We start from the raw sequence: 114,106 nt of genomic DNA, 5'->3' as shown, positions 1-114,106 counted from the left end.
TTTCATCTTATAATGTGTCACGTTGGAAGCCACCTTGAGTTCTGCAAGGAGAACGACGGCTAGCAAACTGGTGTGGGAGGCCACCTTCTGCTGCTGCTGGCGTTCTTCAAGAAGGGCACTGAAGGAACATATGAGAGGCAAAAGTGTAGGCCATCCTAAAAACAAGTTACCTACTTCCTCAGGAGTCTCAAGTGTGAACTTCAGGCTGTTCCGACAAAAAGTACACTACTCATCCTTAAAACAAGTCTCCCCTGCAGAGAATGTAACACCAGTTTTTTTTAAAAAGGGGGCATGACCATCACTGTGCAGGCCCGGCAGGATATTCTCCAGGAATGTCCTCTCCAAGCTTGGAGAACGCCAAGCCTAGAAATGTGGATGGTAGCTCTGACTGGGCCATGACATCTCTTCCAGCCCCATTGCTGGTTACTGTGGCTTCCTTCTCAACAGCATTTTCCCCCCCAGGGTGGTCTGATGTGGAGGTGTCATTTGGCTCAGACCCAAGTGGTGCCAGCCCCTCCCTGGCTGCCAGGGATTTCATGTCACCTGTTGCTCCTATATGCAATTTCCTGATGTGGGGGGGGGACGACGCCCCCCTACAAGGAAACATTGTGAGGAGATCATGGGTGGAGCCCTGTATGCCAAAGTGCAAAAGGAGAGTGCAGACTGGAAGCTGTCACACCCCTCCCATGACCTTTGACAGCGGATGGTGCCTGCAACCCCTTCCCCTGCCTCCCACTTGCAACTTCTCAATGGCTGTGTATTGTGGCTGCCTTTAAGCAGGGGTTAAGAAGAGTTTCTCACCTGTAAGGAGACTCAAAAGGGCTTACAAGCTCTTTTCCAGGCCGCTGATTGGTGGGGCTGCTGAGAGATGGGGCTTTTCAAATTTTTAAATCTTTTCAGTTAGTCTCTAAAACCAGCAGAGAAGAGTAGCAGTGGAGAAGAGGAGTGGGCCAGAAAGGGCTGAGTGAGCTCTGGTTTTCTTTTCAGAGGGCTTTTCTCAAAGCCACATCTTTTAAACAGTGTATTTTTAACAGGGAGTGGTGTCCCCCAAGGATCCATTTTGGGGCCAGTGCTCTTTATTCATAAATGACCTGGAAGTAGGGGTGGGTAGCGTGGTGGCCAAGTTTGCAGATGTTACCAAATTATGTAGGGTGATGAGAACCACAAAGGATTGCGAAGAGCTCCAAGCGGACCTTGATAATTAGGTGAGTGAGCTAAGAAATGGCAAATGCAATGTAGCAAAATGCAAAATGATGCACATAGGGGCAAAAAAATCCAAACTTCACATACACGCTACAAGGGTCAGTGCTATCAGTCACAGGCCAGGAAAGGGATTTGGGCGTCTTAGTTGATAGTTCCATGGGAATGTCAACTCAATGCATGGCAGCTGTGAAAAAGGCAAACTCTATGCTGGGGATCATTAGGAAAGGAGTTGATAATAAAACTGCAAGGATTGTTATGCTCTTATGTAAAGCTGTGGTGCGACCGCATTTGGAGTACTGTGTTCAGTTCTGGTCGCCACATCTCAAAATGATATCAAAGAGATAGAAAAAGTGCAGAGAAGGGCAACGAGGATGATTGAAGGATTGGATTGTACTGCGAAGGCTCCTCGATAACTCTTTATTCGTAAAATTATCCAAATGCGCCTTCCGCCAGAAGAAATTGGACTTTCTTGGATACAGAGTCTTGGCTATGGCGTTAGAGATGGACCCTACCAAGGTAGAAGCGATGGTTAATTGGCCCACTCCATCATCCCGCCGGGAACTGCAGTCGTTCCTGGGATCTGCAAATTTCTACCGTGATTTTATCCCCTCTGGGCTAGGGCGGTATAAAAATATAATAAATAAATAAATAAATAAAATAAAATTCGCACAAATTGCACTGCCTTTGACTGATTTGTTACGCACAAAGGGTAAGGGGCCACAAGCCGCAAAACTGGGTACCCCCTTTGCATGGTCCGACAAGTGCCAGGATGCATTCCAGCAACTCAAAACCGCATTTACCACGGAACCTATTCTGGCACATCCTGACCCTTCCCTTCCCTTTGTTGTTCATGTGGATGCTTCTGATAAAGCGCTAGGTGCAGCCTTTTTGCAAAGAAATAAGGACGGTAAGATCACCCCTTGCGCTTATTTGTCTAAGAAATTTTCTGGATCTGAACTGAACTGGACAGTAGGGGATAAGGAGACCGCGGTAATTAAGGAAGCCCTTCACACTTGGCGCCATTGGTTGGAGGGGGCTACACATCCTTTCCAGGTTTGATCTGATCACAAGAACCTGGCGGCTCTCTTGACTCCTAACAAGATGTCTGCTAAACAATTACGATGGGCGGATTTCTTTTCCAGTTTACGGTGCACTTTTTCCCCAGGGAAACCAACTGTTTGGCAGACGCCCTTTCCCGCCTTCCTAAGGGGGCGGAAACTTCCTTATGCGCCATTCCACAGACTTTTATTTCCGATGCAATTGGGCCTGGCTGTCACCAGAGCCCAAACTCACATGCATCCCAGTCCAGCTCCACCTTTGGTCCCGCCGCCCATCACGCCCCCCTTACACAATGACATTGTTACACCTTTCTTACAAGACCTCCTTCTAGCAGGGAGGAGCCCCCTCCCAGAAAATGAAAACAATCCTGCACTGGTTTTTAAGGATGGGGTGTGTTGAAGGGGGGACTGTTGGTATGTTCCGCCTTCTCTACATAAGAAGGTACTCCTTGCCGGGCATGATGCTAAACAGGTGGGGCATTTCGGATTTTTGAAAATGCTTCATTTACTGCGCCGGCAATTTTGGTGGTGTTCTATGCGCAAGGATATTGAAACGTACGTTAAAGGCTGTCCTACATGTGCAGAGGCCAAGTCCCTTCCTGGCAAATCCCACGGTTTATTACAACCCATTCCTCCTGCCTCCTATCCATGGCAAGTTATTTCCATGGATTTTATAACGGATCTACCCGAGAGTCATGGCAATACTGTATTATGGGTTGTTGTGGATTTGTTTTCCAAACAAGCTCATTTTATACCTTGCTCCACCATCCCTCCAGCCCCCAAGTTGGCAAAAATGTTCATTCAACATATTTACCGTTTGCACTCTGCCCCCATTAAGATAATTTCGGACAGAGGTCCTCAGTTTATCTCCAAGTTTTGGAAGGCTTTCTTAATGCTTTTGGGGGTTGAACCCACTCTGTCTTCTCCATATCACGTGCAATCTGATGGCCAGTCGGAACAGAACAATCAGACATTGGAACAATACCTGCATTGCTACACCATTGGGCTGACTTAAAACATCCTATATTGCCTCCCTCCTTCCCATATTTCCCGCACTCCCTACTTTCTACTTCCCCTTCAGATTCCTATAACTATTTTATCTATTCCACTTGAAAGAAAACTAACAGAGGGAGAGATTCAAAATCCTTAAACTGAAAGAGTAGTTTAAACTCCTCTCTTTCCAATGTAAATTTCAAGGGAAAAAAAGAAAATGAAAAATCTTTACCTATTGTAGGGATGCACTGCTGACCCAGCAGCACCGTAAGTAGAGCGCTGGCACACCGGCGCTCCTACGGCCTTCTGGTCGCACCGCTCCCCCACCCCTCATCCCCCGATGAGTCACGGGTCATGAACTACCTGGCTCACAACCACCGGGTGTCCCGGACAAAGGGACAATGGTCTTGCCCCCAGGTGAGGATTAGGCCCAGACGCTGATGCTCCTCTCCGCACGTAGCAGCCAGGTGAGATCATGCATCACATGATGATCTCTCAGTCTCCCGCTCTCCCGGAATTCCCCCCGTTCCGCCCTTCTACACGCCCCCGCTAGAATCATAATAAAAGGTGCCAGGAACCAGCACGCGGTAGAGTCGCTAGGAACACCGACACCCGCGCTCCCGCTGCTGGCACTCTCCACCAGATGTTATCACCGCGTCTCGTCTCGTTCTTGCGCTGACCTCGCGGTCACGACTACAACCTATAATACTTTCCCAACCTTTATACCAATGAACAAAAAAAAGAATGATTATATATTGTATTATTTCATACACGTCATACACACGTTGGAGGGGTGCCATGAGGCAGGGGGGTGATTTTGCATCCCCCACTTGACAAGATTTGTTGTACCCAGGGACAGAGATTACCACCTTGTCCCTAGTGGAGTTAATCATTAATAACCAGTTCTCCAAACTGCGAAAAATTTAGTAACCAGTTCTACCGAATAGGTGCAAATAGGCTGCATCCCACCTCTGTCTCTGAGGCAGTGAATTCCAGGAAATTTTTCATAATGTTTAGGTGGAATCTCAATTCCTTCACCTTGAATCCATTACTCCATGTCCTAGTCTCTGAGGCAACAGAAAACAAGCTTGCTCCCTCTTCAACATGACATCCCTTCAAATATTTAAATATGGCTATCATGTCACCCCTTAACCTATGCTTCTCCAGACTAAACATACCCAGCTCCCTAAGTCTCTCTTTGTAGGGCATGGACTCAGGGACGTAGGTATAGATTTTTAGGGGGGGGCTCGGGGGTGGGGGCACACCCCCACCCGCCCCTAGGGCATGGCCACGCTTTCCCAAGCCCCGCCCCCGACCTAGCGCTTATAAAAGCAGCTCTCCAAAGCCGGGGATGGCAGACTCCCCTGCCCTTCCCTCCCCTGCCCTCCACCAGTTGGGCTCCCAGCCAGCAGCTGGCAGTTCCTTCTGCCCTCCCCTCTGGGCAGAGGCATAGAGGGAAAATGGAGCCCGGTGCAAAATCTAAGTTTGGCGTCCTGTCCCCACCCCACCCTGGGCAGCCGCTGTGATGCTGGAATCCACCCCCAAACAGCATCACTTTCAATGGTGTTTAAACTAGAGAGCCCAAATTCTCCTTTTAAATCCACCTTAAAGGGAGAATCTGGGGTCCCCAGTTAAACAATTTCCTCTTCAGAAGTCTTTCTGCTTTCTTCCCTAGCTACGCTCTTTCTCACCGAAAGATGACAGGAGATTTGTGGATTGGGTCCTGGTTCCTTACCTACTTTTGTCCCCGAGGCACTAGGAACCCAAACAGAGCATTTTAGAACAAAGAAGGCCCAGGAAATGGCAGATTAATTCACAAATCTCCTCTCATCTTTAGAGAGAAAGAGTATAGTGAGGTTGCTGAAGGCTATCACTATCTTTCAGCTTTCCTATCCGAAATGTAGTCCCCTAATAAATATTTAACTTTACCTGTCATCAGTGAGTCTGCCGCTTCTCTGCTTAACCAACCATCTGCCAACAACTTATTCATGAAGGACAGCAACAACTGCCATCAGTCTGTGTTAGCTGCAATGACTAAATGGAGAGTTCCATGTTCAGAGCTGACAGCCCTTTGAATCCCAGTTGGGGCTGGGAGGAACATTGGGGAAGGCTGTTGCCTTCTGTGAAGGAACTGGCTCTTCCTTCAAGCTGATCTGCAGGCGATCAGAAGACTCCTGGCCATCTTTGATGGACCTCTTCTTTCCCTATTTTATAAGCCTCCTGGAGGCATCTGGTTGGTTTCTAGGAAAGGGGTGCAGAAGTAGATGGACCCTTGGACTGACAGGCAAAAATGGCTGCCACTAGAAAGAGTAGCCATGTGGATTGGGGAGCTTCAGCTGGATCTGATTTGTCCCAAATCCAATCATTCTTTTTCAGCCCAGAAAAAAAGAACAGATAAGGAGGAGCCACAAAACAAAGGCAAGCACTGGGAATATGTGGAGGGTAACATTACAATAATAATTGTATAGTGATTTTTAAAAACACCATTCAAAGAACCCAGTGACTGAAGATTGACAATTCACACTTGAATGCCATGTAAGTTTTGAGGGATTCTTCTCCAAGCAAAGGATTATGAGTCCCTGCTTTAGACATCTGAATATATTTGGAGGAAGTTTCTGTGCTGTCTCAATATAGCTTCTGTCTCTATATGAGACAGTGGATACGTTCATCTGTCCAAGAGGCTGGAGCTGCGGGGGGGGGGGGGGGGGGGTATCTGTGCTCTGAAGAAGAATCAATTGAAACAGATTCCATCGAATCTTAATTCCTGTCTGAACTTGTACTGTACTTAACTGTTAGTTCTCCTTCTGCAGTTATGGTGTCTGAACTATACTTTCTGTTGTTGTGTCTGCTTTTGCAAATAGTGTAATAATCATTTGTCACATAGTGACAGTGTTTGCTAAGGGGCTGTTTCTCTCTCTTCCCTGTCTCTGTTCCGTTGCCTTTAACAGACATTTCTCAGGAGACGTTTTTCACACCACTTTTGTGTCCATGCCAGGAAATGCTTCACTGGCAAGATTGCTGAATGTGATGACGGTTTGCTGACAAAGGCAGTCCAGCCCACCTACCTTTTGCAGCAATCAGACACACGCAGGTTCAACAGCCAGTGAAGCTTTTCCTAGCAAGAAGATGTGATGGGGAAGCTGCACCTGCAGAATCCCTGCCTGCTGAGACAGTCTTAGGTCTAGGAGGGTGAAGCTGTAGTGCAGCCCTCTTCCCCTAGGTGCAGTTGGGTTGGGAGCTAAAGAGCAGCTCCATTAGATCATGGGGTGGAGACGTGTGTGTGTGTGTTTGTGCTTCTGACTTATGGTGACTCTATGAATTGATCGTGACATAGAGGCAGGCAGTGGAAAACCACCTTTGAATGTTTCTTGCCTTGAAAACCCAACCAGGGGTTGCCATAAGTCAGATGTGACTTGACTGCAAAAAAGAAAAGTTGATCACCTCCCAAACGTTCTCTTGTTCATAGTCTGAGGACTGTGACTTCCTTTCCTGAGCCAATCCACCTGATGTTGGGGCTTCCTCTTTTCCCACTGTCTCCAACTTTTCTTAGCATGATTATCTTGGGAGACTTAACAACAAAACGAAACAAAAGTCCAGTGGCGGCACTTTAGCAACATTTATTTCACTTTTCAGGTGGAGTTTTTTTTTTTTTTTAAATGCTGGACTTTAGACTTATTTTGCCAAGACAGAGTGACATGGCTGCCCCGCTTCAGCCATCCTGGGGATCATAGTTCATTGAGCAGAGCTTGGGGCTTTTGGTGAGGGTGAGGGTGGAGGAGATACCTGAAAGGCTGGCTGTGCTTCATGTCTGAGGGGCATGGATGGATAGGGGTGGGGCACAGAGCAGTAACAACAGCTCATATCAGCCCTGTTACTTTAATCATGACTTTTCACCCTGCGACTTTAGGAGTATAGTGTCTAGGAGCACAGTCTCTAGATTGAGGGATGTAATAGCACCACCCTATTCTGCATTGGTCAGACCTCACCTGGAATACCTTGTCCAGTTCTGGGCGCCACAATTCAAGACAGATATTGACAAGCTGGACAAGAGGAGGGCGGCCAAAATGGTAAAAGGCCTGGATCCCATGCTGTATGAGAAACGGCTTAGGAAGCTGGGAATGTTTAGTCTGGAGAAGAGAAGATTAAGGGTAACATGATAGCCATGTTTAAATATTTGAAGGGATGTCATGTTGAAGAGGGAGCAAGCTTGTTTTCTGCTGCTCCAGAGACTGGGACATGGAGTGATGGGTTTATTAGGTCTCAAACCTTAAGCCAATAAACGGATTCTGTATAGTTGCATTCATTGAGAAGCACCAGAGCACCAAAGCCAGTTCTGGCGAACCAGGCTTTTGCCACCCCCTTTATCCCCAGCTAGTCCCCCTTCCCAATTCCGAAGAAATTGAGAAAAACAGTCCCCGGAGCTGAGGCACCCCAAGGTTGGAGAGCGCCACCTGGTTTCCTGCCCCTGTGAGATAATGGATATGACTTCCTTTCTCATGGGATCAGGGTGTCAGGGGAAAGCCTAGTTATCTACACAGTGTGTGAAGCCATAAGGTAAAGATCAAGGAAAGAATGCCCCAGATGGCACTGGTAACATATAGCTGGTTGGTTATGTATATCTTTTAGCAGCATTTGGTTTGTAGCATTTAAGCAGTTACAATGAGGTAGGAATGCATCTTAACCACCTAGATACAACCCCCTTGAAAGGGTTCAAGGTACAGGAAAGGAGGTTCCATCTAAACATTAAGAAGAACTTCCTGGCTGTAAGGACTGTTCAGCAGTGGAAGACGCTGCCTTGGAGTTTGAGGAGTCTCCTTCTTTGGAGGTTTTTAAACAGAAGTTGGATGGCCATCTGTCAAGGGTGCTTCGGTTGTATGTTCTGGCATGGCAGAGGGTTGGATTCAATTGCCCTTGTGGTGTCTTCCAACTCTATGACTCCATTGGAAGCCCTGAGAAGGAGGCTGAAGGGTTGGGTTTTACAGCTCTAATGAATAGTGCTGTAACGGGCCACCCCAGGGCTTCCTGATTCATTTAAATCAATACACGACCAGAGGGGGCCATCTAGCCCAACATCCAATTTCTAGCACTGGCTGGGCAGGGACCTCTGGGAAGCTCAGATACACCTCTTGGACTGGGAAAGCCATCAGCTGTGACAGGGCAAAAAATATCTTGGGTCAGCACTCTGAATTCAAGCCTTTTCAGTTTTCCTCTTAAAATATTCTTTTAAGTGTAAATTATGTCACTATAAATCCTGGCTAGAATTAATACATATGTTAACCACAGATCATAGCATCTCCATCTGCTCTTCTCCAACCATTTTATTTCATCCTTTTTCACTTCTGGCATTTTGCAGTTAATTTTCTTAATAGGCTCTTCATGCCATGTAAAGCTTGTTGTTGAGACTGATACTAACACGGCTTCCCTTTGATCTGTCCTGTCTCCTGAGAAGGGCGGCTTGTGCCTTCTGCTTCTGAACGTGTTAGGTCATCTCATTAACACTCAATCCGTAGGATGTTGTTGAATGCTGTGAAGCTCAGGGACTTTAAACACGTGGATAAATGTAAGATTTTTAGGGGTATTTTTCCAAATAAGTTAGCTGCCCCCATCTTCTTTGACTGTTGGTTTGTCCTCGGTTGCTATCAGTCTTTGGCATGGTTTGAAAGCTGACGCCCGGCCCATTCTGTCTCGCAGGGTCACCCAGACCCTGTGAACGAATGTGGCCCTGAAACTCTGCTGCTGGGAGTGGTGAGACTGGGAGGAAACGGGGTCAGCACAAGGATTAAAGGACTCTCCTCCTGTCTTATTTGTGTCTGATGTCAGCTGCTCCACTCGGCCTCTCTGGAAGACTTCAGAAAAGTTGAATGGAATTGACAGAGTGGGAAGCCAGGCTGAGTGAGGCCTGGAGTGAAGTGGCCAGATTCAAAGGGCTCCCCAAGAAGGTCAGTGCGTCTATCGTCCCAAGGCAGGATGTGTCCCCTTTCCTTGAGCTGGCAATATGGCCGTAACAGTGCTGGGAATTCCCAGTTCCCTCTTTCCATTATTACTCACCACTGCCCTTTTGGAGTGAGCAGTGGAAACTGTAATTTGGAATCCCAAGCCCTGACTGGAGTCAAAGGAAGGACCCGGCAATCTTTGTCCCTTTATGGTCTTGGCAATCCAGCTGCAGCAGGAACGGGATCAAGAGGATTTAGCCAAAAAAAGCAAACTAAATAAACAGAAGCAGAAAAGAATCTCATGCTGGAATCCACCCTCTGCCCAAGCAAAGAACCACAGAGCTGGAAGGGGCCATGCAGGCCATCTTGTCCCACCCCCTCCTCAAGGTAGGATCAGCCTGGGAATCTTCAGGTGTGGGGGCAGTCTCTTGGAAGATGGCAGGCTGACCCTGAACTACACCATGTCTGGGCAGAAGGACAAGTACTTGGGGCTTGAACACTGGGTGGACTTGCTGGTAGAGGCCCTGTTCTCCCTCAGTCTCGCCTGTGGCCTCTTCCTGTTTATTCCCAGGAAGGCTCTCCATTCTCAGTGGCCCTCAGTGGCCTCTTGGTTTCAGCTGCTTTCTCCTTCAGGATGTCACTGACCCTGCTTTGTTTCATGCATTCCTGGAAAGGGGAGTCATCGTTGCTGGAGCTCCGGGGCCCTCACGCAAGATCCAGATTGATCTCAAGCTGGAAAGCATTTTGATAAGCACAAGCATGTTGAGGTTACCTCTAGGGGAATAAGAGGACCCCTTGCCCTGGATGGGAAAACAGCCAGTTAGAGGAGGGAAGGCTGAACAGCTTTTTTTCTACCAGGGGAATGCTGGGAAGCTATGCTGGCTTATGAAGTCATTATTTTGTCGTTTATCAGGAGTAACAGTTTACAGTCTCTGATGTAGGTTAAAAATCTACATTTCATCCATAAGCAGGTGTTCACAGCCCTTTCATTCTGTTCCAGTCACCCAGATTAAGGCTACTGGTGAGTTGTCAGAGTATTAGTTGGTCTGCCTCAAAGGTGAGTTTTTTTATTTTAGATGCAGATGCTCTGGGGTGGGAAACAGTTGAAGAGAATAAGAGGTGCTTTGCTCAGTTTTGCCTAGTGGCCAGCCGAAGGCCCAGGCCTGCTTCCTAGTGCTGGTCTTCCCAGATTTACTGCCTCTGGGTGTGGAAGATCCCCCTTTAATCATTGTGGCATCTTTCTATAGAGAGAAAATGGTATTGCACTTACCTGCAACTTGTTCATCAGGTTGTTTTCAGTGCAGGTACATTGAACCGCAACTGCACATGTGCAGACCAGCCAATTGTGATTTCTTTCTGGCAATTTTTAAAACTACTTAGATGGGGCTCATCCGCTCTGGAGCAGGTGGGCCATTTCCCACCTAAATGGTCACATTTTCTCTCCCTCAGTACTCTTTTGCCACCAGAGAAAGCCAGTCCCTTATCAGACCAAGGAGAGCTCACAGTGGAGCAGGTGGAAGGGATTCCAACCTGCACAGGAGACAACTTGACAAACAACAGATACAGGTAGATGCAACCCTGTTCTCGGCTTCAGTCCAGTCCACACTGGGAGACTTGCAAGCCACACTCACCTGGAGGAGGTGGGGTGAAGAGAGAATGGCGAACAGCTTCCCCACTGACGTCCCCCTTCTTGTGTTTACGTCCACAGAATAATGCCTGACGAACGTGTCCTCAGATGACCACGTTGCCGCTCTGCAGATGTCTTGCAATGGAACACTCCTCACAAATGCTGCAGACATTGATTGTGCTCTAGTAGAATGAGCTAGTGTGCAAGTGTCCAACTCTGGCACTTCAGATGTTCATGAACTACAATTCCCATCAGCCCCTGACTTTATAACTACAATTCCCACCAATTGGCCATGCCAGCAGGGGCTGATGGGAATTGTAGTCCATGAACATCTGAAGCGGCAGAGTTGAACACCCATGAGCTAGTAGAATGAACCTTAAGCAGACATGATGATAGAACAACTTGTTCCTAACCCAGTTTTATGGATGAAACAATCGGGGTTTGTGCAGATGCAGCCTGCTCTTTCGATGAGCCAGAAAAACAAATGAGCAGTTGATGCCTCTTCCTGACCCCTGTGTGTTCTGTCCAAATAAAACAACAACTCCCTTTTGACATTTAACACTCTTCCCAACCTGCAGAGTTCCTCCCACACCTCTTCCTGCTTCCATCCCCTTGCAGGGGCTGTTTTCTCCCCCCCCCCCCCCCCCCCGGCTACGCCACCAGAGGGCTTTTCTAGAAAAAAACTGTGACTATTTAAAAATTACTGTAGTACTGTTGATACAAAGGTTTTATGAAATGTTAAACTAAATAAATAGCAATAGATCCTTATAGCAGGATAGCTCTGTAATGCTGCATTCTCACTTATCCCCAGTTTTAACAGAAGCAAAAAGGCAGCTCTGATGACCCCGGATCTGAGATCCGCTGCAGAGAACACACAGAAGTTCCATCACAGAAAAGACACAAACGAGGCTAGAGAGCAGGCCATGAACTCCCACTTGTGGCGGGGCCATCACCAGGGCGTGTTGCCTCCTGCATCTCCAGCAGCAATGAAGGCATCACGCCTACCCACTCCCTCTGGTCATCCTCAGAGGCTCTGCTTTGGTTGCCCTGCCCTCTGAGGCTAGACAGGTGGCAACTGAGGAAAGGGCCTTCTCTGTGGTGGCACTCTGGAACACCCGCCCTGGGGAGACCGGTCTGGCTCCCTGTCTTTCGCCAGCAGGTGAAATATATATATGTATTTTTGGTCTGGCATACCCCCAATAATGATCATTGGCCTTCCTTTGATTGCTGTTTTTTGTGTGCTTTTAATTGAATTTTATCATTTTAACCGTAATTTATCATTGTTTAACTGTTTTAATGTTTCTTATGGTCCCTGTTTAGGTGGGAAGATGACATAAAATGTTTTAAATGAATAAAAATGGCGAATCTGTGCCACGTGGAATCAGCCAAGGAGAAGCACAATCACACGTAGCCCATGTGATCCATTGCTAAGACCCAGGAGAGTCAAAATTGTTGTAATAATAATAATAATAATAATAATAATAATAATAATAATAATAATAATAATAATAATAATTTATTTTTCCAATACTGTATGCACACAGGCTATGTGCCCTGGCAGGGTGCTATGCCATCTCCTCGTTGGGAAAAGTTCAGCGGCTAAAAGTCAATACCTTCATTTGGAGCTCTTCGCCCTGCATGCCCAGTCCAGCCTGTGACGGGGACAGGGACAGCGGCAGGGACTGCCGGCAGAAGCTGCCCTTCTGGGAGGAGAGAGGCGTGTCGAGTGAGAGTGAGGCGCTGGCCATCTCCTTGGGCTTTGAGCTGGCGAGGAAGCGGACCATAGTGGACAGGGCTTTGGCCACATCATTCCGGGCCCCCTCATTGGCGAAGCAGTAGAGGATGGGGTCAGCCACGCAGTTCAGGCTGGTGAAGGCCAGCGATGTGTGGTAAGCCACAAACACTTTCTCCTCGAAGCTGCAGTCGCAGGGCTTGCTCAAGTAGACGGTGCTGCGGGATAGCAGGATGACGTGGTACGGCGCAATATAAAAGCAGATGAGGAGGATGGCAATCAGGCTGAGCGAGAGGCGCTTGATCTTGGCCTTCTCCTCCTTCTCCGTGGAAATATTTCCCCGCACGGCCCGCAGGATCCCATGGTAGGAAAAGAGCATCAGCACCCACGGGAAGAGGAAGCCGATGAAGACCCGGTAGAGGTTCATCCAGGCCACCCATTCCTCCATGGGGTACTTCTCAAAGCAAAAGGTGTGGTTGTAGAGGTCATGGAAAAGTTCGTTGTGGAAGAGCGGTGCTGAGTTGGCCCCAATCTCAATGGCCCACACCACCACACTGACCGCCACGGCTGTCTTGACACGTCGGAACTTGGCAAAGCGCAGTGGGTGTGCCACGGCCAGGTAGCGGTCCACAGAGATGCAGCAGAGGAAGGCAATGCTAACGTAGATGTTGGTGTAGAAGATGAATCCAAAGAGCTTGCAGGACTCCTGGCCGTGGATCCAGTTGTCATAGTGGAAAAAGTAGTCAATCCAGAGGGGCAAGGTGCCGATGTAGAGCAGGTCCGCAATGGAGAGGTTCATCAGGTAGACCCCCAGCTCGTTTTTCTGCCTGACCTGCAGGTAGGCCGCCCAAAGGGCCATGCAGTTGGTGGGGAGGCCAACGGCGATTACGATGATGTAGAGTGTTGGCGGGAAGAGGTGGTCGATCTTTGAGTCGACGTGGCAGCTCATCAGAGATACGTTGCACATCCTCGAGGTGGAAAGTGGGCAGGCTGGTGAGGGCTGCGGTGGAAGTCAGGACAGGAGTCTGTAGGGCTGGAAGCAGAGTGTCCACAGGACCATGCAGGCCCTCTCAAGGAAGTACCTGGAGAGGATAGGCAGCAGGGCCTCCATACGCCAAGTTGAGATGGCACCTGCCACTTTGGCTCCGGATCCTCCAATTAGTTTGGCTGTTCTTGGAGGGTTGCCTCTCCGGTGACTCCTGTCTCAGATCTGTGAAAGGAGAATAAGACCAGGGTTGGGGGTTGGGGTTGGCATTATGATTGTGCCACACTTGAGTTGTGGCTCCTATGTCATAAATATGTGACTCTTCTTGTACTCCGGGGTACAGGAGGCAACTGGATCTTGGGTGACCCCAGGCTGTGGTGTCCCTGATCTGCACTGTCTCAAAGAGCTCTGTGTGTCTGCTAGCAGCATGTCCTGAGGGATTTCCCCCTCCCAGATCCCTGTTTACCCCTATCCAGGGTGGCCCGATCTCATCAGATCTCAGAAGCTAAGCAGAATTGGCCCTGATTAGCTTTTGGATGGGAAACTACCTGGAAAGTCCACAGTTGCCCTGCAGAGGCAGATCCTGGCAAACCACTCCTGAATGCCTCTCCCATCGACTGGGATGGCCAGAATGGCCTGATGCGCTCTGATCTCAGAAGCTAAGCAGGGTCAGCAGCCAGGGTTAGTGCACAGATCAAAGTCCAGGGTTGCTAGGCAGAAGCAGGCAAGAGGAAGCCCCTGAATGCCTCTTGCTTTTAAAACCCCGCGAGAGGGCACCATAAGTCAGGTGCGACTTGGTGGCACTTTACAGACACACAAGAGAGACTATTAAGAGTGGCCCTGGGCACCCATTGCTGGAGATTCAAAACCCAGAGGGCTTCCCCCTCCCTCCAGAAACCAAGGCAGGATGCAAGCCTGCATCATGGGAACATGCCCTGCATACGCATCACTGAAACGGGTGGGAACAAATTCAAGAACTCCTGGTTGTAGAATCCCATTTCCTGACCACTCAGGACTCCTTTTATTATTATTATTATATACAGTTTATACAAAGCAAATGCTTGTAAGTATTTGGGCACTGGCTGGAAAACCTGAGAATAAGACCTCTCATGGCAGAAAGGGGTCTGTGTGGAGGGGGGGTGTCTCCTGAGCCTGGCAGAGCTTTTGTCCCCTCCTCACAATTGGCAAAAGCAGAGTAAACAGTTCAGGATCAGACTGACCAGCACCTTGATAACAGTACCAGGCTCCAGCTGTTTGGGTGCAGGATCTGAAGGCCTGCATTGCCTGCTCTGTTTGCTTATTGCCAGGAGCACACACCATTCTGGCCACCAAGGGGACCAGGCAGCAGCCACAGGTAGTGGGTGGAAATGGCAGGGGGGGGGGGTGTCTTCATCAGAGGCTGGAAAGGTGGTGGGGAGGGGGATTTCTCCCCAATCACATTAGCCGAGATACACCTGTATCTGAGAACATCTCTTTTCTCATTCTGATTGGCAGCCCAGAGTTGAAGCACAGGGCTTCGTTTGCCCAGGCAGGCAGGCAGGCAGGCAGGCAAGCAGGCAGGCAGGCAGGCCATCCCCAGACCTTGCCTTTCCACTTGCCCCAGAGGGGCTGCCTGCCCTCTTGTTGGTAAAACACAGGGCTTGCAGGTTGCCTTAGACAGCAGGGAAGAACTGAAAGATCAGAGCTTGGGCCAAAATTTTGGACAGGAAAACAAGAGCGCAGGGCAAGCGTGGGTTGAGTCCAAGTATGCAGAGTGGCTCCTCCTGGGCAGAGTGCTGGTCACGGAACACAGCTGTTCTTTGGGACAAGGCTGTTTCCGGCTCATGCTGCTCTCTCCCTCCTGTGCCCTCAAATCTAACCAAGTTAGCACAGCTACATTTGCCAGATGCTGTGGATTAGGGGGAACTGGTGGTGCAGGCTGGGTGGGGGGACTTCCGAAAATGAGGTCAAATCGTCCTCGGAAACTTTCTTACCTTTCCGTCTCTTCTGGAACTTTACAGAAAATAATGAAACAAACACTTTAGCCTGTCTGTACTGTCATGATAAGGCAGGTCTGAGTTCTTCCCTACAGGGGGAAAATGCTCCTCCTTACGCATAGAAAACTAGCATGTCAGGGGAAAGAGCTAAGCGTAGCCTTTTTGTGTGTGCGCATGTACAGAGTATTCCCCTACACATGCACATGTTGCAGTCTAGGAAAAACTTTTTGGGGCTGATTCATTTGAAACAACCCAGAATGCCTACCTGTGCGGAGTCCTTCTAGTCTGCCTGCCCTTAGAGTGAACAGAAGATTCAGATATAAATGTATCAATTTTCCACATTTGTGATCCATGGAAGAAAGGAGTCAGGGTTCTGGCCCCCAAGGAGAATTTACTGCCAATCAGCTCCTTGCATGGTTGTGAGTCTTCGGTGTAACTCATTCGCAAACAGCTGCCTGTGCAGCTATTGATGCTGCCCAAATGGCCCCAGTGCTGAGCCACCGCATAACGGGCCGCAGTTCTGGGGGGTGGCGGAAAAACCTCCAGGGGTAAGGATGCTGCTGCCTCCAGCCAGCCCTGAGTCCCCACGTCTGCCTCACTCCCACTCCGGCTTGATTCCGCAAGTGTCATAATTACTGAAAGTGCTGCTGCGTCTTGAATTTCTGCACAAAAAACTCCTGAAAAATTAACAGTGACCTTTTCCAGGGCCTTAATCCTTCTGGCTGGAACTGAAGGTCATTGGGACCCCCCTCCCCAGAACACGACTCCCTGGAACTCTCCTGACAGGTTCTAAAGGGCAAGGCGCAAAGCAAGGGCCGGGCTGGGGGAGGGGGGCCGTGGCAGAACCAGCCACTCAGCCTCTTGCTAGTTTTAGATCAGATTTTTAAAAGCCTGTGTTAGGTGTGTGAAGTAAAACACAACGAAAATGCAACAGCCCTGCTACGCTCTCCAAACTATTTATTTATGGAATTGTTTAATTCATTTCTACACCGTCTTTCTCCCTGAATGGAGGTCCAAAGCAGCTCACGGTAGTCTTCTCTCCTCCCTTTTATCCTTCCAACAACCCCGTGAGGTGGGTGAGGCTGAGAGAGTGTAACTGGCGCTAAATCCCCCAGCAAGCATCTTTGGCAGATTTGCACCTGGGCCTCCCAGACCTTAGTCAATGCTCTGAGTCAACTGCTACACCACACTGGCTTTCTCTTTGCCAAGATTCATTTGAATGAGCCAGTTACAAAACCCTTTCAGCCCCCTGCCCCCATTTTTGGTGCTTTAAACCTGTAGGAAGAGCACAGGAGGAGGGGGCTTGTCTGGATCCCTCCTCCCTGGCCTTCCTGACTTCCCCACCAGCAGTGACGTCCTTGCTCTCCTTCAGCTGGGAGACTGGCAGGCGGGCGCTCTTCATTATGCCCTGCTTTATTCTGTGTCAAGTGAGCCTAAACGGAGAATGGCATTCTGACAGCTCACCCCACCAGTGCTTTAACCATTAGGCCCCACTTCCTTCCAGGTGCACCCTGTGCGCAGCCAGTGTTCCTCTGAGGCTGAAGTCAGGCTGAAAGCTGCTCCTGCTCCTCCAGACATTGAAACCTGCCTGCAATCCACTCCCCACCCCCACTCCACCAGCAAACTGCTTTGGCCTGCTTGCCCTCTCTCTCCCCACCCGCCAAATTTCTCACTGCAATTACACCTCGTTTCAGCAATCATGATGCATGTCCCCGGTCTCGCTGCGCTCTGCCTCTCAGAGGGCAACCAGTGCGTCCCCCTCTCCCCCGGGGATGGAAGCTTTGGAGAAGCAGTATCTCCTCGCACCCTGCAGAGAGGGGGTGCCGTTTGCTGTTTGGCTTTTGTGGTTTTGGTGGGAGAGGGGAGAGTCTCTTCGCAGGCTCCAGGCCGGGCTGGCCGGAGCCATTCTGGACCCTGGTGGAAAAGCCAAGCCCTCCCCACTGCTGCCCCACGAGCACATGGCTTTTCACCCATTAGCCGCTCGCTCTCAGCCTGCTGGCGGTTCCCTAGGCAAGCCCTCTTCAAACGAACAGGAGCACTCAGTTCACTTGAGGCCGGTGGTGCAGAGGACTTCCTGGTGGATTGTGCCCAAAGGGTCAGGTGTCACTGTTCACCTCTCGGCTGCTTTGATTGGCATCCAAAATCTGCTACCTGAGCCGGTGGCCTTGCTGTGCTGCTTTTGCCCCGGAGTGGAGCGTGGCTTGAACAAGCTCTACAAACTAGTTTTCTATCGCTGGGACTGAGGGGCATTTCTGAGCATGGCAGGGAGGCTTTCTCAGGGACTTCAGCCAACTTCAACACACCTGGGACTCAAAGGAAGGTCTCCATGGCCCACAGGTGGGAAGCTCTGATTGGACGAGCAATGGATGACCCCTTGCAGGCATCTGCTGACCCAGCAGCCATGAAAGACACACCAGAGCAGGATGCTGCTCAGGAGCTATGGCCTCCCACAGCGTCTCTCTCTCTCTCACATGCACACGCACACGCACACACACCGCCCCCTCCCATTATCTGATCTATTCCCCATTCCAACCCTGCAGTGAAGAGCCAGGGTGAAGCGGAGCGGAAAGCAGAGACCACCTTCATCATCTGTGCTGCTTTGCACCCTCCGTTCACAATCGTCACCCTGGCATCATCAGTGGCGGGGTTTGGTCTGAACAAAAGAAGGAACTAGATGTTGCCGGAGAAAGACACCCAGCCCAAGAGGAGGAGGTGGGGGGGCACCCCGGCCTCTGTGAGGAGCTCAGTGCTTGGGACCACCTGCAGGGTCACATCAAGACTGAGATGTGCTACAGCCCTTGGATTCCTCTCCTCAACCCATTTTCTCCTCTCCGTTCCCCCCCCCCCGCAGCCAATCAAACAGGTGGGCCTGCAGCAAGGACGTAGGTAAGGGTTTTTTTTCCTCAGGTTCAACCCCCCCCCCCCCCCCGTTCATGTCCAAAGCTCCGCCCCTCTGTTTGTGGATTTTAAAAACATTTTTACTGTTTTTTCAGTTTTTGGCCTGCAGGGGGCGCATTGTTTAGACTAGCAGCACCAAACTTTCATGGATTGTTGGGGGCGGGGGGATCTCCTGATGATACTACCCGGGTTTGGTGAGGTTTGGTTCAGGGGGTCCAAAGTTATGGACTCCCAAAGGGGGTGCCCCCATCCATTGTTTCCAATGGGAGCTTAGGAGATGGGGGATACACCTTTGAGGGTCCATAACTTTGGACCCCCTGAACCAAACTTCACCAAACCTGGGTGGTATCATTAGGAGAGTCTCCTAAAGATACCCTGAAAGATTGGTGCTTCTAGCTTAACAATTGCACCCCTGACAGAAGGAACCCCCCAAATTTCCCCAGATTCTCCTTTTAAATCCACCCCCTTTGGCATGGATTTAAAGGGAGAATCTGAGGTCCTCAGTTTAGAAGAAAAAGAAGAGTTTGGATTTATATCCCCCTTTCTCTCCTGCAGGAGACTCAAAGGAGCTTACAATCTCCTTGCCCTTCCTCCCTCACAACAAACACCCTGTGATGTGGGTGGGGCTGAGAGAGCTCCGAAAAGCTGTGACTATCCCAAGGTCACCCAGCTGGCATGTGTGGGAGTGTACAGGCTAATCTGAATTCCCCAGATAAGCCTCCAAAGCTCAAGTGGCGGAGCAGGGAATCAAACCTGGTTCCTCCAGATTAGAATGCACCTGCTCTTAACCACTACACCACATTGAAAGTGATGCTGTTTCAGGGTGGGGGATAATCCACCCCCAAACAGCATCACTTTTAATGTTGTTTAACTAGGGACCCCAGATTCTCCCTTTAAGGTGGATTTAAAAGGAGAATTTGGGCTCTCTAGTTTAAACACCATTGAAAGTGATGCTGTTTGGGGGTGGATTCCAGCATCACAGCGGCTGCCCCGGGGTGTGTGTGTGTGCGTGTGCGTGCGTGCGTGCGTGCGTGCATGCGTGCAAAACTCAGATTTTGCACCAGGCTCCATTTTCCCTCTATGCCTTTGCCCAGAGGGGAGGGCAGAAGGAACTGCCGGCTGCCGGCTGGGAGAGCAGGGCAGGGGAGTCTGCCATATCCGGCCTCGGAGAGCTGCTTTTATAAGCACTAGGCCAGGGGCGGGGCTTGGGGAGGCATGGCCATGCCCTAGAGGTGGGTGGGGGTGTGGCCCCCCAACCCCCCCTAAAAATCTATACCTACGTCCCTGGCCTGCAGGGGTCTTTGCGGCCAACACAGTCCCCAAGAAAGTTGTGCAAAGCCTCAAGTCCTGACCCACCAGAGCGGTCTGCAACCCACAGCTCCGGAGCCGCATGCGGCTCTTTTGTCCTTGCACTGTGGCTCCGCATGGCTTGGGTCCTCTCAGCCTCCTTTGGAGAGTCACCCTAAGGCTTAATGGGAAAGAGTCCCCATTCCTAGAGAGGCACAGCCTGAGAGGCTATCCCAAGCAACTTCTGGCTTCCCTGTCCCAGCTGCCTGGTTGGCTGATGCTGGTGATGACAGCGCAGGGCAGGGGCGGAGCACCACTGGTGAGTGGCGAAGAGCGGGAAACGGGAGGAGGTTGCAGGAGCGCAGATTTTCAGCGCAATCCTAACCTCAGTTCGCCCCCCTTGAATGGGGGGTCAGGGGTCGAATCTGCTTTGGGTGGCCTCATTTCCCCCTCCCCCTGGTCCTTCTTGGGGGGGACCACATGGGGGACCCCAGCACCGCCACATTGGGTTGCAGATCCCACAGCAGCCCCGCTGAGCTCCAGGGGCTTTCCTGGTGGATTTGAGCCTGGCTGAGTCTAGGTGAGAAAGACGATGTCAGGTTTTAAAGGAGTTATTAGCTGCAGCCCTGCAAGGTTGCACTCGTCGGGGCTGTTTGATGGGGAGGCGGGGGTGGGTGGGAATTGTTTGCTTCTGCATTGCCAAGGAGGGCAGGAGCGCATGGGGAAAGCCTTGCATGTGGATCTTGGAAGGTTTACTTCAGAGTAAGCCAGTGGAGGGTAAGCTTGTAGATCGTGGAAGGGAGGAAGGCCAGGATCATCCTCAGCCATGGTTGTCGCGCGTTGCCGACGGGCAAATCCCAGGACATTTGGGGGTAGATTCTCAGGAGCTGTGGCTTTTGGGACCAGGACGGGGGCCATGCTCAGTGAGGAATATGGCTGTCGAGTCTACCCTCCATGGCAAACATTTTCTCGGGCGGGGGAGGAGAAGTTCAGCCCCCCCACCCCCGGAAGCTGACAACCCCATTAAAGGCACCAATTTCGTTCCACCATCCAAGTGGAATTTGAGGGGGTTCTTGGGGGGGGGGGGAATAATCAGTGTCTTTCGACACAAGAAAAGATGAATGTGTGAAACGGGGGTTCTATGGCTGGTCATTCGAATTGTGTACAAAACAACAGGCTTTTTATCCCCCCCCCTTTTTTTTTTTTTGCTTTGATGGGCAAAAATGGGCCCCAAAGAAGAGAACTTCTCCCTGCAGGAGAATACAGACAGCGTTATCTTCATTTTAGATGTCAAAAAGTATTTGCGGCTCTGAGTGTTTTCTTTTCCATGGAAAACGGGTCCAAATGGCTCTTTGGGTGTTAAAGGTTGCCGACCCCTGACCCAGGCAAACGCAGCCTCCGCTCAGGGGGAAGTCATGCAAAGTTCTACAGATGAAGAAATGGTCTAGGTGGGTCATGTGCTCGCTGGCAATAACCTAATAAGAAGCTTCCTTATGCCAGCCGGTCCATCTAGTTCAGGGGTCCCACCTGGGTGCCCATCATGAGCACTTGGCCACCTGCCAACACCTGCCACGTTCCTTTAGAAAGTAGAAGGAGCCAGGTGGGGCTTTTGTCCCACAAGTCTTCTGATTGGCCCCTGGAAATTGGATTGGCTGCGCAGGTATTTTTTTTAACCATGTTGCTTTGGCAGCAGTTGCCGTTACAGCCCCAGGATCTTCATTAATGTGTGATGGGGTCAGCTGTGGAAACCCTTTGGTGTTGGCCATATTGCAGCTCCCCCCCCCCCCCAAAAAAAAAGGCTGCAGGCCGAAAAGGCTGGGCAGGGGACCCTTCATCTAGCTCAGTACTTTGATGGCGGGACAGCTGCCCAGGGCCCCCTCCCAGGGTCAGGTTCTGGGGGCGGAATCTGAGGCTGGGTCACCTTCAGAAATCCTTCACGGTCTCCTCCTCCTCGTTTTGAAGCCCAAGGGTTTGTTTGCATTTTAAACTGCACCCAGAGACTGCCCGGGTGCCTCAAGAGACGCCTCGGTGCTCACATGTGGAAGGTCCAGGGTGAGAAGTCCAGGGGACGTACCGAGTTCAAAGAGAACAGGAATCCGGCCGAGGGGGTTTCAGTGCTCAGTTGCCCCCACCTGTGGAACGCTTTGCTCCTGGTGTCCAGTCTGAGCTTTGGGTCAGAACCCAAGGGGATGGTTGTGGCCTCAGCATATAGGCCACCAAAGTCTGAATGCTTTAATGTGGTACACATAAGTGGTAAGATCAAAGCTCTCCACTGCCGGCACTCCATATTCCTGGGAAGCAGTCCGTTGTGGTCTCACCATTTGCGGAATGGTCACACAAACAGTCCCCCTGTCAAAATAAAAATGCCCTCCAGCCTGGCCTCCACACGAGCTCCCAAATTCCACGGCATTCAGAGTTCCCCGGAGCATCCTTGGGGGGGCGGGGGGTGCTTCTTTTCAGAAAGCCAAGCGGGGGGGGGGGGGGGGGTTTTGACTCCCTTTAAAAACTGGAACAGGGTAAGTTCTAAAATTAAACCAATGCAATTTCTTAAACATGAACTGATGAATTCAGCAATATCCTTTTTATTCTGCCTTTCCGCCAATAAGCTCAGAGCAGCATTTGCCTCCCTCAATCCCTGGCCCATCTTAACCTCATTACAACCCAGTGACGGCTTCAAGATGGCTTCATGGGCCGCGAGCTGGTGCAGGAAAGCCTCCAGACGGCTGCAGGAAGCAGCTGCTTCTCGACAAGGCAGAGAAATGCGGTGGGGGGAAGGAACAGCAGCTCCCCCACCCCCCTCCCCCGAAGGCCGTCAGCTTCTTCTTCCTGATTTCCAGGCCAAACGAGATTAAGGCTGTCTGAGTCCCGCAGCCCACCTGCTGCCCACCGTGCACCAGCCGCGGAGCACTGGAAGCAGCATTGCCAGCTTCACCTGCCCCTTTAGAAAAAGAAGAGTTTGGATTTATACCCCCCCCCTTTCTCTCCTGTAAGGAGACTCAAAGGGGCTGACAATCTCCTTTCCCTCCCCCCCAGAAAAAAAAACACCCTGTGAGGTGGGTGGGGCTGAGAGAGTTTAGAGAGAACTGTGAATAGGCCAAGGTCACCCAGCTGGCATGTGTTGGAGTGAACAAGCTAATCTGGTTCCCTAGACAAGCCTCCACAGCTCAAGTGGCAGAGCAGGGAATCAAACCCGGTTCTCCAGATTACAGACACCTGCTCTTAACCACTACGCCACTGCTGCTCCAAGGAGGGGTCAAGAGCATTGTGTTTGGCAGGAGTTGTGGGTGGGGGGAACAGTCTTTTGGCTATACCGGGACTCTCCAAAGAAACGTATTGTGGTTTCGGGCATCCGTAATCTCCTTTGGCTTGCCAAAGACAGCCCCCCATCCCCCCGTCCCACAAACTTTGACTCTGCTCCCTGCCTAGGAAGCACTCAGTAAAATATCTAGATCCGCCTTGTCAGTCTTGGCACAAGAAAGGGTTCAAAACATCAGAAATCAGGCACAGCAGAGGTGAACTGTCAAGAAGAGAGCGTTCTGGGGCATGTGCCGAATGTCTTTTCCGTACTACCAATTACGCACAGCCAGTGTCCGCCATGCATGGATTCGGAGGCCTGGTACACAGATAAAAGAAGGCAGCCTCCAAGATGGCTAATCTCTGGCACCTCATTTGAAAACCATTGAGCGGGAGAGGGGAAGAAGCTGCACTGGTAAAAATTCTCCCTTCTGCAAAACTGAACACTTTAAAAGTCCCATATTTTTAGCTCGGGCATTTTCCTCTCCCGTGTTGTTCTCTCCTGCTGCCCCTTCCTCTCCTCTCCTCCCCCCCCCCCTTCTCTTTTGGGCTTCTGTTTGTGATGAAGGAGAGGCCTTCTTGCTGTTCTCTGGGTCGAAATCCTTTCTGAACCCTGCCAGTTGCTGGGGTGGGGGGGGGGGAGGGTGCCTTGGGTTCACCCCTGTAGCTTCCGGAGAGGATGAAACAGGGTCGTCTCTGCTCCTGTCCCCACAGAGGAAGGACAAGATCCAACGAGGACGCATCAATACAAGATCAAAATATCTTCCGCACAAGAGGAGCTTTTCTGGTTGCCCGTCTTACTGAAGGGCACCTGCTTTGGGGATCCTTCCAGGCACAAACAGGGAGTCAGGCACCAAAGCAGGAAGCATCCCGTTTCCACCCTGAGTCCCGGCCAAGTGCAGAGAGGAAGCCTCTTCCGCTCTGTCCCTGCATTGCTGGCGGTGGTAGCCGAAGGTCGCCAAGCGCACAGGTGGGCTGTCTGCTGCAAAGGCATTGGTTGCCTCCCCCTTCTAGCAGGTGCTGTGCTGCCCCGCCCCGCCCTCACTCAGTCGCCAATTTGATTAGCCAGGCATAGGCCTATTTATAGCCCCCAAATTTATAGCCCCCCCCCCCCTTTCTCTCTCTCTCCTGGGCTCAGACAAAAGCCCTGCAAACCAGCTGGAAGCTGAGTTGCAGGGACTGAAAAGTTTCTGTCAGACTCTTCAATGAACAGCGGGAGGGGGGAACTAGTAGACATTCTGCAGCAGAGAGTTCTCATGGGATTGGAGCACTGGGACGGGGCACAATCTAATCGAGCCCCTTCCTTCAGGGTGGAAGCATCCACCCACCAGCCCTGTTGTTTTCATAGTCATAGGATAAGCAGAAATCCAGGTGCTAAAAAGCTTCCTGGCATGAGGAAGCTGCCCTGTTGGATTTCTGCCTGTCCCTTACAATGCTTTGCAGGGGGTGAAGAGCAGGGTCAGTTTTCAAAATTGGGTACCACAAGAGGGAGGAGGAAATGTAGGCATCCAACTGTCTTTGGTAGATTATTACACTAGCAGCTTCATCGCAGGTCAGTTTCTGGGGCTCCTTCATGTGCAGCAGGGGCGGCGGGTTTGCTCACTCAGCTGCTTCACTTTGGCACTGACCTCTCCAAAAAGGCCCGAGCATTATTTGGAAGTAGGCAAATGTGATGGATTAACCCCATATCAGCGCAGCCAGCCTCCCTTTCCTCCTCCCCCCCCCCACCCTCCTCTGCGGCAGAGCGCATCGGCCTGGGCTTTGGAGGAAGCCACAGGGCCCAGCCAGGCCCTTCGTCTCCCTGGTGTGTTTGGGTGAGTCTGGCAAGCGCCTGCTCAGCATAATCCCAGGTCTGAGTAAATAACCACGTCTACGGTTTGGGGCAAGCCTGGGCCCGAGGAATAGTCCTGGCCCTCTCTCTCTGGCCTGCCGGGGGGGAACTCCCCACCCTTCTGGGCAGCTTCTCGACAGTGTCTGCTTGCTCTGAAGACCAGCACTCTGCCTGTGCTCAGAGGAAACATTTATGATGTCTTTGACAGCATTCTGGCACTGAAAAACACCTGTCCTCAGTCCATTTTAGCCCATGCACAATTGAGGGATTTGAAGGACAGCGGTGTCCCCATGAGTGGCATATCCCTGGCAGTGGAAATTAAGCCCCAGAATTCCCTTCTGTCCCCCATGCCCCCCTTAACAAGCTTTGGAGCCAAATCCATGCATGTTTACTCTGAAGTAAGCCCCAGAGTTCAATGGGGCTGACTACCAATTAAGCTTGCCTAGAGTTACAGCTTAACTCTGTTAATTGTGTTTATTAATGTGTTGGTTAATTTTAATTGGTTTACTCTGCAGACTAATCAGCTAATCAGGGCAAATTTTAGTTGATGGGATGGAGCACTTAAATAAAACCTTGCTCCTTTATTTTGAGGTTGTTTTGATCGTCATCTATTGCTGTAATACAAAATGTGGAGGGAAATATTCAAGATGTCCCTCCAGTGAGAACTGTTGTTCAGTAAATTGTAACATCTATCATTGCCTGAATTATTTAGGAAAAATCACTGGTATTGAGGGATCAGGTAAAGGTAGTTGACCATGCAGGCCTCGGGTGGTGACTGACCTATGGGGTGCTTTCACATTACTACAGTGACTATGCAGAATTTGTTTGTTATGGGGTGGTTCGCAGTGGCCTTTCTCAGCCGTCCGCACTTTATCCCAAGCGGGCTGAGCACTCATTTTACAGCTGCTGGAAGGATGAAAGGCTGAGTCAACTTCGAGTTTGAAAACAACTTCTGTTGGGTTCGAACTCGGGTCATGAGAAGAGTTTGGACTGCAGTACTGCAGCCTACCTCTCTGTGCCCCACCGGGCTTAGTGATAGGCAGATTTATTCAAAGATAGCTGATCAGTTAAAAACCTGTCAAGTTTTTTGTTTAGCTCTCTCTGAATTTTTCAAAATAATTAAGAGGGAGTGGCATTTTGCCTGCCTTCAATTAGCCAAACTCTTTTGCTGTTTTCCCAGCACCCCCTCCCAAGCGCCAGGCTGGATCTTTTGCAAAGTCAAGGAAGGCGTGCTGACAGACATTCCTCAGCATGGGACTAAGGGAATCTACTCCAGGGCCATTTTGATACAGGGGCACACTGGGCAGCTGCCCGGGGGCCCCACGAGCATAGGGGCCCCATGCAAATCTATGTAGGGTGTTGTGTGGTTTCAGGGCTGCATGCCCATGTTCCAGTAGCATTTTTAATTTATTAATTAATTAATTAGATTTTTTTATACCGCCCTATCCCCGAGGGGCTCCGGGCGGTGCACAACAATAAACATAATATAACATAAAATGGCTAAATCTTTAAAATTTTCTCCTAATGTTTCACCAGCATCTTCAGAGGATCTGATGGTAGTAAAGCAAGTGGAGTAAATATATCTGTGGAATGTCCAGGGTGGGAGAAAGAACCATTTGCCTGTTAACAAGTGTAAAGGGTGCAATTAGCAAGCTTGATTTGCATGTGTTGGGTGGGATCCTCCCATTTAGCATATGAGTAACCATGAAGATAGCATAATCAATTAGTGAGGGCATCTGCATTGTAGTAGCCTGGCCTTTTGATCTGTTTGACTACCTGGAGACATCCTTTGTCTGGGTGGTGTTCATTAGTCACTGTCTTGATTCTAGTGTTTTTCAGTACTGGTAGCCAAGTTTTGTTCATTTTCTTCCTTTCTGTTGAAATTGTCCATGTGCTTGTGGATTTCAATGGCTTCTGTATGTAGTCTGACATAATGGTTGTCAGAGTGGTCCAGAATTTCTGTGTCTATGTACGTTGTAATCAATACTGAACTTTAAATATTTGTTATTGGAAAATGTTGAAATTTTTGAGTTTTTCAAGGCTCACTGATTTTATTGGAAGTACCAATAAATATACGTTTAATTTTATCGGCCATTTACATTGTCAGCCTTGTGAATGGTTGTGTGGTTGTGTTTTGCCCGGGGGCCTGTGATGCTGTTGCAATGGTCCTGCTCTCCTCCAAGCAACCGACCTCTGCAGCTTCCCCTGTTCGTTAGAACTCCTGGGAAATCACAAAGTCCCCGTGTGTGTTTGCTGGTCCTGGGAATCAGCAGTTTGTAAGATGGCTGGGGGAGGTGTGATGGAGCCTCAATTTGGTCACTTCGTGCTGAGTGCAGAAAACATCTCTGGTTGCTCAGAGGTGGGCAGAAGAAAGGGACAATGGTGAGCAACCCCACAGTTTCCTCCAGAGCCCCATTTGCCCATTATTTCCACTTCTGCATCTCTTCAGCCCTTGTTTCTTCTGTGGGCCACAAGCCCAAGCGATGGATGGCCTGTGCTTAGTGGCCTGTTGAACACATGAAGCCTTCTTGTGCTGGGTCTGTTCACTGGTTGGTCTATTCTGGTATCGGCTGCATTGACTGGCACCGGTTGTCCACAGTCCTGGACCACAAGAGGTTTTTTCAAGCCCTGCTCTCTAAGGGCCAGGTTAGACAAGGCTACAAAATGGGCCCTTCAGTGGGGCAAATAAATTATGGCTGTTTCAGCTTGAGGAAGTAGCACAAGAAGGTGGGGGCACCGCCCCAAAATGGCTGGCGGAAAAGCAGGACGAAGGCCCAAGTGCTGCAGTCTCCTTCCAGGAAAGGCTGCAGCTTCCAGTGGGAGCTCCTCCCAGACACAGAGGCGAGTTCCTCCCGTGTCAAGCAGGCCAGGGAAAGCCAGGGTGGACTTTTGCCTTGGGGAAGAGACGCTGCTCATCAGTGGCTACCAGCCATGGTGACTGAAGGGAGCCTCCACAGCCTCTGAATCCCGGCCTCAGCCTCTGTCCCCTGTTGTTGAACCCAAGAAGGAGCTGGTTGGCCTCTGCGTGATGTGGGATGCTGCAGCAGATGGACCACCGGTGTGGTCCAGCACAGCACTTTTGAGGTTTTGAGGTTTGAGCCCAATCTGCCAGGACATGGCTCCAGGCAGTGGTTGCCAAGTCCAGAGACATAACGCTCGAGGCTGCGCGGCTTTGGTGGTCAGTCAGCTGGCAAGGAGTGGCCTCAAGCTCCAGCTTTTAAGTTCTGTACTGCTCAAGACTCTTTGGATATTATCCCCAGGGGTCAAGACTCAGGCAGACACCAGGAGACACTCGGGCAGGCACCCGTTGGGGCTCACGATTCTATACTGGGAATTCTGCTGGATCAGTTTTGTGCTGCCCCCTCTGGCCATGCATCTCCCTGGCACTTTGGCTCACCACTGATTCTGGAGTCTGCCGCCGCCGCCACCACAGCCTTGGATCTAACGAGGGATCTCTAACCTACATGGTTCCTGGCAAAACCTTTCCTGAAACAAGCCTCGTGTATTTAGAATGTGGATGGTACAGTGGCAGAGGCGGAGGCGGAGCCAGGGGAAACTCCGCCCAGGGTGTCACGCCCCACCCCGCCCCGTTGGCGCTACACTTCTGGGCAGAGGGGGCTTTTGCCCAGCAGGGCTTCCGACTGGCCATTGTGATTGGCTGTAAAGATCTTTAAAAACATTGCTGTGGCAAACAGGACCCTTCACTGTGTGACTGACGTTAAGCTGTGCAAGAAAATATTTTTGAAAGGTTCATTTTAAAAGGCATTCTGTCTGTCAGACAAACATTCTGTGTGAAATGCTGAAGGGTTACTATCAGAGCCATGCATGGCCACCAAGAGATTCTGTGGCTGGCTCTGAGTCCTGCGGCAGTCGTTTTGTGGCTGCACCCAGCAGCCTCCTTCAGAATCCCAAAGGGGCCTGCTGTACGGGGGCCAAACTTCCCCAGGCTGCAGCCATTTAGTTACGTGGGGGATGGAAAATTGCCCCCCCAACACCTCCCCCTTTGAGATGACCTTGTGCAATGTTGTTTGGTCGTGGTGGGGGAGGGTGACCACCCTGTATGGACGGCCACCCTCCCCCACCACGACCAAACAACATTTTTGGCACCAGGTCATCTCAAAGGAAAACTCAGATTTGCACCAGGCTACATTTTTCCTAGATATGTCTCTGGGCCTGCAGGCTTCATAAGGACCCCTGGGACATCACGCCAACATGGAAGCGCCCAGTAGTCATGGCTCTCCTTCCCCAAATCTCATTCCTCTATGGAAGCCACACCATGACAACTACCCAGCCCCAAACCTCTGCTGAGTGCCAAGCTGCAGTTCTCCTGCTAGCACACTTGATCTCTAGGTGGCAGAGATTACTGCTCCTGAAGACAATGGCTGCTTTGGAGGGTGGGCTCCATGGCCCTGTGCCCCACTGAGGCCCCTCCCCTCCCCAATGCCACCCTCCCAACATCTCCAGGAATGAATCACAAGGATGCAAAGAGGGTTTGGGAACTGCAGGGTGGGGGGTGAATAAGCTGGCGCCCCATCCGGAGGACGCAGAGGCTTCTGGGTGTGAAGGCTGATATGCTTGGGAGCTTGGAGACACACCCACACCCACCCCGTTCTTGAGGTGGCTGAACTCTGCTGCTTGTTTGCTGGGACTATTGGATCCAGCGTTGCACCTGGATTCTCCCGTAACTGCTTCAGCCAAGAGTACCTTTGATCAGGTTTGTGGGTGGGGGTAACTGTAGCTGTAGCTGTACCCATCTTGGAACTATTATGTCCTGGATGCTGGGACACGAGGTCTGGTTGCCTCTCAGCTGTGCCCTAACCTGGATGGGCCAGGCTAGCCTGACCTCATCTGATCCTGGAAGCTGAGCTCAGGTGAGCACTTGGATGGGAGTCCCGCAAGGAAGTCCAGGGTTGCTATGCAGAGGTGAGTCAGCTGTAACTTGATATCACTTTCCACCACCGGGCTCTAAGCTGTAATGCATTTGCAGGCAAATGGAAGTTTCAGTTAGTGGGAGAACGCAGCCACTCCCTTCATTCTGGGAGAGAGCAGGTGGGGACACCTTCCACCACTCCTAAAAGAGTAGTATTATTGGCTCCTTGTCTGTTTCCAGGCACAGACAGCTGGCTTTAATCTTTAGAGCCCTTAAGGGGTGGATCTCAGGACAGCCTCCACTTCCATGCCTTTCTTGACCTCTGTTAGCAGGGGGGTGGGCAGGGCCGTCTTGGCAACAGGGCCAAGGAATGAGAGAGACGCCCCTCCAATTCCAGAAAGCATTTGCAGATTGAAGGAGATCATTGTTGGTGATTTATGTGGCTGCAGATACAAGGTCTGTGTTTTTAAACTGAGCTCCCTACTGGGTGTCTATGAAAGGCATGGCTCTCCTGTTCAGTTTTCACTTTTATCATTTTGTCAGCCTCTCCGAAGACCATCAGCCACGTAGCAAAGCGGGGAAGGGGCGGGGGGGGGGGGGGGCGTTTGAATGCTGAACTGGGGCTGGTCCCTGAGAGGAGCCATGGAAACACCTCTCCCAAAGCCTGCTGCTGCCTTTGGGGTTTTGGAACTCTGCCCCCCCCCCCCTTCTGCACACACCCCCCAACAGATGCAGAGGTGGAGAAATGCCTTGTTAAAAAGGTCACAGAAAGGAAAACTGTTCTTAATGTGTCTGAACGGCCTTCCCCTGCCGGCATGCCTGAGAGAGGTTTCCCAACAGACCGAGTGGATGTGTGAGTTCCGGGGGAGGGGGCAGGACCATCATCATCGGGGCAGAGAGGGTGAAGCCTCCTAAGCAAAGCATGTTCTGGCCCCCGTGCGGAGTGGCGGCACGCGTGGGAGACTGGCAGATCAGGGCTGTGCCGTGAGAGCCGTTGTGGTGCAATGCTTAGGAGTGCTTTTGGAGTTCCCAGGCTTACACTTGTTTGTGGAAACTGGCTAGGGGGCCTTGGACCAATCACATACTCTCAGCCTCACCTACTTTACAGGGTTGTTGTGAAAATCGAGGTGAGAATGATGTAAGCCGCTTTAGGTCCAGGTGCAAACGAGTTGCATCTGTCACTAAGAGGGCCAAGAGAACGGGACAAGGGATGACAACACCACCACCACCACCACCACCCCGCCCCCCAGGCTGGGAATCCAGCAGTGGAAGCAGGGCTGAGGGTGCTCCTGGGGTCCAGTCTAGCAAGATTTCTTGCCGGGGGGGGGGGGGGCTGATGGGAGGCAGCCTGTCTTGACTCCAGAAGCAATTTCCCAAAGGCAGCCTGAAGCACGAAGGCTCTGCCCCTCTGGCTTCCCCTCCAGGAAACATCCCTCCCTCCCGAGCGGCATTTCTGGGCAGTTTTGACCCCCCCCCCCAAAAAAAAGCTTTCTGTCTACAAGTTAACTGTGGCTGTGCCGTCCGCTCCTAGGACCCAACCAGACACATAGGAAGAAATTAAAATGGCTGCATTAAACATTTGCTGCGAAAGGAATGCTAAGTTGAGGTCTCGCTCCCCCAATCAGTTGAGCGCCAGGAGAGTCGGGGCGCTTAACCTGGACCTCCATTATCTGCTGCACCAAGAGAGCAGACATCCAGCGACAAACTCCCTTTTGTGCCGTGAAGCTTATTGAGCACCCTTGGGCCCAACCAACCTACCTCGCAAGATTGCTGTAAGAATCAAATAGGGTCACATGGCGCATGCCAGCCTTCCACATGTGCTCACAGAACTTAACAGAGCTGCTGTGGGTCGGACCTCCTTCCCTGAATCTCAGGTTACTCCCAGTCATGGGCAGGGAGGGTGGGAGAGTAAGGAAGGCACTCAGTGTATGCTCATAGATCCTCATTATGCTTCTACATTAAGGACTCTTCTAAACTGCCAAAGAGTCACCTGCACGTGGTTCATTTCAGAGCAGGTGAAACAACCGGGAGCCTGTGTCTCAAACTCCAACCCAACTTCCCACACACTCCCCATCCCCTCCCAAGCCGTCACCCCCGTTTCACCCCCACAGCATCTCTGTCCCTCCATTCTGTGCCGGTCAACACTTACCGTTTTGGCTTGGTCAGGGGGTTCCCACGCCTGGAGTCTCCTGTGGCACAGAGCGGGCACAGTCACCCTGCCAGAGCATCCTGCCTGCCTCCCATCGCAGACTCCAGCCCTGGCACTGCGTTGGCAGGTGGGCTTGCCATGGCGGCTTCGGTGCTCCTTCTGCCTCTCGCTCGCTTGCCGGTGCAGCCGCCACTAAGCCAGCCCAGACTTCTCTGGCGGCTCCTTGCCTGGAGCCAACCTCCCTCCCTGGGCGGGCAAGCAGCCTTAACCCCGTCAGTGCCAGCCAGGCCCTCCAGGAGGGCACGTGCCTAAGTTCTGGTTTAACCCAGCAGTTGCTAGGGACTGTAAAGCAGCACCCGTTAACCCTTTCTTCACCACCACCAGGCAAAGAGTGCTGTGTGGACTGAGCCTCTCTGGCCATGATTAACCCTCTCTCCACCAGAGGGAAGAGGAGGTCTGTTTATCCTCACTGCGCACTCTTGGAGTTGAACTTGTGAGTTAGCCACAAGGTGTGGGGTGGGAAATTACATGTGAATAGCCTTTGCTGCTGTGGATCAGATTCCTTAGGTGGGAAATGCCCAGAGACCATGGATTTTAACTCTTTGAGTGCCACCATTCATCCGGCAGGAAATCTGCCTGCCACGTACCTGTTTCAGCTGCAGGAGCTCTGTCAGAAGGGCAAGTTGGTTTCCTCCCACCTATTTCCCGGAGGACCTAACAGGAGCACATCTAGTGATTCACTCACTTTGGGGGGCCGAGGGGCCGGACACAGACTGCGCCTTCCCTCAGACTCATAAAAATCTAAAAATGAAATCCCCGCAACAGTCATTCTTCTCAGGAGGATCCATTTCCTTGGAATGAGGATCCCACGTCCAGCAGTTCCACCGGCGCCGCTTCCATGTTCTGACAACTGCCGGATGCCGTGAGTTCAGATCCCCCGTTAGCTAGCCAAGGGGGACAGTTAGTCCATGCAAAAGCAAGATTTACTGGTTTAAATTATTTGTTCCCTCACCTTTCCACCCAAGTTTAAGAACACTATATATAATTCAAATTATATTAAATTATAAATTATATTAAAACAAGCAGAAAGGAGATTTATCAGGAGTTACCAACACATATGTTTTGAGAATGCTTAATATTAAACATTGTTGTCTTCACTTATAATTTTTTTAAAAATCAATCTAATTCATTTTACAAAGTGGCTCTCAGAATCAAATGCCAACATTCTGAAACTTCCATTACATAGTCAACATTTTCTCCAATTTCAAGCATGTGCAAAATGTTGGCCAAGCTTTGAAACAAAACGTCAGTCATGAAACTCCAGCCACACTCTGGACATGCTCAGATACATACCTTTATTACATGGCTTTATTATTCAAATGTTCCTCAGTCTGAAACTTGTCAGTAAAATGGAGTTCAGAGACTAAGCCTGGTCTAAATTGCACAACTGTGCACGTTGATCTCTCGGTTCAAATGCTAAGAGCCCCCCCCCCCCCCTGCACTCTTGGTCTCTCCCTTCTAGAAATGCTCCTTACTTCAGAGCCCCAAGTAATATCATGAATCAAGCTGTTCAAACATTTCCCTAATTCTTCAAATTGTTAGAAGGGTGTTAATTTCTTTTCTTTTGCTGTGCATTTGTATTATATGTTTTATGAGATTTTTAAGTTCATTTGTTGCAATTTTATCTCTCTCTCTGAAAAAGAGACATTCTTAATATGACAAATACTCAAATTTGCACTGACCACAACATGGGAGTTGTTTCAAAGGGCAGCCATGTCGGATTCCAGTCCAGGAGAACTTTGGAGACCAGCGAGGTTTTCAGGGCAGGAGCTTTTGAGAGGATCAATGTTCCCTTCCTCAGATGCCAGATCTAGGAGTTCTGTGGGGAGAAACGGCTGAAAATCCTAAAGCAGCTGATTCTGGTGGGTTTTCCGGGCTGTGTGGCCGGGTCTGGTGGATCTTGTTCCTAACGTTTCGCCTGCACCTGTGGCCGGCATCTTCAGAGGTGTATCACAGAGGGAAGTCTGTTTCACTTCTGGGATACACCTCTGGGATGCACCTCTGAAGATGCCGGCCACAGGTGCAGGCGAAACGTTAGGAACAAGATCCACCAGACCACGGCCACACAGCCCGGAAAACCCACCAGAACTAGTTGAATCCGGCCGTGAAAGCTTTCGACAGCTGAGTTGAGTTCTGCTCAAAACAGAGGGTCAAGTTGCCCTCCCCGCTTCCTTCTCTTCAGGCCTGCCTGGAATGTCACTCTTTATCAGGTGAGCTCTGTCAGTTAAAAACAAAAGCCAGGCTCTGCCAGATCCGGCCGAGTGTCCATCTGGTCCAAGGTAGCCATGATGACCCAGATGCTTCCAGCAAGTCAGTGAGACAGGCATGAACACAATAGCCCTCTGCTGCAGTCTGTTCTCAGTGTCTGGTTTTTAGGGGACACTGCCTCTGTATATGGAGGTTCCACTGAGCTTTTCAAGCCTCTTCACGAAGGGGCTTAACTCCTTTCAAAGCTGGCCACCGTCCCTGTGCCCCGTGGCTGTGAATTCCATGTGGGGATTATGTCCAAATGGGCTGTCACAAATATCTTGCACCATAATGAGCCCTGCAGAGTTCCTTTTCACACATCCAGCTACAACTTGAGCGCCTCTTGGCCGAATGTGAGAACAGCCCCCATTAAGTGCCGGCAGCAGAAGTGATGGGTCTGTCTTTGAAGTAGGCCCATTTTGCAAGTGCTCTTGGTTGCGGGAGCAACAGGAGTGGGTGAACTGGACCCAAGTATTGAGGCATCACCCCAAACAATTTTCTGTTTGTGACCTGTGCCCCCTCCCCCCCCCCCCGCCCTTGCACTGAGCCATTGTTCCATCTGGATAGGGCCTGGAAGAGGCTGGGGGAGGCTTCCTTTGAGGCCAAGAAGAAGAAGGAGAAGAGGAAGAAGAAGAAGAATTTGGATTTATTCCCCCCACCTTTCTCTTCATTGAGGAGACTCAAGGTGGCCGACAAGCTCCTTTCCCCTCCTCTCCCCATCAGACACCCTGTGAGGCAGGTGGGGCTGAGAGCGTTCTTGAAAGAACTGTGACTTAGCCCAAGGTCCCCCAGCAGGAATGTAGGAGTGCGGAAACACATCCGGTTCACCAGATAAGCCTCCGCCACACCACTCAGGAGGAGGAGTGGGGAATCAAACCCAGTTCTCCAGATTAGAATCCACTTGCTCTTAACCACTACACCACGCTGGCAACAGATGACCACTGGCCTTTTCCCCAGGAGCGGTGATCCTTCTGGGCCTCACCCCTGCGCAGTGTCCACCTCCCACTCCCAATTCTGGCCTGGGTCAGACTCCCTCCCTTCCCTTTTCCTTCCTCCAATGGCTGGCATCCTTTTCCTACAGTTTTTCCCCTTTCTTTTTTGGGGCTGAATCATCTTGGCTACTTGGCTCACTCTGTTATCCTTAGTGGGTTGGTGGAAGCTGCATTCCGCGGATGGTGTTTGACAAGCGCCAGATCAGGAATTGAACAAGGGCCAAATGGCCATTAGATTGTCTGTCTCCACTAGCTGGCATTTGCAGGGGGGGGGGGGCAGGGGCAAAGCGCTTTTAAACTCTTCCTGTCCTCCACTTATGCAGCATGTCAGCTGTAGTGGAATGGCGAAGGCCAGCGGTACACTGCCCCCGATCCCCCACCAGCGGTTGGGGGGGGGGGCTGGTTGTCAGACTCTCGAAGGTGGAAATAACAGAGACCGTAGGAAAGTCCAAAAGCAGTTTATTTCAGGTGATACGAAGAGTAACAATGTAAAGCAGGATCTGAGCTAGAGAGCTCAGATCCAGGACTTATATCCTTTAATCCCCCCCCCCCCGTTTCGCCCCACACCAAATGTCCACTACAGTTTCTACTACAAAGCTACAAAGAACCTGGGAACCTTTCACACCTCTTTGAAGATGGGCTGGCGCCAGGAGATTGCCAGGAAAGGAAGAAGGAAACAGGGAAACAATTGCAAATCACACACAGCAAGACATCAAGATACTGACAGGCATGGTCCTGACACTGGTAACCTTAATGGCTGTTTCAGTCCAGACCACTGGTGGGTGGGTGTTAAGACTTTTACTTTGTTTACTTCTTTTATGTCCTAACTTCCTCCGTCTCCTCTCTTCCATTTTGTCCTCAAAACAACCCTGTCATGTAGGCCAGACAGACAAACTTCCATGACAGAGTAGGAATTCAATTTTGGGACGTCCAGATCTTAGTCTGACACCCAATGGCTGCATCCCATCAGCTCCCAATAACTCTCCATAAGAATAAAAAACACCTTTGCAAGCAACAGGCTTGGCTCAAACCATCTACCTGATGTGCCGGTTGCTGGGGGTTTCGTTTTTTATTTTCCAAGAATTCTTTGCATGGAAAATGGAACACATTAAAACTGGCTGTCGAGAGGGGCACAGTCCATTCTAGGGCTTCGTTTGGCTACATCTGTAAGCCACAAGCAAGACACAGAGCCATGTGGTAAGATGATAAAAATAGCGAATCCAAGATCATGTTTTCCAACCATGTCCCTGGAAAGCTAAGCACAGAAGACAAAGTTACCACTCTTGCAACTACAACTTTTATTCAGGTATACTGCCTATAAACATGGAAGTTCCATTTTGTCAACTTAGGCATTAGACATTAATGTTCTTCTCCTTCGTGCATTTAAGGCACTGCTTTCTCCAGTAGCTCTCATTCTGGGTCAAAGCGTTTCAAAAGTTAATTATGAATTGTGTTTTGTTGAGAAATTGCTGGAATTAGAGAGACATGATGTGAGATTTTGATGGCAGGTCTACTTACAGTACGAGAAAGTTAAAGTCAATAAGGATTTAAAAATCATTAGACTGCCATTCTGAGAACATAGGACAAATATAAATGCAGACTGTGTTCCAGCTCTCATTACAAGAAGCCCTAAACAGAGAATTATAACTGAAAATAGTTGGCTAATTCTCTCAAGGGGGATGTGAAATTAAATTAAGAGAAGATTTAGTAGCAGAAGTATATACCTGTCATTGTTTTTTTCTATACACAATTATTATAAAAATTTAAAGCAGATAAAAGATCTTATGGTTTTGGAATATTCTAAGTCTGAATTAGCAGTAGAACTATGTTTGAATGCCAATTAAGTTATTGCCAAAATGTACAAACTTCTGTTAAAATTTGAAACAGAGGAAGAACAAGTGAAAGATTGTATGATAAATTGGGCCAATAATTTTGGGTATAATATATAAACGGATCAATGGGAAAATATGTGGTTAAAAGATCTTAAATTTACATAAAGTTCCAATTTCCAAGAAAATGCCTATAAAATGATGTATTATTGGTATTTGTCACCGGAGAAATTAGCAAAAATGTATAAAAATGTTCCAAATGTATGTTGGAAATTTGAACATCATTTTATATTACATACACAAAAATTGAAAAATCACCAATTCTTACAATAGAAGAATGGCTTGTGGAGATATTGGAACTGACCAAGATGGCTAAGCTTACTTCTTTGACTACAGAGAAGAACTTATCTATCAATAGCTGGAAACCCCTGATACTTTTTCCTTAAAACAGAAAAAAATTAACTGATGATTTGTGGATTTCAGGACTAGGAAAATAAGAAAATTGATATAATAAGGTGTGAATCCTACTTAATAGTAATAATAACTAAGAATTAACTGAATTATCATTTCATAATTGTAAGTAGGGAGCAAGTGGTAAATTTTTAACTGTGTTTATATTCAGCAAAGAGGAAATTGGGAGCCTCCCTTTCCTGGCTTTTGTCTGTCTCTTAAAACATCTTAATAAAATGAACTGAAGACAAAAGTTAATTATGTGTTGGGTGAGATATTTTTTCTTTGTCCTCCCCCATTGTCCTTCGACTTCATTCTAGCCCTGTGCGAGGGAAAGAATGCCTTTTTGTCCACTTAATCTGCCTTGCAGGTTGTTTCGTACATCTATCATAAACCCCCCCCCCCCTTGTCTTTTTCATAAGCTGAAAACTCTGTCCTGTGTCAGCCGTTTCTCCTAGGAAAGGAGCACCAACCAGCCCCTCGCTGATTTGTTACAATTCTGAAACGATAATTCAGTTAATTCTTAGTTATTACTATTAAGTAGGATTTTCCACCTCTGCAGTTGTCATGTGGAGGAGCCTTGCCCATTTCTAGGTGTGACCTGGAAATCTCAGACGACAGAGATTGGTCCCCTGGAGAAAAAGGCTGCTGAGGTCTCTTCCTTCACCCCAAACTTCACCTCCTCCAGTCTCCCTCCCTCCCGACATGGGGTTGGTGCCTATAGAAGCCTGCTGAGGAAAACTGAACACAAAAGCAGCCGGGCCAAGATCTGCACAAGGACGTCACGGTGTTTTCAGGTTCTTGCATAGAATTTGCCTTTGTGTGTCATATAAACATGCCGTAAAACCAGGAGCAGAGCGGCCCTCCTCCTGCTGCTGCTCTCGCAGTGCATTTCCTGCACCATTCTGCCTTACCCTCCCCCCCCCCACTTTCTGCCTGTCTCCGTTTTTAAAGTATTGATTCACTTAAACATACATTTGCCTTTCATTCCAAAACTCATTCACTCTTCTTTCTTTCTTTCTTTCTTTCTTTCTTTCTTTCTTTCTTTCTTTCTTTCTTTCTTTCTTTCTTTCTTTCTTTCTTTCTTTCTTTCTTTTGTTTCTTTCCATAGTTTTTCAAAACAGCTGTCAAACCAGAAGCGGTGGGTGGGTGGGGCTGGACCACGTTTCCTCTGCAGCAGTTTCCTCTGAGCCCCACCCTGACCTGGCCCCCTGATGGGCTCTTCAGGTGCCTCCCTGGCAAAGTGCTGAAGGAGGGGTGGGGTGGGGAAGTGTTGCTGCTTGGGGTTACCCCACCTTCAGGCCCCCTCAGCTTGGCCCTACTCTCCGTTATGGGATGCCCTCCAGTGTTTGTGCTTTGGAAGTGGGAAAAGCCTCCTGGTCGTCTCCTGTGGACATAAAATGATGGCTGGGTTGGGGAGAACGAGAGGATGCTGGACCTCAGGGGCATCCCATGGAAGTGAGGGACAGCAGACAAAAAGGCGAAAGGGAACAGTTCTTTTCACAAGTGATTAAAATGTGAGATTTGCTGCCAGATGATGGAGTGACGGCCACAAGCCTGGACAGATTTAACAGGGCCAGATCCATGGAGGGCAGATCCATCAGTGGCTACCAGCCATGGAGACTAAAGAGAATCTCCCATCCATAGGCAGTGACCCTCTGAGCCCAGTGCCCGGAGGCGGCTGCATCAGGGTTTCGGCCTCTAGGCTCTGCTGTCGTCCCTCCAAAGGAACTCACTGGCCTCTGGGTGGGAAGAAGAGAGGCTGCACTAGATGGCCGCTCTCTGGTCCGATCCAGCAGGAATCTTCTGAAGTTGTTACCGGGGAAGACCTCGTTCTCAATGCCCTGTCGTTGGACCTCCAGAGGAACTGGCTGCCCACAGTGTGAGATGGGATGCTGGACTAGATGGACCACTGCGCTTCTATGCCCTGTTGTTGGCCTTCCAGAGGAACTGTTTGGCCCCTGAGTGAGATGGGATGCTGGACTAGATGGTCCCTCTCTGGTCTGATCCAGCGATGCTCCTCTGATGCTTTTAGAGAGGACAGAGCCTGGCATAAAAAAGAACGGGCAATGAAGGTGGGGGAGGGGGAGAACCTGGGCAAAGGGATCAGTGGAGCCCTCTGCCTGGCACAGTGAAGGGCTTGCCCGTGAGAGGCAGAGTGGGCTGCTCCCTCGGGCTGAAGTCCCTGTGCCCCTTCCGTCCACATGCCCCCCTGTGTCAGCACCTCTCTTCTGGACTCAAACCTGGGAGAGGCCCACGCCCTTCCTGCAGGTGCCTGTGTTTCGTGGTCAGGGTTTGACGGGCGCGGCCGGGGGGGGGGGTGGGCAGAGAGGGAGAGGTCGCTGCTCTTTTAATCCTGTTTGGGTGCTGCGGCTTCAAGTCTTTAATATTTTAATTGTGGAGCCCTCGTGTGGTTTCGAAGATGCTATAATTAGTCACTTTGAGCCTTGGGGACTCAGGGTCAGGAAAAGCCTAACAGAGGAGGGAAAGCGAGCACACAACACCTGCACACCCGTTCAAACACCCACTGGAAAAGGAGGGACCAGGCACCTGTGCTAGGGCGGAGGCTCTGGAAGAGCGGTGCTGTGACTGAAAACACCCTACCCTGTGCGCACGCCAAGTGAACCTGTGGAGAGGTGGAGGTTTCCAGAGAACCAGGAAAAAACCTGGAGTGGAAACGGAAGGCACAAAAATGTGTGCAGAAATCAGGATAAACGGAAGCCTTGTGAAGCCAGAACTGATGTGGAAAAAACCATGCAGAGCAGGTGGGACTCCCTGGCCAGGTGGAGAGGAGGGGGAGGCGGCCCTGGAGTTTGTCTGGTCCAGAATTTTGAGGGTTTTAAAGGTTGGAGCACTCAGGAGCCAGAGAGGATGGATTTAGGCCGCTGAAATAGGCTGATAGTGGCTGACCAAGCCATTGGGAAGAGCAGCTGCCTTCTGACCCAGCTGGAGTTCCTGGGAATTCTGGGCAAAGGAAACTGGCGGGGGCTGGGGGAAGGCGTGGCACGGCTCTCCCCTCTCTCTCTTGCATGGCTCCTGTGCATTTCACTCGGGCTTGTGCAGGTAAACTTGCTGTTGGTTGGGGGTCCTTAACAGGATCCCAAATCCTCCACTGGAAGCTCCAGACTTGTCTGTTTCACGGAAGCTTCGGTGTTAAACTGAGCGGCTTCTCTAAAGATCTCTCATATTTGGGGAAGCAGCCACCGGTGCCTTCGTTGCAAAGCAAAAGAAAAGCCAATGAAGAGCCTGCATAAAGAGCCCAAGGGCAAAACATACAGGTGAACATGCCTTCCAGTCAAACGCCACCCCTTCCACCACCCCTCCCTCCACCACAAGATCTCTTAAGGGATCAGGGTTTAAAGCTCAGCAGAAAAACAGGGCTTCTTGCTATGTGCCGTCATCAACTTGATTCAGTGACCAAACGTGAAGCAGGCAGGCCAGATTCCAAGACCACCCCTGGCGCTCCCAGACGTCTTCCTGACCAGGAGGTGGACCTGTAGAAGGGGGGGGGGTGGGCCCTCCGCAGCCCACCTTGGGCTCCCCCAGCAGGGGCACAAGAGATGCCTCGTTTGGTCTCCCGATGACCAAAATCAGTTGCCCTGGAAGAAGTGGCTGATCTGGGGGCTGGACTCAATGTCATTATACCCCAGGCTCCACCCCCAAATCTCCAGGTATTTCTCAGTCCAGAGCTGGCCAGCCCACCCTATGTGCTCAGCCCCCTCCCCTGACACCCTGCCTGAGGGCATCTCTGCATGGGACTGGTTGGCCTTTCCAGTCCCATCAGGGACAGGGAGAGCCGAATTGTCTGCACCCCACGGAAGCTCATTGGCCAGGAGGAAGCCGTGAGGAGATGCTTCTTAGAGGATGTTCTGAGGCTGCAGACAGGAGGTGGGGGAGGGGGAGGGGTGGACACTTCTAGCTCTTTGATGGTTGCATCACTCAAAATGGGAGCAGCGGGCTCAGGCTCGGCCTCTCTTCCATTCTGTTCAGGGAAAAGAAAAGCCCACGGGGACTTCTGTGTGTTGTGGGTGACCGCTGTGACCGGACTGTTATAAAAGGGGGGGGGGCTGAGCCCAGAGAATCCAGAAGCCAAAGCAAAGGACGGCCCCCCAAAGAACCCCCAGGTGCACTATGGTCTCTGTGAGACGTGAGCTTCCACCAAGTTATGAGCCACAGGAAGTGTGGGCAGGATGTCCCCTCCCCCCAAGTGGGTGCTGCAACAGCTGAAGGAATACTGACTCCAAGCAAGGTGGGGTTCATCACTGGCTGCCAGCACCAAGAACCTCTTGAAAACGGGACCTTTTACTTTTGTTCAGAGAATTCCATGATAATTTAACTATTTGGGGTCTCTCCTCCTCCCCATTTGCAGGGCTCCAGCAGGCTGATAGGAAACATGCATTCAAATGCTGACATCAGGTGGCTCCAGCTGTGAGTTCTTCACCCCCCACCCCAGGCTGATGCTGCCAAATCTCTGGGGTCAGGATGAGGCCAGGGGACACAGGGGCCTTGGGGAGGTTTCTCACTCATAAGGCCAAGCCAGGCGGAGGTACTTGAAGGCCTCGTGGCCCCACGGGATCGGCTGCCCTCCCCTCTTCCACTTCCCGAATGCCTCTTGGCTCTGCTGGCTGCCCTCAGCTGGGTTCCCTGCAGCCCAGGGGTGGGGCGTGTCCGGGGTTCGGACTTCAGTTCCTCCCCTGGAGTGGCAGCTGAAGTTCCTACAGGCCGTGCGTCGCCTCCATTGCCACAGCGAAGGATTTGAATGTGAGTCCACCTCCAGCCCACTGCCCTGCCCATCGCGCTGCCGCATCACATTTCATGAGCCCGCTCAGCCTCCCTCCCTTTTCCTGCCCCTCCAGAAACGGCGCTGCTTCCCGGCTGACAGCCCCATGAAAAGGGGGTCTTGATGGTCCAGGGCTACTGGCCTGAATCTGCCCCAGCGGCTCTTCACAAAGCCAGAAATCCCCACTCCAGGGGCAGCATTTCTTAGACCACCCGGGTCAAACTCATTTGTTACAAGGGCTGGGTATGACATAAATGTGACTTGGCGGGGGTGGGATGGCTGCTTCAGTTGGCCCCAGCATGACACTGGGGGAGGGTGCCTGGACGGGTGAGCCCGCAGTTGGGGGGAGGGGGCTGCCTTGAGGGGGCTTATCAGGCCCCTGACCCACCTGAGTGCCCCTCACTCCTGATCTGACCTGGTAAGCCCAGCAAGGGGTACGTGTGTGTGTGTGTGGGGGGAGGGTAGGTGGGTGCCTTGCAGAACCGCAAGGGGCCAGATCCAGCCCCAGGCCACGTGTTTGACACTCTGTCCTTGACCTTTCTCTACAAACATCATGTCAGATCCATGCCTGCACTGTGACTGGCTCTTGAAAATCCAGAGGATACCTGATGGAATGGAAAGCCATGAACCTGGCCGATGGAACAGGATGGAGACAGGCAAGGAGTTTCTCCTCCTCTGAGAGGAGCCAGGAGCAAAAGACTGTCCCTGTTCTTGGGGGGCAAAGAGGCACACAAGGGGCGACTTTGGGGCTCAGACCAGCAAGGGGGGGGGGCAGGAAGCAAAGAACTTGAGAGGACATCACTGATGTAGAAAAGAACAAGATGGCCTTTAGGCCCAGAGGACACCGCTGCTTGGGGGTGCTGCAAAGCAGCCTGTGAGAATGAGGGGCGGACGGGTCAGCAAAACCCACCCCCCTCTGAGCTCCTGCTCCATACACCAGCTGCAGGGGTATTTGTGTGTGTGTGGGGGCGGGGGGAGGCGGGGAACGGAGAGAGAACTGTTCGGAGAGGAGGGATTTGCGAGCTGAAAAATAGCCCAGGGAGAAGCAGGTCTGGCAGCCTTTGCTGGCTGGCTTGGAGGCTGCGGGGGGGGGGGGGGGGGGCAAAACCACAGCGTTCTGGGGAGTCCTCGGGGCCCTTCGGCAGACTTCGTTTGCCTGAGCTGGATTGTCTGAGCAACCGGCTGAGCGTTTCAGACATCGGAAGCCACACAGAATTTAGGAGTTTTCAGATCTGACCTGTTTCTTCAAATTCAATATTTTATTGTGTCTCATTTGAAAAATTGACCTTAACGTTTGATACAATAATACTGGTTTGCAAATCCAGCCCAGCATTTTCCCCTCACCATTTCTGTAACAGGGAATGTTCTTTGAATCTTTTTTGAAAGAAAATTGGCACCATTAATCCCAATTCTGGCAAGTAAACCCAAGGAGAATCCTGCTGCTCCATCAACCACAAAGCCTCACGGAGCGGGGCCTGGAATGGCCCTTCCCAGGCTGTTGTGGCCTTACCATGAACGTCAAGCAGGGCTGGTGGGGGGAGCCCCACCTCAGGATGCCCCCCCCCAGTCCAGACTCTTCCACACCTTCCTCCTCCCCTCTGGTTGCTAGCGAACGCTACGGTGCTGCTGCCAACACGAACAATTCCTATCCAGGGAGGCATGTTTGCACCTTCCCAACAGGGATCCGTCTCCTTTTCATAAACACAGGCACCGAGCGAATCAAACAGCAGTGGCATCGGGAAAATTACTTGACCTCTGCCTGAAAGCATTAACCCCCCCACCCCCCACCCCCCAGCAAAGGCCAAGTGCTTGGGAGGCATGCATGCGTGTGTCCCAGGTTGCTAAAGCTTGCTCCGAGGGCTCCAATCCCAGCTCAAGGGGGCAAAGAAGCAGAATCCTGGGCTGTCCGGACAAGCTTTGCAACGGATCTGGGACGCGGGCACGCACAAGGCCTTGGCTCAGTAACAAGAAGATCTCATAACCATCATCTCCTGGACAATGAATCCAGCCAGCTGCAGGCCCAACTCCATAAAATACTCAACACCTTTATTCAGCTCGAAAACCATCAGTCTGCAATACTGAAATCAAATCTCAAAAATGACATGCCAGAAAGATGGGGAATCCAGCTGATATTCAGCACCAAAGATTGACTTGGGAGAGTTTAGGGGATAAAATTGAGCGTGTGTCATTGTGTCCTCCCCCCCTCCCGGGCAGCTGGAATACTAGGAAAGCTTTCCTAGCGTGGTGTAGTGGTTAAGAGCAGGTGCACTCTAATCTGGAGGAACCGGGTTTGATACCCCGCTCTGCCACTTTTGCTATGGAGGCTTATCTGGTGAACCAGATTAGCTTGTGCACTCCAGCACATGCCAGCTGGGTGACCTTGAGCCAGTCACAGAGCTCTCTCAGCCCCACCCACCTCACAGGGTGTTTGTTGTGAGGGGGGAAGGGCAAGGAGATTGTCAGCTCCTTTGAGTTTCCTGCAGGAGAGAAAGGGGGGATATGAATCCAAACTCTTCTTCTTACAAGAGAGGAGCTTTGACCTGGGAGAACTACCAGAACAGAGGGGACATTCTACAGGTCTGAGACAGGCTCAGTTGCCTCTGCGCTGCCTGTCAGGTAAGGTCACCAGATAACTGGGTTACATAACAATACAAAACTGCTCCCCCCCCCCCATCTTTGTTTGCTTCAATCCTGTATCTGGATTTGGGGGGTGGGGGAATCTAGCAACAGACACAGAGGGATCCATCAAGGCTTGAGGCGGCCCCCGTCCCCCGGACTCATCAGCTATCTGGGCAGGGCATATGTATGTTTGTGTTTCTATGAAGAGGCTGAAATTTGTGGCAATCCCGGGACTTTGGAAACCCTTAGCAAGAGGTCACAAAGAAGGTGCCTTGTCAGTCGATGGGTGGGAGGGGTTCCATTAAGCCGGGTGGGGCTGCTGAGCCCGGCTGGGGGCAGATCCGCAGCCCTCTGCAAAGGCTGCAAGGGAGCCAACAGTCTGGATGCTTGCTACCACGTACCTCAGATTCCGCACCCATGCTCACGTTTGTGCATCTGGCTCCACAAAGCGTGACAATCCTCTGCCCGTGACCACAGGGCAGCTCCCGTTCAGCCAGGGCAAGGTTATGTATATTTACATTGCAGGCCTCATGAGGCGGGGTGGGGATTCCGATCACTTTGTAAAGCTGGATATACCTCCATGCGGACAGAGAAGCTGAACTGTGCAAGAGCTGCTTGTTTAACTCACCCAGCGGGGTTTGTTGGAGCTGCGGAGAGTTGCCCCGGCAATGACATTTACACACAGGAGGAGGCATGATTTGTTAGACCGCTTTTTTATTGGGTTGTATTCTTATTAAACATCTGTCTATTCTCAGCCATGTTTGCTTTGGAAAATACCAAAGACAGCCATGCTTTGGCCTGTGCAGCCCCCCCCCCTCCCGTCCCTCTGCCCTGACATCTCGACCTGAACGAAAACCCAACTCCAAACCCCACAAACCATCAATGAGTCCAGTGCAAAATACTGCCAGCCTGGGCTGAAAATGTGACTCAGATCAGACTTTGAGGAAACATCTGCAGTTTGAACACACACACACCCCCTCCTGCATGACACCCAATTCTTCCCCCCCAACAGTGTGTAAAGAATGAACGTAGTCTTCCCAGAATTCCAAGGGCCAAACATGAATAGGTCTTCCCCCATTCATTATCCATGAAAAGAGGGGGTGTCCCCCCCATCATCTTAGCACCAGTCTTACCTCAGCCTCAGAGACAAGAGACTGGGGGGGGGGGCATGGCAGGGGGAACAAAGTCAAGGGGCAATCAACTCCTCCTCCTTTGATGTAATAATTAGATATTCACCCTTCCACTGTATAAATAAATCTAACAGACAGGTGAGACATCTGTGTTCTCACATAATTTAGTTCTGAGCTGAGTGCTAAGGAAAAAAGAGGTGAAACAGTTCTTCATGTGTGTCCCCCGCCCCCAATGATGTCTTTTCTAAATGACTGCGCGTGATGGGGTGGGGGTGGGGGGTGGCACGGGGAGCGTGTGCATCCATTTCCCTCTTAACAGTAAGGTCAACATTCCATTATGCAAACATTATGAAAAAGTTCCTGGCACTTCCTCTCCATCCCGTAGCCCGGCCTTCTCCACCCTCTGCTTCCCCCGGTTTCTCTTTTTCCACCCCTGGAGCAATGAAGCAAAGAATCTATTCTCACCATTCTTCTTCTTCCTCAGTCCGGTTTGGGGGGGGGATGGGGGCAAGTGGAGAAGAGTGAAGGGATACTACAAGGAAAATTTTCAAGGGGGGGTCAGGGAACAGGCACAGTATTATTCCCCTACCCCTCAAGAACAGCCATTTTAAACTAAGTAAGAGCTTGTGAAAGTCTGCCCCCCCCACCCCGGCCAGATTCTTTTCAGGGACTGCTTGTGTTGATTTGCAGTAGAACAGCTAGACTGGACTTCGGAAGCAAGTTAAGGGCCAACAAGAATTTAGGGGCACAACCAGATGTTCTCTGCATTGCTACTGGACTCCCATCTAACTTAGAACTCTTAACTGCTGCAGGTCCATTCACCTGGGGTATGGACGTAGGTAAGGGGGGGTTCTCGGGTTTGAACCCCCCCCCACATTCATGTCCGAAGCTCCGCCCACCCGTTTGTGGGTTTTTAAAACATTTTAGTGCTTTTTAGGTTTTTGGCCTGCAGGGGGCGCATTGTCCGGGCTATCGGCACCAAACTTTCAGGGATTGTTTGGGAGACTCTCCTGATGATACTACCTGGGTTTGGTGAGGTTTGGTTCAGGGGGTCCAAAGTTATGGACTCCCAAAGGGGGTGCCCCCATCCTCCATTGTTTCCAATGGGAGCTAATAGGAGATGGGGGCTACCCCTTTGAGGGTCCATAACTTTGGACCCCCTGAACCAAACTTCACCAAACCTGGGATGTATTATCAGGGGAGTCTCTTATTGATACCACCCAGGTTTTGTGAAGTTTGGTCCAGGGGGTCCAAAGCTATGGACTCCCAAAGAGAGTGCCCCATCCTCCATTGTTTCCAATGGGAGCTAATAGGAGATGGGGGCTACACATTTGAGGGTCCATAACTTTGGACCCCTTGAACCAAACTTCACCAAACCTGGGTAGTATCGTTAGGAAGGACTCCTAAATATACCCTGAAAGTTTGGTGCTTCTAGCTTAACCACTGCACCCCTGACAGCAGGCACCCCCCAAATTTCCCCAGATTCTCCTTTTAAATCCACCCCCTTCGGCATGGATTTAGAATCGTAGGTCCTCAATTTAGAAGAAGAAGAAGAGTTTGGATTTATATCCCCCCTTTCTCTCCTGTAGGAGACTCAAAGGGGCTTACAATCTCCTTGCCGTTGCTGCTCACAACAAACACCCTGTGAGGTGGGTGGAGCTGAGAGAGCTCCGAAAAGCTGTTACTAGCCCAAGGTCACCCAGCTGCCATGTATGGGAGTTCACAGGCTAATTTGAATTCCCCAGATAAGTCTCCACAGCTCAAGTGGCAGAGCAGGGAATCAAACCCGGTTTTTCCAGATTAGAATGCACCTGCTCTTAACCACTACGCCACATTGAAAGTGATGCTGTTTCAGGGTGGGGGATAATCCACCCCAAAACAGCATCACTTTCAATGTTGTTTAACTGGGGACCCCAGATTCTCTCTTTAAGGTGGATTGAAAAGGAGAATTTGGGCTCTCTAGTTTAAACACCATTGAAAGTGATGCTGTTTGGGGGTGGATTCCAGCATCACAGCGGCTGCCCAGGGGGGGGAGGGGCAAAACTCAGATTTTGCACCAGGCTCCATTTTCCCTCTATGCCTCTGCCCAGAGGAGAGGGGCAGGGGAGGGCAGGGCAGGGCAGGGGAGTCTGCCATCCTGACCTCAGAGAGCTGCTTTTATAAGTGCTAGGCCAGGGGCAGGGCTTGGAAAGGCGTGGACATACCTAGGGGCAGGTGGGGGTGTGACCTACCCCCGAACCCCCCCTCCATAAAAAATCTATACCTACGTCCCTGACCTGGGGTGTGGGGGAGGGGAGGTGGAAGAGGCCAGGTAAGAGCTTCTTGCAGAGCGCTTCCCATCTCTTTAAAGGTCTGTCTTCACTGCAGTTCTGAGCCGGTTCAGATTGTCTCCAGCTTCCACCCAAGAAACAGCAGGAGCGTTTCACATTCCAACCAGGGAGGCAGCAGAAGCAGCAGCCGGCTGTTTCCAGAAGAAGATCTGAGAGAGAGCCGTGGCCAACTGGCTCTGGTCTCAAACCAAGCTTTCATCTGGGACACAAAAGTTTGCCCAGTTGTGCCAGGTTGTTCTCTGCAAATCCATGGCTCTGAAAGCCAGCAGGGACCTTCCTCGCCCAGGCATTTAGAAATACCTGTCGCTACAGAGCTCCTTTTTTGGGGTGGGGGTGGGGTTGAAGGTGCAGAATAAATCCTAAGCTGCTTTTCTCCCCCTTGAACTTCAAGTATTGTTGTGGGAGGGGTGGGGGCAGGCAACTTCATGACGGCCACAAGAACTGGCCACAAGGGGAAGGGTCAATGGAAGAGACTCTTCTTGGCATGCAGAACGCCCCGAGTTCAATCCCCGGCTGCATCTCCAGTGGAAAGTAGCTACTGTGAAAGACCTTCCCCTGCTGGTCTAGGCCAAAGGTCTGATGCAGGACAAGGCAGCTTCGTTCAACCAAGAGGCTGCACAGAAACCGGAGGGTAGCTGCCCCACACTCAGCTCACTTGGGTCTGCTGGCCCCACCCACTGGCTCAAACAATCCCTCTCAAGACACCGTGCGGAAGGGGGGCTGTCTACCAGTGCAACTTTTTCTGTGTTAAAGGAGAGAAACAGGGGTCACCTCCGGAGGGGGGGAGGACAGGAGCGCCCCCTCCCTTTACTGCCCCCCTTCTGGTCCTCCACAATGTCACATTCTCAGCCTGTGCAACCTTCAGCCTTTAAATATAGCTATAGATAGATAGATAGATTTGGAGATATATATATATATATATATATAGAAATTTCTGTGAAATATAGCTCCTCCATTTCCTCTGTCTCCTCCCTCTTTCCATTCCCACCTTTCACAAGGGAGGGTGCAGCACCCTGTCACACCCACCTTGAAGTGTTTAATAAGATTCAATCCCACCCATCTGCCCCCCACCCCAATCTGTCCTGTACCATTCCCCCCCTCCCTCCCTCCCTGGAGGGGACATTCCCATTCACTGTCCCCTCCTGACTCCCTTCTCCCCGCACTGAAGGGTTCTTAGACAAGGCGCCACTGGAGTATGCTGGTGTCGGTCCCACCAGTGGAGAACAGCTGGCTGTCATCATGGAGGAAGGCAATGTTGGTGACGTGGCTGCTGTGGCCGCTGTAGGTGTGGCTCGGGGCCTGTGGGGAGAAGGAGAATATGGGAGGCCAGGTCAAAGGACAAAGAAGGAAGCCCCACCCCCCAATAGAGGCCAGAGCGAGCCTGGTGCGCACTCTGTTTTTTCCGCCACCCCCCCCCCCCCGCCACCCTTACCTTAGTGCAGGAGAAGTGGCCTGTTTCCTTCAGGCTGAAAACGTCCTGGTGGGAACTACACTTTCCATGAGACCCTGGGGCTCGCAAGGTCTCCTGGGAAGTGTAGTTCCCACCAGGCCGTTTTCAGTCTGAAGGGAACAGGCCGCTTCTCCAGCCTACACTCTTTCATGAAGGTAAGTGGGGGTGGGAGGGGGAGGGACGGGGGTGATTTTTTTCCCCCACAGGTGCCCACCCAGTGCAACGCGCACCCCCCAGCCCCCTGGTAGCTCCGTGTCTGCTAAACATGGCTTATGAGAGGGGTCCCCCAATGTGGGGCTTGTGGCTGCACCCACAAAGTGCTTTAAGAAAGTGGGTGGAGCCAGCTGGAGCTCTTGCCCAGCAGGCCTTCTGATGGGTCCCTGGAGAGTTCAGCTGGCTGCGTGTACAGATCGAAAGGACTGTACTTAGTGGCCCCTGCCCGCCAGTATTGCTTTATTTTGTCAGTTCTTTTTGGCAGAGTATTTTTTAATCACCATTCTCCTCTGGCCCTTGGGCTTCGCGCACACGTGTGAGAGAGAGACTCCACTTTCTGTGGCAGCTATTTTGGTTATGGCCACAGGCTGAAAATGTTTGGAGATTCTTGGTTTATAACAGCTAAATAGCACGCTCAAGCAGCATACATTGGAAGGAGGGGTATCGGGGGGGGGGGCACTCCAAACACTGAAGGCTCCAGAAAGGGGCTGCATCTGATGCCCTTTGCTGGGTGCCAGGTCCCTGCACAGTAGCTTGCCTCTTCCCCTCGCAGACAAGAGAAGGCGCCCCAGTTGGCAGGGCCCCTGAAGTTGCCTTTCAGACTCCCGAGTAGGCAAAGGCCCCGTGCGGCTCCAGCCCTCCTTCCAGTGTTGCAGCCCTGGAGGGACAGGCCAGACCTTAGCAGACAGGGGTGCAGCTGCTCCTTCTGCAGACCCTGGGAGACAGGTGCTGGGTGTTGTCAGGATGTGTGTGGTCTGTTAGTCTGAAGGGGAGGGGGCCGAGGACACCGGCAGGGAAAGGTCCACAGAGACGTGGGCAGAAAGGGCCGTGTGGCTCACCCGAGGCTGGCTGCAGGGGTACGAGAACAAGTGCACTTTGCCGAAGTCGTCCGCAGATGCCAGGAGCTTCCCGTCGTGCGAGCGGCACACCGCGTTTATGTCCGTTCCATCTGCGCCCTCCGGCCAGATTCCTGCAAGGGACCGAGATCGAGTGGTGCATAAGTGCTCCCAGCTTCAGGTTCAGATTGTGGCAGTTCAGAATGGCTCCTTTTCAGTGTGTGCCTCTGAGCCGCGTGGGGAGCCTCGTCCACGGGAGCCACCACATTTGGAATGGAGGACCACCCCCACCTGGAACTAGCCAAGGACACCCGGGGCTCCGCCTCCCCATGTTCAATGCCTCTGGCCCCAAACATGGGATTCCCTACCCTCTCCACTCCTGTCTCTCCAGAAACAAGACTTGGGAGGACACGGCTGTAGGCTCCCTGCTCCCGTCCCAAGCAGAACTGCCCCCTTCCCAGCAGAGGCCCAGCCCCCCTTCCAACTGCTCCCCACACTCACCAAAAACCCCAAAGCCCAGCACACAGGTGGCAGAGGCCCACGCGATGTTGCGCACGGCTTCGGCGCTGGTGACTTGCCGGCACGTGGAGGGGTCCCCTGTGGGAAGGAGAAGAAGGGGAGGCGTGGGCTCACAGCACGTGGCCCGATATTTGGTCTGCAGGCTGAGCCAGCGTTGGGAAGACAGCCGGAGGGATGAGGACCAACGCTGAAAAGCCGCTGTGGGGAGGGGGCTGGCTGACTGTGTCGGGGGAACAGTATCCGAGGGGAGAGGCAGCTGGTTGCTCAAGGCATGGCGTGGGGCAGAGAGACTGGCTGACCAAAGCTCTCCAGCAGCAGGGGCGCAGTCCAAGGGTGTGGGCAGACGGACCGGGCCAATCCTCTTGGCCCAGAAGCCCAGCCTTGTCGTGGCCAAAGGAGCCTTGCAAACTCGAGGGTGCGGACCCTCACTTGGAAACTCTCTTGAGGGGCAGAGATCAGCTCTTACGTGTCCGGAGGGGTTATTAGCTCATGATAATAATTTGATTTCTGCATAACAGCAAACCCTGCCGAGTTGCGGCTACAGAGTCTGTGCACCTTTCAGCATCAGGAAATACAACTCAAATTCCAGTTCCCGTTTTAAGCCACAAAAGTCTGTGACTCAATCCAAAGCATGTGAGAACAACCCCCAGAGCAGGGGTGTCTAACTCTGGTGCTTCAGATGTTCATGGACTACAATTCCCATCCCATCAGGGGCTGATGGGAATTGTAGTCCATGAACATCTGAAGTGCCAAAGTCCCAGAGTGTCGGCGATTGCTAACTAGCTGCAGAAATCGACCCTAAAGGGGTGGGTGGCTGGGAAGAGAGACCCAGGCCCATCCTGCCAACCTCCCGTCCTAAAACAGGCCCCGCCCACTTCTTCCCTAGACAGCCACCCCCCCTCCCCTTGCCCCAGACTCCAGGCCTTCCACTCACAGTACAGGATTTCATAGTCCCCAGAATTGGTAACCAAACAGCTGCTGTCAAAGGCCCAGTCGAGGTGGGTGATGAAACTGGAGTGACCCTGCAGCAGCAGCAAAAGAGGAAGAAAGTGGAGCTGAAAGAGCGGCAGCCCACAGTCCTCCTTGGTAGAAGACGCTCCCCAGCGCCACGGGCTGTGCTGTGGGCTTTTGTTGCAGAAAAGTCTTCCCACTTAACCCAAATAAGACCGAGACAGCCTGTCTGATCCTGATCAGATGCGCTCCTTTCCCCTCACATTTTCCGGGGCCAAATCAAGCCCCAGAAATTGGTTTGTTAATAGGTGGAACGGAGCCACAGCAGCCGCGCAAATGGTGGTGGTGTGGATGTGCGTGTCTCTGTGTGTGTGTGCGTGTGTGCGTGAGGGTGCTCTTTGAAGGATGGGGAAGTTTTGCCAGCGCCCATTCCTGGGCTTTAGTCCGGAGCCCGAGCAAAGGCAGCACTCCTGTGTTCGAATCTATGTCTGTGCTGTGGTGCCCTCTGCTGGCGACTCTCTGTCTTCAAGACGGGGGTTGGCAGAAATATGCCCTCCCGCCTGGCACAGTAATGCAGCTACACAGCAGACCCTGGCTGCTCTAGTCGGGGTGGGGTCCCCCCCTCTGGACTGCATACAAGAGACTCTGCTCAGACACATCCTCCAAGCCCAACACAGCCACGTACCCAGTTGCGCCTCCACTCACCGAGCATCTGCCAACGCGCCCAAACTTCCTGCCGCTTTGTGACACGGCGTAAATGTAGACAAAATTGTCATGGGAACCCAAGGCCAAGTACTTGCCATCTGCAAGGCACAAAGGCAGAGTCAGGCATCAGGAGGGAGCGGGACGCATCCGTGCGGAGTAGAGGGTAGAGTGTCAGATGGGGATCTGGCAGGCTTGGGTTCAAATCCCCACCCCGCTAGGGAAACTCACTGGATGACCTTGGGGCAGTTACACACACTCTCAGCCTAGCCTACCTCACAGGCTTGTTGTGAGGTTACAATGGAGGAGGAGAGCAAGTATCAATGAAGGAGGGCAGGGTATAAATGAGGTGTAAATGAAGGAAATAAGCATGGGCTCCGGGGAAGCTGTCTGAGTGCGGCAGCAGCTTCTGGCCTCCAGCGCATCCTTTCCAGGAGGACAGAGGCCTGCCGTGGCTCAGGTGAGCTTCCTGTCCTTCAGGAGTGGAGGGAGGCCGCCAGCAGCATAAGCCCTCCTATTTCTCACAAAAACGCCATCACCAGTGTAACCATGTAGAGACTGGAGGCAGGTGTCCCTTATGTCCCAAATCAGTGCCTCAATCCTGCCCAGTCCAGCCCATCAGCCCCCAAGTCCGGCCTATTCAGGCTCACCTCTTCCACCTACCTGGGGAGAAGCTGACAACGGAGATTTGTTCCCCTCCATCGGTGTGGATGGTCACCAGGTCTCGGGTCTCTGTGTCCAGCACCAGCCACCTAGTTGGGAAAGGGGGGTGGGGGGGGAGCGCAAGAGACGGCCACGATGACCCACTTGAATGGAGCAGGAGGGAAGCAGGAAAAGCCGCCAGCGTCGTTTGCACCCCCGTCTTTCCAATTTCACTGCCCGATCCTGCACTTCTGTGCTGAGGGGCAATTCCACAAAAAGAGGAGGGAGGTAATATTTGGGGAGGGGGTAATACATTACAGGTAACAGAGGCTGGATCACCTCTGTGTGTGTGTGGTCCCTCCCAGGTGGGGAGAAAGGACCACTTCTCTTGGGTGGACGAGAAAAGAGGATGGAGACGGTAAAGTCTGGGTCCTCACCAACGGTTTTTCTGGCACCTAAGAAGTGTTTTTAGAAAGCGGGCAGAGCCGAGGGCAGCGTTTGCCCAGCGGGGGTTCTGGCTGCCCACTGGGGACTCAATCTACTGTGCTTGTTTTCAAAAATCTTGCTTTGGCAGCAGCTGCTACCAAATACCAGGATCCTCACAGTGTGACTGAAGGAACGCTGTGGGAGCCATTTTGCGGAGGCTACTTCCTGGTTGCACCCACACCCCCGGGTCAGAAGGAGAACAGTCCTTGCAGGCTGAAAAAACTGGGAAACCCAAAGACTGCCTACCAAAGAGGCCAGGGTCACGTGTGGATCCCCTTCACGGCCAGGACAGATGTTGATGTTCAACATCTGCCCTGTGACTTTTGCTGTGGAGGGTGTCACTTGGCTGCCTTCACATCCTCAGCTGGGCCCCGAGGACACACAGGACCACGATCCATGAGAAAAAAAAAGTGTTTGGATTTATATTCCCTTTTTCTCTCCTGTAAGGAAACTCAAAGGGGCTTGCAAACTCATTTCCCTTCCCACCCCCCAGAACAAACACCCTATAAGGTGGGTGGGGAGGGGGGGCTGAGAGAGTTTAGAGAGAACTGTGAATAGGCCAAGGTCACCCAGCTGGCATGTGTTGGAGTGCACAAGCTAATCTGGTTCCCCAGATAAGCTTCCACAGTTCAAGTGGCAGAGCAGGGAATCAAACCCGGTTCTCCAGATTACAGTGCACCTGCTCTTCACCACTACACCACCACGAATGGCTCTCCACCCTCCTCTGCAGAGTGGCTGTAATGTCTGCGGTTCCCCATTTGCCAATTTACCTGCCAGTCACCGTGCCTACCACCAGCACTGAGCCGCTGGGGTGGAAGCCAGCTGAGCGAGCTGCATCCTGAAGGATGAGGAAAACGAAAACAGGTATGCAACGTACAGCGCCCAACCTGCAAGCCAGGTGCTGCTGCCACCAAGTTCCCCGTTCCTTGTCCCACCCAGAGGTCCTTCTGGCTCACCTCAATTCCCTTGCTCCACAAAGGCTGGTGAGTCGCCACGCTCCACAAGTGAACCTGCTTGTCTTGCCCACAGGTCACAAACTGGTCCAAGGTAGGGTGGGTGGCCAGACCCCAGAGCTCCTCCGTGTGTCCCTGGCCAAAGGGAGGCAGACAGTGGGATCCGGAGGCATTCGACCCGCTCAGCCAACAGGGCACCGTTCAACTCCAGGCATCCCACCCCAGTGGCGCATCAATTGACCCTGGGTGCCACCCATTAGACCGTGAAGGGGCGCCCGGCGGGCCAGGAGCCTGCTGCAGGTCCGCTGGGTGCTCTCCTGGCCCCACAGGCCCAGCCCCAGCAGCCTGCTCAGGACTGCCGCCACCAGCTAAGGTAAGTGGGGCGTGGGGGGGGGGGCGCCATGAAGGGGATCCCCGGGTGCCGTTTCCCCCAATACGCCTCTGTCCCACCCCAGCCTGTAGGTGTGCTGCTGCTGCTGCAGTCGTGCCGACCACAAGTCAGTTACCTGCACCAACAGGGAAAAGCCGGTCGCTAAAGAGCCCTGAAGCACTGAGTTCCGAGTGGTGCCCACAAAGAGGGAGTCACCTTTTCCTTCTGCAATGGTACGCACCGGACCAAACCCCTCGGGCACCTGCACAGAGAGACAGCAAGAGCAGCTCAGGGGTCAGCCAGAGGGGTCAACTGCTGATTTGTATGTATCTCACACAGTTTGCAGTTGTGGTTTACCTCAGAAATGTGCATGGAGTAAAGCAAACAACAACCCACCTTTGGCCATCCTAAAAGAATAAACATGGACTGATAAGAACATCAGAAGAGCCCTGCTGGATCAGACCAGATCAGACCAGGATCCGGTCCAGCATCCTGCCTCACACAGTGGCCATCCAGTTCCTCTGGAGGCCCAACCAACATAGCATAGAAGGTGAGGCCTTTCCCTCCTGCGGCCTCCTGCTACTGGGATCCAGAGAGTGACTGCCCAGAACCTAGAGTTTCCCTTCAGTCATCCCGCCAGTATCCGCTGACTGACCAGGGATCTGACCACTGACTGACCAGGGATCCTTTTAATCCCCTTTCCAAGCTGTCTGCACTGGTGGTCATCACTACATCCTCTGGCAGCCAATGCCCCATTTTAACCAATCCTGCTCTTTTAAGATTTAAAGTTGCAAAGTTAGAAATAATGCCAAGTCATTAGTATGAAAAAGACATGCTCTTTGAGCCTACATTTACTCAGGAAAAATATTCAATTGAATTCAGTGGGAACTCACTCTCAAATAAACACACTTGACTGGTTGCATCTTTGGAAAAGAAAGGGGGGTTGGGGCGATGTTCCTGTGTGGAGCTCCCTGCATCCTCCACTCTCTTGAGCTCACAAAGAGCGAGAAGGGGGGCGGGGGGGCTGCTAGTCGCTACTGATTATAAAGCAGCAGCTGTTTTGCCTCCAGCAACCTTCAAATGAAAAACAAGAACCAATTCTGGACCCAATTGTAACAAAAGAGTTTAAAGGTGGATGTGGAGTGTCAAGAGGAAGAGCAGGAAGTGGCGAAGGGCGGAATAAGAAGGTGGTTTGTGCCTGACATTTGTTGGAATGCAAAGTAAGCAAAATCCACGCATACCTAGTGTTAAAAAAAGCTTTGTTTAAATACTACTCTGACTGCTAAGGTTGGCAAAGTGGACTGGAAATTACAGGGGCTGCAACATCAGATGGAGACGGTGTTGAACTAAGTGTTATAACCTGATGCAGCAGATCTGAAGATTTAAAGGGAAATTTGCCTCATTCACCTCTTCTGTTTAACTGTTAAAATCCATCAGTGTTTGAAGTGCTAGCTAAAAGGATTATAATAGAGATGTCTGTTAAAACAAGGGAAAGTAGCACACCAGATGAAATAATCAGAAACAGAAAAGATGGATCAAATGCTGGAAATAATGAAAAATCTACAAAGATTAAGCTAATGTACGTAATGATTTGGAAGACAAAAATCACAAATTTGAATATGAATGATAGAAAAATGGTAGAACTGGGCGATCTGAAAGAAGAAATTACGCATTTGAAAGAGACTGACTTGAAGATGAAGATAATAGAACAAGACTGTAAAGAGTTACAAATAGAACCATCTATATATTAAAAAAGCTAACAGTGTTTTTGTTAATGGTAGTATAACTCAGTAACTGCTGGGCCAATTCCTCTGAAAATTCCCAGCCACTATAGTCAGCCAGGTGAAAGTGTTTTTAGATGTTCACATACCTGAAATTTCACATCTGGCCCAGGTAAAACGCCTTTTTCCTGGCGCTCCCTGATGAAGGACATGCAGCTGCCTGAATGTAACTGTCACCCTTAGAATGTTCGTGCAACTTAGAATGTTCACTCAGATGGCCAGAGATGAGCAGTGGGAACAGCACATAGGCAGTAACTCCAGTGGAAGTGAACCACATACACACACATACACACGAGGGGGAGGGAAGGGAGAGGGAGAGGTGGCATGCAAGGGAAGAGAAGGGAGGGAGGGAAGAGAGTGAGGGGCGACAGGGAAGGGGAGGGAGGGGCCAGGCACCCTAGATTCCCTGAATACTGCGGTTACAGTTAAGAAAACCAGGCACGCATTACTCAGGAGTAAGCTCGGTACAGCAACTGTGACATACTTTGAATGGCTGCGTTGCACCCCTCAGAGGGTTTCCTCAGAAGCAACACCCATTGCCACCAACCAAACTTACTCCCAAGTAAAGGATCATGACCAGCCAGCCTAGATGTGTGGGAGGGGTGCCTTTCCATTCCCCCCCCCCAAGGAATGCGGGCACACACATCACTGACATCGCACAGTATCAGGTTGCGTGTTTGAGTGAGCACGTACTGCTGGCCTCTGCAATTGATTTGCTGCTACTGTTCCTTTCCCATTTCACCACAATAAGCCACAGCAACGCGTGGCCAGGCCCCGCTAGTCTTCTATATATATAAAAAGCTAACAATCCATTTGTTGGTGACTCCCTACCGTGAAACAGCTGGACGGATTGCCCCCAAATTTTCACATGACATCCCTCTCTGTAATCGGACCTTCAAATCGCCGAAAGTCCATACCTGAGCCAGGTAAAATGTCTTTTTTCTGGCGCACCAGGCCATGAAGCTGGCTGTGTTTAGCTGTCACCCTTAGAATGTCCATGCAGCCTGTCTGTCTGTGGCCTGAGGGGCTTGTGGAATGTTCCATGGGCGCGGATGCTGGCAAGGAGGATGAGCAGTGAAAAACAAGGTACATAGAGCTAATACTCGGTAGGTAATAATTTAATGGAAGTGGAAACACATACATAGTTCTGCCCTCACACGCAGGTGTTAACTTTTCACTCTCATGCTCTCACCCACTCACTACCACACACACAACACACACATACTCTCATCCTCACATCCAGCTTATCTCCTCACATACCTCACTCTGCCCTCCCTCACATCCACTATTACCACTCTACCCTTGCTTCCCTCACCCAGATTCGCCACAACTCTCTTTACTAAAAAAGCAAGCTGGAGTTTGCCTCCTTTTTCTTTCTAAAAAAAATCCACGGGGTGGGGGTGAACCAACCAATACTGCCTGCTTCTTTGCACATGGCCCTTTAAGAACCCCCCCCTGAGCTGGCCTCCCAATCTGAAGCACCTCACCACCCTCAGCTCTGCTGCCCTGACTGGGATAGCCTCCTTTGCCCCAGTCTCTGCTATTCTTCCCCAAGCCAAGGACCTGTGCAGTGGTCAACCAGCCTCATGGACAGCGGGATTCGCACTCTGGACAGTTCCGCTGTGGAATGGAAAAGGTTACCTTATACTAAAAACCAAGACAGCACCATGTAATAATGTGAATTGAAAAGGGAAAGAGGGATTCCATTTGACCACCCCAAAAGAAGAAGAAAAAGAAGAAGAAGAAGAAGAAGAAGAAAAAGAAGAAAAAGAAGAAGAAGAAGAAGAAGAAGAAGAAGAAGAAGAAGAAGAAGAAGAAGAAGAAGAAGAAGAAGAAGAAGAAGAAGAAGAAGAAGAAGAAGAAGAGGAGGAGGAGGAAGAATAGGAAGAGGAGGGGCTGAGAAGGAAGAGAAAGAGTTTGGAGTTTATATCCCCTTTCTTCTCCTGTAGGAGACCTCAAAGTGTTGGCTTACATAACCTCCCTTGCTCCCTTCATCCCTCACTAACAAACAGACCCTGGAGAGGTGAGGAACAGGGGCTGAGAGAGCTCCAAAAATCTGTGACTATCCCAAAGTCACACAGTTGGCGTGTGTGGGAGTGCACAGGCTAATCTGAATTCCCCAGATAAGCCTCCACAACTCAAGCTGCAGAGCTGGGAATTGAACCCAGTTCCTCTAGATCAGAGTGAACCTGCTCTTAGCCACTATGCCACTGCTGCTCCCAAAAGGCTATGCTGGGGATCACTGGACCTGCATGGACATCTGTGTGGATTGCGGACTGTGATGAGAAGGACAATTGCCAAAGCAATGCATGGCCCGCCCCGCTAGTGATAAATAAAGGAGAAATGGCAAGAAAAGGGAGAAGTAATTAACAAAATGAGAGACCAACTGCTACTGGTAGAAACACAGAGGAAAGAAAATATACTGAGATTTAGAGGAATCTATGAAAGAGAGAAAGATTTAAGAAGGAAAATAATTAAGAATGTGGCAAGGTATTTAGATATGGAGGAAGATATAACTGAAGATGATATCGAGAAAGTAATTTGAATTATAGGGTGAAGGAGGAAAGGAAGCAAGAACAGAATGTGTTTGGGGCTTTTTTTCCAGGAAAATAACAAGAGATGAAATACTAGTTAAAAACTCTAAAACAAATGAAAATAGATGCAAAAGAAATACTGATCTTAAAAGAGATTCCTTCTGAAATATTGAGAAGAAACACATTCTTTCAGAAGGAATCATAATTTTTAACCAACTTTTTCAGATAATTAATAATTTAAGATTCAGATAGGACACTTTAGAAGGGTTGACAGTATTTCACGGCTGTAAGGTTTAAGATTTGTTTCTACGCATCAAGCATCGGAGTTTATGAGGAAAATGAAAAGAGGCTTTAAAGAGTTAAATAAAAATACTAAAAGTTGTTCAAATAAGTATCTTAAATATTTAATTAATTTTTTGGCAGATACAATGGATGTTAAGTTATTATCTTAAAATATTAATGGAGCTAAAACTCCCCCAAAAAGGAAACAAATATTTCATTTTTTAGGAAAAAAGAAATTAGATTTGATTTGTCTCCCAGAAACCCACATTTAAAAAGGAGATTAAAAGTATTTGATTAATAATAAATTGGGTATGCATTTCATTTCAGCTGTTGTTAAAAAATGGGGGGGGGGTATATATGCTAAAGAGAAATATAGTCCTAAAGAAACATTGAATAATAATGGGTGATATATAGCTATAAAAATTGATTGGTTTGGAGAGAAAAAAAGGTAATTGGAATATATACCCCCAATGAAAAAAAAGCTTCTTTTTTCAATGTTTTATGTAGGTATTAAATGGACTTAGATTATGACAATATGTATATAATGGGGGATTGGAATGGTGAGATTTCTTTGCAAACGGACAAAAACCGGGCTCCACAGTCATCAACCCCACCATGCAAATGACAAGACAAATGCTCTGTGGGAATCACGATCGGGGGGGGGGGGGGGCGGCTGCTTCCCACACTGTTCCTTAGAGCTATGACTGACACCCGCCAGAAGCCCCACCTTCTGCATCCCTGACTGGCACCTCTGATTGGGTAAAGGAAAGCAGAAGCAGCTGCTGCCTGGAAGAAGGCAGGTCCCTGGCTGAGTTGCAGAGCCGCAGAGAGCCCCAGCCTCCATCCCAAGCATCTCCACTTACGAGAGCCAGGCAGTAGAGGACAGGAAAGACTGCAGACAACACGGATCTTGCTGGGGCCATGGCTGGATTCATCCCAAGGCAGCTCCCTGGGCAAGAGGACGTGAGCCCTTCCCTTCACCCCTTACCTCGTTCTCCTGCAACTTCTGGTAGTCACGTCCCCACAACACCACTCGCCGGTCCCTGCCTCCTCCCGTGATGATGGTCCCATTCCGCAGGACGCACAAGCCAAAGATGCCGCCCTCATGGGCACCGGGCACAGCGTGGCAAATCCGATTTCCCCCTGCCAGGCAAAGGACATTCTGCTAAACAGCATCTGCTTAGGTGTCATTTCCCTCCCATACTGGATGCCACAAACAGCACTACCAATAAAGAGTTCTGGAGCACCGGGCCACTTGACGCACGCACCAACATGCAATAGGACCAAAAATAAAGGGGAGAGAACATGCTGGTTAACTGGGTGGACCTCATGCAACAAGGGCAGGTGTCCAGCCGGACAGAGCCGGCGTTTGTCTCCCTTTTGTCCAGCCCCTCTGCAAAAAGACCAACCTTTTCCCCAGATGTACAGGTTCCCTCCAGAATCGCCAGTCACCGTGTCGCCATTCTCTGTAAAAGCCACACACAGGACGTATTTGGGCTTCTCGTGTTTCTGTGGAGAAATGCAAGAGGAGCAGCAGAGGGGTGAGCAGAAGTGAGCCCCCAACCCAGGAATGACGCCTTCGTCCTCGCCCCCTCTGGACCAGGAACATAAGGATGTGCTGGCTGGGTGGCAAACACAGACAAGAACTCAGATCCAACCCCTTTAGTAAACACGGCAGAACCGGTCCTCCCGGGTTGTGCATGCAACTGGAAGCTGCAGAGAGAAGAAACACCCACCTCACCACTAGCGCCATCAAACCGCAAGCGGCTGGAGCTGGAGTCTTCCGAGCAGCAGGCCTAGTGGGCTGGCCAGAGGACCCTTTGGCTAAGCATCATAGAGCACCCGGGGGGCAAACAGGCTGAAGTGCTGAACGTTTATTAATTTATTTATTGGATTTGTTAATTGCCCCTCTCATGTCTGGCTCGGGACCACGTACAAACAGAATTACATTACATAAATAACTGTTTCGATATATAAGACCCATAATTTAAAAGACAAAAACAGTACCCAAAATACTAAGACAAAACCACCTTCTACGTAAAACAGCATTTGATAAAACCAACTATACTAAAATCTAAGAAAACCAAGCTGGAGAAATAAAACCCACCAATGGGCTAAGATGACACACAGCCCCAGCGGAGACTCAACAGAGTGCCTGGCAGGGCAGCTCCATCTTGCAGGCCCTGCGGAACTCCATGAAGTCCCGCAGCGCCCTGATCTCCGCTGGGAGGCTGTTCCGGTGGCAGAGGGGGGGGGGGGCTGGCCACGTGGAGGCCAAACGGTTCAGCTTCAGGTGCCTCAGTTTGAGCCACTCCACCACGGCTTCCAATCACTCGGCCAGTTATCCCGGGGTGGAAGAAGGGCGGCCGTCCATCAACAGAAATAGCTGGGTGCAGAGGCATACGGCCTACAGGGAAACGTCCCTGGGCACACGCCTTTCGGCCACCTGACAAAATGGCACGTGCCCAACATCGAGGCCTGGGAACGGCAGGAGCTGGCCTGCAGGGAGGTGGGGCTCGGCGCCCCCGAGTGCAGGGGCGGGGCAACGCAGTGGCAGGGTGGGGGGCACCTGGAGAAGGTGTTGTCCCCAGGTGCCATTTCCCCCCCGATATGCCTCTGGCTGGGTGTCATCAGAATCCCCAGAGCAGCTGAGCGAGGGGCTGCATAGAGATGCTAAATAACAAAGGAGTGAGAAATTGAGTACATGAAGCTGCTTGACACCGAATCCGTCCCTGGGTCCAGCTGACTCTGACTGGAAGCTGCTCTCCGGGGTCTTTCATGTCGCTTCCTGCCTGGTCCTTTTAACTGGAGACGCCGGGGGTTGAACCTGGGACCTTCTGCGTGCCGGAGGTTCCCTGGCTGAGGCAATTCTCCTCTTGCCAATTCCTGCCCAGTTCTGTAAGGCAGCAGAGGGCTCTATTGATTACTCCAATTTTATTCCATCTGGGAAGTGAGAGTGCCGCAGCCGTGCAGCAGATCCAAGAATGCACAAAAGGCTCCCGCAGCCCTTCTGTGGACTCTGCACATCCCTCAACACTGAAAGGCCAGGAGTGAGATGGGGGGTGTCAGCCGGTTCCCTTCCTCTGCTTTGGATCAAAACCGGAGGGAGGGGCTTTGATTCACTGGGTGTCCAGATGATTCAGGGATGGCAGCTGACCTGCTACCAGACCTTTATGGGGTGCCAGAACAAGAGCAAAAGCACTCTTTCAGGGAGGGGCCGTGGGTCAGTGGAAGAGCATTTGCCTGGTATGCGGAAGGTCCTGGGTTCAATCCCTGGCGTCTCCTCTTATGAGGACCAGGGAGCAAGTCTGCTTGAGACCCCAGAGAGCGGCTGAGCAGACAAGACTGACCTTGATGGACTGATGATCAGAGTCAGTATCAGGCAGCATGGTTTAGTGGGTAAAGAGAAGATGCACTCTAATCTGATGCACTCTGCCACTTGAGCTGTGGAGGCTTATCTGGTGAACCAGATTAGCTTGTGTGCTTCAACACAGCTGGGTGACTTTGGGCGAGTCACAGTTCTTTGGAGCTCTCTCAGCCCCACCTACCTCACAGGGTGTTTGGAGGGAAGGGAAAGGAGATTGGAAGCCCCTTTGAGTCTCCTTACAGGAGAGAAAGGGAGGATATAAATCCAAACTCCTCCTCCTCCTCTTCTTCTTGTGTACAAGGGGTCCCGGGGGGGGGGGGGTGTTCAGTGGCAGAGAGTCCACTTGGCAGGCAGACGGTCGCAGGGTCAGTCCCCACCGTTTCCAAAGAAGTAGGGGATGGAAAAGGCTGTTTTCTGCCTGATGTCCTGCAGGGCGGCTGCCGGCCTGAGTAGCCCTTGAGGGGCTGAGCCAGTTGAAGGCAGCTTCCCTGGTGTTCATGCGTGAGCTTCAGACATGAGCTGTCCAAGAGCACACAGTGAGCTTTCCGGCACTGGCTGGGTGGGGTTTGAATTTGAGCCTCCAAAGGCACCGTACTTCACTGTGCTTGTGAAAGGGGCTATGTCACATTTCTCAACACCACCGCTCAGCAAATCTGGGGGCAGAAGGCAGCAAGGAATGCCCCCAGGGCTGAAGAACTACCTGGCCCGCCCACCTGCTGCCCTCGGGGGCTTCCCTCACTCACCTCAAAGATGCCCTGCCGTTTGCTCAGGCTGCCTCCCTCCAGCGTCCAAAAGTGGATGTGGGATTTCCCGCAAGTGATCAGCAGCGTCGGCTCTGTCGGGTGGAAGGTGGCTGCCAGTACGGACTCATTGGAACACTGCCGGAGGAGGAGGAGGAGGAGGAGGAGGAGGAGGAGGAGGAGGAGGAGGAGGGGGCATCAGATTGCGGTGGACGGAGCTGGGGACACAGCGGGAAGGAAGGAAGGGACGGGGTGGCTCACCTTAACATCGGCCAGCTTCTGCTCCTTCTGCCAGTCCCAGATGGACAAGACGTGGTCATTGGAATCGTCGACTGCGCACAGAAGGCCCCCTCCGTTCTGCGGAGAGAAACGGGGCACAGACAGGGGGCAGATGCCTATAAACACCATTGGATTTGCCATGAAGGAATTACAACCAATTTCTGCACCCATCCCACTCACCACTCCAGATCTTAGAAGGTCTTGTTATGGAGACTCTTATGTGCAATTTCACTCTCATTTTAAAGAGATAAGGAGATTTCTAGCCTTCTTGGGAACAGAGGAACTCGTACATGACCTCTCTGACCCCATCCCCTAAGCTCTTTAAATGACCTCTCACCCAGACAGCCCCTTCCTCTTTGCGAGGCTCTGAGTCTGACTGTGCCAAAAGAGGAACCTTCGGGGCGGGCCCATCAAGGGCAGCACGACAACTATTTGACCTTGCGTGTGGACCCAAACACATTTCAAGCTATCAGCTCTTTGTTAAAGGAGTGGAACTTCATGGATCAAGGGGTGATGGCACACTACAACGTTTACTAAACAGACTTTATTTACTTTGCCTGAGCTGTCCACACTTTACCCCCAGCAAGCTGGGGACTCATTTTACTGACCTCAGAGGGATGGAAGGCTGAGTCAACCTTGAGCCGGCTACCTGAAACCGACTTCTGTTGGATTCGAACTCAGGTCGTGAGCAGAGCTTTTTGACTGCAGAACTGCAGCTGGCCACTCTGTGGCACGGGGCTCCTACTTCTTCATTAGGGGGACACAAAATAACTTCCTTAATCCCCCCTCTATTCCCCGACCCCACGCCAAGCTGTTATCACACAACTTCAACACTTGATGATGGCAGCGTTTATATTTCCCCAAATGAAGCTCTAATTCCTCAAAACAGACTGGGATTTAGACACAGGGGCCGTCCATTCCCATCTTCTCTTCTAACCCTGGGCTTGCCTCGACATCCCCTGAACATGAACAAATCAGGCTCCAGGCTTTGCATCAAGAGAGGCTCATAGCATATGGCAAACATCTCATAAAACAGGCTGTTGTGAGTTTTCCTGGCTGTGTGCCTGTGATGTGACCGTTTTTGCTCCTACAGATTCACCTGCAGCGCCTGGAAAACCCACAACAGCCAGTTGATGGCTTTGACAATACACCTCCTAAAACCTCCCCCCATTTGTTTTGATGGCAGAAGAGAAGCGGACTGAGATAGAGGGAATTAGGGATAGAGACAGAGGAAATCTTGCTCACAGATTTGGAGAATCCCACGCAGCTGATGGCTCGGTCAAAGGGCCCTGGCCCCAGGACGTGGAGCGTGTTCAAGCTAACAGAATCCCAGACTCGCACGTGGGGAGGCAGTGGCTAGCAAGGGAGGGGGGCAGAGGGGGAGGGAGGGAGAAAAGAAAGTCGTTTCTTCACAAACTACTCAATTTCAGTGTGGAATTCACAGCCCTGGGACAGGTTGTTCCTTACAGATTAAAGGGTTTTTTAAAAAAATCAATCCATCTCATGGGGAAAAAGCTGGATCCCAAAGCACCTTAGAGACCAGGTACATTTTCAGCATAATAGCTTTTGAGAATCAGAGGAAGCTTCAGCTCGCTAAAGCTCTTATCCCCAAAATCTTGCTGATTTTGAAAGTGCTACTAGATTCGAATCTGGATGTTTTACAGCAGACCAATATGGCCCCCCTGTGAAACTATCTTCATGGAAAAGGAGGTCTCATAACAGCTATTAGCCACAAAAGGCTAAAAGGAACTTCCATGCATGGGGGTGGCCTACCTGAATACCAGAGGTCACAGAAGAGTGATCTAGGGAGCAGCTTCACGTGAGAATCTGAATGAATCTGGCTGTCCCCTCTCAAAAACTGAATGTTGGACTAGACAACTCCGTTGGTTTCAGTGGAATAAATCCCCCCCCCCGCCCCGTCGTACCCCAGCCTCAGAGGTGATGCTCTCTGTTTTGCCACAGGAACCTCACCTTTCCATCCTTAGAAGTCCCGGCCACCTGTCCAGTTGCTATGGTTACCATATCAGGATGCAAAGCCAGGCTAGGGGGAGACAGGAAAGAGGTCACACAGACTCCTGGGACACATCCCCCCAAGAAAAGCCAGCCACAACCTCATTTGTTTCCCAGCATTTTGGATTAGAATATGCACAGACCACTTTCCTTTGCCAGTGGGAGAAAGAGGACGTTGTTCTTTCTGTCCTACTATACAAAACCTTTATTGGCATAACAAGGTAAAATACAGATGGACACAGACAGAAGTACAGGATTTAGAAAGGATATGGTTGCCATCTATATGGTTGCCATCTATGGTTGCCATCTTCTGGAAGCGGCCATGTATAAGGGCAGTTGTAGTGTCAAAAATTGCAGTTGGTTTACATAAGCAGTTTGGTAGCACAGCATAAGCTTTGTCATAAAGATAATATTTTGGGTGTTGGTTCAATTGTGACATGAGGAGAGTTATGATTAGAAGAATAGACCAATGTGCGCTAGTTCTAAGCCAGCGGTGGTGAACCTATGGCACGGGTGCCAGAGGTGGCACTCAGAGCCCTTTCTGTGGGCACGCATGCACAGACTTCATCATGTGGGGGGGCGTAAAATCACCCCACACACACACACACACCCCTAGGCTGGCCTGGGCATGATCCTTTACCTGGGAGTAAGCTCGGTTGCTGGCAGTGGAGCTTGCTTCTGAGTAAACCCTCCTATTCGAAGCGTTGCACGGTTGCTTCACCAAGCTTACTCCCAAGTAACATGCGCCTCGGAGTCACCTGTTTTTCCTAAACTAAAACCTCAGTATTCAGGTTAAATTGCCGTGTTGGCACTTTGCGATAAATAAGTGGGTTTTGGGTTGCAATTTGGGCACTCGGTCTCGAAAAGGTTCGCCATCACTGTTCTAGGCTTTACATATCCCAAAGAGGTTCCTCCACTGGACAGCATATTTACTCGGAGGAGTTTAACCTTCCCTACAGTCTGGGAATGTCTTTATTTATTTATTTTTAGTGAAACTTGGAGAGTACAACAATAGACTCCCAAGAACCATATTCCCAAGATCCATGCATGAAAAAAACAAGAGCACCAAAGATGGAAATACGCAATAAACCACATTTGATCCACTTATCACATTTATCTAACAAAACCACTTAAGAACTATATTAAATTCAGTGTCCTTTACTACAGGTATTTATGTTGAATATCAATGTAACAAGGAGAGAGTATTGCCTGTGGTGCTAATTTCTCATAGGCTGATTCCAAATGGGCCAAAAACAGAGGTGTGAAAACGGTGTGAAAACAGTATGAACCCTTTTACACCATTTTAAACCCTTTTACACCATTTTCACACTGCTGTTTTTGGCCCATGTGGAATCAGCCTTAGATTCATGGCCTGCAACAAATATTGGGATGTTTTCCCTAAGATTACAGGACCATTCCCTGTCAGTAATTTGACAATGCAGACTTTGGGAGGGACTTTGCTCATAATTGGTGTTAATAGGGCTTCCCTTAGTAGTTTATATTTAGGACAGTGGCATATTATATGTTCCAACATTTCTACCAGAGTAGGGCAATATGGGCATACCCTATCTCCGTGGTGGTGAACCTTTGGCACTCCAGATGTTATGGACTACAATTCCCATCAGCCCCAATTGGCCATGCTGGCAGGGGCTGATGGGAATTGTAGTCCATAACATCTGGAGTGCCAAAGGTTTGCCACCACTGCTCTATCTGACAGAGGGAGCTTCTGGAAGCGGCCATGTATAAGGGCAGGTGAGAAGATGTTACACCTGGCTCTAGTCAAGATCCAGCGTTGTTTAGGATCTTGAATTTGTAGCAAATAATTGGCTATCTCACCCAACTCAGGTTTGATACCGAGGTGCAATGGGGAGCATGATGTTGTCGCATGACTGATTAGATATTGTTGTTCCTGATCAAATAGTCTAGTTTTGATTAGACTATATACCACTTGAGGGTCCCTCATCACAAACTCGTCCAGAGAAAAGCCTTATAGGGTGAGTTTGGCAGTAATTGTATTCCACCATTGCGAGTCTTGTATTACTAAGGCCCTAACTATGGAGTAGGCTGCCAGGGTCTAGATGGAAACCTAACCTTATCCAGAATTTACAAGTAAGGAGCCATGCCCTAGTGGCTAGCAAATGGGTGCCCGCTTCTAGGCACAGGAGCGCGTATGGAACACAATGTGGGATTCCGAATATTTTGTATAGAAACGTTGATTGTACTTTTTCTACCTACAGATGCACCGTAGATGCACCAGAGGCAGAGGCGTACTGGGGGGAAATGGCACCCAGGGTGCGCCCCCCCCCCCTTTACCTTAGCTGGTGAAGGAGGGCGGCTGCGGTCCTGGGAAGCCAGATGGGGCCAGGCCAAGGGGCACCTGATGGGCTTGCGGCAGGCTCCCAGTCTGGCCTACTGTGGCCCCGCCGGGCACCCCCCATGTGATCTAATGGGTGGCGTCCTGGGTCAATTGACCCCCCCTCCATATCCCTCTGGCAGATACACCACAGACCAGAAGGCAACCTGGTCAACCAGGAGGCTGTTGAGAGATGGAACCCTGTGCAACGTGCCCCTTGGTTTGTTTTGCACCTGCCCGTCCCTGCCCCCACCCAAGAGGTAGGAAGGTCAGCTCCACAATCATATGGACCCCAATAAGGGCCACAACATCTGCAGGCTGATTTGGGGGAAGAAAAGAGCCTTCTCGGTTGTGCCCCCCAATACCAGAAATGCTTTCCCTATTTTGCAGTGACATGTAAAGTTTCTTTTTCAAAGTCAGCACCTGGCCACGACCTGGAATGTTCACCCTCGCACGAGGCTTGGGAGGCCCCCTCCAGCACGCTGTTCTTATCTCATGGCCGTTCACTTCATTTTAAACTGGCTGCGTTCAATAGTCTTCTGGAAAGGCTAGAGATCAAATTTTAACAGCAAACCCACAACATAAATTCAGGCGGCAGCTCATAAAATCCCTTGGGGGGGAATGGCTGCCTTGCTGGGAGGGAATACCCCCATCTGTTAGGTCGACCCTGGGTGTTCAGTGCTGGGGCCTGGTGACCTGCAAGGGGCCTCTGTGCTCTAGGCCATGTTCCTTTCCCTCCCGCCTGCTTGGCACAGAGGCGTCTCTGGTCTCGGCCAAACATAAGAACTAGCCTGCTGGATCAGACCAGAGTCCATCTAGTCCAGCTCTCTGCTACCCGCAGTGGCCCACCAGGTGACTTTGGGAGCCCACCTGCAGGATGTGAAAGCAATGGCCTTCTGCAGCTGTTGCTCCCGAGCACCTGGACTGCTAAGGCATTTGCAATCTCAAATCAAAGAGGATCAACTTCTCCTCCATAAATCTGTCCAAGCCCCTTTTAAAGCTATCCAGGTTCGTGGCCATCACCACCTCCTGTGGCAGCATATTCCAAACACCAATCACACGTTGCGTGAAGAAGTGTTTCCTTTTATTAGTCCTAATTCTTCCCCCCAGCATTTTCAATGAATGCCCCCTGGTTCTAGTATTGTGGGAAAGAGAGAAAAATTTCTCTCTGTCAACATTTTCTACCCCATGCATAATTGTATAGACTTCAATCCTATCCCCCCTCAGCTGTCTCCTCTCCAAACTAAAGAGTCCAAACAGCTGGCTATCTCCTGTCCGTCCGGCCTTGGGGGCTACTTTCGCTTTCCCGCACTCTTCCCGCTTTTGCATTATGTGGAAAGCGGCAGGTTGGGGGTTGGATTCAGAGGGGTTGTCCTGTGGGGGTTTTGAATGTTGGATCAGGACTGGCTTCTACAAAGCCAGACACATGTCGTCCAATTCAATGCAGGCTTCTGATTCAAGAAACCCAGGGCTGGTCATTGAGTGGATTTATCCCACTCTGAGCCAGGTGAGACAAACCTCTCCCCACACCCAGGAACAAGATTTGCCTACTCTGCATCACTGCTGCCTGCATAGGAAACCCACATCTTATTTGCCCATATTGTGGGGAGAGAACTTAGTTGCCCTAGAGCTGTGGTGGCAAACCTATGGCACACCAGATGTTCATGGACTACAATGCTGGCAGGGGCTGATGGGAATTGTAGTTCATGAACATCTGGAGTGCCGTAGGTTCGCCACCACTGCCCTAGAGGGTGTGGAGCGCCCCCACCTGAAAGCCGTCTCTTCCAGAAACTATTTAAGCACCATCCCTCACGCTTCTGCAAACTGACAGCCCTTCTGTAACCATTTTAAATGTTGTGTATGTGTTTCTTTAAATTGAGAGGCAAGTTGTGGAAGGAGGGGGGTGAAAGAGCGAGGCTGTCCCTGGAGAGCGACTGGGAAGAGTCTCTGCTGAGCTGCAAGAGAGTCAGAAAGTGCGCAGAACTTGCAAGAGCGAGACAGCCGCCCATGCTGGAGACTGACTCTGTCTTGTCAGTCTGAGCGAAGCTGAGAGAGAGACTTGAACGGAGAGAGAGAGACAGGATTCTGTGCTGAACCAAGAGCCGGTCTACGCCAAACTGTACTGAGAAAAGAGAAACTGTCTGTGCCAAACCGATGATGTTATAAGCAGGGCAGAATTGCCAAAGAAACAGCAAGAAACACTGAGAGACCAGAAATGGAGTCAAATCCTAAGAGGGTCTCAGAGCTGTAAAGGAAGGTGAGAGTGGATTGGTGTAAAGTGAAAGTCGCCTCAGCAGAAGTTGTTGCTGTGGTTTGTTTTATTGGTTGCAAATTATTTCCTGAAACCTTTAAACTGAAGAATATATATAAATAAATTTTTATTTTGTTAAATTTAATCTGGAATCCCACACTAGCAATTTCCTCGACTTCAGGAGAAAGTATAAATTCCTAGTGGCAGCAAAATAAACATTATTTTGCACCTGTAATATATATTTATAAAGCAGTAAGAGTGGGCATTGTGCCTTCCTTCCAGCTTGTCTGTGTGTGAGCAGTAACACCTGCACTTTAACCTCTTACCACTTGATGTCATCTGTGTGGCCCAGGTAATGACGCTGGCGCTCTTCTTCCACATTGTACAGAACAGCCACAGCAGCCACAAAGTACACAATCTCCCCTGTAGGCAGCAGAAAAAGATTGGCCCGGCAGTCGCGGCCTCGGTAGCCATAGCTGGAGGGTGCAGCGTTGGGTCAAGGGAGAAAAAACAGGATAAGCAAAGAAAGACCTGGTACCAAATCTGAGATCAAGAAAGAGTGGACTCCGGGAGACGAGGCCAGGAATACACAACCTTTTTGAGCTTCTGTGGATTTCCAACACAGTGTGATGGGAGCAGCCACGAAATGGTTGCCACAAGAGTGGAGCCAGACCCAAAACAGCTGCCAGGGTGGTGGGGGCAACCACGAAGCATATCATGGAGTGAGGCCAGGGGGACTCTTAGCAGTAAGCTCTGTTTGGCAGGACGCCTTCGATTCTGCACAGCCCATCAGAAGCCTGCTGGACACAAGTTCTACCCATACCTGCCCATTTTCTAAAAACACTTGGTGGGCACAAGGAAAGGTGTGAACTGGCACCCTGTGGGGTGGGGTGGGGGGCTGGGCAGACTTTGCTGGTCAGAGGAGACAGTGGTGAGAGAGACGGGGCCAGGGTGTCAGAACCATGCCTGTCAGTATCTTGATGTCTTTGCTGTGTGTGATTTGCTTCCCTGTTTCCCTCTTCCCTTCCTAGCAATCTCCTGGCGCCAGCCCATCTTCAAAGAGGTGTGAAAGGTTCCCAGGTTCTTTGTAGCTTTCTAGTAGAAACTGTAGTGGACATTTGGTGTGGGGCAAAACGGGGGGATTAAAGGATATAAGTCCTGGATGGTTGCCACAAGAGTGGAGCCAGACCCAAAACAGCTGCCAGCGTGGCGGGGGCAACCACAAAGCATATCATGGAGTGAGGCCACGGGGACTCGTACCAGCTTTACATTGTTACTCTTCGTGTCACCTGGAAGAAACTGCTTTTGGACTTTCCTACGGTCTCTGCTATTTCCACGTTGGAGAGTCTGACACAGGGCTCACCCATCACCCCACCCCCTCCCTGCTCTCTTTGAGCCAGCAGCTTTGGAGCAGGATACACCCAGTCCAGCTTCAACTTCTTATGGGGCAGGTCCAGCTTGGTGTCAAGACTGTACGTGGCAACGACAGCATCGGGGACAAACATTGGGATGGGGCGTCCTCGTAAGAACATCTTCACATAACCATCCTCTGTGGAAATATTAAGATGCAGAAGAGACAGAAAGATAGAATCATAGAGTTGGAAGAGACCACCAGGGACATAAAGTCCAATCCCCTGCAGTGCAGGAATACACAATCAACGCACTCCTGACACATGTTCATCCAACCCTCTGTTTAAAAACATCCAAAGAAGGAGACTCCACCACTCTCCCAGGCAGTGAATTCCACTATCAAACAGCCCCGACAATCAGAAAGTTCTTCCTAATATTTAGGTAGAATCTCTTTTCCTGCACCTTGAATCCATTACTCCGTATCCTAGTCTCGGAGGCAGCAGAAAACAAGTTTGCTTCCTCTTTGATATGGCATCCCTTCATATATTTAAACATGTTCCCCCCTTAACCTTTGCTTCTCCAGACTAAACATCCCCAGCTCCCTAAGCCTCTCTTTGTAGGGCATGGACTCCAGACCTTTTACCATTTTGGTTGCCCTCCTCTGGACCTGTTCCAGCTTGTCAATATCCTTCTTAAATTGTGGTGCCCAGAACTGAACACAGTACGCTAAGTGAGGTCTGACCAATGCAGTGGTACAATTACTTCCCTTGTAGACACTATACTTTTATTGATGCATACCAGAATTGCATTGGTTTTCTTGGCTGCCGCATCACTCTGCTGACTCATGTTCAGTTTGTGGTCTACTAAGACTCCCACATCCCTTTCACATGTACTGTTGTCAGATCATGAGGGATTTGAAGTATTGCGATTCTTGCACTTGATGTTCCGAGTTCCCAGGGCTACAGAGGGAGCCTGTTGCCCCCCACAGGGCTCCTGCCTCCCTCCAAAACTTCCCCTCCCTCTCCTTCTCATCTCATTCCCCTAACGGGGGCTTGCACACGATTGGTCCCCTGTGGCAAATACAGCACTCGGGCAGGTGACCAAGCAGGGAAACTCTTTGGCCAAATTCAAGCACGCGAGCCCTCCCAGACAGGCAGCCAAGACTCAAATTGTGTGTCCAGTTTGCATCCTAATGAGCTTTCCCTGGATTGTGTTTCCCACCCTCAGCACAAAAACAGAAGGGGTGTTGTTGTCCCCAACTCACCAGCGTTGAACGACGCTTCCTTAGGTTTGCTGCGAGGGGGAGAGAGATGAAGGGAAAGTCAAAAGGGGGGGGAGAAGAGGATGCCCCCTCCAATGCACGCAGCTCCCTGTCCCTCACAAAGGACTCAGTTGCTCTCTGGGGCTGTGCTCCCCACAGGGACACCTTCTCAGCTAACCAACCCTTGGCGATATCGGCCAGTGTGCAATGTCAAAATAGCTCAGCTGGTTGGCAGTGCAGGGGAACCAGCTCTTATAGGAGCAAACATGCAAGTGAGAGAAGCTGATGTCAGAGGCAGCGAACTTCACGTTGCAGGCGTGTGCTCCGCGTGCGTGTGTTAGATTAGGGCTCCCTCCCCCCAGACACGGTTGCAGGAGCAAGCATGTCTCAGGCTTCGTGCCCTGGCAAACAAGAAGACCCGGAAGCCGTGGTTGGCATTCTTGGAAGCAGCGTACAATGGAAGGCAAATTAGTTTTGGTTTACTCCAATTTATATCCCAATTACTGACTGACCCGATGACCGCATGGAGAAGCCTTTGCAACAGAGTTGTGTCCCAGATCCCACTTACCTTTAGGGACATCGCAAGTCTGTACGACTTTCAGAGTCTTCGGGACAGCCAAGAGAAAGAGTCTCCCCCAACCAAATGAATGCAAACGCCAATGAAGAGAAGGGCACTCAACGGCCACCCGTTGGGCTCAGCACCCTGCCTCTGGACAGAGGGACAGCCAGAGGTCCCTAGCGCTCTGGCCAATGAGGTCATGTGCCCTGGCATTGGCAAGGGTTTAGTGCAGGGATGCCAAACTCATTTGCTAGGAGGGTCAGCTTTGACATAAATGAGACTTGACTGGGCTAGGCGGGCCCCAGAGTGGCACTGGTGGGGTGCCCAGACTGGCAAGCCCATGGTGGGGTGGGGTGGCTGCCTTGAGGGGGCTTCTCAGGCCTACCAGCCTGCTGAGGCAACCCACGCTCTTCATTTGGCCTGGCTTTCACCAAGTGCAGTCCTCAGTCAAACTGCCACCAGCGGCTTCCTGCGGGGGGGGGGGGGGGGGCTGATGCTTCAACCCCCCAAGCACAACTCCCAGCCTCTTCGACGAGCAGAGATCACTGAAAGGGAAGGAGCCTCCTCGGAGGGCGGCTGAGACCAAGCCTTTCTTCTGCTCCTGTGGACGGAAAGTCTGGGCAGCCAAAGGGTTAACGCTGCTGCTGCTGCTGCGGGGGGGGGGGTGGAGGCGGGGGCCGCTTCCTGGCCCATCTGCGGAAGCGTTGATTTTGCGCACCCAGCAGCGCTCCTGCCTGCCCTCCGCCGCCTCGGTGTGTGGTCGCTGCCCTCCGCCAGCCCAGCCCCCCCCCCCGCCCCGTTGCTTCACCTGGCCAGGAAAGGCGGCCTGCAAAGGCTCCCCCCATCCCACGGTGGACCCAGGCGGGCCCCCTGCTGGCACCCGGAACCCCCGCCCAGGCTGGGCGCACCCGGAGACACGGGCTGCTACATCGCCCGCTTGGCGCCTCCCTGGCACTGGAGCAACAGCGGGCGGGGGGGGGGCAGGGAGGGGGCCGCGCGAACCCCCCCCCTCCCACACACACAACAGGCTGCCCGGGCCCGCCCTCTCTCGATCTAAGGATGGGCGTGTGGAAAGTGGAGCGGGCAGCGCTCCGGAGCGCTTTACCAGGCAGGTATGCCGCCTGCCCGCCCCCCTTGGGGCAAACTGCACCTGATCCCACCGGCTGCCGTGCGCGACCCTGCCCCACAACCCCCCTTCCACACTCCTTCTGCCCCAACATGCAAGGGCGCAAGTCAACTCCAGCAAGCAGATCGGCGGGGGGGGGGGGGCAATTCTGGCCCCGGAGCTCTTGCGCTGGCGCCGGTCCCTCTGGGGGGAGAGCGGGTGGGCGGTGGTCCCCTGTGCTGGAAGCACTCTGCGCGTGTTCAGAGGCACCCTGGCTGTGCAGAGCAGGGCCGGGGGAGCTGGCCAGGGCCTCGCCGCCCTTACCTGGGGCTGCCACTTCCCGAAGCCTTCCTCATGGTGCAAACGCCAAACTTTCACTCTGGCAGCGGCGGGAGTCCCAGCAGGGCCCCGCCCCGCCTCGCCCCAGTCCCAGGAGGGAGGGGCCAAGCAGCAGTCCCGCCCCTTTAACCCTCGCTGTGCCGGGAGGAGCGCCCCGCCTCACCTGGGGAAAAAGCGGCGGCCGAAGGGGACGGGCCGGGAGAGGCGGCCCCCCTGGCCGGAGGAGCCTCCTCCCTGCGTCCCTGCCTGCGCGCCTCCTCCCCGGCTCCCCCGCCGGCCGCCTTGGGCCCCCATGGGGCACCGGGGGTGGGGGTGGGTCTGCCCACGCCAGGCAGCCACCGGCTGAGCCGCGTCCATCGCAGGCGGAGAGCAGGGAGGGGGCGGCTGCGCTGCAGGCAGCTTTAGCAAGCGAGCCAAAGGGCGCGCCGCCCGCCCTCCGCCCCTCGCAGTCGGGCAGCTGGGCGTTTCCAGGGCCCCCTTCCTTCCTCGGCACGGAGCGGGGCCTACCTGCCTTCCATACGAAATGGGACCCAAGCGCTGCCCTCCCTCGCTCCTCAGGGCCCCCTCCTCTGTCAAGACTGTTTCCCCTCCACTCTCAGGCATCCCAGCAGCAGATTCTGCCCACCCCACCCCCGCCACGTCTCCTGGCAGTCCAGGCAGGAAAGCCAGAGGGGTTCAGCGAGGGGGGAGCCCGAGAGGCAAGAGACACCCAGGAAAAGCACTGCAGCAGCAGCAGCAGTTCCACGGAGGGAAAGTGATACCACCCACCCACCCCTCAAATTGCACCTCACCTGGTGAAAAAGAGAAGTTGTGGGAGTGGAACTGACTAAAAACAAGGCAATGGACGCTTGGAATGGAACCCCCACGCTCTAGAGCAGACTACCTCTGGAGGGGGCTGTCACCTTCGTGCCCTGCATTGGGGCTCCTGAAGCCCCCTGGCTGCTTGCTCTTCGAAACAAGCTGCAGAACAGGATAGGACTTTCCTCTGAAGATGCCAGCCACAGATGCAGGAGAAAATGCTCCTGGAACATGGCCATATAGCCCAGAAACCCCACAGCACCCCCGTGGTTCCAGCAGCCATGAAGAAAACCTTCGACATGGCACAGGATAGGAGTGGTTGGCAAAGTCATTCTTTTTAAAGCTGGCATTTTGATTTTGTTTTCTGGTTTTGTTGTTGTTCACTCTGTGAATCAACAATTCACCACAATTATAATCATCATCCAGATTCTTGGCAACTAAAAGTGTATTTTTTCTTTCTCCAAGTACATCTTTGCAAGAAAAAAACCCATCTAAATTTCAATACAGGAATTTAGACTGAGATAAACAGGTACAAGGGTTTATACAGTTAACATTTGCTTGCAAATGACTGTGTTTATCTGAAAGCTTCCCCTGAGAATCAGTCTGTGGAGAGGGACAGAAAGAGAGAGGGAAGAAGAGAGAAGGAAACTGTTTGACCAGTTTCTAAGTTACGGACGGTTTTGACAACAAGCCAGAGGCTGGAGAAGATTTTGACTTTTTGATCTGCAGATTCTTTGCTTATGTCTCATCTAATCTCTCCCAAGCTGTGAAATCTCTTCAGAATAGGGAAGGGAGGGGATTTTTCTGGCCTTGCAACAGCGGTTAAGTTTCAGGTTTGAAACCATATTCACCTCTGGATCTCACCAGATAACTCTCTCAACCTAACCTACATTGCAGGGTGGTTGTGAGAAAAATGGGGGCTCCTTGGAGAAAGGGCAGAGTGATAGAAAAAGGCCATAAATAAATTAAATTCAAATCAGAAAAGGCTGGAAAGAGGAAACTCTCCAGCAGAATCTTCTAGTTGGAAGTTCAGTGCAAAAAACAGGGAGGGGTTGTGAGTTCAAATCCTGCCTTTGCCATTAAAGTGCCTGGGATTTTTCCCCCCTGTTCCTCAGGAACAAACTCTGCAGAGGCTGGAAATCCCAATTCAGAGCTGGGAACCAGGTGATGTTTGCCATTTGAGGAAATGTTTCATCCTTTCTTTTTTTTAAAAAAAAATATTCCTCACCTTTTTGAAGCAAAGAGGTTCTGACTGGGTAACCAGAAACAAATTACTAATTCATGTCAATGTCAGCAGCCAACTGAGACCAAATTCAGAGAGAGTGAACAGCTCAGGAGAGAATCCCCCGCAGATGAAAATGAGGACAGAGACTTGGGTAGTATATCCAAAGGAACAGAGGCAGGCCTGCGAGAACACGGCCCCTGCTGCATGCATGGACAGGTCACCTTTTCCCAGGAAGCAGCTCTCTCTTGGGGGATGAGGGCGATGTGGAGTAGCCTCGTCTCTGGGGCACGATCCCATTGCTCAAGCTGGGCCTGGAGGGCAGCCCCCTCAGCAGCTGGTACACTGCAGGGGGAAAAAAAGACAGGGGTGGCGTTCAGTTTCAGAAGGCTCTCCACAAAGAGTCGGAGCATTTTCTCACACCGGTCACTGGGCAGGAAAGGCTGCCAGGTTTGGGGTGGGCGGTGCAGTTCAGAGAGTTAGAGGTTGATGTATGATAAGCTGACAAAAAGAGGGATTCTTCAGCTGCCTGGAAAGAGACTAGGTTTATGGGGTTTCGGGCCATTCCCTTACTACGGAGTGTGGCTTCTATTGACTCTGCTCAGCAGATCTTTTAAAATGCAGATCCTGTAAACAGAACCACTACCATGTCCTCCACTTCACGGGGCCTGCTGGTGGATACGGAGGAGAAGCATTTGATCGCCTGCTGGTTTTTAGGTTTTCCTGGGTACCACCTGATGCCGGTTGCACCCAGCACCACTTTTAGCATCTATCCAAGCCTGCCTAGAGTTCTGCACAGGATGGCCGGAAGAGGCCTCTTAGGAATGGGGCTTGGAAAATATACCCTCTCATCCCAGATTTAAAAAATATATATAAAAATAAAAACCCAGCCTGAATGATCTGCAGGACTGTATGAAAGATTACAATGAGTGTTGTGCTCTTTTGATTAGTTGTCAACCAAGGTATTCCTTGGCTTGTGTGTTTACTTCTTGTCCAAATTAGTTTCTGAAGCCAGATTAACAAGAGAACAAAGGAAACAGTTTTTAAAAACTACAAACATCAAAAATTCCAATGAAGTGAAAAAGGCAGCTGCAGATATCTTGAAAAGGCTGGAAAACGTGCAGCAAAACTCATGTCCCACAAGATACGGGACTAAATTAAAATATGTTCAACCCAGCCTTAGATAGCAATCAAAATGCATAATAGAAAATCCAGCCAAGAGATGCAGACAAAAGTCAACAGAGGCACCCTGTCACCTGCATCAAAAACTGTTTTTTTTTTAAAAGAGTGCATCAGTGTGTGGAGGGAATTACACAGCCGAGATGCCCAAGTGAAGAAGTCCCTGTACCTGCCTGACTTTGAAATACTGTACACTGGGAGGTTTCTGGTTCAAATCTCACCTCCGCCACAAACTTAGTAGAGGGCTTTAGGCCAGCATCTCTCTCCCATTGACAGTAAATAAAGACTCCTCCTCCTTCTCCTCCTCCTTCTGAGATTTCATAGTAACACAAGGTAAGCTGACTACTGTAGCTACTGTACAAGAACTACAGGGCCACTGTAATGATTAGAATCTTTGACACACTGAAAGCACGATTCAAGTGATCAGTGTCATTACTAGGTATTATATTATTTTACCTTTTGGGAAGATGCTTTCAAATGTGTCTGTGTGTATAGGCTTCTGACCTGGGCGTAAGGGCAAGAACACACCTGTGACCCACGGAAGGATATGCTCCTCAATGTTTAGGCTGCAGAAGGCCACCAAAACCCATCTCCTGAATTATTCTGATTTAGCAGGCACAAGCTTAGCTAATGGGCAGCATGCGTGGTTGCCCTGGGCCCACTTGGGAGAGCCCCAACTGTGCATGGCTGCTGTCATGAGCCAGCCCCTGGGTGTTCACCAGGACACGGAGGACTCTGAGGCAGAACCTGAGGACATAGGGCAGCCAGAGGAGGCTGCTCCTGAGGAAGACCAGGCAGCAGAGCCAATGCCCAGTCCTTCCCTGCCTGATGACATACAGGTGGAGGAACCTGCAGATCCTAGGGCCGTGGTGGCGAACCTTTGGCACTCCAGATGTTATGGACCAATTGGCCATGCTGGCAGGGGCTGATGGGAACTGTAGTCCATAACATCTGGAGTGCCAAAGGTTCGCCACCACTGTCCTAGGGAACCCAGTGATGAGCCAGCTGTGCACAGGAGGCAGAAGCAGAGGCTGGTACTGCAGAAGCACAGAAGGAGTGAGGATTAACTCCTTGCAGAATCCCCGCTTCTTGAACAAGGGTCTCTATATAAGCCTAGCTGTGAGCTTGATTCTACCTGGGAGCAACAAGTGTGTTTCCTGTTGCCTCTGTGTGCCTGCTCTACTGCTGGTCTCCAGCCTGTTTACCTGATCTCCTGTGCTATGACCTGTTGCACTGTGACCTGACTATACCTTGCCTGCCGCCTGCCTCAACCCATTGGACTGTGACCTGAGTGGCTTGTGCTTGCCACTCGTTTGGCCCTACTAGGTCAGACCTGGCTAGCTGCATCCCACCCTGAAGGGGCGGGGCAGGGAGAAGAAGAAGAGCAGACCCTTGTTGTCACTTTGCTCTGCCCCAACAGAGGCTTCGGCAGTTGACTTCCAGCCGCGATGGTGTGACTCCCACCCTCCGCATGGCCCTTGGAGCGGGAGTCGGTGATTCTAGGACTCCCTGCTGGGATTTGGCCCGGCCCCCAAGGTGTCCAAAACCGCTCAGATGTTACAAGCAACTCTTCTAAGGCAGCCAGCTCTTCCAATCAAACATTCTGGAGGAGAGGCCCTCAGGGTCCAGGAATGGGGCCTAACTCACAAACAAGGTCTGCTCACCAAAGTTGCACATCCTTACAAAATAAAAACAAAAGAGCGGTCTAGGAATTGGCCCAGCTTCTCTGCTTCTCTGACTTCTCACCCAGAAGCAGGGGGGACCCGTGTGCCTTTGGTCAATTGGCCACGCCAAACCTTTCTGCAGCAGGGGCGGGGGGGGGGGGGGCAAGCTCTGGAAGGCAGATGAGTTGTCAGGACCTGTGATGCACGCCCCCGCCTGGCTGGAAGCCACAGACCTGGCCAGCCACTCGTCTTCTCCCAGGGGGCCATCCAGGAGTGGCCAAGAAGGTTCAGGGGCATTTGGAAAGAGGGGGGAGAGGGGGCATTTCCTTGGAGACAAAGGAGTCTCTCAGAAAGGGACAAAGTTGTCTTTTATCTGAAAGAAGACTGGCTTTATAATTTGCATGACTTTAATGCTGTCAAGAGAAAATGGTAGATTTTCCAGATTTACTTAATATGCTGAAAAAATGCATTCTTTTTAGAATGTGTGATTCCCTGTGTCATACTAAATGCTGATTTACAGTAAAGGTTGCAAACTGTTGAGGAAATGGCTCAGATGCTGTGGGGAAATGGCTCCTGCTGCTACACGGGTTACATTTGTTCCACAGTAGCAAGAGAATATCCATGGGGGAGGGAGGGCTTCATGGCATCCCTTTGGCACTGCCTGCCCCCCCCCCTTCTGCCCTGCCACTGGTATGCTGTCTGCCAGCTTTTTTTGAAAAAAAAAATTGAGAGTAGATATGCCCTGACCTGGATGACCCGGGCTAGTCTGAGCTGGTCAACTCTTGGAACCTAAGTTGGGTCAGCTACAGTTAGTAGTTGGAGAACAGCAAGGAATTCCAAGTTTGCTACACGGAAACAGGGAATGGCAAACCACCTTTGAATGTCTCTTGCCTTGAAAACTTTGTGGGGTTCCTGTAAGTCACCCAGGACCTAATGATGTGTCCTGACACGTTGCTATACCCTCTGGCACTGCAGCAATGCAACTATGTGTGTGAAGTACCATCAAGTTGCAGCTGTGTTTGGTCTTGGACCTTAAGCCAATAAACGGATTCTGTGTTGTTGATCAGTAGCATTTATTGACACGCTCAGAGCACCCAAGATTGCCAAAGCCAGTTCTGGCAAATCTGGACTTTGCCATCCCCCCTCCCATTTCCCCAAGAAGCATTGGCCACAGATAGTGATAGAGAGCCACCTGACTTCCTGCCCCCACAAGACAATCATCAGTGGGGAAGCCTAGATATCTACAAAGCATGTGAAGCCATAAAGTAAAGATCAGGGAAAGAATGCCCCAAATGGCAGTGGTACCATAAAGCAGGCTGGTTACATATATCTTGTAGCTGCATTGATACATAGTTGCAAGCAGTTACATGGAGTTAGGAATGCATCTCAATCACCTAGATAGCATCCCCTTGACAAGCTGACACATGGTGACCTTGTGAGGTTTTTAAGGCAAGAGACTAACTGAAGTGGTTTGTCTTCGCCTTCCTCTGCGGAGTCTTCCTTGGTGGTATCCCTTCCCTTCCAACTACCGACTCTGCTGGGCTGTTGAGATCAGGCTATACCATGGCTGCCCACCCTCCAGCAATGTACCAACTGCCATTTTTAAAAATATCATGAAAAAATGCATGCCAATAAGCATGTGTCTGTTTTAAGGGCCGTGGATGCAGATGCAAACTCTGTGCTTTCCTGGGCCACCCAGGGCAAATCCACTTTGAGGATGAGCTTTTAGCAAAGATGATACCAAAGCAGGTTTTGGAACATATACAGCTGAGCCAGGAAACACATGGAAGTTAGATGAATGTATGATGTATGATGAGGTCTTACAGGAGCAAAACACCCCTTCCACACACCCCCCCCCCCACAAGCCCTATTGCAACCCAAATGCAGAGAAGAGCCTTGAGGTCACATCAGAGACCACCGTGTGCATGCCTGGGTTCAAGTCAGAGTTCAGACCCCAAGTCGGCCTGACTTCAAGCACCAGCCGATACCTTTGTTGGGTCCTTTCTTCTGCAGGCTGAGCCCGTTCTCCTCGCAGATGCTCAGGCGCCGGAGGACGTCCGCCAGGGCTCCCTTCAGCACCTGGATCTCATCCTCTTGCAGCTGGAGCCGCTGTTCTAGGTAGGAGATGCGGTCGTCCAGCTCCATCCCACCGGTGCCAGAGAGGCTCTCATCTGGGGGAAGCAGGGTCAAGGCGGTGGGGGGGAGGGGGAAGGGATAAAAAACATTGGGATCACTTTCTGTGGCATCAGCTAGAGCCTGGTGTATAGTGCCACAACCCAGTGAAGCCAAGAAACAGTGATGATGATTAACTGAAGCCTCTCCAAGCATATACAAGCAGTGCTACTGAATCAGCATAATGTTTCCTCGCTGTCCTCCAATATTAATCTGTACGCTTCTCAGGGCAGGGACCCATTTGTCTTTGTGCTTTGTTCAGTGCTGTGTCACAGCTCTGCATTGGCAGCTGGGAGATCCCATGTGTGGATCTTGCCTCCACCAGGAACTCTCTGGGTGGACTCAGAAGAAGAAGAAGAATTTGGATTTATATCCCCCCCCCTTTCTCTCCTGTAAGGAGACTCAAAGAGGCTTACAAACTCCTTTCCCTCCCCATCCCACAACAAACACCCTGTGAGGTAGGTGGGGCTGAGAGATCTCTGAAGTACTGTGACTAGCTCAAGGTCACCCAGCTGGCGTGTGTTGGAGTGCACAAGCTAATCTTGGTTTACCAGATAAGTCTCCACAGCTCAAGTGGCAGAGCGGGGAATCAAACCTGGTTCTCCAGATTAGAGTGCATCTACTCTTAAGCACTACACCACTTCTGGCAGGGCTGCTCTGCGGGCTCCTCCAGGAAGGGAACATCTGTGAAGCTCTTGGAATATGGAAAGTGTTATAGAAATGTGATGAGTTTTAATTTTTAAATAAATACATATTATGGATGAGTTTATAGAAACAGTAACACCTATAACTTCCCTCTGCCTGGTTCTGTGTTCTGCATTATGTCAGTGTGTATTATTATCCCCATCTCACTGATAATAATACACCCAAAAAGTTTGGGGGTGGGGAGGGGGTCGGGGATCCTGTACTTCAATTGTACATCCCTCTGTCTTCATTGGTCCTCCAAGGAATTTGGGATGGTCTACATAGTTCTTCTTCCCATTTTGTTTTCTCACCTTCCGCATGAGAGGGGTCAGGATGAAATAGAGGTTGTGGCTGGTCACTCAGGAAGCTTCCATGGCAGAATCAGGATTTGAATCCAGAGCAACCAACCCCTGCTCTAGCAAACCTGCTCCACACACACCCACAGCACGGCACAAGGGTGTTAAGGGGCAACTAACTCACACTGTGGGATTTGTAGTGTTCCACTGGAACACTGAGGGATTGTTACAATTTGTTATGGGGGAACTAATGAAACTGTCCTGAGACTATTAATCTGGTCTCCATGGAGCTAAAAAGTGTTTCCAGACCATTCAGGATAGAGGCCCAGATACGGTATATGTTTGACATAGGTCCACCCCTAAGGCAGAAGGAGCACAGAGCCCAAAACTCCAGAGAATTCTGCAGCCAACTGGCCTGGTCTGGGCTTCTGTAGCATTCGGGCCCAGGGCACTGTGCAGATAAGAGCCCCCCACCCCGCCCCACCCCACACAAAACTTTTGGTGCAGAGGTGTTATTGCAGGGGAGGGGGCACTCTGCATATTCTCTGGGGCACTCTTCCTTCTCTGTCGTTGTCATGCTTTAGAGTTCAGCTCTGGTAATGAAACATGTTCTGGGGTTGAGGCTTGGCCCCAGACAGTTAAGCCATGCTCGGCCTCCTGTTCTGGTCGGCAAGCTGTGTTTTCAGATGTGGTATCTGCATGCCAGGGATATCATAGTGGTTGTTCCTGCGTTGGTAGGGGGTTGGACTAAATGACCCCAGTGGTCCCTTCCAGCTCAGAGATCAAATTAATAACCATTTTGAACCTGTGGGCACTTTTGGCATTTTGATATAGTGTGGTGGGCTCAGCCAAAAATGGCTGCCACATCTTACCTTCAGTCACACAGTGAATATCTGTGTGCTGTGGTGGCAGCTGCTGCCAAAGCAACATTAAAAAAAAATCTGCACAGACAATCAAATCTCCCCTGGCAAATCAGAAGCCTTGCTGGGCAAAAGCCCCTCCTATTTTCTAAAAACACTTGACCAGCAGTGGCACCTGGAAAGGTATGGGTGGGTTCTGTGGTGCCCATGGGCACTGCATTGGGGACCCCTGAAGTAAACAAGTGAGTCCAGTGGGTGGGGGAAAGGGCTGGCCTTTTTAGTGAGCTCCCAGGCCACACCCGGGTGTCCAGAGGTTTTGGGGGGGCTGTGCAGATCCTGTTGGCAATTCCCGGCAGAGCAGTGGCTGTCCTTCTAGCCCAGGGCAAAGCCTCCGCTGTAGCATCCCTTCCAAATGGCCCCACCAGAGCATTCCCCGCCCCCCCAGGGCCTCCGCACGCCAGGATTCAGGCACGTGAGAGGCAGTGCCAAGCTTGGGGCGCGTGTGTTTGCATGCACACACATGCAGGGCGGCAGCTGACTCTTCCCTAGCATCCCTGATGCTCCCTCTGGAGGGGCCGCAGCAGCGTGCAGGCAAAGTGGGGCGAGGCTGAGCCAGCCACCCACCTGTCATGCTGGTGAGTGCCCGCGCTGCCCCCGCCTGCCGTCTCTGGTCCTCTGCCGTGCGGTGGGGCTCCTGTGCTGCCCTGCTTCTCACGGCTAGTCCCTCTCCTCTGCAATCGGGTATCCCTGCCTGTCCCTCCCCCCGCCCTCTTTGCAGCATCTCCGAGCCGTGGGCCAATCACAGGCAGCGGGTGCTGCAGCCAGGCAGAGAACTGGTTCTGGTGGGCAGAGGGATTGGCGCCCCCTGTCCCTCAGCACAGCAGCCGAGGGTCTCCCACAGTGACCTCGGGCTGGGGGGACACGTGCAGGGGTGTGAATTGTGTGACCATCCAGAGTTCTGGAGGAGGGATCCGTGGCCTTCAGAAATGTGCAAAAGAAAGCCGGCAATGAGAAATGGGATGACCGGCAAGCAAAGAAGGTGCGGGTTGCGGAGACCCAAGTTCAGCTCCCCTCTTACCCACGAAGCTGCACCCAACCTCATTTGCAGGGTTATTGTCAGCATCAAACAAAACAACCTTTATCAATACTGGATGGTGATTCTAAAATTGGGTTTTACATAACTTTATGTCCTCTTTGTATGTTATCTATACTGGGTTTTACTTATATTCTAAGCAGCTTTGCACTTCATAAGGCAGATAATGAATGTTGTCAATAAATGAATACATAAGAGACAGGATATTTAAGTGATGGCTCCCAAACACTCCTCCTCCTCCTCCTCCTCCTCTGGACCTGCCTGGGAGACCCAGGCTCAGCCCCTGGATGCACGAGGCTGAACCAGACGTCTCCTCTCATCTGCGCATCTCCAGTCTCCGGCCTTTCCCAGCAGCCTCTGCCTGGGCCGTCCAGCTGGAGATGCTGCCAGGGATCGAACCCGGGACCTTCTGCATGCCCAAAAGCTCTTCTGCTGAACCACAGCCTTTCTCTAAGCTGACATGTCCTATTACAAAGAAAGACGCAACGTCTCTGAGAACATTTGTTGCGGCTGTTAAGGAGAGTGAGGTGGTTCCAGATAGTGGTCCCGACGTGGAATGAGGGTTGTACACGAGCAGAATGTTCCCCAGGCCGGGGTTGCCCGTCTTGCAAACAGAGGGCCCTGGTGGCTTCCTTGACCGAGTCAACTCCTCTCCTGCTGGGTCCTCCTCGCTTCTTGCTGCCTTCAACTTTTCCTGGCATGTTTGTCTTTGCCAGCGACTCTGATCTTCTCATGATACGAACAAAGTACAACAGTCTCGTCCTTCTAGCTTCTAAGGAGAATTCAGACTTGATTTGATCTAGAACTCATTTATCTTTTTGGCGTTCCGCTATATCCATAAAACTCCTTAGTGGCCCTGAAACACGTCTTAACCGCCAGCCGTAAGAAAGACCCAGGGGACAAACGCCCTCCTCCGGCACACAGGGGCTGCCAGTCCACTGCCAGCAATGGTGGATCAGTCTAATCTGGGGGTGATTTTGTGTGCAATTCAAACAAGCCTCCATTTTCAGCGACAGATTCTCAGGCTGGTTAACGGGCGAGGGTTGGGGGGTAGACTTCCTGGGTTATGTCTGGCTAACCATGCCCCAGGGTGAGTTGGCCTGGTGCTCCCCACCCACTGGTCTGAGGGGGGCCTGCGACAAGTGCTACAGAGGACTTGAGGTGGGTAGAGGAGTGGCAGGGCAAGGAGAGGACCATGTGGTTGCATCAGGTGGCCGGGAGAGCCTGTGCCCACCCCCCGCCCCGACCTCCCATGTGCAGTCCCTCCCCTCTCTACTGGCTGTGCCAGTCACTCCCAAGACCATCCAGGTGGCGGCTTCCTTGCAATGTGAAGGCACAGAGATCCCTTACCCCCCCCCCCCTGCCTCCCAGCAAAGCTGCCTGTGGTGCCAAGTGGGCACCTCCCTGGAATCAGGAGAAGGGGGCCTGGCACCTGCACTCTCAGGCATGGGTGGGGTGCCACAACAGGGACTCGGGGGTCCTCCAGGGAAGGAGGGAGGGGGCATCAGAGGTGGTGCTGAGCAACTGCTGAAGGGGCGGAGGGGCAAACTTACCATAGTAGAGCTGCAGGAGCAAAGAGGTGTCATACGGAATCCTGCAGCCCGGCATCCTCTGGGCCATGCCCGCCCCTCCTTGCGGCCCGCCCTGACCCACCACCTCACCTCCTTCTGCCTCCCCACACACCCACCCACCACTGCTTCCCTTCCTTCTGGTCCCCTGCTTGCCTGCCTGCCTGCCTGCCTCCTGTTGCCATAGCAACTCACCTCTTTCCTGCATCCTTTTGGAGGGAAATGCTACAGCTCTGCCAGGGCTCCTTTGGCCAGGCTCCTCAGTCTTCAGCCCCCACTTGCGCCAATTAAGTGAACTCCCCCCCCCCCACTCTGCACCGCAGCCATTCAGGTCTTCCTTCAGGATTTGGAGAACCCCACCCACTCAGCCCCACTGCCCCTCCTTGCTGAGCTCCCCCTTCCCAAACCTTCATCACTTGGTCCCTCCGCCCTCCCACTGAGCTTCTGAGACCAACAGCTAACCCCCCCCCCCACATGGAAAGTCACACTCCCCATACTTTCCCGTCACCTGCCTGAAGCTCAGGGTAGTTCCATCTCTCAGGTGTCCCCCCCCTCACTTCTCTCCCCCACTCCAGCATATTCGCTCCCCATTTTCCAAAGTCCATCACTTCTGGCAAGATCCCTTGTTCACTTTTTAAATGCTCCCCCCCCCGTTTTCTAGCATTGCCACCTCAGTTCCAGAGCCCCCTCCCCAGAGGGTTTTTTCTCTGAACCCCACCCATGCTCCCCTACCAGCTTTTGCCCTCCCCTCCACAATTGGCCACGTCCACTCGTTGCATGGGCCCTTCTGCAAACAGCCAAGTTCTGGAATGGGTGAAGCTGCACCTTCTCCGTGGGCATCCGAGGGTTGGAAGCAGGCTCTCCCCTTCTCTCACGTCTCCCCATGCCCAAGTGATCCTGCAGCCCCTCTGAGCACGTGCAAACTGCCTTCCCTGGAGTAACTGTCAGTTTCACCCTCACACCCCCCCTCTCCCATTTCTCTTCCACATTATTCTCTGAACGTTGAAAAAATAGGTTTTGATGGTTTTCTTGAACGCTTCCTCCTTCCTGAGCAGAGGAAGCTGAACCGCCCGGCCAGAAGCATTTCTCACCCTCCCCCCCCCCCCCCGCCACTCGTGTGGTTCTTTGGGACACAGGATGCAAAGGTGGCGGGAGGGGCCACCACATCACAGCTCCTCTTGGAGTTTTCGAGCCAAGAGACATGGTTTGCCCTTGCCTGCCTCTGTGCAGAGGCTTGGCCCTGCTTAGCTTCCAAGGGCAGATCAGGCTAGGCTCGCCTGGGCCACCCAGGGGTCTTTGCCACTGCCTGCCTCTGCGTAGCAGCCCTGAGCTTCCTTCGGGGACGGGCCCTGCTTAGCTTTTGAGCCCTGATGGGACTGGACCAGCCTGAGCTATTCAGGTCAGGAAAGGATGCAATGGGGGCTACTGAAACCAGCTTCCGAAGAGGTGACAGAAAAATCAATAGGGCTACTAAGCCATTGCTGGACCTTTTCCTCCATATACCCCTCTAGCTGCCTGTTGCACCTTCCCGTGGCAATGAATTCCTAAGCTGGTAGAGCCAGCAGTGGTGTAGTGGTTAAGAGCAGGTGCACTCTAATCTGGAAAACTGGGTTTGATTCCCCGCTCTGCCACTTGAGCTGTGGAGACTTATCTGGAGAACCAGGTTAGCTTGTCCACTCCAACCCACGCCAGCTGGGTGACCTTGGTCTAGTCACAATTCTTCTGAACTCTCTCAACCCCACCCATCTCACAGGGTGTTTGTTGTATGTGTGTGTGGGGGGAGATTGTAAGCCCCTTTGAGTCTCTTACAGGAGAGAAAGTGGGGGATATAAATCCAAACTCCTCCTCTTCCTCCTCTGGTGCCTTCGTTTCAAACCAATCCTGGGTGTGCAGTGACATCTAGTGGCAAAGCGTGGATCACATGTCTCTCCCTGCATCCATCTGAAATCCCAGGAGTGTCAGCAGTGGTTCAAATAAAAACATTTTATTTCCATTATTTTAATAATGTATGTTTTATTTTCAATATATTTAGTTAGTCACATTTTATTAGATAGGAGTTTCTCTCCCAGGTTTTCCTTGTACAACTCAAGGTTCCCCTTCCTGTGATTCCACCAAAGTGACTGCATTATGCTCCCAATAACTCTGGACTTGCAAACACACACAAAAAAGAATAATGAACTTTTACAACAGGATGTGAGATTCCTTATTGTGTCATGAGCCCACACCCTGGAATACCAGCCAGTCAGCTTTGTCTCCCTTTTGTAATTTCATCAAACCCCCCCCCCCACCCCGGAACAGCTGAGGTGGGGGTCCCAGGCAATGGGCGAAGATCTCTACAGAAGTTGCACCACGGGACTCTCACCAGCACCCACAGAGAAGATCTTTCCCTGTTCAAAGTTTCCCACCACAGACGAACTCTCAAAGTTCTGTCTCCACAAATTAAATGCAGCCAGTTGGGACACCTGTTGATGGCATCACCACTCTGGCTGAGGAACAAGAGCTGGTGCCTGACAGGTCCACGCCCGATCTCCACCCCCCCCCCGGCTACACTCTTATAGATGGATGAGGCATTCTTGGAACAGATGACCAAACTTTCAGAAAGGAAAGAAGTAGTAGTCATGGGAGATTTCAATTATCCAGATATTTGCCATGACAATCAGGTCCAACAAATTTCTCATCTGCCTTGCAGACAATTTCATGGTCCAGAAGGTGGAAGAAGCAACAAGGGGAACGGCTATTTTAGATCTGCTCCTAACCATAATGATGACATGATTAGTGGAGTAAAAGTGGTAGGATCCTTAGATGGGAGTGATCATGTTCTCCAGGAGTTTGCTATGCAGTGGAAAGGGGATGCTAAGCATAGTCATACAGACATTCTAGACTTTAAGAAAGCAGATTTCAGTAAGCTTAGGAATCTACTGGGTGTGATCCTGTGGTCAAAAAAGGAGCGCGTGATGGCTGGGAGTTTCTTAAAAGTGAAATCTTGAGGGCACAATTTCAAACCGTTCCAATGAGGAAAAATGGGAGGTGTCTCAGGAAACCAGGATGGCTGTCTAAAGAACTTTCAACTGAGCAAAGATTTAAAAGGGACATGTACAAGAGATGGAAAAGGGGGGAAATCACCAAAGAGAAATTCAAACAAACAAGCAGGATATGTAGGGAGAAAGTCAGAAAAACTAAAGCTCACAATGAGCTGAGGCTTGCCAGAGAGGTTAAAAACAATAAAAAGGGCTTTTCGGGTTATGTCCGTAGCAAAAGGAAGAAAAATGATAGGATGGAGTCACTGCATGGAGGAGATGGCAAAATGCTAACAGGGGATGGAGAAAGGGCAGAACTACTCAATACTGTCTCTGCCTCAGTCTTTTCCCAAAAAGGAAACACTGCACATCCAGGAGAAAAAGAAACAGAAGATACAGTAGGAGAAATGCAGCACAAAATAAATAATGAGGTAATGCAGGAACACCTGGCTACTTAAAACATTCAAATATCCAGGCCCTGATGAGTTACATCCCAGGGTATTAAAAAAGCTGGCAGAAGTAATCTCAGAACCACTTGCTATAATCTTCGAGAACTCCAGGAGAACAGGAGAAGTCCCAGTGGACTGGAGGAGGGCTAATGTTATCCCCATCTTCAAAAAGGGGAAAAAGGAGGACCCTAATAATTACCGTCCAGTCAGCCTGACATCAATACCAGGGAAGATTCTGGAGCAGATCATTAGACAGACAGTCTGCCAGCACTTAGAAGGGAATACTGTGATCACAAAAAGGCAGCATGGGTTTCTGAAAAACAAGTCATGCCAGACTAATCTCATCTCTTTTTGATAGAGTGACCAAGGGAATGCTGTGGACGTAGCATACCTGGATTTTAGTAAAGCTTTTGACAAGGTGCCCCATAATATTCTCGCAAGTAAGCTAGCAAAATGTGGACTAGACAATGCTACTAGTAGATGGATCTGTAATTGGTTGACTGACCGAACTCAAAGGGTGCTAATTAATGGCTCATCTTCATCCTGGAGAGAATAGTGGGGTGCCACAGGGTTCTGTCCTGGTGCTATTCAATATTTTTATCTATGACTTGGATGATAGAATAGAGGACATGTTAATCAAATTTGCAGATGACCCCAAATTAGAAGGAGTAGCTAATACCCCAGAGGACAGGAGCAGGATTCAAAATAACGTGGACAGATTAGAGAGCTGGGCCAAAACAAACAAAATGAGTTTCAACAGAGATAAATGCAAGATACCAAACTTAGGCAGAAAAAATGAAATGCACTGATACAGGATGGGCGACACCTGGCTCAACAACACTATATGCAAAAGGGATCTGGGAGTCTTAGTAGATCATAAACTAAATATGAGTCAGCAGTGTGATGCGGTGGCCAAGAAAGCCAATATGATTCTGTGTTGTATCAAAAGGACCATAATGTCAAGATCGTGGGATGTAATTGTACCTCTCTACTCTGCATGGTTAGACCTCACATGGAATATTGTGTAGAGTTCTGCGCACCGCAGTTTGGGAGGGATATTGACCAGCTGGAGCAGGTCCAGAGGAGGGCAACCGAAAAGGTAAAGGATCTGGAATCCATGCCCTACAAAGAGAGGCTTAGGGAGCTGGGGATGTTAAGTCTGGAGAAGCGTAGGTTAAGGGGTGACATGATAACCATGTTTAAATATTTGAAGAGATGTCATGTCGAAGAGGGACATGTTTTCTGCTGCCTCAGAGACTAGGACACGGAGTAATGGATTCAAGGTGCAGGAAAAGAGATTCCACCTAAACATCAGGAAGAACTTCCTGACAGTAAGGGGTGTTCGACAGTGGAATTCACTGCCTCGGAGTGTGGAGGAGTCTCCTTCTTTGGAGGTTTTTAAATGGAGACTGTATGTTCCTGCATTGCAGGGGATTGGGCTTGATGGCCCTTGGGGTCTGTTCCAACTCTATGATTCTATAAATGTATTCAGTTCTGACAATACAAGTCAACAGCTTTTCTACACTTGTAATCAATAAATAACAATTCTACTTTCACAGTACTGATTTGTTTATTGGACAAGACTAGGGCTGTGACACTGTGAGAATTTCACCAGGACAGTAGAGTGGGTGACGTGAGCTTCCGTGTGCTCTGCTGTGGGCCGATTGCCGATGTGCTGGAACGAACTCCGGGGCCATACTGTCTGAAGACGTGCAAAGCCTGTGAAGAGAAAGGGAAACGTGGCATCACGGCAATAGCCACACAATTGTGTGCATACATGTGGTATAGCAGGACTTAGGTGACCTGGGTTCAAATTCTCCCTCTGCCAAAATTTCTGAGGTAGCTGCATTGGTCTGCAGAAAAACAGCTAGACTTAAGTCCGGTAGAGACCAGCGGGATTTTTGGAGTATGGGCTGTCCAGAGTTACATACTCTAGAAAGGGAGTTTTGCTTCTCAACTGCTCATCCTCTGAACATCTTGTTGGTGTCTGAGGTGCCAGCAGACTCAGCTCAGGCAACCCTAAAGTATGCTGGATGACCCTGGGCCAGTATGCTGGATGACCCTGGGCCAGCAATGGAGCAGGCCAAATTTTGGATCAGCACACTGCCTCCCTCTGCCACCCAGAGCCCACAAGATTTCAGACTAAAACAAGGGGTCTGCACCAGCTGAAAGGGGATGTTCCATTCCTCTGTGGAGTCTGTCTCTGTGACAAATCTGGCAATCACTGACTTTTTGTCTGCTGCCAGGAGGACGACGTAGATGTTGTAAGTGCAGCCACATTTTTCATGGGTGCCCCACCTGCAGGGAGCAAGAGAATAATCTGGGTACAGTTGAGATGGCAGAATAAAAGACAGCACTCCTGGGGCCTAATGCAACGGCTGCCAAATGTATTGTCGAAATGCACAAACACCAAGAAAACTTCAACAAGAAGGAAGAGACTGAGAGTTAACAAAACTTGGCTACCAATACTTAAAAACACTGGAATCAAAGGCCAAGGGCATGCTACGTCCATGGACAATGAACTCCACTCAGACACAGGATTTGCATTCACTAATGCTGTTGTTACTGCAGGGGATGCAAATGTGAATATGAATGTAAATGGACTGAAACCCCCACCCGCAACACAATGCAGCCAGCCACACCTTTACATAGCAAGTTCCACCCAAACACTTACTGATTGGTTCCCCACCCTGGGACATGGACAATAAACACCCCACTAAACATTCCCTTCTGTAGTGTGTAGCACACTTCTCTCTGTGATACGCCTCTGAAGATGCCAGCCACAGATGCAGGAGAAACATTAGGAACAAGATCCACCAGACCACAGCCACACAGCCTGGAAAACCCAACACAACTAGCTGCTAAATGGCTTCCTGGGTGTTGCACAGGTAAGAGCAGTGGTGGATCGTCTGTGGTTTGCCAGACACCCTTGCTGCTGAGAAGCCCCCCAGGATTACTACCCACAGCCTGGCAGCCCATCCCTGTGGCTTGAAGGGACCTGCCGTCCAAAGGTTACTTCCCCAGAGATCTTTTGCATTCTGGCCAAGCAACACCAAGCACGGCTACTGAGAAGGCAGACTGTCTCCCTTCTGGGGGGTGTTTGGGGCATTTTCAAATATTGCGCATTCTGATTTGGCCTGGGGCCAAAGAGGAGTGAGGACTCACCAGTCAGAGATAAAAATATCTGGTTGGAATGTGTCCAAGAGGTCTTCCCACAAACCTTCCGTCACCAAATCGATGAGTTGTGAGATCCAGCAGGTGCTTGGGGGGGGGGGGGGGGGAGAAACAGAAAAGTCTGTGGATCTATCCAGTGTAACACCATCATCCCAACTCTTGGGGGGGTGGGGTTCCTTCCAAACAACCAAAGAGTTTAGCACCAATGACCTGCAAAGAACTGTACAAAGGGACACACTCCATGCTAGAGGAAGGTGGTCCAATCATAGCATTGCCGTCTAGAGATGGTTCCGCTGACCTCACTTGAAGACTCCGCCAACTTCAGACCTCGATGGGGCATCTCCATCAGGCTCTGCACCCTTCCCAAGTTTCCTTAGTCTTCTGAGAAGTTTGGCTACTGCTCCCTCTTTTTTGCAATGAAAAGAAATCCTGGCAATTTATAAAGTACCCCCCGTTTTGGCAAGGAGAGGCCCCGAGCTGCATTCAACCTCCAAAATTTACCCATGAGCCAAGGAGTATCATGGGCCAGAATCTCCGCTTGGCTTTCTGAAGAACAGGGGCAGCAAAACTGAATGACAACCTGGCACAATGCTGCCCCCCCCCCCCCCAAATCTGGCAATTGTGAAAGTGACTCACTTGCCCCCCAGACACATGCCATCCCCATGTCCGACCTGCCAGTGCTGGAATTGTTCTGTGGATGCAAAGAAGAGACGCTCTGTGGGATGGTGCATTTCTCTTCCCGTCCTCCAGCCTGTAGCGGCTTCCCTATTTCAACTTGGTTTTAACAGAGGAAACTGTTTTCTGCACCTGTTTCCAACCAAAGGATGACGACAGGGCACCTCCGAGCACAGACGGCGGCCATTTCCTCATACAACGGAGGGATCATAATCACACACCCCCACTCATCTGTGATGAAGGCACAACAATTCCCAGAGCCCCGGAGGTCCCGTCAGCCCCACCATCTCTCGGCTGAGAAGCTTGTGGATCCCCCGTCCCTCCGCCCCCATCCTGCTCGGCTCTCTCACCTTCCCCACGAGGGTTCTTGATCAGGTTCCTCCCAAAGGGCTGCAGGATTCCCACCCGGCACCACTCCATGCGGGGGCACTGACGGGCAGCTTCCAGGGAAGCCCAGAGAGCCTCCCACTTGGAAGGGTCCCTTTTGAACTGGAGCGTCCAGAGGAGGGGGCTGTCGATCAAATCCCTCCACTGCCGGCACACCAGGCGGCCGCGAGTTACCAAGGTCTGGCCGGGCACCCAGCTCAGGATCAGCACCAGCAGCTCCTGAGGCAGCTGGTTCAAGTCTGTCCCGGCCCAGATTTCCTGGTGTGGTCTTCGCCGGCTCTTTGCTTGGCCCATGGTCAGCCGTGCAGGAACCAGGAGCCTGAAACAGGAGGATCTGGGGCTGAGACTCTCTCAGAGGCAGAAATGGTGCCCGGAGCATGACCCTGCGCGCCCCCCTCCTGCCCAGACCCACTTACGGCTGCTGTGGCCTGTCAGCAGGGGTAGCGCCAGCCTTCGATGTTGAGGTAGCGCCAGCACTCCAGGTCTTGGCAGCAGCGGCTCCCTCCATGCTCGGTGGCGGGCGGCCATAGCACCCACCTGAGCTGCTCATCTGAGCTGCCCACCACCAAGCACGAAGGGAGCCGCGGTGGTGCCCCCCCACGTGATCAAATGGCGTGCGCCCGGGGACATGCGATACCCTATGTCCCCATGGGTGGTACGCCACTGGGCTCCCTCGCCATTTGTTCGCTTGTCAAAACGTTTATGCCTTCCTGCCTTCCCACATGATTCAAGGCGGCTTAGAATAACAGATTTAAAAATTACTTTCAATGTAAACACCAAAAATAAACGAGGTCCCTTTGTGCACTTATGGTTTTCAACACGGCTGTGTGCTTTTCAGTGGAGTTGTGCTGTGTTTTCTCGTTGACACACAAGGAGGTGCCCTGCTGCCTCCCCCAAGTCTGGCCCTCATTTCCCCTGCCCCCCCAGGAGAATGTTTCTGGCTTCTGGTGGTTGGATGTCACCAGTTTATGATTTGTTGTTTTTTAAGACTGTCCTTCGATCTATCACTCCTGGGATATATCAATGGTGCTTAACTTTTTAAAAAAGGGGGTGCTATTGAACCTCTGGAAGTGCTGGTGGAGCTGCCGCTGCGTGGTCGGGGGAAGGCAGGGAGCAGCAGAAAAACCGATGGGAAAGAAACACGTACCGCTCTGCTCTGCTTTCCCTGTGCAGTCAGGGGGGGAAATCACATCTTCCCTGATCCTGGAAAGAGTGGGGCATCTCTGGCCTGCAGCGTGGTGAGTTCTAAAGAGGAGGATATATAAGCACAACTGAGAATCTGATCCGAAGGTAATGTACGCTTGACCTGAAGAGACCAAATGTGATCAAAAGGCCTAGCAAGCCCTAACCCCCTCCCCCCATAAACAAGAGGCCATCAGTGCAGATTCCCTCCAAGAGCCCTGGCAAACAGGCAGGCCTTGCAGGGCCTCCGGAAGGTCTCCCCACCCCCACCTCTCCAGGGAGCCCGTTCCACAGAGCCAGGACTACAGTGGAAAAGGCCCAGGTTCTGGCTGATGCCAGACAGGCCGCCCTGAACCGTGGGGCAGCCAGGAGGGGGCTGCCTGAAGACTGTTGGTGAAAACCACAATATGAGTATTGTCAAAGGCTTTCATGGCCAGAATCACTGGGGAGTTGTGGGTTTTCCGGGTTGTATGGCCATGTTCCAGTAGCATTTTATCCTGATGTTAGATGCAGGTGAAACATCAGGAGAAAATGCATACTGGAACATGGCCATACAACTCAGGAAACCCCCAATATGAGTGTTTGCTCATTTGCAAATCAGCCTTATCTCCCATTTTACAGTCTGATATTCTGCCCGCCCCCCCCCCCCCCAAAAAAAAAACAGGGCTTGCAGCATCTCCAAAATTCATGGGGTCCCACAGCCCCTGAGGGCCAGCTGGTCTAATTCCCCCCATGAAGAGGGGGCCACCCTTAATGGGACTTTCAGGAAACAACACTTGGTTTTTGTTGGAAAGTATTGGGAAACTTTAAAAGCTCTCTTCGTTGATAAGGCATGCATGTATTTCCTCTTTTTGTTAATTATGAAAAAGGATATATATATACACACACATTTTTAAAAAGAGACTGCCCTCAGGCTACGTTGGAGGCCACATCTGCAGCAGCATCTCTATGCAGAGTAGGGGGAAAACCCCAATCCAAGGACGTAGGTAAGGGGGGGGGGTGTTCTCGGGTTCAACCCCCCACATTCATGTCCGAAGCTCCGCCCACCCGTTTGTGGGTTTTAGAAACATTTTTAGTGTTTTTTGGTTTTTGGCCTGCAGGTGGCACATATTTTAGGCAAGCAGCACCAAACTTTCAGGGATTGTTTGGAGGAATCTCCTGATGATACTACCCAGGTTTGGTGAGGTTTGGTTCAGGGGGCCCAATGTTATGGACTCCCAAAGGCGGTGCCCCCATTGTTTCCAATGGGAGCTAATAGCAGATGGGGGCTACACCTTTGAGGGTCCATAACTTTGGACACCCTGAACTAAATTTCACCAAACCTGGGAAGTATCATCAGGAGGGTCTCTTATTGATACCACCCAGGTTTTGTGAAGTTTGGTCCAGGGGGTCCAAAGCTATGGACTTCCAAAGGGGGTGCCCCCATCCCCTATTGTTTCCAATGGAATGGAATCTTTGAGGGTCCATAACTTTGGACCCCCTGAACCAAACTTCACCAAACCTGGGTGGTATCATTAGGAGACTCTCCTAAAGATACTCTAAAAGTTTGGTGCTGCTAGCTTAACAATTGCACCCCTGACAGCAGGCACCCCCCCAATTTCTCCAGATTCTCCTTTTAAATCCACCCCCTTCGGCATGGATTTAAAAGGAGAACCTGAGGCCCCCAGTTTAAACATTGAAAGTGATGCTGTTTCAGGGTGGGGGATAATCCACCCCAAAACAGCATCACTTTCAGTGTTGTTTAACTGGGGACCCCAGATTCTCCCTTTAAGGTAGAGTTAAAAGGAGAATTTGGGCTCTCTAGTTTAAACATCTTTTAAAGTGATGCTTGGGGGTGGATTCCAGCATCGCAGCGGCTGCCGGGAGGGGGGTGGGGACGCAAAACTCAGATTTTGCACCGGGTTCCATTTTCCCTCTATGCCTCTGCCCAGAGGAGAGGGCAGAAGGAACTGCTGGCTGCCAGCTGGAAGCCCAGCTGGTGGAGTGCAGGAGAGGGCAAGGAGTCTGCCATCCCTGGCCTCGGAGAGCTGCTTTTATAAGCGCTAGGTCAAGGGCGGGGCTTGGGGATGCGTGGCCATGCCCTAGGGGCGGGTGGGGGTGTGGTCCCACCCCTGAACCCCCCCCCCCATAAAAAATCTATACCTATGTCCCCGCCCCAATCTACCACACCTGGCCTCCACTCTGGGGTATTCTTTGCCGGGGCAGGCCCACAGAGCGCCAGGGCGGTAGCTGGCAAACGGGTCTGGGAGATCCCGGTTCAAATCTCTGCACTGCCTCGGAAGCTGAGTGGTCAGCCTTGGGCCAGTCACCTTCTCTCAGCCTACCCTACCTCGTGGGGTTGTTGTTGTTGTGGGGATAAGACGGGGAGAAGGAGAACAGCGTCCGCGGCCTCTTGGACGCCCACTGGGAAGAAACACGGGCACCGACAAAGCAGACCCGCTTTGGGTCTGGGTCGGACCGGGGCGGGGCGAAGGGCCGGCAAGCAAGGCGGGTCTGGCTCGGGGCCAAGGAGCCCCGCGCCCTGCAGAGCAGGTCTCCAGGGAACTGTTGTTGCGTGAGTGACCTGGTGGCGGCGGCGGCGGCGGCGGGACACCGAGACACCACGTTCGAGCAGGCAGGAGATCTGCACGGAGGGATCGGCGGCGCCATATCCCGAGGAGGTCCCTCCCGAGCGAGGAGGGGTCTGTTTCCCGGGTGGGGGTCGGTCCCCCCTTGTCCCCCCGCCTCCGGGTTCCTCCCCTTGGGGGTGTCCCCGGGGGTGGGTGGTGCAGCCGGGCAGCCTCCCAGTGTGCCTGCCCTGCCCTGCCCTGCACCCACCCACACTCCCACCCGCAAATAACGGGACCCAGGAGTGCCAACTGGCTTGCATGGGCTCAACTGAAATACATGGCAGCGCAAAAGAGGCTGCAAGAAAATGCGGAGCCGATTCACTGGAGGTCTCCGGGCCCAGATAGACTGCGCTGCCACTGTGAGGACGGCCCCGGTATCAGACTCTGAGTTGTGGAAGTGGGAAGGCACTGGAAAGACAGCTGTGGGGAGCGGAATCCAGGCTCCGAGGAACCATCATTCCAGTCTGTGACCAGTCTTCCAAGTTGCAGGGCGTGGATTTGGTTCCCCACGGATGTAATTCTGGGGTGCGGCCCGTCATTCCAGTCCCAGAGCACAGGCTGCTCTCTTTCCTGCTGTCATTTCGATACGTGGCCTGCCATTCCAGTCCCAGACCAGAGATTCTTTTGCCATTCGCGTTCCCTACCTTTCATGCCAGATTCCGGTTCCCAGGGCTGTCAGTCCAGTTCCGAGCACAGCTTCTGTCCCCCGAGCCAGGGGCGTACCACCCACAGAGACAGGGGGTATCCCATGGCCCCGGGCACACGCCATCTAATCATGTGGGGGGCCCAGGGGCCAGGCCACGCTCGTCGGCTCTGGGCGGCAGACTTGGGCACCTTCACCAACCTGGCGCTCCTCCATGAGATCGGCAGATGGCTCGATCTTTCTCTCCACTCCCCCCATGTCTAGGAAAAATGAGGGGGGGGGCTCTGCCCGTAGCTCTCATTCCACTGTGGGGGCTGTCATTCCACTGCCAGAGAGGTCTATGTGACCCCAGAGACCTTTGTTTAAATCCATTCCGCATTTTCTTTGCAGCCTCTTTCCTGCTCTAATGTATTTCAATGCAAGTCAATTGGCATTCCTGGTTCCCATGATTTCAAATGGCCTTTTCAGCCTCTCCTACAGTTTCCAATGAGCAATCCTGCCATTTCTTTCTGTCCATCCTGCTTCGGCTGCCTGCATTGCTGTCCCTGCCCCCCCCCCCCCCCCCCCCCCGGAGCCTGCAGGAGGAAGTCTGATAGAAAGAGCGGGTTGGGGGGCTGGGACCCGCTGCCACCTGCTCTCAGCCATCTCCCCCCTGACAAGTGTGAGAAAGGGGGAGCCATTGCTGGGGGCAGGTTGTGGTGCCTCCGAACTGGACGGGGAGGCAGCCTCAAAGCAGAAATGCCTGCAGGGGCAGGAGGGCCAAATTCTCCACACCCTCGACAGACACGGGTGGAGGAGAGTCGCTGGTCGTGCTGCTGGAGGGTGGCCACTTATGTGCCAGCCCAGAATGGAGAAGGTTTCGGGACTACTACTAATTGTGCTTCACGTGGGAGAGAAACCCTGGGCCTGGCCAATGCATTTTTTAAACAGTATAAAGGCAAGGGGGGTGTTGGGACGGGGGGGGGGGTGTAACCTCCCCATTCAGGTTTCCTGGTACAACGCTCTGGCCCCCTCCCCCACACACACTGCTGTTAGCCTGAGTGGAGGGTGGGGGGAGGTGGGAGAAGAACAGGGGTCCTCCCTGGAGTCCATCCCAGACTTTACGAATGGCTAGGGTGTTGCGGGTTTTCTGGATTGTATGACCGTGTTCCAGTAGCCTTTTCTGGTGTGTGGTGCCGTGTTCCACAGCATTTGTATCTGCTGTGATCCTGTGTGTCCTGAGGCAGGAAACCGAGTCCAAAGTTGAGCACCATTTTGTCAAACTTTGCAAGTGTCATTACAAGAGGGGCCAGTCTGAGTCCAGAGTCAAGTTGGGTCCAGAGGTCGGGGCGAGAGGAGTCCAGGTGCAGCCACGATACAGCAGAGGGGTCTGTCACGTCTCACTGACTTGGTCCCTTTGCTGAAGGAGCACAGCTGGGGGTTGCATGTCAGGCTCTCGTGGCCTCTGAGCCTATGATTCTATGCAAGCCAGCCTCATCCTTGCTACCATTCACTGATCTCTGCTAGGCTTACAGTGTGTGCGTGTTTGTGGGGGGGCGGGGGGGGCGGGGCGGGGGCTGTCTCTGGAGTCTGCAGTGGTGTTTCTGATTGCAGCCAGCTTCAGTTTGTTTATTTACAGTTAACAACCAGCAAAACAACAACTCCCCAAAAGCCAAATTTCAAATTATTTACAAACAAGAGATCAGAAAGTGAAAATGCAAAGTAAAGCTTATTTTAACGTTCCTCTGTAGGAATGAAGGGTCTGCTGCCCACCTGCTCTCCTGTATTTGTTTGCTAAACACAAAACTGGGCTACATCCCTGGAAGCTCTTTTGTCCTTTCCCAACAACAAATAGTTCAGTTTTTGTTTCTTGTCTTTTCCAGCCCATTCAGACAAAAGAGGCCCCAGGATTTCTTCTCTAAGCTTGTCAAATAGAGGGCACTTCAGCATCTTCTTAGGTTCTCGTGAATCAACTTCCTGATTGCAGCCGTCTGCACCAGCGGTTTTGGTGAGCGCTCTGCAGCAGCTGGACCCCCTGGGCTGACCAGCTGCAGGCCCGGTGAGGCCCCCTCCTTTCTCATACTGACTTCTGCCCCATTTCCCCTTTGCCCGAGGAGGTCTCAGCAGACGGGCCCACAGCTCTTCCCAGGCACAGTGCTGGGATCGAGTTTGTGAGCTGAGGGACAGTTTCAGAGAATCCTTTCAGGGTGGAAGGAAGGTGGGGGGGGGGGGCATGGCTGGCAGACTCTTCGGGAACATGCAGCCTGCCTCTCATGCTATTGGCCCTTCTGGATCCAGACTGCAGCTCAGGAGAAGGGAGGTGGGATGTTACTAGTCCAGTTCTTGCGAAGAATGGCTGGGCAGGGCAACGGCCCAAGAAGCCCCACAAACTCTCTTGGGTGAGTGGTGCTCTCTAGTGGTCACCCAAAATCCTGCCTGCTTCTGCCTCCCCCAGCCTCTGCCTCTCTGGCTGATTGCAGCCCTCTTCACCTGTGACTTTGCCAAGCAGCCTAACCCCCCCCCCCCCACACTTCAGTTTGAGTGGCACCAGCCCAGCAGAGACCATGCAGGAGCTACGGAGACTGGCTTGCCTCCTCTACCTTTGGCTTCCTCAGTTGCAGTGTGAAGAGCCTGCCAGCACTTCCCCGGAGCAGGTGCACCTGTCCTACCCAGGTGAGATTCCCCGTTCACACACCAACCTCTGTTGGAGTTATTTTCTGAGCACCTGGAACACACAAAACAGTCCATCAAGGCCAGTATTACCTGCTCTGACTGGCAGCTGCTCTGCAGGGTCTCAGGCAGAGAAAAGGGTTTCCCCTCACTTTCTGCCTGGTCCTTTTAACTGGCAATGCCGGGGATCAAACCTGGGTCCTTCTGCATGCCAGACCAGGGCTCCTCTCTGACTCTGAGACAGCTATGAGAAAGACAGGGAGAAAAGAAGCTGGGGTCAGGTGGGGGTGGAGGGAACATCAAGGAGGGCGGGGGTGGGGGCTTTGTAAGGATAGTGGGAGGAAGAGGGCGCTCGGCTCCTGAACCCACTTCTGTTTGAGACAGTCTGAAACGTTTCCATCCCATTACAGCAAGCCTAGAGCGTTGCTGGGAGCCGAAGCAAGCAAACTGGAATCTTTGCCACAAAGTGGCCGTCTTGGTCCAAAATTATTTTTTAAGAAGCATTATTAGCTTCTGCTCCCAGAGGCCAATAGGGTGGTAGAAGTTCCCAAAGTGGGTCTCTTCTCAGATGGACCCCCACCTGCCTTCCAGAGGCTGGGCGACACCGAGCCGGGCCTCAGGTGAAGCCTGAGAGGGGCCGTTTGGCTTACTTGTTCTAAGCCACTAAGTGCCTTGATGTATGTATGTGTGTGTGTGTGTGTGTGTGTGTGTGTGTGTGTGTGTGTGTCTAAAATTTGAGACAAGAAGGGAAGTGGGGGCTTTCTAGTTACGGGTTCCGGCTTAGCTTCAGCTACGGATGCAGGAGTCCTGGGCTCCAATCCTGATGCCAGCCACAGTCTCTCCTCCTAGCTGCCCTCTGGGGCTTGCTGGGAAGGCCACCCAAGCAGTGAGGTGTGGTGGTTAGGAGCTGTGGATTATAATCTGCAGGAGCAAGTTTGATTCCCTACTCTTCCATATGAGTGGCTGACTGTTATCTGGAGAACTGGGTTTGTCTCCCCACTCCTACACTCAAAGCCTGCTGGGTGACCGTGGGTTGGTTACGGTTCTCAGCCTCACCTATCCCACAAGGGGGGAGTTTTTAACTGCCTCATCTTTGAATCCTATAATCCCATGGTGGCAAACCTTTGGCACTCCAGATGTTATGGACTACAATTCCCATCAGCCCCTGCCAGCATGGCCAATTGGGCTAATGGGCATTGTAGTCCATAACATCTGGAGTGCCAAAGGTTCACCACCACTGCTATAATCTGTCCGAGGGCAAGTGCTTGAAATGTGAAAAACTTCTCCCGGGGCAAGAAATCTGTTTATTTTGAAATGTGTTTAAAGCTGCTTTTCCAGTCCGGCCTGATGTTAACGTTTGGACTACAAAGAGCTGCTGTCAGTCTGGCTGGCCAAGGAAGGGCGGGAAGGTGCCCTCAGGCAGCTTCCTATATTGAAACCCATTTTTTCTAGATGTGGGGGGGGGGGGGCTGCTGGTTGGCCTGGAGAAGGCCCCAAGTTCAGATCCCAGCGTCTGCAGGGAAAGGCCCTTCTCTGGCTGGAGAAGTGCTGCTGTTAGTCACAATCAACTGGGAGTCCCCAACATGGCGCTCGAGGGGCCACGGCACCCACCAGCAGCCTTCCTTGTGCCTACCATTTGTTTTTAGGACACAGGTGGCATCAGGTGAGGCCTCTGCACTGCAGGTCTCCTGTCTGGCCATTGGAGAATTGAATGGATGTGCAGATGTTGAAAAACGTTGCTTTGGCAGCAGCTGCCGCCGCAGTACCAGGGCCTTGTCTGTGTGGTTGATGTTGAACTGTGGCAGCCTTTTTGTGGCCGCCTCCGCCTCCTGCAGCAGCCGTTTTGTGGCCGTGTTCTCCAACATGCGCCAGAATGCCAAAGGTACCTGCAAGTTGAATGTGTGGAAGGCAGCCTTGGGGGGGCTTCTTCAACCACTGTTGCCTCCCACAGGGGACCCCACCTCCATGACAGTCACCTGGACAACTTTTGGCCGAGCGGGCTCTCTTGTGGTGTTTGGTCCAGATCTGGGAGCAGGCTTCATTCATTGGGCCCGAGGACGCTCCACGAAGTTTGCGGATGGGGGACCGCTGCACCGTACCATGTACATCCACAGGGTCACCTTGAACGGGCTCATTCCGGGGCGCCATTACGGTAAGAGGCCGGACGTTCGGGGCTCTTTGCAATGCGCTGTGGGAAGCTCTGGCACTTGCTGAGTTGAGAATGCGCCACTTGCTCCACGTGAACTCCTCTGTCGGAGGCTTTCACGGCCGGACTCAACTGGTTGTTGTGGGCTTTCTGGACTGCGTGGCCGTGGTCTGGTAGATCTTGTTCCTAATGGTTTGCCTGCATCTGTGGCTGGCATCTTCAGAGGTGTACCACAAAGGGAAGTATGCACACTTCTCTCTGTGATACACCTCTAAAGATGCCAGCCACAGATGCAGGCAAACCATTAGGAACAAGATCCACCAGACCACGGCCATGCAGCCCAGAAAGCCCACAACAATCCTTCTTGCAGGTCTCCAGCAGTACGTAGCCAAGGGCAGTTGGGCTTGATCCTGTGAAGAGATGCAGCAGAAGCAGGGATTCTCCCTCTTCCAGGCGTCAGGGTGGGGGTGTTGGGGGTGGAAATGTAGACAGTCCCTCCCCTCTCATGGTTGCTGTGGATATCAAGTCAGAATGCAGGGGTGGGGGTGGGGGGGAAGGAGTCACTTCAGTTCCTTAGAGGACACTTTCATCAACTTGCCCGGTTTCCGAGGGGAGCCCTGTTGGCCCCCAGAGAAAGAGCCAGATTCGAGTCTCATAGCAGCCAAGAGACCAACCGGATCTTTTGAGACACGGAGCTCCTTTGGTCTTTCTTCCCACACTCTGAAAACGCATATACAGAAAAGCTTATCAAACTCCGGTTGACTGGAATCTAGCTGTGCAGCGTGCATAATATCCAGGAGCTCTGATTCTCTGTTGTGTGCTTGGCGGGTGGGGTGTGTGCATGTGTAACCTACTTATCCTTGGCCACATCAGTCTCCATTGGACACCTAACAAAATTAAAAAGTTAATGACAACACCCTGTGGCTTGCCAAACAAATATGAAATTGCTTCAACAAATTAACAAACCTTTAATTTAAATACAACAACTTTCTATCATTTCGGGATAAATAATAGTGAAGGGGTGTGTGTGTGTGTGTATCACAACTCAATTGTACAAAATCTTCAGTGTCTTTTAAGAAAAGCACTCAAAACAGTTACCACTAATGGTACCCAGTAAATAAAAAAAAGCAAGAAAGTCCAAACAATTAACAATGCAGGACTTCTTTATTCCATCTGTTCTTCTACGTAGGGTGTAGCTGCTGAAGGTGTTTCTTCAACATAATCAATTCCTGCCATTGAGCTATGGGCCTTCCTTCTCCTGTTGCAGGCCAGATCAGCTGAGGAGGGTGGGACTCTTGCAATTGGTAATATGTAAGCTAGTTCACCAACTGCATATACTCATTGAGTTCTTATCCCCTGGGCCCTAAGATCCAAAGAAAACACAAATACTCAAATGGCATTTGGGACAGTAGTTAGGGGAGACAGTTTCCCAGGAAAGGAAAACTCCCTTCTGACTGATGTGGTAGCCACGTGAGGGGAAACAGCCTTTGAGCAGTCTGTGTCCAGCCCTGACATGCCCAGGCCAGGTTCAGCCAGCCTGCTCGGTCAGAGCTGCTAGGGAAAGTGCCTCCTTTGTCCCCACTTGCTGCGGCACCCTCCACTTGGGGACTGGGAAGGCCAGGCCACCATGCCCGGGTTTGCAAACATTGCAGCCCTGCAGGCAAAGGAAGGTGCCTTGGAGTTCCTGAGCCAGACTTCTCCCTGTCTTTGCAGCCTACCGCTGTGGAAGCCCAAAGGGCTGGAGCCGGGTCTTCAACTTCCAGGCCTTGCTGAATGGCACCAACTGGAGCCCCCGCTTTGCCATATTCGGGGACATGGGCAAGGAGAACCCGCAGTCCCTGCCTCGCTTGTGGCGTGACACGGAGCTGGGCTTGTTTGATGCGATCTTGCACGTTGGTATGGTCGGCGTTGGGGTGTTATTTTGTGGGAGCCAAGGCAGCTTGCCCTTAAAATGACCCCCCTGTGCAACTCTCCCCTCTCCTGCCTGACTGTGGTCTTCCTTCTCTTGGCAGGGGATTTTGCCTACGACCTAGACACAGTAAGAAACTTCCCTCTCCCTCCGTATTTGGGGTCTGAATTTTAGTGGTTTTCAAACGGAAGCAGGAAGGCACTAGAGGTGCGCCAGGTGTCAGTGGAAGGATGTGAAAAACACCCAGACTTGGTGAGAAAAGGCACACCACTCTGTGGCACGCCTGCTGCCTGCACTCGGGGTTGAAAAAGGAATAACCCCACAGCCTGGGTCGAGGCCACCCTAACAACCAACGGGCAGGATTTCTGGCTCTCTGCTGACAGGCCGTGTCTTCAGCTGTTACTTGACTTTGTTTTTGCAGAAAGGATATTTCTGGCTTGAAGCATTCCTTCTGGTAAAGCTGTTTTTTGGTCCTTCTCTAGACACAGGGCAGTCTTAGGGATATCAATTTCGGCAGTGTTTTTTTAGCATTAGGTTGATTTTATAATTTGTGTTTTATGATTTAACTGTCTGTGTTTTTACGTTGTGATCTGCTGGAGTGGCAGCAAACCTAGGCATATAAATACCTAAATTGAAGCCTCTTCTCAGACCTTCTTCCGTCCCACACCCAGACTGAACTTGGAGATTTCAGCAGGCATTGGCCACCTACATTTTTGAACATATCTTTGCAACCTTGAGGACTAGGAACTTACCGCTTGAAACAAAAATTACAAAGGAGAAATGTTTCAGGGCCCTGAAAATTACATCCTGTAGTTTTTCTGTATACCTACATAAGTGGGGCAAATTCTTCAGTCTTACTATCTTCCAGGCTGCACGTGCTAATTTGAACTTGTGATTTCATTGATTTATGCTATTTGTAGTTCATACAAGATAATTTATGTTTGGCTGATAGCTGCAAATCGCAAGGTCACAGGCTGAAGGAGAGATATTGAAATGGGAAATGAGCAGGGATTCCATATTGGATTGTTGTGTTTTTGCATACTACAACTAATTCTTGGTTTCTATTATAAGTGTACTGTGTTATGTGATTTACTGTTGTTCTGTTATTACTTCTGATAACAGTTCATAATCTGTTCCTTTGGATTTTGTTTGGCTAGCCATTTGGAAATTTTAATGTTCACATTATCTATTTGATTTGCAGTGCAATGGGGGGGGGGGTACTTGTGGTGCAACTGGGAACATCGCAGCTGTGCTGCTCCCTAAGAGGCAAAAGTGATGCTCCACCAATCTCTGTGAAATCACCCCATGCAGCACAATGGGCTCAGCCTACAGGGGCGTTCCTGGGATGAAAAGCTCAGGAGGCTGACTAAAATGAGCACCACCTCTGGGAACACCCCTTTTGGTGCCAGCGTAGACTCCAATGCCAGAGATGCATGGCATGACTGCCCCCGGGCATCTATTTCCACACAGCGCCCTGGCATAAGTGCCTCTGCAGTGGCATTTGTGTGTGTGGCATTTACGCTGTGCACCTTTTCTCCTTGTTCAGAGGTTCCTTCCTTCCTTCCTTCCTTCCTTCCTTCCTTCCTTCCTTCCTTCCTTCCTTCCTTCCTTCCTTCCTTCCTTCCTTCCTTCCTTCCTTCCTTCCTTCCTTTTTGTTTGAGGCAGTCAGCTGTGCCTTTATCTTAGGGCCCAGAAATGCCCTCCCCCCCAATATTATCTCTGTTTTGTGACTTGCAGAATAATGCTCATGTTGGAGACGCCTTCATGAGGAAAATTGAGCCCGTGGCTGCGCTGGTGCCATACATGACCTGCCCCGGGAACCATGAGTCCAAATAGTGAGTCATGATGTGGGCTGGAAACCAACAGAGTCCCTCATGCATCTCCTGCACAGCTGGGGCCTCGTTAAGGGGCACCTCAGGTTTGGCCTGAGAAAGGGACCCTGACCTCTCTCTTTTTCTTCTAGCAACTTCTCCAACTACCGTGCCCGCTTCAGCATGCCCGGTGGCACTGAGAACCTCTGGTACAGGCGAGTGTCCTCTGGAGGCAGAGCTGACAGAAGCTCCTCACCTCTGGCTGGCCTTGGGGAAGAGGCACTCGAAGGGCACACAGCACACTGTGTTCCCATGTGCTCATGAATGTAACACCCTTCTGTCCATCAGGCTTTCGGGCTCATGACCGTTATGCCACAGGGTATTCCAGACAAGAGGCACTCAGAGGTGGTTTCCCACTGCCTGCCTCTGTATAGCGACCCTCGACTTCCTTGGTAGTCCCCCATCCAAATAGTAACCAGGACCGACCCTGCTTAGCTTCCCCTGGGCAGTCAGGAAATAGGTGATGTAAAAGAGCCCCTGCCAGCCTCAGTAGGCAGGTCTGACCGTGACGGACTGGCAGCTCCGTGGGTGGGTGTCCCGGTTTGGCTGCCTGCTGCTCGCCAGCCTCCTCCCCTGGATCACAGGCTCCTTCTGCCCTCCCTCCCAGCTGGGACATCGGCCCTGCTCACCTCGTCTCCTTTTCCACGGAGGTGTACTTTTTCTTGAAGTATGGAAAGCACCTGGTGGCAGAGCAGTTCCAGTGGCTGGAGAAAGACCTGCAGGTAAGGAGTGGCCCTGGAGGTGGGGTATGTTATGGGGATGGTGGTTTCCAGATGGAAGGGGCTGCTTGCGAAATCCCTTTCCCTCTTGTGGCAGGAGGCAAGCCAGCCCGAAAGGCGCAAGGAACGTCCCTGGATCATCACCATGGGACACCGGCCCATGTACTGCTCCAACAATGACCTCGACGACTGTACGCGGCACGAGAGCATCGTGAGTGAGAAGTGGGGTGAGGCTGCTCCAAGGTCTTCCTGTCCTAACTAAGCTGGATTCTGCAACCTGTGCTCATTTGGGGAACTGTGCTCCCTTTGTTCATCCTCTCACAGCCTCATGCAGGTGCCCGGCCCCAGTTAGCTGCCACCAGGGGAAGGGGCTTTTTGGTTGTAGCCCCTACAGTGGCGTAGTGGTTAAGAGCAGGTGCATTCTAATCTGGAGGAACCGGGTTTGATTCCCATCTTCCGCTTGAGCTGTGGAGGCTGATCTGGGGAATTCAGATTGGCCTGTACACTCCCACACACGCCAGCTGGGTGACCTTGGGCTAGTCACAGCTTTTCGGAGCTCTCACAGGGTGTTTGTTGTGATGGGGGAAGGGCAAGGAGATTGTAAGCCCCTTTGCATCTCCTTACAGGAGAGAAAGGGATATAAATCCAAACTCTCCTCCTCCTTCTTCTACCTTGTGGAATGCAGTCTCTGAGGCCACCTGTGCCCTACTGGGCTTGTTTTGTTTCTGCAAGGCCAAATTATTTTGGCTGACCTTTGAAGTGTAATTCACGTGTTCAGGTTGTTAGTGGTATGGGATTAGCCATCTATATTAATAGTTTTAAATTTTTATTGTTAATATTTTATTTTTATTACCTGCTTTTATGTTGTTTTTAATTCATTTATACAATTTTAATGTTGTAAGCCTCTGCCAGGCCCTTTGGGTGAGCGGTGACTAAAAAAATCAAGTACATAAAGAAAATGGATGTAAATTATCTGGGTCAAACAAGCATCTTTAATTCTCAACTGAGTGTCTTTGCTTCAGCTAGTTGGGTTGAGCTGACTGTGGAGGTTTGCCTTTTTAAGAAGGGAAAAGCAGACGCTAAACGAATGCTGAGATTATTGGGAAGGAAAAAAACACAGTTGTCAAGAATTGTTGTCTGTTCTTCTCCTTGCCCCCTTTCTAGATCCGTCAGGGGCTTCATGGGCACCGGTATGGCCTGGAAGACTTGTTCTATAAGTATGGTATGTTTGTGCATTTCTTCTGAAGGGGTTCACTGCTTCAAAAGAATGCTGATGGTTTCTAGCTTGTGTGTGTGTGTGTGTGTGTGTGAGAGAGAGAGAGAGAGAGAGAGAGAGAAGTGCTGTTAAGTTGCTTCCAACTCAAGGTGACCCTATGAATCAAAGTCTTCCAAAACATCCTCTCCTTAATAGCTTGCTCAGCTGGCATTAGAATTTGTGGAGGAAACACTACTTGGCTGCAGCTAAAATGCCTCTTGGCTGCCTCTGGGTTCCGTATGGTGGGGCTGATGGTCAGTGTAGGGGGGAGGGGACTGGCCCAGTTCAGTAGGGAAATATTTTTTAAGGAGTGCAGAAATGGGGTGGCTATTGAGAGCCCCTGCATGGGCTCAGCCCCAGGGAGCAGCCCTGAAGAAGTTACAGGATGAGCTGGCAGACCCTTTTGGGGAGCGGAGGGTTTGGATCTGGGCTCTCTGGCAAAAGCTGGGTCTTGGGTCAGACAGTGAAGCCATCCTGACTGGATTTCTGAACTTTTGCGACCCCCAACCAACCTCCCTCCCCCTTTGTCTCCTTTCCCTGCTAGGGGTTGACCTGGAGCTCTGGGCCCACGAACACTCCTATGAGAGGCTCTGGCCCATCTACAACTACAAGGTGATTCCTGCCCTGAAGGAAAAGCCAGGGCTTTGAGAGGAAATTGCCCCAAACCTCTCGGGTATGAGGAAAGGGCACTTGCAAGATCTCCCTCTGGCAGGATCCTGGGAGTGGGGGTAGGGGTGGGGTAGGGTCATCCTTTCCAGTTTCTGCCAGGCAGTTAGAGTGAGCAGATGGCCTCGCTTCTCTCCCCAGCTGTGTGGGGGTCTGGCCAGCCGCCAGGCAGGGGGTCTTGAGGAGGGGGTTGGCTGTTACCTCACCTCCCGGCCCTTTTGCTCTTGGGGGCAAGGGCACTCAAGTGATTCTCTTCTCCTTTCCCCATCCAGGTTTACAATGGCAGCTCCAGGGCCCCCTACACGAACCCTGGCGCCCCTGTGCATATTATCACTGGGTCAGCTGTAAGTGAGAGACCGTTTACTGAAAACATTTATTAGCCGATATTGTGGAACGTAAGACAAGGAAACCCCATTGAAAAGCCACAATTTAAAAAACTCAGCTAGTACGGCCAATACATAAAAAACTAAATCAAGATAAATGCAGTCCTACATTGAATTGTCTTCAAGAGTAAGAGGCCTTCTTTGGAAACAGCAGTTCCTTTTCTTTGGCATATCAAGCAGCAAGAGAGTGTCCACAGAGTTCCTTTTTTCTCACTGCAGCTGTCATCCTCATGCTGGAAGCTGTCAGAAGAGGTCCTACCTCTGTTTACCAATTGGGAAGAAAGGGAAATTGGGCGGGGGTGGGGGTGGCTGTTCTTATCCGTGGTGTACCAGTTGCAGGGTTCTTTAAGAAACTCTCAGGAGTGTGCCCAGCCTGTGAATCCCCCCTCCCCAACAGGGCTGTCGAGAGCAGCTGGACCCCTTTGTCCCGGAGGCACGAGAATGGAGCGCGGTCAGGATCGAAGATTACGGATACACCCGCATGCAGATCTTCAATTGGACCCACATCTGGCTGGAACAAGTGTCCGATGACCAGGTAGGGGCCAGTTCAGCTCGTGGCAATGCTGAGCACATGGCTTTCGCACCTTGTTCTGCTCAGCTTTTGGCATATCTGCTTTTGAAATAGCCCCGTCCACGAGTCGTCAACTGTCCAAATCCTCCCCTTCCTGCAGAGTTTGGCTGTGGGGGCCCTGGGGGTCCAATCCTGAATCTTGGCCACTGGAATTGGCTTCAGAGATTCTTACCTATGTAAGTGCTGTCAAGTGAGAAACAACTTACGGCAACCCCAGTAAGGGGCTCTGAAGGCAAGTGAGTGAGAATCAGAGGCCGTTGCCACCTTCTGCAGAGTCATCCATGATGACCTCCCATCCAAGTGCCAACTCCAGTGGGTAACCCATGTCACCAGGAGCACATTTTTTGGGCATGTGGGAGGGGGGCAGCCAGGTGCTGGCCAGGTCCCCACATCCTGCCTCTCTCATGGCGTGGTGACCTGGCTGGTGCCTGGCGGCTCTCCCCATGCCAGGGTGCTGCTCGCTGGCACCCAAGGCTGGGCCCAGCTGCACAGTTGGGAGGCCTTTTGCACCGGCGCGATCCCCTGGCAGGGGAGAGGCCGGGCATGCCAGCGCAATCTCCCAGCCGAGGGGGGGGGGGGGCAGGGCTTGGACAGGCGCTGCAGCAGCAGGCCAGCCCAGGAGCCCATCTGCTGCTGGGTTGCCCGTCCAAGCTGCCTCTGAGCGCAAGGGGGGGGGCACGGGGTGGGTGGGTGCCCGGAGCAGGTGTTGTCCCCGGGTGCCACCCCCCCCCCTCTGGCCAACTCTGCTTAGCTTCTGATATCTGGCAAGAACGGGCTACAGCCTGTTGTCTTCAACCCCCCCACCCCCCGAATACTTTGAAAGATACTAATTTGGGACTGGTAGAAAATTCCACTTCTCAATTGTTTGCAATTTCCCAGATAGGATACATTTGGCCAAGCCAGGCTTCTGCCAGACCTCGTGGGTTATGTATGAGGGTTGCTAATCCCATATTCTTTGTTTGTCTTTCAGAATGGGCAAGTTGTGGATGGGATTTGGCTGATCAAGGAGCACCATGGCCCCGAAACATGGCACTAGTCCTGTCCAGGGAGACTGGGGGACTACTGAGGTCCAGCAACCTTCATCAGAGTGGAAGAGGAAGTGAGACTGCAGAAATTCCCAGAGCGGCCCTTTGCTCTGACTCTGGAACCTTCTTCGTCCCCATTGTCCTGTTCTTGGCATCTGTGGCTATTCTTTTCTGCAACACTGCACAGTTGGTCTCTCTTTCTCTCTTTGCTGGGGGGGGGGGGCGCTAAACAAATGAACTGTGATGTGGGAAGTCATTGGTTCAGAGCTCATCTGAGCCAGAAATTTAATCGGGGTGGGTTCAGCAAGCCCCTCACTCTGATCCGTTGTGCCCCATTAGCCATCAGGGGCTTATTCTGGCCTGCCTTACAGGGCAGTCAGAGAGATCATTGTGATAATGTATATGAAGCACTTTATATACTGACTTCAGCATACAAATGGAACATTTTAGTAGTATATTCCATACATTATGTCTCTTTCAACAGCATAAGACGCAAGTCTAGTATTGGGTTCAGGTCTCTGTTCCATGCAAACATCTCCCTAATTTGCAATTGCAAGTAACACTCATACCTGTGAAATGGCAGAATGGGGATGCTGGGGGCTGTCAGGCTTTCAAACTTGGGCGGGGGGTGTCTTCCTGCTGCACTGAATGGAGATATTAAAACTCAGGAAAATGACTGGAGTAGAAGTTTGATTTTTTTAAAAAAATTCAGGATAAACATTGAAGTTCAGATCCTCTGAAGATGCCAGCCACAGATGCAGGCGAAATGTCAGGAGAGAATGCTGCTAGAACACGGGCATACAGCCCGGAAACCACACAGCACCCCAACATTGAAGTTATTTGCCCACACGCAGGGTTATGGAGAAGCCAGCTGGCCAGGCTGGTGTCAGGGTAGCTTGAGTCCTGAGGGATGGGAACTCTGGTCTGTGTGAATCTGCTGTGTGAAACCATTCTTCTGCTGCTTCCTGACTGCTTATCTCTCCTCCGCTCAGCTAAGGCCAAATAATTTGGTCTGTAGTGCAGCTGTGTGATTGTATGGTGGGCGGGGGAATTGGGCTTGTTAGTTACTTTAAAATAGATACTTTCTGGCTGGGGCAGCCAGAGACGTCTTTGTACATTGTACTGTTCTGGACTATTCTGACCTGCAATAAAGGAGCCATTGTTCATCAACAACTGTTGCAATTGACTGGTTTCAGGATGTTCTGACATTAAGATGTCTCTCCCTTTTCATCTTTTATCACAGAACCAACTCAGGAGGAGTTGGATGGATTTTTTCATCAAGGCCGTGCTTCTCAAGATTCCTCAGAGTTTCCCTTTCTGCATTCTGACCGGGACACTAACCAGTCTCTCTCAGCCACACGAGCCGGGAGATCCCCGAGGGGAGAGATTGGTTTGCAGGGAGGAATTCGGTAATGTGTTTGAAGGCTATCAAACTGAATCAGGACCGGTGGCCAGGTTGGTGCGGCAGCTGGTTCTTCAGCGCACTCGCCCAGGGTTGCAAGTGGAATTGATCTGGGACCACAGCTTCTCGGAGCTACTGGTGACTTATCCTACAATCTGTTAACGTGGTCCGACCCTGGGATAGAAGTCCCAGCTGACTGGTCTCCTTCTGTGACTCGAGATCACAGGCTGAC

The 114,106-nt window shown here is 51.5% G+C and overlaps 4 protein-coding genes and 1 long non-coding RNA gene across 16 annotated transcripts; 1 reads left to right on the top strand and 4 right to left on the bottom strand.

Annotated features, from left to right (window-relative positions):
* Positions 1-12,302: 12,302 nt before the first annotated feature.
* Positions 12,303-32,064, bottom strand: GPR4 (G protein-coupled receptor 4). Its single transcript, XM_048499346.1, has 2 exons — positions 31,837-32,064; positions 12,303-13,756 (listed from the first exon to the last, which is right to left on the bottom strand). The coding sequence occupies exon 2, from the start codon at positions 13,511-13,513 to the stop codon at positions 12,407-12,409; it is 1,107 nt and encodes a 368-aa protein (XP_048355303.1). The 5' UTR covers positions 13,514-13,756; positions 31,837-32,064; the 3' UTR covers positions 12,303-12,406.
* A 13,446-nt stretch (positions 32,065-45,510) lies between these two features.
* On the bottom strand, positions 45,511-49,359 carry LOC125434248. The gene is made up of 2 exons (XR_007244756.1): positions 48,220-49,359; positions 45,511-46,765 (listed from the first exon to the last, which is right to left on the bottom strand). It is a non-coding gene; the product is annotated as an uncharacterized LOC125434248 (long non-coding RNA).
* Positions 49,360-49,393: 34 nt separating this feature from the next.
* Positions 49,394-87,212, bottom strand: EML2 (EMAP like 2). Of its 6 annotated transcripts, none has more exons than XM_048499297.1 (21): positions 87,128-87,212; positions 82,458-82,640; positions 77,851-77,971; positions 73,607-73,635; positions 72,412-72,541; positions 71,319-71,468; positions 66,350-66,419; positions 65,624-65,734; positions 64,361-64,456; positions 64,103-64,237; positions 61,402-61,501; positions 60,981-61,135; positions 55,532-55,657; positions 55,029-55,160; positions 54,843-54,910; positions 53,608-53,696; positions 52,948-53,045; positions 52,226-52,313; positions 51,274-51,369; positions 50,776-50,906; positions 49,394-49,572 (listed from the first exon to the last, which is right to left on the bottom strand). In XM_048499297.1, exons 1-21 carry the CDS (start codon positions 87,192-87,194, stop codon positions 49,447-49,449), a joined length of 2,301 nt encoding a protein of 766 aa, XP_048355254.1. In that variant the 5' UTR covers positions 87,195-87,212; the 3' UTR covers positions 49,394-49,446. The 6 variants fall into 6 exon arrangements, with proteins under 6 accessions (XP_048355254.1, XP_048355255.1, XP_048355257.1 ...); XM_048499298.1 differs by lacking the exon at positions 87,128-87,212 and adding an exon at positions 85,106-85,218; XM_048499300.1 differs by lacking the exons at positions 77,851-77,971; positions 82,458-82,640; positions 87,128-87,212 and adding an exon at positions 75,770-75,986.
* Positions 87,213-92,159: 4,947 nt separating this feature from the next.
* On the bottom strand, positions 92,160-97,063 carry LOC125434244 (F-box only protein 17-like). The gene is given in 8 exon segments (XM_048499358.1): positions 92,160-92,291; positions 92,294-92,327; positions 92,771-92,906; positions 93,774-93,869; positions 94,419-94,473; positions 94,808-95,163; positions 95,992-96,089; positions 96,915-97,063. Coding segments are annotated over 6 exon segments (765 nt in total). The 5' UTR covers positions 95,139-95,163; positions 95,992-96,089; positions 96,915-97,063; the 3' UTR covers positions 92,160-92,178.
* A 1,529-nt stretch (positions 97,064-98,592) lies between these two features.
* On the top strand, positions 98,593-113,642 carry ACP7 (acid phosphatase 7, tartrate resistant (putative)). 7 transcript variants are annotated; one of them, XM_048499334.1, is made up of 14 exons: positions 99,858-101,316; positions 101,713-101,930; positions 103,879-104,079; positions 105,787-105,969; positions 106,086-106,111; positions 107,720-107,817; positions 107,946-108,008; positions 108,461-108,575; positions 108,670-108,783; positions 109,737-109,794; positions 110,372-110,439; positions 110,766-110,837; positions 111,274-111,411; positions 112,418-113,642. In XM_048499334.1, exons 2-14 carry the CDS (start codon positions 101,822-101,824, stop codon positions 112,481-112,483), a joined length of 1,311 nt encoding a protein of 436 aa, XP_048355291.1. In that variant the 5' UTR covers positions 99,858-101,316; positions 101,713-101,821; the 3' UTR covers positions 112,484-113,642. The 7 variants fall into 7 exon arrangements, 6 of the variants coding, with proteins under 6 accessions (XP_048355293.1, XP_048355291.1, XP_048355290.1 ...); XM_048499333.1 differs by having other exon boundaries at positions 99,859-101,265; positions 101,794-101,930; XM_048499332.1 differs by having other exon boundaries at positions 99,859-101,265.
* The last annotated feature ends 464 nt before the right edge of the window (positions 113,643-114,106 follow it).

This window comes from Sphaerodactylus townsendi, linkage group LG06, assembly GCF_021028975.2.
Source record: "Sphaerodactylus townsendi isolate TG3544 linkage group LG06, MPM_Stown_v2.3, whole genome shotgun sequence".
Lineage (NCBI taxonomy): Eukaryota > Metazoa > Chordata > Lepidosauria > Squamata > Sphaerodactylidae > Sphaerodactylus > Sphaerodactylus townsendi.
This window is presented reverse-complemented; position numbering and strand designations above follow the sequence as displayed.

Bases quoted from the DNA above. Each gene is read 5' to 3' on its own strand.
- GPR4 (XM_048499346.1), bottom strand. From the start codon at position 13,513: ATGTGCAACGTATCTCTGATGAGCTGCCACGTCGACTCAAAGATCGAC.
- ACP7 (XM_048499334.1), top strand. From the start codon at position 101,822: ATGCAGGAGCTACGGAGACTGGCTTGCCTCCTCTACCTTTGGCTTCCT. The intron at 104,080-105,786 runs GTAAGAGGCCGG...CTGTCTTTGCAG, and splicing joins CATTCCGGGGCGCCATTACG to CCTACCGCTGTGGAAGCCCA. The intron at 108,784-109,736 runs GTGAGTGAGAAG...CCCCCTTTCTAG, and splicing joins GTACGCGGCACGAGAGCATC to ATCCGTCAGGGGCTTCATGG.
- EML2 (XM_048499297.1), bottom strand. From the start codon at position 87,194: ATGGCCCAGAGGATGCCGGGCTGCAGGATTCCGTATGACACCTCTTTG. The intron at 64,238-64,360 runs GTGAGCCACCCC...CTCCTCCGGCAG, and splicing joins AGAAGCTGGCCGATGTTAAG to TGTTCCAATGAGTCCGTACT. The intron at 61,502-64,102 runs GTGAGTGAGGGA...ATTTCTCCACAG, and splicing joins AACGGCAGGGCATCTTTGAG to AAACACGAGAAGCCCAAATA.